The sequence below is a fragment of the Prinia subflava genome (genome assembly GCF_021018805.1).
Source record: "Prinia subflava isolate CZ2003 ecotype Zambia chromosome W unlocalized genomic scaffold, Cam_Psub_1.2 scaffold_37_NEW, whole genome shotgun sequence".
Lineage (NCBI taxonomy): Eukaryota > Metazoa > Chordata > Aves > Passeriformes > Cisticolidae > Prinia > Prinia subflava.
In genome coordinates, this window is record NW_026960612.1 from 1,762,846 (window position 1) to 1,907,024 (window position 144,179).

The 144,179-nt window shown below is 43.0% G+C and overlaps 2 long non-coding RNA genes and 1 pseudogene across 3 annotated transcripts; 1 reads left to right on the plus strand and 2 right to left on the minus strand.

The window, feature by feature from the left end:
• Nucleotides 1-9,781: 9,781 nt before the first annotated feature.
• On the minus strand, nucleotides 9,782-25,692 carry LOC134565177 (ethanolamine-phosphate phospho-lyase-like; annotated as a pseudogene).
• A 4,804-nt stretch (nucleotides 25,693-30,496) lies between these two features.
• Nucleotides 30,497-40,907, minus strand: LOC134565175 (uncharacterized). 2 transcript variants are annotated; one of them, XR_010083797.1, is made up of 4 exons: nucleotides 40,819-40,907; nucleotides 36,943-37,028; nucleotides 34,295-34,448; nucleotides 30,497-32,185 (listed from the first exon to the last, which is right to left on the minus strand). It is a non-coding gene; the product is annotated as an uncharacterized LOC134565175 (long non-coding RNA). The 2 variants fall into 2 exon arrangements; XR_010083798.1 differs by having other exon boundaries at nucleotides 30,497-34,448.
• A 53-nt stretch (nucleotides 40,908-40,960) lies between these two features.
• On the plus strand, nucleotides 40,961-62,800 carry LOC134565185 (uncharacterized). The gene is made up of 2 exons (XR_010083802.1): nucleotides 40,961-41,120; nucleotides 61,898-62,800. It is a non-coding gene; the product is annotated as an uncharacterized LOC134565185 (long non-coding RNA).
• The last annotated feature ends 81,379 nt before the right edge of the window (nucleotides 62,801-144,179 follow it).

Here is a 144,179-nt window from a genome sequence, read left to right on the forward strand (position 1 = left end):
CCCCCAAACAACGTGCCCTTTCCCCACAGAGGTCACAATGGCTACCATACATAAAACTGAGCCATAGCAAACAATTCCTCTGAGTCCATGATTAACAGTCCGCTGGCTCTCAGCATCACACTGCTTCAGTCAGTCCTTGTCCAGCAGCTCCACAGGATCCAAAGTCTCTATGGAGGCCATATAGGAAAAGAGAGGATGCCAGTCCATGTCCATGTTAATCAGATCTCGAAGAGGCTTCTGTGATGGGTGGCACTAGGGTGGCACAGGATGCACAAGGTTTCAGGATCAAACAGGATCAGTCCAATGCACCTGAGGCAGCTCAGCAGACTTTCAGCGGCCACCTCCATGGCAAAGATCCCAGAACCTGAGGATAGAGAACTTAGAAAACACAAATTGAGCAATTGACTTTTTCTCAAAGAATGCATGCAACATAGGATGTGGACGTAAAAACCCACTGCAAGGTCCAAGGAAAACTGACCATAGCTATGTGGCAACATCAACACTTCCTACACTTGAGATGATGGCTGTACACCAGCCAGAGAATTTTGCTCTTGTTCTAGAGCTTGGGAAACTGTTTCGTCCCCCTGACGTCTTCGTCTTTTCTTCGCCTCCGAGTTTTCGGGCTTGGCGTGGGCTCGGCATGACCCACTGCTTTGCATGTTTCTGCAGTATGGTCTGGACCCACACCTTGTGCGCAGAAAAACAAGGGAGTCACTTTCTGTGCCTCCTTTTCCTGTTCTCCACTAGGCTGAATATCTGCCTGTGTCTCATGTCCATCATTCTGCCTCTGTTCTGCCGGCTGTGAAGCAGCCGTTGGGGTCATCACCATAGAATCACAGGTGTTTAGAACTGCACAGGTCTGGACCATCTCCAGGATATTAGAAGTCTCTGGAATGGTTTCCAGGAGCCTCTGGCAAGCAGAATTAGCATAGCTTCTTGCTAATTGCTCCAAAATTATCATTGTCAAAGTTATATCCTCGACTCTCGTCTTTAAAAAATGCATCAGACGCGATATAAATTCATTAAAAGCTTCCTCTGGCTTCTGTGCTATGTCTAAGAAGTCTTCCTTTGGGGAGAAGGATAACTTGGTTTTTATCAATGCAGATATCCCTATGTATCTGCACGAATCTAAAACAGTGAAAGAAAGGCCAGCTTGCACATCAGGGCAAGCATATTGACTCCTCCCCATAAGTAGGTCAACTCCGACCCCAAACAAGGGATCATCTCGAGGCAGGTGGCTATTTTCGACAGCCATTTGTCCAGCTAGGAATTTCCAATTTCTTTCAAAGGTAAAAACCTGTTGAGGTTCAAGCATCATTGTTGCAAGACCTCTTATTACAAAAGGAAAGATCAGATCCTCAAATTCTGCACTGATCCATTGAATTGCCTCAGTGAAGCTTATATTATCTTCTGCCACGTCCCTTGATAAGGGAAGCGGGACTGCCCATGATGGGTCATCATGGATATGATGCTGTGGACCCACGTCCACAGCTCCCTGAACTGGCTTGGGCAAAGCTGCATCTTCAGGCAGCAGCTCTCTTAGGTCAGCAGCCTGGTTCACCTGCGGACTAAAAGCCTCATCCGATTTCATGACAGGAAAAGCGTGCACATCAGACAACGCTTTTGCCCCGTTATCATCTCCCACAGCCGACCCGGCCCCGTAGGGGGGGTGGGCGGGGGACAGTGACTCGCTCAGACTCCTCTCTGAGCGGGGAGGCGATTGTCGCGCTGGGCAGGGAGGCGTGGCCGATCGGCCACAGCTTTCAGCTCCTGCCCCATCAGCCGATGGGTCGGTGGCCGGGGCCAGAGCCGGCGGCAGCTCTGCGGCTCCAGCGCTCGGCCCCGTCCCCTCTGAACGGAGGGGGCATGCGGCGGGGCCGCGCAGCGGCGCGGGGGGGCTGTCCATCGCGGGTGGCCCCGCAGCAGCGGGCAGCGTTGCGCCCAGCCCTCCCCCCGCGGCGTCGGACCGGCACCGGACGCGTGGGGCGGGGCGCGGCGCGGTGGGCGGCGGCTCCGCTGCGGGCACCGCACGGACCGCCGGCGGCGGCGACCCCGCGCACAGCATTTGGCGCGGCGGGGGGACGGGGCAAGGAGGGGCCGTCCCCGCCGCTCTCGCCTGCCGAATCCTGCGCGGAGCAGGTCGCGGCGGGGCGGGGCGGGCCGGGAAGGCGGCGGCAGGGGGCGGCGCCGGCAGCGCCGGGGGCGGCGTGCACGGCGGCCCCCCCGGCTCCCCGCAGGGGGCCCGAGGCGGCGCGGCTCCGCGCGGCAGCTGCAGGGCGGACCCCGCAGCGGTGGCGGGCAGCGGGGGGGGCGCCGCGGCACGGCGGCCCGGGGCGGCGCGGGCGATCCCCCGCGCTCGGCGTAGGACCCGAGGCCGAGCGCTCCGCCCCCTCGGCACCCCAGCTCCCCGCCCGGCAAACCGCGCGGGGAGCGGACCGAAAAAAGCTTTCCCGCCCTTCCAAAAACCCCGCTGGGCGCGCCCAACCCCCGACATGGGGGTGGGGGTCTCCTGCATCGGCTCTAACCCTGCATCAGAGCAATCCTCGTCAGAAGCGACGGAGCTCACAGGGGAGCCAGTCCTGCTTCCTGTCGAAAGCCCAGAATCAACTTCAAAGTCCTCTCCAGCCTCTTTTAGAAGTGGGAAGACTGTTGTCCATGCCCGTAAAAGAGTGCCTGCCTTAGAGTTTCCGTCAAGGACGGCAGAGAAAAGGCTTTTTCCCAGGGTTCTCCATGGGCCAATATAAAGTGCCTTTTCAGCAGTATAAAAAATTCCAAGTTTCTTTCCCCAGCTAAGCAGTTCTCTCACGTGTTTCCTGGTTAAGTCAGCGTCACAGGACAACAAAAAGGAGTGGAGCAGTTCCATCATCAATCGTTCTTCTGAGAACATCGTGGGTTTCTTCTTTTTGCAGCTGTAGAAGGCAGATTTTTTTTTTTTTCTTCTTTTTTCTTTCCTCACTAGCTTGCAACTTGACCACGTATAGGCGCCAGTTATCACCGTGGAGGCCCAACCAGGAACACAGACTGGGGACAGAGATCTGGGTGCAACAACAGCAGCAGGGCAGAAGACCCTGCCCTTAGTTTATTTTTCCATTATATATCTGTGTCAAGGTGACCATGGATTGGAGAAGGGTATCGCCACCTCTCCTGTCACATTGGTCCAGGAGGCTGTCATTCAACCTCCCCTTGTCTTGGAGAAAGTATTCATAACATTGCCAATATTTACAAAACATGGTCCTGTGTTTACAATTCACCAGCGTGAGAAACTGCACGTTTCTCCTTTAATATGAACGCTCAGCAAACCAGGAAAATTCATGGCAACAGGCATATGCCCTGTTCTTTTCATTCCTATGGGTGCCATAGTTTTACATGTTGAGCAATAATTTTGTTTTCAAAAAGCTAAATAATCCATGTGGAGCACTGGTCTCACACTTAAGCAGCCCTCTGCCACCTGTAGCATCATTGCAGGTGCAGAGACTTACAGCTCCCCACTCACCCCCAGAGCAGAGCCACTCTGTTGCTATGGTTTTCGGACGGCACAGAAATAACAACATGACTCTCCATGATGGTAAAAATGAGAGCAAACTTTATTCTTCTAAATTCTACTTTTATAGAGTAGTTCGGTACAAAGAACATGATTGGTTATTCAGCGTCTACACCCTTTTGTAAACATTTCTTTCCAGTAAACGTTGGAAAAACACCACCTGCGGATGGTTTCTCACTTCCCAAGGTTTGTTTGAATTCCTCCTTTAGATTTCTCAGGCTAACATGAGAAAGTTGCTCGCTTGCCTTTCACACAGACACTAGCAGAGCCTGAAGCCTAAATTCAGACCAATGTCAGGCCCACACCACTCTACCTTCGGAAAGATCAAGACCGTGAAGTCTGATGCCTAAGACACCGTGTTGCCAGGTTTTATCAGGGAAGATAAACTCTGCTGAAAGAACTTCATGTAAGGTTTCAAAGTGGTTGTATCATCCAGCAATTTTCCTGTGTGAAAAAGCCTTACTATTTTTGTTTACAGGAACTCTCTAAGTATTTAATGTTTCAAGGATCTCTTATGCATTTTTTGGCTGCAAGGTTTTCCACAAAAATCCATTCTGACAGTATTATACCTATAGGTAAACCAGGTTAATCCATATAACACATTTTGGTATAAAATTTTCTCAGTTTGAAGAATGGCATGCAATCAAGACCTGGGCTCTTCAATAAGAGCTTTATTTTTGTTGTTGTTAATGTAGTCCAATTTGTCAACCCCACTTTTAAGTCTCTTTTTTTCAGGATTTGTACTTAGATGATATTTCCTTCTTTTCCAGCACTGGCCTACAGATATCTTACTGGCTTTTCCTTTTCTTTGCCATCTGTGGAAACAACTTTTCCCATGACAGCAGTATGATGATGTATTCTTAAATGGTTCACCTGCCAGTATTAGTCTCTACTGAAGCCCCCCTCCCTTCAACAAATTAATTCTTTTCATCTCAAAAATATGTTAAATGGAGCTTCCCTTTGTCTCATATTATACTTATTGAGTATAAAGAGTTTGCCTCACAGATAAATTGCTTTGCAACCCATCTGTATACATGTTCTGTATGCCTTTGTGCATATATGTATATATATACAAAAACCTACTCATAGATGCATAATGTACATGCACACATGTTATTTCTAGAAGAAACGCTAGAATAAACAGTTGCTATTTATTCTTCTAGACTGTTCTTCTGGAATGTAAAATAACAAGTTATACAGAAGGCAGTATTGTTAGTAACCGGAAAATTTTTGAGAGACAAGGAGCAAGAAGCTGTTTGGCAACTTTATGATACTGGAAGCAAAATAAAGTGAGAAAAAAATATACCTGGAGATGGGTACCCAAAGCAAGCACCTGAAGGTTATGTTGCTTTGACTGTACTATGGGAGGAAGGAAATGTTTCTAATATGAAGTGCTCTTTTAGTATGCTTTCCAGTATGTCCCATCCCCCTGCTCTCAAATCCAAATTGGGAAAAGATTTACAGTGTAGGGTTGGTGTAGTAAAAAGAGAACAGGACTCTCATTGGGATGAAGCAAATAAGAAAATAGGCATGCAGGAAAAGTCTTCTGAGTTTTATATGAAGATGTGCATTTCTGGACAAATAATTTCCTACAGTGCTTGCAGGTAACTTTCCAACCTCTTCCATGAATTGAGAAGTAGTTTAAGGCACTTTCGACAAAAGAATGAAAATGCAGTCCTTACCTGTAGGCATTTGTTATATTTATACATCAGTGTCAGAAAAAATCTTTCTTACATCAAATCTAGCTTACACTCGAAGTATTTTTTTTCCCACTGGCATTTGAAAAAAAAAAACAACCAGTGTCCTGATTTAACTGCGAGTTAAGAAAGGAGCATCAAATGCTGTGATTACTTTTGCATAGAGGCATAATTTGCAAGGGAATCTGGTCCTGTCTCAGAGACTTGCAGGTCTCATCTGCACTCAAATGCTGTTCTTCAAAGGTGAATGTGCGAAATACAGTCTGTCCTTATAGTCTCATTTATTTATGATTTATAAGCTCTGTGTCTTGCCTAATAGAGAATAGAATTAAGCTAACTTAATTGAGAGCTGGTTATAAGCACTGTGAACAGAAACCTTTGTTCTCAAGAGCCAGCCACTGGAGCGTGTTAGCAGCACATTTTATAGATGAACTCCTTTCATGCCTTATTTTGTGACTAGAATGAAGAAACTAAGGAATGGATACCAAAAGCCTTCTATTTGTTTGAAGAAGCATCTTGTAGCAACTGAAAATATATTTAGAGATTTTTAAGCTTCCTGGGAGATGCTAGCCAGACTGCTTGTGTCCTTGTGGTTCTGTGGTTGTGTCTCTTCATTTCTTCCTGATATCTCACATAATCAGTTTCTGATTATGTCCTGCCCATCATAGGGGTTTATTCCCTGACAAAAACACAGGCAAGTAAGGAATAAAAGGAGGTAACTGCAAATAAGTAAATTGAGCTAACTGCTTCTTAACAAGACTTTGGGTCTTGCAGTTCTGTATCATCACTATTGTTCCTGATAAGATGGTTAACGTTTACAAACCATAATAAAGGGTATTACAGCTGCTCTCATATGTGGAAGTAGAGACCTACAGATGTTAAGTCACTATCTGAGCCATGTAATGCATCAATAGTAGGCTGAAGCCTTTAGTAGGCTAAACAACCTTTCCAGGTTTTCATGTGACCCCAGGACTTTCTGCCTTGTTGATTATTAAAGACTTAGCAATCTTCAGTGCTGTGCCAAAACACTTTTTTTTTTTCACATTATTCCCCTTCCCTTAATTTAGTTTTTAATTCCATATTGTTGTAAATGTATGTGATTGTGATATTGGAGCAGTGTTTATCTAGGACACATGAATGGCTGTGAGCAGAGGTGGAGAGACTGAAGACTGTTTTGCTTAGTGCACATTGGTCTTGAGCTGCAAGGTTCAGTGAAGGCTTTACTTTTGGTTCTTTGTATCTGGAGTTTTCATTCTGGCCCAAATGTTTTTCCTTTGAAATACTGGCATGAAGAGTCCTCCTCTGCAGAGTTGTCTCTCCTGGACTTTGTCAGATACCCTGAATCTCTGGAAGCTGAAGTCTATGGGGACAACACAACACAGTCCAGGCATACAAGTCAGTGGGAATTGAAAGGCATAACTTGCCTTTTCTAATTCAGCCTTTCTGCTGAACCACAGGCACCAACAAAATCAAATGTTCCAGGTAGGAAAATACGAATGTGTGTGGATAGCAGAGACAGGGAAATCCCGTTGCAGTCATTTGGCCTTGTGTTCCCTTGCATAATCCTTCTGGCAGAGCTTGGCTGGCAGCAGCACAGGCCAGGTCCAGGCTGAAAAGAGACACTACTAGAACACCTGCTCAAGTCATCACTGAGAAACCTGGAAAATTAAACCAACCTTTTTGCTGCTATGAGCTAATTTGCCCTGCTTACAAGTATAAATCACTTGGGGTTTTTTCAAAGTTATTTTATTAAATGGAGACAAAGCCCATGGAGGCAGGTCAAAGATGCAGCTACAATAGGCTTCAATGTGTATATCCAGTACATAACTGTATGTCCCAGTGACTTACTTGGTCTTCTCTAATATATTACCAATTGCCTCTTCTTTAACACATTCTGGCTTTTTCAGCTCTTAGCTTAGAGTAGCTGCAGCACTGGGGGCTTACTCTCCAAGAAATGCCTGTACAAATTCATTTTGCAAGAGGCATCCACTTAGTTATATTTTTATGATGGGTGTTTTTGACTTTTTTTTTAGTTGTGATTTTTTGCATGTTGGTGCTGAAACTATTGTCTCAGTCAGACAATTAACTCAAATTTTGTCTTGGCTTGAAAAACGTAACCAAAAACTGTATATTCTATTTTCATCTGTTGAAACTGTTTGGGAGTTATTGTTCTTTATCTCTTGTAACTCTAGGGGGGGAAGAGGGTGGATGCCTTCTGATAATAGACCATCTGGAGCAGTGTTTCTTATCTCTTTCATCCACTTCGTCTCCCCCTCTGGGGGATATCTTCTGCAAATGGGCCATTAAGGCTCACCAATCACATGACACATTACATCATCCCATTGTGAGATGCACCACCCAGTAGGGAGGAGCCAACCATTCCCTACCCAGATAAAATGGGGACACAGGGACCCCAGATCATCCTCTTTTCCACTGGATTCTCAGAGGAAGACTGGACTCATCTCACCACCACTACAGGATCATCTCTACTCCAACAGAACCACATCTGTCACTCCAAGAGGATTTATTTAGACTGCTTCCAACACCCTGGCCGACAGGGTGCCCGGTCGTATTCCTGACTCCGTCAAGGTTCTCTAAGACTTTTGTTTGTTTGCTTGCTTGGTTTTTTTTGTATTACTGCATTTGCATTTTTATTATTCCTAGTAAAGAACTGTTACTCCTATTCCCATATTTTTGCCTGAAAGCTCCTAATTGCAAAATTATAATAATTTGGAAGGAGGGGGTTTTACATTCTCCACTCCAAGGGAGATTCCAATTTTCCCTGACAGATACTTGTCTTTCCAAACCTAAACAAATTTTTAGCATATTAAAAATGATTTTTTGTTTCTGTTTTCCTTTTTTTAAAGAAAAATGCCTTGTGTGTTACAATGACACATGTAAAAAAAGATTTTCAGGCTTGTCCTTTGGTCCCCTTCATTTACCTCCCTTGTTTTATGAGATATAATCACAGCTTGCTGCTTCTGGATGTGTGTGTGTGGACTTTTCTGGACTTTGGTGTGTTGGGGCTGTCATTTCACAGCCACCAAGCTTAACAGTTGTGAAGATTATAAATGTGTTATCTGAGAAGAGGCTGTTGTATGTCTAAAAAATATTAATCTAAAAAAGGAACAGACAAAATGCATAATTTTCCATAATTCTGCTATTCATCATAGTCCATTGCAATATTATATAGAGGTAAGACTGAGGCTTTTCTCCCCAGATGGGGACATGAAACCAGGGTCTCTATATGGGGCTGGAACAAAAGCAATGTATGGTCGAACCAATGTGGTTATAACACATTCTCCTCTTTATTCCCGAAATGGCTGGTTTTATACAGTGTCAGAGAGTTTACAGTTGCAGGTGCATTTCTATTGGCATTCAGCATGAGAAAGAATGCAAACAATCTTAGTTTAAGGCAGCTCCTGTGTTTCTACTCTAACTGTCCTAGCTAAAGCATGCACACACCTTAACTTAATTTCTAACTGCACCACAGGTTTATCTACTACTACACGGGCCCAAATCTGAGGCCTTGCAGGCCCAAATCTGAGGCCCAGTTTGGGATCACTCAACCTTCATTCCATAACACATCCTGCTCTTGCTACAGGGACATGTGGCATACCCTGTTTCCCTGGCAGTTGTGCAGTGTTGTGCTGATATGGCAACTTTGGAGGCTGATTCTTCTCTCCAGAGCAGTGCTGTCTAAGGCACTGCTTCCTGACTCCACAGCATCTCAGTCCTGCTTTCTTTTATGCAGTAGAATTAACTGGCAGCGGATGAAGACTCAGTGACACATTTTCATTTGTATTCACAGCAATCACTGTGCTTCCTTGTTCCCTTGTTCTAACTGGCCTGTTTGTTTAAAAGTATAAATGTGCAATATAAAAGTGATGAAAACAGTGGCAAACTATGAGAATTCAATAAAATTATCTTGATTGAGATTCCAGTAGGATGATGAGCTAGAGTGAAGATATAAGTAACTAACTCCAGCGTGATGCCCACTTGGGATGGATTCCTGCCTTTCCTTCACTCCACTGTATCTTACTCCTGTGTTTATGAGGTTGCAATCTTCAAACCACCCCACCTTAGATTTAGGCTTATCAGATTTTTTAAGTCTAGGTCTTTGACATACTTTTGAAAATTAAATATTAATGACCTGCTACAACAGACTGGTACCAGGCTCTGTGCCTTTGGGCTTAAGCCTTCTAATAAATCACACAATTATTTGCTTGCTTGTTGCTGCACACAGTGGATGAGGTGAAATGTAAGTAGTGGCACTCCATACAGGGAGTGACTTAAACTGTGCCTTTAGACATACCAAATTAAGTTCACTTAGTTCTTTGTGTAGTTTCATTTGGAAAAGACCTGTGGTGTCCTTCCTGGTGCAGAATTAGCAGGGAATGAACTGGGGCACCTGAGGCAACATTTGGCTTGAAGGGTAAGAGCTGCCAACAGCTGAGCGCGTGAAAGCCTGATTGTTGTTATGATTTTCGGACGGCATGGAATAATGACATGACTCTCGATATGATGTTGGAAATGAGAGCAAACTTTATTCTTCTAAATTCCTCTTTTATAGAGGAGTTCGGTACAAAAACCATGATTGGTTATTCAGGACCTACATCCTTTTGTAAACATTTCACTTCCCAAGGTTTGTTTTTGGTTTCCTCCTTAAGATTTCTCAGGCAACTTTCTCAGGCCTGTGTGAAAGCAGTATGTGGTGATTTCACACAGACACTGCTGCTGTCTGAAGCCTAAAATCCAACCACTGTCAGTACCCACACCTAGTCAGTTCTGCCTTGGCATGGGGCAACCTCCAGCTAAAACTGAAGTTACTTCCCTCAGCAAATAGGTGTTACTGAAGAATAAAATTAAAACAAACAAAAAAAACCCCTCTTTGTTTAGGACATCATAATTATAAACGAGATATTTATTTTTATGGAAGAATTATTCAAGGATCATGAAACAGAAAATAAGCCAGCTTGAGGATGTTGGAAAGCGTTACACCAGTGTCTTGGTTTCAAAGACAGGTATCTGCTAGGAAGGGGGCAGGACTTCCCTAGAGATGGAGAATTCAAATCTCCCTCCAAATTATTCTAATTTAGAAAATTTAAGGGGCTTTCAGGCAGAGGTATGGGAATAACAGTTCTTTACTAGTATATATGACAAAACAAACAAAGAACTACTACAGCATTAATAATAAACAGAACCAGGGACTTCAAGGGCTTCCTTTCACAAAAAGCCCAGGGGCAGTTTGATCTCGGTGCCCCTGTGGGACTCTGAGAGACCAAGCTGGAACGGTGGAAAGTCTCGGGCTGGTGGATGAGATCAGATGCTTTGCTCTGGTTGCTGGAATGGCAGGGATGTCCCGGCAGGGCTGGGCAGTGCAGGGCTACAGAGTAGCAGGAAAGCCTCAAAGCTCCGAAGAAGCAGCGGTGGTGGGGGCAGGGCCAGAGAAGGCGAGCTCAGGATTCCTGGGTACACGAGCAAATGACGGTAGATTTCTCAGGATGAGACGAAGTGATGACAGTAAACTCTTCCTGCAGTGAGTGGCAGCCTGACCGTCTTCCCCGATGCCGAGAGCAAGAGAGAGCGAAGCTGCTCCCAACCCTTCTTTTACTTCCTCCAAAACTCACATTATCTCCCCTCTCTGAGGGAAACTCCTGGAGACCCAAAAACAATAGGTGTAGCCTTGTGCTGCTATCTCCTTTGACCACTTCTTTGTTTTGGTTAAGCACTCAGTTGTTAAGTTTCCTAGCAACTTATGGGAAAAAATTCTGTGAGTGAAAAAGAAGCAAATCTAACCCCCAACAACCAGAAATGTTGATATAAATGTAGCAAATTGTGGAAAACATCGAATTAGATAAAGTGCTCAATTTTCAGTCATATCAGTGGGATCATTAGCAGCAACTAGGACACAGCAGAATTTAGGGTACTAAAATTGAAGAGGAAATAAATACATTTTGTATTTTTTTTCTGAAGTACAAACTATTTGGAAAGCCCTCAGTGTCCTCCACAGCATGGAGTTGTGCATATATTAAGAAAGAGAAGCAGGACTTGTATGCTGACATTAAAATTTAACACTGGCAATGAGGAAAGTCAGTCTAAAGTATCTGCAGCACAGATAGGCACTGGTTGCATACAGTGGTCCTCTCCTTTTAGCAACCTATCCAGTATTAGCATTTATGTATCAGGATCCCATGGAACTGGTGCAACTCTTCATCACCACTGAAAAAAAGAACCAGCACAGCTTTGACACGATCAGGCAGTAATTCCCATGACTCTCAAAACAACTCAAATCCATGGGACCGCAAGCTGGACTGTCCTTAGGAACCTCATTTTGAGACACCTTCGAGTTGAATTCAATCAGCGTGTCTGAAATGATACATACTTTACTTGCATATTTTATAGACTGATAGGATTCAATCTATAAACTTTAGGGAAAAAACCTTAAAATCTTACTCTGTATAAATATTTATAAAAGTTACTTTATTAATAGAAAATTAGATTATTTATTTTCCTTGAATTTATAGTGAGAGTGCCCTGCATAGACATTGTCTCTACACATAGAGTTGTAGACCCTTAGTGGAGCATTGTTGACATCAGTAAAGCTACTCCAATTTACATCAGCTGGGAATATGGTCCATAGGACCACTAAGTTACACTAGAAGATAATAATGATTTCTTTCTTAAGCATTTTTTAGTGAATTCAGCCATTAAAACATGGGAAGTAATTAACATCTCAATATTACATATTGAAATTTAAAATATTGTAAAAATAGCATGTTAAGCATATATATTTTAAACTTAATAGGACTGGCATTTGCTTTAGAGCAGTTAAGTAAATCAGATTCTGCATAATATGGATAAATCTGCAGTTTTCATCAAGTCTGTGGTTTGCGTACCTATGTCACACCTGCCATCAGCACCAAGGTATTTTTGTATCATTTGTCCATTCTGTCACATATATATTTCAAGCCAATGCCACAGTTCTCATGTATCTGAAAGGGTATTTTAAACCTACTGAAGCTAATAGGAGTTCAGCCAGTTTATGAAAGGCATGATTAGGCCTCAAACAGATCCTAGGACTTAGACTATTGCACTCTTCATCTCAAAAGCAAGATGGACACAAATTCAAATGGAATGAAGAAACTGTCCCTCTTCATGTTCTTATTCTTTTACTTGGCACTGAGCGTTTTCTTGAATAAATCCCATTTTCTTGTTGGCAGGCAGCTCCATTTACGTGGCTGATGCTTTCACTTGCACCTTCTGGTTGAGAACTCTCTTCAGTTGTCTGAAAGAGATGTCAGTGGAGGCATGTGTGTGTCTTCTACCAGGCAGCCACTGGACCTGGTTCCCATTAGGTAGCTCTGCCTGACTCTCTATTATTGCCACAACTTCTTAGTTCTTAAAGATATTGAACTGATTGTCTAAAGATGTCTGTAAGAGTAGGCTTGCACTCCAAACCTAATAGATTCTAGATATATAGCCAATAACTCATCAGGTGTCTGCTTAACTTTTACACCCCTAGGCAGCTGAGCTATTGCATTCCCACCCCCACAGCACCAGTGGAAAACCCACCAAGGGACAGTTTATCAAGCTTTCCTGTAGAGAGGGTGACATGTTTTAAGGGTGTGAGAAATAATATGTGATTTATCCAAAGCTGGGGCAGCAACCTAAGAAGTCCTAATTTGGATGTGTGTCAGCCATTCATACTCAGAGCTTTGGTGGAAACAAAATCCTTGGAACTCTCTGAAAACTTGGACACCTTCCAGGCTGCAGGCTTGCTTAGAAAGCCAAATATCTTTCAGTAGCATGTAATACCAAGAACCAATAGATGCTGACTGCTGTGCTCATGACTTTGTGCAGCACAAAGTCTGGTTGGTCTTGTTTGCACACAAGCAGATAAGGTGAGGGGCTTATAGATAAGATGATGTTCGTCTGGATTACTCAGCTCTTTTAAATTTACCCCAGTGAGACAGGGTAAATCCTCTCAGGTTGCTAGTAGCGAGTTACTCTCTGAGCTCAGTTTCAAGGCACAGAGCCACTCACGCTACCAAAAAATGAAGGCATGCTCTACCAAAGTAATTTATACTTGCTTTGCCAAAAACCTATCTGAAAAAGAGTGAAAAAAATTTAAAACATACTTTTCTTTTACATTGTACATTCATGGATACATTATTTTCTGTCTTCATTCCAGTGGCTTCTTCTAGTTCTGAAAAAAAAAAGTAATAAAATAATTAAATTAAAAAGAAGGGAGGGTAACATACTGTCAATTTAGTAGCTGGCTGAAGTAAAAATTTAGCTATTCCTCTAGGCATTTATCACACAGAAGAATAACTGAAGAGTGATGAATACTTCCTAAAATATTTTTGAGGCAATGTGATTAATCAGTCAGGACTGTCTAGCCTGGGGGTATTTAGAGAAAAGAATAAAATTAGCAACTTGACTGTAGCATGGGGTATCAGAGAGAACTTTCAGAGTGGAAATCTGCCTTTGTCCAGCAGGTTCATAGAAGTCTAACTTTAGGTGTTATATTCTCAGAAGATGGGAACATTTTATGTACAACAGGCTCCAAGAGCCCTCAGGCTAACAATATAACTGATGTTATTTTCCCCTGGGTTAGTCCTCAGGTAAAAAAAAATAGAGCCTGAAAACCTTCAGGGTAAATTTGAGTGAGACAATCACGTTCCAGTACGCTAGTAAAAAAACAAACAAAAAGAAAAAAAGAAAATGCAGAGTCCAGTATGGAAAGTTACACCAGTGTGGCTGCAGTGACTTTCAGGCCTGTGCTGAATTAATATATTCACTCCTTAATGTGGCAGTGCATGTTTTTGAATTTACTGTTTTATGTAAGATTTGGTTATCTGTAAAAGTTCAGTTCTATGTACCCCTACCTTCCCCCCCTAATTAATATTCCTTTGTTCCTCTCCTTCTCCATCACGAGGTGTATTTTTTAGTCTGCACCTGTGCCCATCGGTTAATTGTCAGTTATCTTTCCCGCCTTGAGTTTTCCCCTCCCAGTTCTCTTTAATTGGCCCGAAGCACCCTTTTCCCCCTCTGTTCCCCCTAGAGACTGTAAACCATTGGCTGGAGGCGGCCAACCCCACCCCCTTCTCCCCCCTTTCTCTGCTTCCCTTAAAACCCTGTGGAAGTTCGAAATCGGAGTCCAGAAACGGCTCAGAGTTAAGTTAATAAACTCTCTGTCGCACTGTTTCCTGGATCCTCCTTTCCTTCCTCTGCCTCGCCGCTTCAACACCCCCTCATAAGCTTCTACGGGGTCGTGCACCTGTCAGAGTCCGCTCTGCCCGCGCGGCTCGCGGACTGACTCTGAACAGCGCCTTGTCCCAGTGCTTGGGCTAGCTCGGGGCGACACCCAGAGGCTTTTTAGAGGCACCACGGCACCTTAACAAACAGCATATGTGACCAGAAATGAGTAATAACATTGAGTCTGTAAGAGAAAGGCTCAAGAGCAGGATTTGGCCTAAAAGTTTGGATGAACATATGGGGCTTTGTATTTATTTATAATAATTTGCATTAAAAACAGCAGTTTGATGAATGGTAAGAAATACAGTTGATTACTTTCCCCTGCATGTAATGGCCTAGGTTATGATGGTGTTTCATTGGGAAATAAAGAGTATTCCTTTGAGCCCTAAAGCACACATACCTGTAAGAAGTGCATCAAGTGTTTCCACTGCGTGTTTTGCATCTTCCATTGTGAAACACATTGGTGGTTTAAATTTTAAAATATTTCTGTAGGATCCATCTGCACTAAGAAGGATTTGATGCTCCTTGAGTCTGTGGAAAGAGGAAACACCTGTGTTAGATACAGGTATAAAACTATGTTGTGTCCTGTCACTTCCTTCAAGCTGAGACAGATTTTGAAAGTTTCCTTTTTTTAGTACTATGTCACCAAAAACTACACAAATTGAAAATAAAATTAATGACTGTAATAAACGCCTATTGCTTGTTTTTGAAATTTATGAAAGTTTAATAAAAATAAAATGGTTATTAAAAAATAGTAATACAAATATAATAATAATAAAGGTTAAACAATTTAGAGTTAGGACAATTAATGAGACAATACCAGCAAAGAATTACAGCCTGGGCTGGGTACCTCTTCCTGGACCAAAGTGAGCCAGGAAAAGGACCCCATTAAAAGAGAATTTACTCCTTAAGAGGAGTCACCTCATGATTATGCATATTTTATTTAAAACAAGAAATTTGTCTGGTACTTGTCAAAAACTTTCTGTTAATCTCCAGGCGCCTTTGAGTCTAAGTCAGGCTTGGAAAAGTTCGTTTCTGTTGATAAGGAGAGCCATAAATTCTTCTCCACTGGAAAATTTAGGGGTCTCTGTAATTGTTATCTCTGTGCGAAGAATTTCTTGATTATCTTCTCCTTTTCTTGAGCTAAAAAAAAAATCTCACACACATAGTTTCTATTTTAACCACTGAAGCTTGGTTTTAATTACACTACTACATTTACTATATTATTGAAATGTTAATACAGCATAACTTTCCAACCTAGCATAATACATATAATAAATATCTGCGTAGAGCCATATAATATGCATTTTTCACAATGACTAACTGCTGGAACATATTAGGAGGGTTTGATCACTGCACACAGTCTTTAAGAACTTCTTACTTGTAGATAAGATGAAGGGCTTCAGCCATGGCTGGTGTTCACTTTTGCTTATCTTTCACCAGATCCACTCCAACAAACAATCCAACACCCCTGGAGTAGAAAGGAAAAATACAGACAAGTGAAATCCAGTGTCAGAAATTCAAACCTTCTTCTGCAAATGCAACACCTGTTTCTAACAACTGTAATTCCCTCCCCGGGAGCACAAATGGGGAAAGGATAATGAGAGAGGAGACACTGTCTTTGGTCGCCTTTTGGCAACTTCACACAATCAAATGGGATGACAGATATTTCTGGATAAATAAATTTACCTGGCTCATTAAAGCTATGTGGCCTAAAAAGAATGACAGAATAATTTTCTTTCATGCTTATCCTGAAAATCACAAGCCAGGGAGACAAATAATGAAAAAAAAGAAGTACAAAAACCCTGCAACCCAACCCTTCCCCCCAAAAACCTGAAGGCAATTATCAATGGTAGTAACATGAGATGAGGAAAATCCAAATCAAGGAAATGCATCAGAGATTTTAACAAGGTCTGCATGATTACAAGTGTGCTGACATCTTGGTTATTGCATGTGGATGGCTCTTTCTCCTACTCTCCCAGAACATTTTTTGTGTCTATGCTTGTAAGTCATTAAGCAGATGGATGGACAACTTTTTTTGTTTAAAAAAAAATATGTCCTAACAATACCAGTTTTGGGCAGTCCATTTTAAAAGAGAGTTGTAGCAAAATCATGGCATGTTTCGGTGTTCCACTTACACCAAGTTTGTTGCTTTTTCTAGCACTGTTACTTTCTTCTCTGACTTTGTTGTAATGCACCCACCTGATATCTCCCACTAAGGGATGTTTCTCCTTTTGCTCAGCCAGCAACTCTAGGAGATAATTTCCTACACGTGCGGCATTCCCTTGGAGATCTTCTTTCTCTATTACATCCAGCACAGCCAAGCCGATGGCACAAGACACTGGATTGACCCCAAACTGATAGCAAAGACAAAACAAAGCATGTCATCAAAATGAAAACCTATCAAAACAAAACATCCATCTGTGGCTATCCATGTTGTTTTCACTTGCCCTCTTCTGCTTGGCATGTCCTGAGGAAAGCTTGAAGAGGTGGGGATTTTGTGCCATTCAGGCTGCAGAACATCCCCTACACAGGGGCAAGGGAAGGGCTCCCTCTTCCTCTGCTTCAGGTTGCAGTAATTTGAAGATTTCAGGACTAAAGAACTAAGCTGATTGTACGTGCAGGCAAAATGCTCCTGGGAAGAGCAGTGGGTGATAGATTTGATATATTTTGATCCAGAGAGTATAAACTCCATTTGAAAGAGGGGAATTCATGGTAGCTGGGAAGAAGGCTGAGTCACAGGAGCAGAAAGCGGGCTCAGTAAACGAGAAGACTGAACCTCTGTGGCATGTACTCAGATGAAATGTTTCCTGGTAAAGGGTCACTGTTTTGTTAGGTGTCAGTTGCAGAGCAAGGTCTGCCAGGTCATGAGCTCCACCAGCACAGAGCCTATCCTAGAAAATGGAATTTTACATGATCAACATTTCAGAGTGGGGAGAGGGAAAGAGACACAAGGAAGAATTTATCTGTATGGATGTGAACTGAGATGCATGACCTGCCAGAGAACTTATGCTGGTCCATATGATGATGTAACACTTGATGCAAAACATGCTTCAAAGCCTCTCCACTGTCTTTTAGATACTAGACTGTGGTTGACTCAAGCTCTTAGTAATGTGATGCAGTGATGGCTGCAGATGTTATCTAGATCACCTGGAGAACTTCTAACTGCTAAATGCAGACCAAAAGAAAAAAAAAAAAAGGCAAAGCTTCACCTATGAACTTACTGTATTGAAATACTCCAGTCCAGAAGCACCAAAACCTTCAGCAATTTCCCTTGTTGTGACCACACAAGACATAGGGTGTCCATTGCCAATGGGCTTTCCCATAGTGACAATGTCAGGCACAAAGTCTTCACCTTGCAGCTGGAATGCCCAAAAATGCTTCCCAACTCTGCCAAAGCCAACTTGGACCTCATCAACTATGAACACGCCACCCGCTGCATGCACATACCTGAAAACAAACACAATACCTTGAAAGTCTAGTGCTGCAGAACACAGGTAGGCAATCAAGGACAAGGCAGTCTGCATCACAGAAATTCTGCAGTGTGAGACCAAGTTAAGAGAAAAAGAAAGAATAGAGTTATAGCTATTTTATAGCTATAAAAATTTTAATATGCCACATGTTATGAAAAAAATTTGATATTTTAATATCAAATAGGAGTACTGTAATGGTACTGTGGGATTTTAACTGGTTTAACTTCATCTTCCATCAAATGTATGGCTGAGGATTAAAGATAGGAAAAGAATGGCAATTATCTAGCTAAAAAATTAGCTGATATTCCATAAAAATAATTGAACTGACATAATACTCTTCAATAAGTAGAAATGAACCACAGATAGCTGAATGAATAGCTGAGGTTAATAGCTGAATTGATTAGATAAGTCTATAGTGAAAAAATTATTTCTTAGTATAATTTCCCCATTACGCCCTTTGTGAAGGAGTGTACGTACTCTGCTACTTTCTGGAAATAGCCCACGGGTGGAATTATTTGGCCTCCACAGCTCTGCATGGATTCAGCTACGAAGGCAACAATCTACAAGAGAAACTCATGTGAAAGTTATGTTCATCTACTTGGCCTTGGCAGAGACAGCTAACAGTCTAGAAATAGGTGTTTAAATGTGGGCCTTAATTTAATCTTGCAATGGGCTGGACAACTTGAAAACAGCTATGGCTAAAGGATTTATTAATTTTGTAACTGGAGTGCCCAAATTTGCAGTAGCCAGGGCCACCTTTGCAGCCTGATGGGAATGCAAGGATCTCCATTAAGCCCTTGTTTTGAACTGGATGACACTTCCTGGCATCAGTGGATGTTGGATTGGGCTCCTGGGAGCTACATATATTTATTTCCAAATGCCAGTTTACATGAGACACACAACAGTGTGTACCATCTTCCCTGAGAAGTTAATAAAGCTTGCAGGTATATGTGGGTTTTTGTTTAATCCTGAACACCAGGTAGAGGAGGGTGGGTTCTGACCTGTAAGATGACCTGTGGATAGCCTTTGGGCACCCCTGCCTAATGCAAATAACTACACAAATAGTACCTCATGTCAGCATGAGGTACTTGACAAAAAAAAAGAGAAAAAATCTACAGATGAAATAATTCCAGTTGCTAGGAATGAAAAAGAAAGTTATTTCAAGTCAGGAAGGGTAAGAGCATCAGATCAGACACACTGGAACATCAAAATTCATTTCTTGTCAACAGCAGAGGTCTATGCAGCAGATATATAATATTACCCCAAGGTCTCAGCATAAGTCCGCTATTTAAGGGATTGCATCCCCACACTACTTGTGAACCCCTCCCTGAGTATCAAGAGGTCTCTGTGCTGGTGCAGTCTTCCTGGAAACAAGGCCAAGCAGTAACGTGTAAAGAACCGCACACTACATTTGAGTATACGGCCAAAGAGTACGAAGCTTCCCACAGCATGTGAGGCTTAGCCTTTAGCACAACTTGTCCTGCCACAGGTCTATGTCACCAAAACCTAAGAAATGTGCAAAAGAAAAGAAACAAGGGAAGAAAAAACAAAACTATCTGTTAGTAGAGAATAAAAAAAGTTGATGAAGAAACTAAAAGAGAGGTGATGTAAGTCCGTTGGACTAAAAGGGAACATGTTCCAGTCTCCGCTAGTCTTCGGGGACTTCAGCGGGTTTTGGATCAAGCCCTACAAGTCTCAACACACTAATGCCATCATATAAAAGATTAACACATATTTTAGGTACACTTGTTCAGAAATTGTCCGTTTTTATCAAGGCCATACTGTGTATGAGTGAAAGTTTCACCTTTTTATATGAGTTCAAAGTTATCTTAACCAAATAGGCTCAGAAATGGTGTATCAAGATTTTATCCAATACATTTTCTCCATGTTCTGGAATTTTTTATATATCCTTGCTAGAATTTGTGATGTAGTTTCTCAGCTGACCTCAAACCTTTCCCTACAATATTAACAACCACCCAATTCAATGCATAAAATAGGAAATTTAACAGCTTTGATTGTATCTGCTTATATACAAATGTATTATTGATCCTTTCATTGATGCCTGGAAAAATTATCATAAAAGCATCAGATAGAAAAATGGCCCATTTTGAACTGAACCCATCACAGAAAAAGGTAGGGAGAGGGAAGCATGTGAAATTGGGAAAAAAAGTCCTTAGTTGCCTGTTACATGCCCCCATGCCATAATTAATAGATGAAGCCTCAGCATTTCTAGAGCACAAAACACACACCTTGCGTCCATTCTTCTGTGTTTCTTCAATAATCTTTTTCACCTCCTCAGCATAAGCACTTGCTGGATCTGGGTGGTCTTCCCTGTATTTCCCTCTGTAAATATCTGGAGAAGGAGCCTGAAAAGATCAATTTATTTATTTGTTTTTATGAAGGCAATCCTTCTATGAAACATTTACTTTCTTTTCTGTTGCTCCACTTTATTGGCTTTCCACACAAATAGGTAATAAGAGTTAGTACAGCCTGAATGTTTGCTTTGAATTACAAAAATGCTTACTGGAGCTTAAACTCAATCTGGGCCTGTCATGCTCTCAGTATTACTGAACGCAGCTGTTGAAAGAACCATCATCTACTTCATCCACCTTTCAAGACTGTCCTTCCTCTCCCTCAAGACACAATAATGAGTACCCATCCACCACGTTATTTCAGATTCTCACAGAAGATCTGTTTCTGCACATGGAGTGTAGGGTTTTCCAGTCTGTCACTTCCCTTCCAGCATTTTAGTCATGGTACAAATCTGTGTGACATTCAAGCCTCAACAAATGGTGTTAGGAAAGGTTTGGGAACTAAGAGAAAGGAAGTGGTATAAAGAGGTGAATTCTACTTTGGCAGTGCGGTTAACGCAAGGAGGTCTAGATAGAAAAGGCTTGCTTGGTGTACATTTCTGGACTGAGAAAAATTTTTTGCCTTTTTAAGATACACAAGTTCATGTGAAAAATCACACTCCCTTCAGACCCTCATGAACTCTATGCCCAAATCTGTGTAAACTTGTGCAATCTGCCTTTCCAGTTTTTAGAACTAGACTAATAGTCCTGCATATCTTTAACCAAACCAAGGCAATTGATATTGGCTAATTTCATCAAAATGTGTAAGTATACAATGCAGTGACTAAGAAAACCTGTAGCAAAATGAAGGAAATCAGCCCCACAGCTGAACACCTTCTTAGAAATCCAAAAGCAAACAATTTTGCTGTATTTATTCCACTGAAATCAGCCAAGCATATGTACATTAGCATCAGCAAAACAGAATGAAAGTATATTTACACCAGAAGTGGGTAATTCAATATGCTGTATAACAGGTATAAAAAATGACAAAAAACCCCCCAAAAACCAAACCAAACCCACAAACAAACAAACCAACCAAACCAAACCCCAAAACAAACTAAAAACCATACTTACCACATGCACATACTCCTTCTTGCTGTCCTTTCCTAGCTGATTAAATTTATAGGGATTGATGTCAATCAGAGATGTAACATGGCCATGGTAAGCACTGTGTGTGTGTTAAATATCCAAGTCACTTTTCACCAAATGTATAGAAGAGCCAAGTTTACAAATGTGCCTATATATAATCTAGACTAGCAACTATATCTGCAACACAGTAGCATAGTTTGTGAAGGGATCTTGATTTGATTTACTCAGTCTTTATCTCAAAACCAATATGAAATTGCTGTTGACTGTAATTCACTAGAAAGACTGGAAACAGGATAAAATCAAGTGCTGACATGGGGAAAGACCAAGATGATGCCTGGACTGCAGTGACTTCAAGGTGGCTGCCCTAGCAGCCTTACCTAGAGCTGAAGGGTGGGTCCAGCTCCTTCCTCTCCAACCCACAGGCCCCACTCTGACCATCCCAAGCTTTGCAAGCTAGACTCCAACACCATTGTGAAAACTCTCAGGAGTCTGCATTGCATTGAGAAGTGGGGACCTTATGCAGCAGCAGCCCACCACTATCTGCCCTGAAGGTACTGCAGATGAGAGGGTTTGGCAGAAGCTGCTGTCAGGAAAAGGATATTATTAGAACATAAATGTCTTATACTGCAGAGTATGCTAAAACTGGTTACTATTGAGGCCAACTGATTTAGAAAGGAGGAACCAGTCTTTTGAGCCTAAAGCATGTACTATCTTTATTCAGGGAATAATAAACACTTTTATTCAGCCATAAACTTGAAGCAAAGCAAACCTCAAACCAAACCAAAGACATGTCATTTCTTAGCAGAACACACATAGGTTAGTGTGTTGCTAACAGGGATATGAATGTAGCTGAGTCAAACAAGCTTTGTGCTGTTCAGATAGAGATATGTGCCCTTGCATTTGCTCTGGCTGGACTTTCTAATCACAACCTGAGAAGAAAATCCAGCACTACAGCAACGTCACCAAACCTACAGCATCGAGGATAGGAAAACCCTGAAATGTAGTTGGCCACCTACCCTGTGGCTGGCAACCCTCTCAACGCCTCCTGATTTTGCAGCCACTTGGTTTTGTGTGCATACTTGTGTTCACTGAAGGAGACCTGAGCATCATTGCAGCACTGCTGCAGACTACAGGATCTTTCTTCTTGACCACTGAATATTTATTTGTGTAAAATGAAACATGTCCAGCAATGGGTGACGAACAGAAAGCCCTTTTCTGGGGCAGCCCAGTAGCCAGACCACTCACTGCTTTTGAAAACAACATTTAAGTCTCTGACCTGAATTGTTTTGGGAGTCTGTAGGAAATGCCCTCTAACAAGTGACTGACCTTCTGGGGTGACCGACAAGCTTATTTTTCACAGATCTTCAAAACTTGTGCTTATCCAAATGTGAAAAAGGGATTTCCTGATCTGTTCTAATACAAAAGCAACAAAGCTTTTCTTTCAGCAGGCAGTGGAGTACAAACAGCAAGGGATTGCTGCAAAGCTGCTTGTGAAGTAGTGGCTGGAGTTGCTGTCTGCATTCACATAAGCTACTCTGTATACTTACATTTCCAGGGTGATCACATCTTGGTGCCCACGGTACTGCTGAGCCAGTCGTAAAGCAAGATCATTTGCTTCAGACCTGCATAATAACAGACACAGCAGCAAAGCAGTGAAGGAGCACTTCCAATTAGAAGGGTATTCCAACAGAAGACAAGGCATGGGACTCATGGATATCATAAATCAACACAGTAGACTCTGTTACTCTACAGATTACAATGCTAAGGCTGAGACTATAAGTGCCATGTAAAGAGGCAGAAATAAAACAGCCCTTTGTATAAACAGCAAACAAAGAGATGCTTTATTTCCCTCCCCCAGTTTGCCTGTAGATATTTTCCTCTCCTTGTACAAAGGAGTCCAATTTGCAGCTGAGAACACAATACAGCCACTAACCCTCAAAAACCAATGCTCCATCTCCCACACTCCACAACTCCATTCTCCCTAGTGCTTGCACCATCACAAATCTGCACCCTGGAAGAAGACTCAAGCTTCCAGCCTGATCTGTCACAGCCACTCAGCCCACAGGTCCCTGCAGGTTGTCTGTTTTGGACATGTAAGTGATCACAGACTACCAAACTGCCTAAAGAAGACTAACTTGTTTCCAAGGTTATATGTCAATTTACAGATGGCATTCATGAGTCTGTACATAACATTCACCAATTCGCAGAATTAATTTCCTCTTCTTGGTTTTTTCCCCCCACTTTTTTTGCATAGCATTCAGCAGGCCAGTTCCATGTTTTGCCTCTCTTGCTTTGAGCCATCACTCTAAATATGATGGCTGCAAATAGGAAGTAAGTTTTAATCAGTCCTGGATATATTTTTGTTGCAAGTCCTACCTAGTAAGATTTAGACCAAGCTGTCCTGAGTGTCTGTCTCAAACAGAAGAAAAATAGCCATAAAAATAGTCATATTAAATAAAAAATTACAATTCAGACCTACCCAGAGTTAACAAAATAGCAAACAGAGAGTTTCTCAGTCAGGGTGGCTGTGAGACGCTGTGCATACAGAACAAGGTTGTCATGCAGGAAGCGGGAGTTTGTATTGAGCAATTCCATCTGTTTTGTTGCAGCCTTTATTACATATGGATGGCTGTGGCCCACTAAAGAAGAAAATAATTAGTTATTACTAGCAAACAGTCAACTACTGAACCACAGAAGGACATTCAGAGATGAAGAAGTATCTCCGAGACAGTAAAGTCAGCGACAAAGTATCTCTATAAGCAAAGTAGCAGGGGTAGCACGTGGTTTATTGTGAGGGCCTTGCTTGTAGCTGCTAGGCACAGCTAAAGCAGGCCAGGAGAGCAGGAACAGAGGGCGAGGTTCCGAATACCGTACATTAAATATCTTTCCAAGTTGAATAGTCTGTGTTAGACCAACCAATCAATACAAGATAACAACATTTACTTACAGCCAATAGAACTGTCCCATCACCTAAGCTAAGCAGAAGGGTATTGTTTAATCAAGGGAGCTAGCTCTCATCTTGGCACATCATTATTCACTAGCTGATGGCCCTGTATCCCACACCCTAAATCTCAAAGCATGCTTTCATTTCTATCTCGCTTGCTGAACTCATACTCCCAGAATCTAAACCACCATATTTGCAAGGTCTTTCTACTTCATCTTTCCCAACACAGAGAAGCACTATGAACATCATCACTCGGCAGAAATGTGTCCTGATCCCTACTGGAAATTAAGGAATGGAAGCAGTCTCTCAAGTCAAACTGCTTACCATGTGCAATGTTGTTGATGCAGTCTAAGTATTTCTCTCCTTTCTCATCAAACATATATTGGCCCTGAGCATGGACTATCTTCAGAGGGTCCTCGGCATAGAAAACTTTGCAGGAAGGCCTAAAACATAATAAACATAATGAGACACTAATTTTGAAGCTTTGAGAAAAGCTAAGGTTACAGTTAACAATAGATGTTGCTGATTTAGCTGAAATGAATAGATAAGCTTTGCTGAAATCAGTTAAAAGTTAGAGGATGGTTAAAAGAAACCGGATTTAAGATAAGCTACCCCAGATCGAATAACTCATTGCTTGTCAAACAGAGAAACTAATCAATACAACACCAGACCTCCTGTTTCCAGAAACCCACTGAAATAGTCCTGGAAAACAGGAAACAGGGAGTTCTACCAGCCATTAATCACATCTGCATTGAAAAGGTTGAAAGTTTAGAATGAGGAAGACTCGTTTTACTTCCTCCTTTTGGTGACCACTCCTCACAAAAGGACCACTGACCCATTTCAGGGAACAAACTACGCATGCTTAATAGCCTTGTTGTCAATTGGCATACGAAGCGGAGAAGAGGAAGTGACAGGGGTATGAATATGCATTTGTATTTTGTGTATTCAACATTTTTGTAAATAAAAGGCTTTGTAATTACCTGTGATCTTTGCAGTGCGCATTAGGGAGCGATCCCACGTGCTGCCCGGCATCGCAATAAACATACACTTTCTAACTTTAACTGTTAGAGAGTCTTTTGCCCGTCACAGTTGGATATTGATATTAGATCGATATTCATATTTTAATAAATCATCTGGTGAGCCAGCCAGGAGACTGCTCTCTCTGGCCGAGGGGCCATCGGGGTCTGGGACCCCTCTGGGCGCCCACCCAGGATTTTCTGGGAAGAGGGTTCCCATGGCCCCGCTGACACCCCGGGGAAAGACCAGGACCTGTCAAAACTACGGACAAAATGTATGTTTAATAAATATTAGAAACGGGTACCTTTGAATAGAGGCAGCTTATAAATCATAAGAGACGTCTTATGCAAAGCAGAGACCTGACTGGATTTTGTAAGCTCCGCGGAGTCTGGTATTTGTGGTTTGTGTTTCAGGTGGTGCTGGCAGCAGCACCAGCAGTTTGTAGCCTGTGTCCTGAGGTGGGGCAGCGGCAACAGGACAGCCAGTTTTGTTGTGTTCTGGGAGAAGTAGTGGCTCCAGTTTGGCTTGGTTTGTGGCTGAGAAGCGGCTTGGTGAGCTGCATGTGGGTGTCAGCGGCGAGTTTTGGGACGAGAGGGGTCCCGCTCTGGGTTGCAGATCACAATTGCAGCCCGTGTGCGCTGGATGTGCGTGTAGTGTAAACAGATCTTTGTTTTGTAAGTTTGTGTGCCTACACTGTGGAAATTACTGGTGTGCCGTACGTGTGGTGGTTTGTGAGGATTTGTATTTTGATTTGTGTGGTTTTTGGGTGTCCTGGTAGCGTGCTGTACGTGTTTTGGAGGAGTGGTGTATGTTTAAAGTTGTAAAAGAATTTTAAAACCCCCCCCGCCTGATCAGCGGAGGGATATCTGTGTTTGTGTTTGCGAAAGTAGCGCTTATACAGTTCCTGGAATGTGTGCCACGGAGAAGTACTGTGTGTGAGTTTTGTTTGTGTGGCTGGCAATGATATTTTAACCAGTGTGTTGTTAAGTGGAGAAGACAGTTGTGAGTGAATAAGCTGTTTATTTTGTGTGTAAAGGAACGAGTGGTGTGAAAGGTTTGAAATTACGCCCGGTATCACCTTGGTAACCGGCGGAAGGATCCAGGTTTTGTTGTCTTGCGCTGTGTTCTACCAGCCCCGCTTGACCCCAAAAGGTTTTTGTTTGTGGGGACTTGCCTTGACTGTGAAGGAACATACTTGATTGTTTGTGAGGCTTTGAGATTGCCGGTGTGTGTGGAGTGGTATTTTAACTAGGAACTGGTGATTCCTGGTCACAGGGGAGTGCGGGACGGTGTGGGGCCGGGGTCGCCCCCCCGCTTCCCTCTTGCAGAGGGATTTGTGCTGTGTCCCCGCTTGAGCCCTTTGGCTTACGGCGAGACTTTGTTAAAATTTTTATGTTTGGGACTGTTAATATCTGGCCGAAGCCAGATATTGGTTGGTATTCTGCAAGAGCCCCATCTATACTCTAATTACAGCTCGACAGGAATTGCATTGGGTTTTAACTGTACACTTGCTGCAGTATGTGTAAAACTGCTTGCAGTTTTTGAGTGCATTTTTAGCTGCAATATAGCCAGTGCAAGGTATAACAGAGGACTTGGTTCGATAGCGATTTATAATCAGCAATTTAAGCAAGGAAGAGGGGACAAGTCTGTGTGTTGTCAATTTGTTTGACTGTGTTGTGTTGTTTCCTTTTAGATTAAAATAAAAAGGAGCTTTTCCCTTCCCGTGTGTGTGTGTGTGCATGTAAACCCTGCTTCTTTCTCCAGTAAAAGTATATGCCCGGGAGCAGGAGATATAGGGAAGCCAGTGGAAATCTTTAGGGTGAAGAGTGCCCAGTATACCTTTATACCAGAGGGATATTAAGGATGGGAGCAAGTGAAAGTCAAGAGATTCCTAAAAGCAGTCCTCTGGGATGTATTTTAACACATTGGAAAGAATTGGTGGGCTATGGGGGTACAGAAACCAAAAGGGACCTTGTTAAGTTTTGTACACAGTGGTGTCCACTGTATAGGCTGGAAGAGGGGGTGAAGTGGCCAGCAAATGGTACTCTGCACTATGAGACTCTTCTGCAGCTAATGCTCTTCCTACGCCGTGAACAAAAGTGGCAGGAAGTGGCTTATGCTGATATGTTTTTTACTCTTAGGGATCACCCTGTGTGGCAAAGGGATTGTGGAATGGGGCCACCATCTGATCCTTTAATATTGGCTCTTGAAAAGGACCATAAAGTTACTAAGGGAAAGCCCAAACAGTGTTGTAGCACCTGCTCAATAAATCAGAGGTGCACACATCCTGACAAGGTATACCAAGCAGAGGCACTGGAACAAGAGACAGAAGACATACTTAAACCACCCCCAAAAAGCAGGAAAGAAGGAGGGTGGTGGGGGATGCAGATTCAGAAACATCATCTCCAACCTCCCCCGCTTCATCTCTAGCTTCATCTTCCTTTGGAAGGAGAGTAGCTGAGGTAGGGGTTTCTCCATCCACTCCTGAACCCAGGGAACCATCCAAATTTTATTCACTGTTGTAGTTTAGATTTAGGGGGGTCCCAGGGAAGGTTTCCCGGGAGCCCCTCGGGCTTTAGATTCTTTGGTATTTGCATGCAGGCAGGCAAGGAGACTCCAGACAGCTGGTGAGGTGCTGATGAGATGAGGATTTATTTGGAGTTCGACCCCAGGAAGGCAGCATGGTTACTGAGGGAGAGGGGAGAGGAGGTGGAGAGGGGGAAGGGGAGGGGGAAGGGGAGAGGAGCAAAGCCTCTGGAGGCTTCCAGGGCAAAGAAAGCGCGCTCTCTCCGTTTGCACCCTTATCAGAGAGATTCAAAGTGAGCGCAGACAGATCTTCAGGCCAATGAGGTTACAGATAAACGATACTGCAGGGGAGGTTACAGACTTGGGATAAACCATACACTTTCCAGGGGTGAGCCAGAGCATACCATTTCAATAAAATGCAATTCCACAAATTCACCCTTTTTTTGTTAAAATGTGAGAAGAGAAATATGACACATGACAATTAACAATTTAAAAATGAAACAGTAATTACACAGTTTTGCAGCATAAAAACAAATACAATTGCAGTAAGGATTATGTTATACTGTGAACAGTCTATCTGACTTGATGTAATTGCAATAAACGGGTTATGTGGGTTCATGTTGCAAGATTTAAACAAATTTGTTAACCTTTTCAGCATGACTGGCCTAATGGTGTCTAGCCTTTTCCAACTGGCTTTTCAGACCACCATAGCCCCCAGTTCTAGGCTATGGCGCTGACTTCTGCTCCCATTCCAGGGACAGGAAAACACTTGGAGTTCCTCGGGCTCCACATAAGGCCTCAGATTCTCACCCATGGACCTGAGCCAAATTATTCCTTTCACTTTCCAACTGGTTCAACCAAAGGAGCGACACTCTGCATGCAATTGTTTATATTCGTCCATATGTACCCATTGGGGATTTTTTTCGTCCATACTTGCACCAGAAGTGTCAGAGACCTAACAGAAGACCCCCAGTTTTAGGTCACCAAAAGAAAAACAAACAAATTTTTTTTTTTTTTTCCAAAATACTTTCTCAGACACCATTTTAGGTTATCAGTCACCCTCAGAACTTACTGAGGACAGCATAAACCCAAGAGCGATTCTGATTCAGTAGTCTACTACTGAATCGCACTATTCAAGAAAACAATTCAAAAACTGCTTCCCATGGATTTACCCTTGTGACCTGAAGAGGCCTCTGCTTTCTAAAACTGAAAACAGGACAATTTGCAATATGAACACACGCAAAAACTAGAAAGGCATAATTGTAAAACTACTCCATGGGGATGGGAAGGAAATGGAGAAACAACAGGTTTTAGGGTTGGAGAAATAGGGGATTGGATCACCCTGCTGTTTGACCAGAACAGCAAGGGACAGGGGCAGAATAACAGGGAAAGGAGATCATAAAGTAGAATTAACAATTATACAAGGCTGTAAAACTGGTATTACAAATTTACCTTAGCTTTGGGGTTTGGTTTCTTAGCATTTACCTTGTGGGACTTGGAAAGCGGAAGGTGGGACTAGGAGCTGGAGGGGACGCACTAGGCCATGTTGGCCATGTGGCCACAGCGCACGTGGCGGCAGCTGTGCCGTGCCAGGCTTAGCAGGACGGGGTTAACTCTCAGGGGTTTGTTTAGGGGAAGGGGGGTTAGGGAGAAGGAGCAGCAGAGGGGAGGAGGGAGTAAGGGTGATCACAGAATTTACAAAACCAAGTTTTGGGAGGTGCGGGGCTTGGGCACAGGTGAAGACTGCTTTTTCCTTCTCTGATGGCTCTCTCGCTGAGTTCTTTTTGCTGCTGTCTAGGGCGTTGGCTGCTCGGGCTCGACAGTCTGTACGGTGTGCGGGGTTTTTCTTGCCGCCGCCGCTGGGCAGGGGGAGGGGGGGAGGGCTGTCTCGGCACCATCGCCGCTGCAGCGGTGCTGCGGGCAGCAGGCTGGGTGTGCTCCGCGTGGCTTGTCTGGGTGGTGGGGCCTGCGCGCACGCAGCGGCACAAGTGGGGCCACGCTGTGCCAGCTCTCGGGTCCACGCTGTGGCGGGGGTCTTGCTGGGCTCGGGCTCAGGGCACTGGGGCCGCTCAGCCCGTGCCGCGCTGCCTGCACCATGCTACCGCACTGCTGGGGCCGTGCCGCCAGGGCTGCGCAGCCCGTGCCGCAGCGGGCTGGGGCTCCAAGGGGCTGGGACCCGGGCCCTCGCTGCACTGGCTGGCGGTGGTGGGACGGCAGTGTGGTGGCTCGTGGAGTCTCTGTGCAGTGGGGGAGGGGCAGCCTGGGGCCAAGACTGTGGCCCTGGACAGCCACTCCACCATGCCGGAGATGGCTTTGAAGCGGTGTTCCACGGGGTTCTGCACTGTTCTGGTGGTGCGGTGGTCCATCTTTGTCTCAGGGTCGTTGGTGGTCTCACCCCACGTTGGTACACCATTTGTTGTAGTTTAGATTCTAGGGGGGTCCCTGGGGAGGGTTCCCTGGGAGCCCCCCGGGCCTTATGTTAGTGGATGTTCGCATGCTGGCAGGCAAGGAGACTCCAGACGGCTGGTGAGGTGCTGATGAGATGAGGATTTATTTGGAGTTCGACCCCAGGAAGGCAGCATGGTCACTGAGGGAGAGGGGAGAGGAGGTGGAGAGGGGCAAGGGGAGGGGGAAGGGGAGGGGGAAGGGGTGAGGCAAGGGGAGAGGAGCAGAGCCTCCGGAGGCCTCCAGGGCAAAGAGGGCCCTCTCCTTTTGCACCTTTATCAGGGAGTGTCAAAATGGGCGCAGACAGATCTTCAGGCCAATGGGTTTACAGACACACGATACTGCAGGGGAGGTTACAGACTTGGGATAAACCATACACTTTCCAGGGGTGAGCCAGAGCATACCATTTCAATAAAATGCAATTCTACAGCCGGGTATGTGCTAGATGGGGAGACTAGAAGCTGAATGTTTTTTATTATATCGAATACTGGCAATCAATACAGTTAGATGAAATATTTTTTAAACCTCCTTCAGAGTATTTACATGCAAAATCAAGTAGGATGTTTATTATCTGGCTAGATGATTTAGCAACACAATATTGAGACTGTCCACAAACGACTCATTTAAGGAATAGGAACAAGATAAATAATGATGTCATAAGCACTTCCTTTTTCCTATTTTAAATTTGTGTACCTGTATTTTTTAACTGCCCTCCTAGCATCCATTTCTATATGCACCAGTTAAGCTAGCAGAGCTTTGATCCATGATTTTGTCATTCAGGAAATAGTTATAGACACTACTGTTAAATATTAGTCAAAACTCAATTCTTTGACTCCCCAACACTGAGACCCTACTGAAGAAACACTTAAGCACCTTCATTTGCTTTCTTTTCTGTCTTGTAAATTAATTTCTTTATTAAATTCCCAGCAGGTAGGAATACTTTTTTTTTTCCAAATTATGTTACTTGGCTTTTTTAGTCTTTGTGTTGTTCAGTATCATGAAATGTTCATTCCTTTTAAATGTCCATGAGTGAGCAATAGATAAACAATTTAATTTGAAAGGTTTAACTACATACATAGATTTGGCATTAATATTTGCATATCAGATTGAATTGAAATGAAACTTAACCATATCTAGAAAAGTTGCATGGTCAGTACAAGAAAAAAATTATTTGATTTAATATTTCATCAAGAAAAGCACCCTGTGAAGACTTGCAATGTGTTTATTTTGTTCAAGAAGCAACTATTTCTGGTGCCATTATATCTTTTTCCTTTTGATGGGAAAGCTACAGTTTGAACTGCCAGTGTGTTGTTGTATCTTTTAGTGTCATTCCTCCAGATAGATATGATTTATTTTGTGTAGTTTGTGACAGGAACAGTAGTTCCTCTACCAGTCTTTTCAGTTGTAGAAATGTGTAGTGGTATTAGTCTACCCAGTTTCTGTATCCCTGACTTTTTCAGGTATGATTAATCCTTGTTTCTTTGAGAGTTTTCAGTTTTTGTTTCATATGAAGTTTTGTAATTATCTGTTACTCTAGTGCATTAAAACCACATTGTGCAGAAGTCCTGCCACAGAGGCCACAAATCTTTTAAGTGCTGTATAGAATATGTCTGACATACATGGTCCTTGTCTTCATATTCATAGACTAACTATGGGAAAGCTTTCTTTCAGGATGCTTTGGACAATTTTTTTTCCCTGAGGTAGAGAATGAAATGTTAAATCAAAGAGCAATGATGCAATGTATTTTTTGATTTATATTTTTATTTATTGCTGGTTGTGATGTCATATTCTGATAGTGTAGCAAAGCAGAATGATACTCTTCATCCAGCTGTTCTTTTAGTCTGTGGTGGAATTAGTATGAATGAGTTTCAGAATGATCAAATCCATATATCTGCACATGTGTAAAGTATAGAGTTGGAAAAGTAATAATTCTTAAGATTGATGTACAGTGTGGGAAGTTAGCATTGGCTTCACTGGGCATCGCACCCATGGACAGGGTGCGTATGACCACCAGTTACTTGGTTATGCCACCAGAGAGACAAAGCAACCCCAAATGAGATCAGCAGACATTTGGTCCTCATGGGAGGGTGGTGCTTGTAAGGCTGGGGGCTGTGCCAGGACATGTGGCTGGGATCCTGGATCCCCATGGGGTGTGGAGAGAGTTGTCTCACTGACCACCCCAGAACTGGGATCGTAAACCTGGCTCAGCCATGCAAGGCTCCTCCCCTGGCTGTGCCTCCCCATCCCCAGCAAGGACCAGGGGACAGAGATGCATCCTCTCCTTGCAAAGCTCTTTAAGACATGCAGGAGGAAGGACCCAGGTGTCATGCTTTGTAACAAGGGGAATATTACCACGTTCAGCAGTGGGGTTTTGCTTAAATCAGGATTACTTCAGTAAGAACTGCAGAGATATTGTCAGCCTGTTTATTGAAAGTGATGAAGAGGTTCAAGGCATGCAGAAGTTGACCCTTCCCTTCAAATTTCCTGATCTCTGCTGCTTGACCATCTTAAATTACATCTTTAAATCTCTGTATTTTACCTAATGAGATTCCTAAATTTTCCCACTAAAGACTCACACAAAACACATCTTCAAAGATAGTGGTTAAAAGAAAGTCTAATTTGTAGTCATTGCAAAAATTCTATTTCAGTGACTGGAATTAAAACTAACATGGATTTTTTTTTTTCTTTTCTGCAATTTGTTTTTATGGATGTCAATGTTGCTGTAATGTACAAATGAAGGTTTTCTTGGACCCTCTGTTATTAAAGTATTTTATGTGGTGGTTGGATTCATTACATGCAGTTAGAAACAAATGCCTGCCACCATCATTTCTGAAAAAGATACTCCACAGAACAAGTGGAGTTTGTATTTTAAAAGGGATTTGGAGTGTTGTTTTTGTTTCATTTTGTTTTTAAATGCATCCAATTATCAATGCTGCTTGGAAATTGAATTTTCTTTGAAAGCGGGGGGCCTTAACCTGGGACCGTTAGTGTTTTACTTGTTTCTATTTAAAAAAGAAATTGTATTAATTTCCCTGATCCCATTGGTACTTGCACACTTCTCTGAAGTATTATGGAGAGTTGGGTTGGTGGAAGAATGTTTTACATATTGTTAACATATATGTGGATATTCTTATATTATTGTACATGTTTGGGAAAATATCACACAAGTTTAAAAATGTTGCTAAGATGTATGTATCTAACTTTTTCCTTTGGAAAATATTATATATTTTTATTTGTATTTTTAACTTTTTTAAGTTCATCTATATGTGCCGTTATTTTTGTATTGCAAATGGTCTCATAAATGAAGTAGAAGAGATAAAAATAGAAAGTAATTTGGCAAGGATGTCAATGCTTGGGGGAAAAAATACATGGGTCAGCATCATATTATCAATACTAGGAATATTTTGAGTGTCTTAGCACTGTAAATATGTCACAAGACCTCTTTTGATGAGTAATGTAAAGAATTGCAAGGTTTTAATCACACATTTTAATTTGTTATTATTTACCACTTTCTTGTGGCCAGTGGTCTTGACTTAATTGAACCTGATCAAACAGCATGCTTTTGTTTTTATTATTAAAATTTCTCCTTGTTTTTCAGTTGAATATTATTTTGTTTTCTTTCAGTTTTGTACTTCAGGTTTTGTTTCTTGTTTGTGAGAAGCTGATCTTCAGAATTATTTTTACACTATTTATGATTTATTTTCATAATGTAAAAACTGTGTAATTATTAAAATATTAATCCAATAATTGGTGCTGATTTTGAATAGTTATAAAATTCTTAATGTTGGTGCAAAAAAGTGTTCTAGTCTGTCTGGATTGGAAAACGTGTGTGCTGCTTTGTGCCAACCTGGAGTTTGAAGTCTAGAGCAAGTTGTGTCAGACATTCACATAAAAATCAGGGCCTCTGCCACGTGTTCCATTTTCCTGCAGTGTGCAATAAGAAAACTCACCTTCTTCTTAATGTCTTTCCCCTTCAAAGCAGTGTCTCTTCCATTATCTTTTCTAAACAGGCAGCACAGGCTGTGGGAATCCACAAATTATATAAGGAAGAAGCTTTGCTGCAAAGCTTGGAGCCGTTCCTCACTCCAGGAAAGTTGCAGGGATCTGTGTATTAACCAGAAGTTGAAACTATTGCTTAGGCAAGTTCAGAGGCACCCTGGGATCTAAAGAAATAAAGCTGAAAATCACCACTCTCCCTTTTCTGTTGTTCTGAAGCTGAAAAATAAACCTGAATTCCTGAGAAATAAAGATGTGCGCAGACAGTGTCACAAGTAACAGTGCAAGCTAGAAAATGTGAGGGTCTATTTCCACAGATCCAGTTTGTTCAGAAATGATGGAACATAGTAATAATTACAAAACGGTATATTTTTAAGTACCCTGGTTTAAGAAGACATACATTTGCATGAGTCTCTCTGAACAAAAGGTTTAAAAAGACACTGGGGAGCAGCTGAAACTTCTTCAACACATTATTTAAATGTTTGGATTTTCTAAATCCCAAAATATTTCAGACAAGCAACATTTCACCTTGTTTCCTTTTCCATCACCTCAAAAATGCAGTCACTAGCTGGAGGGAATTGTAGGTGGAGAGGTTTGGCCTCTCCTATTAACTCTTACTAATCCCCATAAATGTCCATTAATCTTATCTAGCTCTGTTTTAGACTCTTGGAGGGACTAAAAATATCTTTGCTCCCTTTCCAGGATGAGGTATTTCCAGCTTTAACATGCTGTGCTCTGCCAGGCTGAGCACATGGCTCTGAGGGCTGCAAGTGCTGCTATCGCCCCAGCTGGGCACCCCTGACCCAGGTGATGTCCTTGCTTCAGCTGTGGCCTCTCTTGCCCTTTTTTTGCTTCCATCTTTCTTCTTTCTTCTGCTTTTGTAGAGAGATGCAGTTCTAGATGTCCTGCCAACACACAAACTAGCGTGTTCTGAACTACTGCCAGAGCCAACACCTCATGGGTTTCCCATTCCGTGCTTTGACAGCATCCCTGATTTTTCACTTCTATGCTCCCTTTTGAGCTTTAGATGCTTTCAAGCCAAACCTCAGGTAACCAATATCCTACAGCCTTCACATCCTACTGCACTCCTGGGACATGATTTCCTCTGGCATTGCCTATTCTTATTTACATGCCTCCTTCATAATGTGCCAAAGCACATGCAGGACTGCATGTGAAATGCCTGCCACTTCTGCCTCTTTTTTTCAGTGGAGCTTTAATTAAATACTTAAAGGCTATTATGCAACTCTGCCTTGTGGACCTATTAAACCTGCTAATCCCTACCAAAATACAAAATAATGCAACAGAAGGGGCTTTTTATGTCCTCATCTCACACAGCTTCACCTTGCGGTTCAATTATAATAACCACACAAAAATGTTTAAAAAAACCCAAAAAACCCAAGGAGCTGACAAAGCATTTCATGTTCCAGCAAGTAGAAACAACTGCACCCAAATAATTATTAAAAGAAAACAAACAAGGGAATGCCAAAACATTTAAGTCATGTTGCTGCAGGCAGTCTTTCTGTCTTCCCAGGGTTACTACTTTGTCTTCTTTACCTTTGGCCTCTGGGAATTTCCAGACAGAGTATTCACAGGGCATTCTACTTTCCCATCCCCTAGATGCAGTAAAAAACCCCAGTGGTTTGCTTCATATGTATGTATCTATATGTGTGTATATATATACACACTCACATATAGATACGTATACATGTGTGTATATATATCTATATATGTCTTCATGTGTCTACTTGAACATATATAAATGTGTATATATATATATATATATGACCAGTAGAGTTCAGAGAATACTGTACACAAACCTCTTCAGAGAGATCACTGCTAGCTGCCTTAGTTTATCTCCCAGAACAAAGGTGGGAACAGCTCCTGTCATAACCAGGATGCAGGGTTTTTTTCATGTGCTTACAGCAAGACAGAATGTTCAATAGCTAATAAATATCCTGATTGGTTTTTTATGTGCAGGTTACAGCTTGACTGAATTTCCAAAGAGCCCACACCTAAGTGGAGCTGTCACAAGATGTTTCTGACATCACCTTTGGCTGCTCCCTCCTGGAGCTAACAAATTGTAACATGAGCATGACGTGTTATGGAATGAAGTTTGAGCTATCCCAAACTGGGCCTAGGGTTTAGGCCTGCTGGGCCTCAGTCTTAGGCCTGTGTGAAAGTAGATAAGCCTGTGGCGCAGTTAGAATTTAAGTTAAGGTGTGTGCATGCTTTAGCTAGGACAGTTAGGGTAGAAACACGGTCGCTGCCTTAAGCTAAGATTGTTTGCATTCTTTCTCATGCTGAATGCCAATTAGAAAACACCTGCAACTGTAAACTATCTGAAACTGTATAAAACCAGCCATTTCGAGAATAAAGAGGAGAACGTATGATCTGACCATATTGGTTGTACCATGCGTTGCTCTGTACCAGCTTCCATATAGTTAATAGAGACCCTGAGTTCAACAAGTATCTGGTAACTTTTTGCCAGCTTTTAGGATCTCTCTTCTGTTTGGTATATTAAAATCGTTGTGAGGTAATTGATTCTGGTTGGGATAAAACTGATAAAAACAAATGTTGACAACACAGCCTGTGCTTAACTGACCTGGGGCTCTGCTGGACCGGTCACTGCAGGAACTCGCAAGCAAGTCCATTCCCCTTCCAGAGCAAATGCCAAGCAGCTGCATGTCCCTGGGAAGGTTCAGACAGGTATGGTTTCTCCATCTTTAAATTTCTGTACTGAAACAGATCTTTGGTGCAGATCAATTTCCACAGCAAATCCATCTGCAATGGGTTTACTTCTCAGGATGCACCAGCAATATATTGTTTTTCAGAGGAACTCCTTCACAGTTAAATAGGTAGCCAGAGGCACCTTACTTGGATACTTTGGGTAACTGTTAGAAACTGTTATTTACTCCTTTTCATCCTTCATACAGTGTCGCGGTGCCTGCTTGAGGTACCTTCTCAAGCCTGCCTGGCCAGCTCTGGCACCACGGCAGCTTTCGGTATGGCCAGCGAGGCACGCAAGCTGGACCGACCCAGTGAATCCTTGTCTGGAACAGTGCCGGAGGACACAGGTGGAAGGAGGCGACTAAGGCAAGGAAGGAATGGAGGACTCTGTGGAGTTATCACAAGAATTTATTGGTGTCTCTTGCGAGACCTCCTCAGATCTTGGAACCTGCTCTAGCAGAGCTTTGATTGCCGGCTGAGAGCAGCTTTTACGGGAGGGTGGAGAAAGGGGAAGGGGCAAGGGATCAGCCAACCAGGGGTGATTTGGGAGTGGCTCCAGGGATAACAGGCATCCTTGGGAACCAACCCAGTAGGGGAAGGAGGGACCTCCTCTGGTCCTGACCTATCACTCGACACCCTCCTTAGAACTTTCTAGCTCAGGGGAGAGGCCCCAAAATGACAGGCAGGCTCCCGAGGAGGGGGAGTAGGGGATTGACAGATAACCAAAGGAGGGGGAATTCCAGGGTACAACCAAGTGGAAGTGGGAATAGAGGTACAAAGAACAAACCATTTAACATAATAAACTTACACGAAAGAAATGAACAAAACTACACCACAACAATACAGGACGCCAGGCTGCTGCCAGGACAAAGCCCATAAACAAGAGTGGAAAAAAGTAAATTAAAATGTTTGTAAAGCAAACAGAGCAGGATGGAGTAAACAGCATGTTTTGGGGGTTTTTGGGGGGTTTTTTTTGGTCTTTTACTAAAACACAAGTATTTTGGGAGAAAAAAAACCAAACTATTTTAATCCTACTATATATCATGGAGAGGTAGCTGCCAGTATTTACTGCATAGCATTATGAAGGCAAGTGGTGCTGCAAAGGCTTGTGTCTGGGTCAGGGTCTCTGCTAATCTTGGGAGAGACTCCATACGAGACTTGGCAGACTTGCTCCTGCTCATAGTATCAAAAGAGTGTGAAAGAACTCTGAGCCAAGAGGGAGGGATATTTCCTTGAATGTTAAGCCCCTTTCCATGGTTTTGAAGGAACAGAGAAACAACCTCCCCAACCTTCCCCTTCTACTTCACCTGCCACTTCAAGCTTTCCTGGTGAAGTTTGCTATTGCTTCAAGCAGTTACTAAGCTAGCTGTGAGCAAACTTGCTTTTGCTAAGCCTGAAACAAAAGCCCTCATACAAGGCTGTCAGTGCATGCTTCTAAAGAAGTAGCAGCACAATATTTTGCATATCCCTTAAATCTGTTTGTGGTCCAGGGTTTCTGCATGAGCAAGACCACGCAGATCAGCATAAACAGCTGAGATTTTCTAGTGTTGCCATTGGCAGCAGCCCTGGAAGAAGAGACAAGGCTGTGCTCGGCACCGACAGAGGGCAGGCACCAGCCCGGTGTGGGGAAAACCATCTCTCCTGAAATGCCTTGGGAGTCACAGACTTGGATACTGCCTGGTCCCAGCCTTTCTGTACATTGCTGGTACAAAGGGATTGCTGCTAAGTCAGTATGTAAGGTGTAGTACAACTTGAACTGCATCTACCTTATGCTAAATATCATTGCCCAGTTTTCAGAGATGTAGGCAAAATGAAAAAGCATTGCAGAGAGCATTCCTGACAGGCTCTAGCCTTGGCTCTGTTTGGATCTTAGCAGATCTAAATGCCTGTTCTCTTCTTGAGGACCCATCAATGAATTTCATCATTAGCTACTGCCCTAGCTGACACTTTTGGCAACTCCTTCATGTCTTTTTAAGTTTTTCTGCCTGGACAAGGCACTGAAGACAGGCAGCAGCTGTCTGTGCTGGGATATAGAGGTGGAGCTGCTATGACTTCTGTTACTCTTGGTTGGTGAGGCAAGGTTTCCAATGGAGCAGGAGTATAGAATGTCAAAGCTTCAAATTTAACACTGAGGAAACTCAAGTAAATGACTGGATGGAGAGAAGTGCTGTCTAGAGAAGCTTGCTGGCAGAGATATTTTTAAAAAATATCAGTAAGTGTGTTTCTTCAGTCTGCAGAATTTGGGATGACTTGCTGGATACTGATCAAGAAAAAGGAAGTATCATCAGCACAGGAAATTGTGTGGCTTTACATATGCTCTCTGAAAACTCTTCCAAACATAGTGCTGCAGATGGCACAGACGAGCTACAGATGGGGTAGCAGGGCCATGGGCTGTCTGCTCATGCAGCTCAAGGAGCAGCCTCCAGGGGAGACGGTGTGTGCTTGGCAGGGAGAAGGTAAATCTGAGGTGCTGCACCAGCAGCTTCGCTGTTTTGAAATGTCATGCCTCTTGATGTGAATTCTCTCCTTCTTCCCCGACTTCTTCTCCCCTCTTTTTCATGTGGGCTTTGATGTCCAGCGAGATGGTTATCAGGGGTAACCATGAAGGAATGACACATTCGAGCAAGTCGCTTCTATATTGCTTCTGTGGTTACAAAGTGATCAAGGACTAGGTATATTTAGATGTTGCCTAGACCTAAGAGTGAATCAATGTATTTGAGCACCATGGCTCTTTTCTACGTACATGTACAAAACTTGGCAAGCCGTCGATCTTACTAATTTGCCTCACTTTATAAGAAATGTGGAAATACTGGTACTGCCTTTGATGGACGTGTACAAGTAATATCTCAGCCTACTCTTATGTAATAAATGCCAATCACTCGCTTTTGGGATTTTTAGAAATTCAATAAAAATAAAAAAATAGTTATAAAAAATAGTAATACAAATACAATAATAAAAGTTAAACAATTTAGAGTAGGACAATTTATGAGACAATAAACAAAGAGAGCAGCCCGGGCTGGGCCTCCTCCTGTCTAGACAACAGCTAGCTAGGAGAGAAGGCCAAGAAAAGAGAGAAATCTCTCTCTTTTTGAGGATCATCCTCATGACTATGCATATTTTATTTAAAACATGTAATCTCAGCTGGTTCATGTCACAAAAATTTCCAGGCGCCTGTAAGTCTGTTGGTCCTTGAAAAATTTTCTTTTTTGTTGATAAGAAAAGGCCATATATTCTTCTTCACTAGAAAATTTTAAAGTCTCTGCAACCGTTATCTCTGTGCAAAGAATTCTTGATTATTTTCTCTCTCTTGAGCTAAAAAGAATATCACACACACATAGCTTCTAAAGCTTAATGTTAATTACAAAACTACATTCACTATATTATTCAAATGTTAATACAGCATAACTTTTCTACCTAGCATATCACATATAGTAAATATCTGCGTAGAGCCACACAATATGCATTTTTCACATCTTACAAGCAGATTTTGGGACATAAGAGGCAGAGAAGGACATTGAATTATGACCCTGAATTGGATTAAATAATCCGCTTTGTGTTCCTCCCCCCCGTCCCGAATGTTTGTGGCAGTGGCGCTGTGGCCACCAGAATGACCAACGACTGGCAGGAATGGCAGGATCGCGCATGGGAGCCGAGCACTCGCCCCCACGCACCAAGTCGCTTCTATTGCGAGTTTGTGCTGGTCTGCGCCCTTCGGAAAAAAGCCAACAAAATTCCAAGGCACAGTACTCACCCGCGGCTGGCCCGCCTCAGTTCAACAGGAAACTAGAGTCCCCCGAAAGGAAAACCCAGGGGGATGGGGGATGGGGGAGCGGTCGGGACGGGACGTCCCGTTCCGCCGGGGAAGGCGGGAGGGAGGGAGGCGGGGAGGAAGGGTTTGGCCGGTGCCGGCATAAGAGCCGGGGAACTCCCGGTCGGCTCGGACGGATCGTGTTCTCCAGTGCCGTGTCGTGCCGTGCCATGCCTGCCTGCCGGCGGGATGGAGGAGCTCTACAGCAAGACGGAGACCCTCGCCCTTCGGAGGAAGCACATCGGGTAGAGGCGGCGGCGGGGCCGGAGGGGAGGAAGGGGGAGGAGGAGGGGGGTCTGTCTGGTGACAGCGCCCGTCCGGACCCGCTCGGCTCTGCCCGGGGGCTGCCAGAGCTGGGCAGACCCTCCGGCCCCGCGGCGAGATCCAGCGGGGAAGGGGACATGGACACACACAGGACCTGTCATCCCTCTGGCTTGCCAGGTCTTGGGGCTACCCGGAATTCCCTAGGCGGGCCGGGGGATGCCGTCATTAAAACACTGCACATCAAACGCATCATTCACTTTTCCAGCAGATCGAAGCAAGCAGCCAGAATGTGGTACCCAGGTGTACGTCTAAAATGAGCCTGCGCTGGGTTGGGTTTTTTTGTGCATGCACCTGCAAAACAGCCGTATCTCTTGAATGAACCTGTTGCTATTCCTTAAGCTGAGTTTAACTGCGGGACATGCGGTAGGGCTGTCAGAGGTTGTGACCTGAGCAATAGTCCTGGCTGTGCACGTATCTGATCCCACTGTATGGCACTGTTAGTTCCTACAGGATGTGCAGCTTTAATAATTTCTTCAGTAGATGTTGCCAAGTGAAAAATAAGTCCAGGTTGTAAAAACAGATCTATTTTGCTAATTGCATCTTAAATGTGTAGCATATAGAGAAACCTTACTAAAGATTCATAGCTCATGAAGGATTCCCTAAAGTCATGGCCACATAAAGAGACAAAATCAACCTCTTTTTAGGGGCAAGCTCAATATTAAGGAAGTCCTGCCTGTGCAAGGATTGTAGGTTTGAGCAGTGCCAGATGAACAAAGAAAAACTTTCATAGAATGAACTGACAGGTTAGAGAAAAAAACCTGTAGTCAAGAAATGGCCAATGATGATGGACATTGCTTTCAAAGTATAGCAGAGAAATAGCTGAAGATGTCAGAAAAGATCTAGGCAACAGAGCTAGAATCTGTGAGAAAGAAAGCAAACTACTTCACTATCCAGGAGTCACATTTACAAGTGACTTTAAAAGTTCATAACCTCAGTATACCCAACAATAACTCTCAGACTTACCTGGAAACAACTGTGTTTATCCAAGGTCATATAAACACTGCTAAATGTTCAGAATATTTTCCTTCTGCTCAGTAATATCATTCAACATAATTACATAGCTGGCACATTCTCTGAGCGGGGGGGGGGGGGGGGGTGGAGAAGAAAGACAAAAAAGTATTTAAAGAGTACTTTGCTTAATTTTATAAGGAGCTTGAGTTTTGCTGGAATCAGTGTGATTTAGATGCTTATAAAATGCTGCTTTTAAGGATTTTATCCGAAGCAGACAGGGTGAGAGTGTGAGGGTTTTAGGACCTGCTCAGGACCTCTGAAAATAAAGCCTGCAAGGCATTAGTATTTTGTTCTTGACTGTGACCTATATATGCTACAGTCATCTGTTGCGTAATGACTTTTTGGCTATAGTACAAAATGGTGCTTAACATCTTACTTCAGTCCCAGAGAGTTATTTGACCATAGATGTCCATAAGGCATGTAAACAAGCAGAGCTACAGCCTAGGAACATGGCAGGACATATAGGGACCTGGCACAATGTGCAGACGCTGCTCTCCTGTGAAATCAATTGCAGGCAGAGTCAAGCTTTGAAAACACTCTTATTAAAGACCAGCTTCTGTTCCCACTGTGCCAAGGGAAATGCATGGGTTTTCATTGTGAGCAACAGCCCGTTTGACCACCACCTGAATGACTCACAAGCTTTTTTTGCAGAAGGAGGTAGTTGTCTCCAGAGTTGCAAAAAATCAACACACTCAACACTCAAGGGAGGGAGAAAAAATGAGAAAATTAAAATGGTGTTATTGATTTATTAAAATATGAATATTGATCTAATATCAATATCCAACTGTGACGGGCAAAAGACTCTCTAACAGTTAAAGTTAGAAAGTGTATGTTTATTGCGATGCCGGGCAGCACGTGGGATAGCTCCCTAATGCGCACTGCAAAGATCACAGGTAATTACAAAGCCTTTTATTTACAAAAATGTTGAATACACAAAATACAAATGCATATTCATACCCCTGTCACTTCCTCTTCTCCGCTTCCTATGCCAATTGACAACAAGGCTATTAAGCATGCGTAGTTTGTTCCCTGAAATGGGTCAGTGGTCCTTTTGTGAGGAGTGGTCACCAAAAGGAGGAAGTAAAACGAGTCTTCCTCATTCTAAACTTTCAACCTTTTCAATGCAGATGTGATTAATGGCTGGTAGAACTCCCTGTTTCCTGTTTTCCAGGACTATTTCAGTGGGTTTCTGGAAACAGGAGGTCTGGTGTTGTATTGATTAGATTCTCTGTTTGACAAGCAATGAGTTATTCGATCTGGGGTAGCTTATCTTAAATCCGGTTTCTTTTAACCATCCTCTAACTTTTAACTGATTTCAGCAAAGCTTATCTATTCATTTCAGCTAAATCAGCAACATCTATTGTTAACTGTAACCTTAGCTTTTCTCAAAGCTTCAAAATTAGTGTCTCATTTCCCCACTTCTTCTTTGAAATGAGTAAATTCTTTTACTCAGTATACAGTGTCGTCTGCATCTATCCAAGCCGTATGGCTGGTGTCTCTCAAGACCAAGCCATACGCCTTTGATAGTGATGTTAAAGCTGCCACTTGTAGCATCCTCCAATTCCAAACAAGTATTACAACAGATAGTACTAAACTTATGCTGACTAAAATAAGCAACACAATTATAGGGTGGACTAAGGCATTCAGTATACCAGTTGCTGTTGGGGACCATCCAAAAAGCACATCCCACCAATGATGAGACAAATGTTCCTCAAGCCTTTTAAAAACCCCTTTGATGGTCTCAGTGTCATGATGTATTTTAATTTATGTCTTTTCCCCTCCATCTCTAATTTCTTTTAAGATTTCTCTCAATTTGTGATGTTTCATCAACTGATCAACTAAAGTCAAATTCATTCCTATGGGCACAGGCAGTATCTCCTGCACAGTGGCTAGGTTGGCCTTTATATATTGATGTGATATTACAGGTGCCCGATAGGAAAATCACATCCCTTAATTCTAACAAATTTGCAAACACTAAAAATTAAATTGAGTCTCATCTATAATTTGGTTGTCTGTTCTTATGATGGGGCATGCAGTCCTAAGACAGACACAACCTTGTCCCGTATACACAAGTGAAGTTGTCTGTTTGCCTGGATGCGTTTCAAAGTGACAAATACTTTGGTCCGTATCCAAACAAGTGTCTTTGTCACCTTCTAATGTCCCTTCACATATGTATCCTAGATGTCTCCTCACAGTACAGGGCTCTAGATTAACAGTTTGCCATTTTCCTTCAATTTCTCCTGCCCACATCCTGTGCTCAGAAGGGTACAATACTGTTCCCTCATGGTTTAATCCTAAGGGGACTATTGGATGTATTAGGTCCACTGAGGCATTGTGTATAGTTAAAACAAAGGCTGTCACCATACTAGTCACAGGGTTATAGGTGAAATTGACCAACATCCACCAAGACTGAAGTTCCCTCTCCTTATCAGAAGCATTGTCCCAAACAATCTTGCGAATTTCATCAGGGAATGTTCCCTCTCCACCTTCCCTGATAACTGCAGCAGCTACTGATTGCATCCACAGTTGTGCTTGAGTACACCCTAGAGCCAGCGAGATGTTTTCACTAGCTGTGCCTAGCGCATTAATTATTGCCTCATGATCTCGCTCCTCTGTATTTTCCCATTCTGATAATATTTGGGTCAATTTCCAATGATTGTTACCTAGTGCTAGTAGAGAGGATTGCAAAGGTTGTTGTAGTTTGACTAAATCGCTCCCTACTGAGGTTAATTTATTCATCAGCTGTTGGAGTCCATGTTTCCATGGATCCTCCACAGAGAGTGAAAAGTACAGAGATAGAATTAAAGCCTTTAGAAAAATTAGAATGTATAAAAGCTTTAAATGCATAAAGTAGAAATCTAACCCTTAGCTTTAAGCTTTACATGCCCTAAGTCCTAGTTCAGTGTAGAAGGACACAGCTTCAGGCTTAGTGATAGAGTACAGACATAACAAAAATAGAGTAGGGTACTGTTTATAATTTTTAGTATGAGTTTTATGTACAACAAGGTAGAACCTTATGCTAGTAAGATAGAGTTTTACGTTAATAGATATGCTATGTGCGTAGGTTTTGACGCTGATTTTCGTAGTTTTACGAACTTTAGAATTGTACCTAGATTGGTTAGTGTGTAGATAAAAAATATGAATATGCATTTTGTAATTTGGGATAAAAAGCCTCTGTGTCAGTCAGTCAGGGGGACGGATTGGAGGAATTGGTCGAGTGATCAATCTGATCAATCGATTCAACCTCCACCTCCTGCAGCCTGAGGAAGGAGCCTTGCCAGGGAGCCGAATGGGATTCTAAAGCTATCATCTAAAGGTAGCCTGGCATCTGGGCCCTGGGGTCCCGTCCCTTCCTCCTGCGAGGGTTCGGGACCCCAGGGATCCTCCCTGGCCCCTGCGATCCCGTCCCTTCCCTTTTCCCCTGCGGCATTTGCCCCGGGACTTTGTTCGGGGCTGCTGGGGAGTCTGTGAGAGTTCCTGTCTCTGCAACCGGGAACTGCAAGAGTTTGGGACCCCGGGACCCTTCCTTGTCCCTGTGACCCTGCTTTCAGGAACTCTGCCAAGTTGGGGACCCCTCCACTGCGACTGTGATCCCTGCGGCCGGGACCCCTGTCTGGGATCTGTGATCTTGTGTTCCCTTTCTGTTATTGTGACCCCACGGTTGGAAAATCCTGCTTGGGGTCAGATGGGAGGCTGATTTACCTAGAGGCTGTAATGTCAGATATGTGCTTTGCTTATAGTCTTACTAGTTCTGCTTGTTAGGAATTCTATGCTTTGTTTGCTGTTTCATTAGAACTCTGTGTGTTAAGGTTTCTATGCTTTAGTTATTGTCTTGTTTAGACTTTGTTTGCCTAGGTTTATAATTGGTTGTAGAATAAGGCCGCTCTCAGAACTCTTTGCCTTCAGATATGTGCTTTTGTATAAATAAACTACTTTATTTAGATACTAAGATGTGGTAAGATCTTTAGAGACTTTATACCCGTACCCAGCCTAGGCAATCAGCACTTCTGAATCTATTGTGTTCAGCACTCCCAGTCCTGTCCCTAGCAACCCAGTGAGATCCCTCTTACTCTTAAATTAGGAGGCATACTTTTTTGGAGCCAAGTGGTCCAGTCCATAAAGGAGTTCCTGATAAATGGGGCACATTCTGGCCAAATGTGAGAAGCATTTACCTGTACTCCCATTTCTACTCGTTTCAAAGACCACTTTGGGTTAACTATCAGCTTCTGAACTCCTGTCTTCTTAATAGCATATGGCCCAATTCTGGTAACTACAGGAGTTATTTGTTCCTCTACTTCTGGAATAGCTGGCATCTGGGTGATCACAGCCTTTCTTGGCACTGGTGGAGTAATCTTGGTCTGGTCCTTATGGAGCTCAGTACATACCTGGGTGATGTTAAAGTCAATATCATACCCTCTTATCGCACACCCCTCTATTTTGAGTCTAAACTGAGGACATTTACTCAAGCATTTGTCACAGCATTCAGGACTAATCCGGATGGGTCTCATGGGTGGGTGGTAAGCCTCATGGAACCCATCCTGTACGAATGCATACTTACATCCCCAAACATTTCTTCCTTCCCACAAGCTTGCATTTGTGACTTTTAGCATCTTGTTTAAAGCCTTACGAGAGTAAGGGTCATAAGCTCTTCCTTGGCACTGATATATCCCAGTCACATTATACCTACGTGGTATTGTGTTGACTCTTGTTATGGCTAAAGTAATTACTACAATAGTTATAAACTTTCCACATAATGTCCATAGTAATTATTAGTCTATTTATTCGTGGTCCCGAGTGAGCTTCAGCTTCCGTTCATTATCGCCTGGTGTGACCTTCCAAATTCCCTCTGGGGCTTTCTTTACTTGGGAGTGATGGATCCAGGCCTTCTGTTCTTTGATCTTGATTGCAGTGAAGGTAGTGAGGAGCACCTGGAATGGTCCTTCCCACTGCAGATCCAAGGTCTTTTCTGCAAAAGACTTGATCACATAATCTCCAGGTTGTACACCATGTACTGTCCCACCTAGTTCCCTATTTTGAGCTCCAGCCACATATCTCTCAGTTTCTCTAAGTTGTTTATTTAGGGCCACCATATATCTATGTAGGGTTTCTTCCCCTATTTGAATGGGTGTTGTCCCCTCTTGAACTGCATATGGCCTCCCATACAATATTTCAAAAGGGCTTAGTTTCTCTTTTGCCCTTGGTTTTGTCTGAATTCGCAATAATGCCAATGGGAGAGCCTGGGGCCAGGGCAAATTTGCTTCTTGCCACAAACTCACAATTTGTTGTTTCATCAAATGGTTCGTTTTCTCCACTTGCACACTAGATTGAGGGTGGTATGGGATATGCAATTCCCAGTCTATTCCCAGGTGGTGACTTATTTGCTGTACAATTTTTGAAATAAACTGTGGTCCCCTATCTGAGGATATGGTGGCTGGAACTCCAAATCGTGGTATTATTTCTTGCAACAGTGCTTTGGTCACTTCTCGGGCCTTAGCTGTCCTGGCAGGAAAGGCTTCTGGCCATCCTGAAAAGGTATCAGCACCAATAGGTAACGATACCCTCCCTTTCTGGGCAGTTCTGTAAAATCAATTTGCCATTGTTGCCCAGGTCCACAACCTTTCCCAATTTGTCCCACTTTAGGCTTTGGGGTGTTTTTAGGGTTAGTTCGGAGGCAAAGGCTACACTGATGACTTACTTGTATCACTGTGCCCTGCAATTTCCTGGCTATGATTCTTTCTTTCAAATGGTTATACAGGGCATCTATTCCTCAGTGTGTTTTCTCATGTTCCCTCTGTACTAATGACCACAACAAATAAGAGGGCACTACAAGTTTCCCTTCTTCTGTTACAGCCCATCCCTCCTGGTTATAACTTGCCTTTTCTACCTTAATAAGTTTCTTATCCTTTTTATTGTATATTGGCTTACCCTCAATAGAAATTTTTCCATCTGGAATCAATGCTGCCTCAATTGTCTCATCAGGTATCTCACCTTTTGCTGCTTCTTTTGCCTCCCTATCTGCCAGCATATTCCCTTCCTCCAATTCAGAGCTCACTTTTTGGTGCGCTTTAATGTGCATGATGGCTACCTTTTCAGGTAATTGTACTGCATCCAATAGTCTCAGTATTTCTTGGGCATGTTTAATATTCTTCCCTTGTGAGTTCAACAGTCCTCTCTCCTTCCAAATAGCTCCATGTGCATGAACTACTCCAAATCCATATCTGGAATCTGTATAGAGATTAATTTCTTTTCCTTTCACCAGCTCTAAGGCTCGAATTAAGGCGATTATTTCAGCCCACTGCACAGAGGTATTTGTTGGTAATGGTCCAGACTCTATTACCTCTCTGCTTGTGGTAACTGCATACCCAGCATGCCTCTTTCCACTGATGACATAGCTGCTTTCATCAGTAACCAGGTCTCAGCATTCTCAAGCGGGGTATCCTTCAGATCTGGGCGACTGGAGTAGGTGGCTTCGATGGTCTCCAGGCAATCATGGATCACTGGTTCTCCCATACTTTCGCTGAGGAAGGAAGCTGGGTTCACAGTGGTAGTTACCACAATCTCAGCATCATCTTGTTCTACCACTATAGCTTGGTACTTCAGGAATCTCTGTGGGGAGAGCCAATGCCCCCCTTTCGCTTCCAGGACTGTAGACACTGTGTGGGACACTAGCAGAGTCATCTTCTGGCCCAGGGTGAACTTACGTGCCTCTTGGATGTTCACTGCTACTGCTGCAATGGCTCTGAGACACCCCGGCCACCCCTCAGCTGCTGTATCCAGCTGTTTGGAGAGGTAGGCAACTGCCCTTCGGAATTTGTATTAGTATTCCTAAAGCGATTCCTTGCTTCTGGTTAGAAAACAAAAGGAATGGCTTACCCACGTCTGGAAGTCCCAAGGCTGGTGCTGACATGAGGGCCTTCTTTAGCTGGTTGAAGGCTCGAGTTGCTTCTTTTGTCCATTGAAGATCTCTGCTCCCTTCTGTGATCAAGGCATACAGAGGTTTAACAAGCAATTCATAATTATAAATCCACAGTCTGCACCACCCTGTCATGCCTAGAAAGGTTCTCAGTTCTTTCACTGTCTGAGGCTTTGGGGTCTGGCATATTGCCTCCTTGCGATCTTGTCCCAAGGTTCTTTGTCCAACTCTTACTTCATAGCCCAGGTAAATAACTGTCTGCTTTACCATCTGAGCCTTCTTTTGGGATACTCGATACCCTTGCAGGCACAGAAAGTTTAGGAGGCTTACCGTCCAGGCCACGCATGTTTCCTGAGTCTGGGTGGCTATTAAGAGGTCATCCACATACTGGAGGAGCTGTCCTTCTCCTGGAGGAGGTTCCCAGGACTCCAAATCCTTTGCAAGCTGCGCCTCAAATAGGGTAGGACAGTTCTTATACCCCTGCAGTAATATGCACCATGTGAGCTGAGTTTTAGGTCCAGATCTAGGGCTTTCCCATTCAAATGCAAAAATTTTCTGGCTGGCTTCATGGAGAGGTAGGCAAAAGACAGCATCTTTCAAATCTAAAACGGTAAACCAGGTTAATTCAGGTGTTAAACAGGTTAACAGGGTGTAAGGATTGGCAACTACTGGGTACAAGTCCTCAGTTGCTTTGTTAACAGCTCTTAAATCTTGTACCAACCCATCAGGCTTCTTCACTGGCAAAATAGGAGTGTTGAAATCAGACTGACACTCCCTCAGTAGTCCTATCTTCAAAAAGTTTTCAATAATTGGACTAATCCTCTCTCTATCTTCTTTCTTTACGGGGTATTGTTTAACCCTTACTGGCTGTCCTCCTTCTTTAAGTTTAATCTGCACTGGTAGTGCATTCTTTGCCCTTCCTGGTATATCAGAAGCCCACACTCCAGGAAATACCTGATCTATTATTTTCCTGAAATTTTCCTCTTCATTTGCAACTTCGATTTCTTTGGTTTTCATCATTAAACTTAACAGTTCCACATATTGTTGATCTTTTACCTCCAAAATAATGTCCCCATTCTTAAATATTATTTTTGCCTCCAGCTGCTCTATCAGGTCTCTGCCCAAAAGTGCAGACGGAGCTTTAGGCATGTATAAAAATCGGTGAATTCCCCACTGTTTACCCAATTTATACTTCAATGGTTTGCAAAAATAAGCTCTTTCAGATTGGCCAGTCACCCCTTTTACCATAACATAGTCATTGGTTACAGGTATTAGGGCCTTATTCAGCACTGAAAATGTTGCCCGTGTCTATCAAAAATTTCACCTTTGTTTCTTTGTTCCCCAGTTTGACTATAACCAGAGGGTCCTCTAGGGTAGGGCTCTCCCGTCCCCCTCAGTCCTCTTTTACATGAGCAATCCCTTTCTCCCCTTTCTGACCACCTTTTCTATGTTCATCACCATTTTTTAGTTCTGGGCACTGGTTTTCCAAGTGACCAAATTTTTTGCAAAATGCACATTGATCTTTTCCCAGTCGGGGTGGTCCCTGTTTCAGTGGACCTTGCCCACGTTTTCCTTTTTCTCCCTCTTTTACTATTGCTACTAATTTCTTCATTCCTTGTTTATATCCTTCTTCCCGGTTACTAAAAACTCTCCAGGCCTAATCCAGTAAAGCTTCTAAATTCCAGCTGTTTGGACCCCAGATCTTCTGGAGTTTCCGCCTGATGTCTCCTGTAGACTGTCTTAAAAATAAATTTATTAATTGCTGCATCCCTTCATCAGATCCAGGATCCAGGTGTGGTGTGTTGGCACATTGCGTCTCGCAGGTGATCTAGAAATTCAGAAGGTGTTTGAGAAGGGCCCTGTTTGATAGCATATAAGGCTGACCAGTTTATGGTTTTGGGGATTGCTCTTTCCAGCCCTTTTACTATCAATTCCTGATATCTCTTTAACCGTCCCAACCCCTCATCTTCATTAGGATTCCATTTTGGGTCTTGGAGGGGAAATATATCCTTAACATCCTCCTGTGTTCTACAATCATCCTCGGCCAGATCCTTAGCTACTTTCAAAACTAATTGCTTCTCAGTTTCTGTTAGGTCATCAAGCAGCAGTTGGAGGTCTGCCCAATCAGGTAAATGCTGCTTAATCATAAACTTCATTTTCTTAGACACGCCTATTCGATCACTTCGATAGCCCTTAGCACTCTTTTCCCAAATTTCTAAATCAATCGAGGAAAAGGGAACCTTAATCAGTTTTGTTTCTCCATCAGAGGTCATTGCTTGCCTTAGAGGTGCTTGTATGACCTCTCTGGTTTGTTTTCAGGTCCTTAATGCTATGGATCCTTGTGGGGGAAGTTTGGGAGCTGGTGGGGGAGGTTCAGGTTCATCCCACTCACTATCACTGCTAGGCAGTGGTGCATTGTGGAATTGCATTTTATTGAAATGGTATGCTCTGGCTCACCCCTCGAAGTGTATGGTTTATCCCAAGTCTGTAACCTCCCCTGCAGTATCATGTCTCTGTAACCTCACTGGCCTGAAGATCTGTCTGCGCTCACTTTGAATCTCTGTTAAGGGTGCAAACGGAGAGAGCGCACTTTCTTTGCCCTGGAAGCCTCCAGAGGCTTTGCTCCTCTCCCCTTCCCCCTCCCCTTCCCCCTCTCCCACTCTTTCCCCCTCTCCCTCAGTGACCATGCTGCCTTCCTGGGGTCGAACTCCAAATAAATCCTCATCTCATCAGCACCTCACTAGCCATCTAGAGTCTCCTTGCCTGCCTGCATGCAAATACTAAAGAACCTAAAGCCCGGGGGGCTCCCAGGAATCCTCCGGGGGACCCCCCCAAATCTAAACTACAACAAATGATACACCAACGTGGGGCAAAAGCACCAACGACCGAGACAAAGATGGACCACCGCACCACCAGCACAGCGCAGAACCCCGCGAAACACTGCTTCAGTGCTGTCACTGGCTGAATGTTCGTCCTGGGCCATCGCGGCCCCAGGCGGCCCCTCCCCCACCGCGCAGAGAACCCGCAAGCCACCACGCCGTTGTCCCACCACTGCCAGCCAGCGCGGAGGGGGCCTGAGCCCCAGCGGGGCCCCAGAGCGGCCTTGGCCTGGCAATACCCCTGCCCTGGCGGAAGCCCACCGTGGCGCAGCCCGGCCCCGGCACAGTGAAGCGCCGGTGCAGCGAAGCCCCGGCGTGAGCCGCGGCGCGGCCCTAACTCCGCTGCTGTGCACGCGCGGGCCCTGGCACCCAAAGAAGCCACGCAGAGCACACCCGGCGCTCTGCCCGCAGCACCGTTGCTGCGGCGACGGTGCCGAGACAGCCCTCCCCCTGCCCGGCAGCAGCAGCGAAAAGGACCCTGCACACCGTGCAAACTGTCGAGCCCGAGCAGCCAACGCCCTAGACAGCAGCGAAAAGAACTCAGCGAGAGAGCCATCAGAGAAGGAAAAAGCAGTCTTCACCTGTGCCCAAGCCCCGCACCTCCCAAAACTTGGTTTTGTAAATTCTGTGATCACCCTTACTCCCTCCTCCCCTCTGCTGCTCCTTCTCCCTAACCCCCCTTCCCCTAAACAAACCCCTGAGAGTTAACCCCGTCCTGCTAAGCCTGGCATGGCACAGCTGCCGCCACGTGCGCTGTGGCCACATGGCCAACATGGCCTAGTGCGTCCCCTCCAGCTCCTAGTCCCACCTTCCGCTTTCCAAGTCCCACAAGGTAAATGCTAAGAAACCAAACCCCAAAGCTAAGGTAAATTTGTAATACCAGTTTTACAGCCTTGTATAATTGTTAATTCTACTTTATGATCTCCTTTCCCTGTTATTCTGCCCCTGTCCCTTGCTGTTCTGGTCAAACAGCAGGGTGATCCAATCCCCTATTTCTCCAACCCTAAAACCTGTTGTTTCTCCATTTCCTTCCCATCCCCATGGAGTAGTTTTACAATTATGCCTTTCTAGTTTTTGCGTGTGTTCATATTGCAAATTGTCCTGTTTTCAGTTTTAGAAAGCAGAGGCCTCTTCAGGTCACAAGGGTAAATCCATGGGAAGCAGTTTTTGAATTGTTTTCTTGAATAGTGCGATTCAGTAGTAGACTACTGAATCAGAATCGCTCTTGGGTTTATGCTGTCCTCAGTAAGTTCTGAGGGTGACTGATAACCTAAAATGGTGTCTGAGAAAGTATTTTGGAAAAAAAAAAAAATTTGTTTGTTTTTCTTTTGGTGACCTAAAACTGGGGGTCTTCTGTTAGGTCTCTGACACTTCTGGTGCAAGTATGGACGAAAAAAATCCCCAATGGGTACATATGGACGAATATAAACAATTGCATGCAGAGTGTCGCTCCTTTGGTTGAACCAGTTGGAAAGTGAAAGGAATAATTTGGCTCAGGTCCATGGGTGAGAATCTGAGGCCTTATGTGGAGCCCGAGGAACTCCAAGTGTTTTCCTGTCCCTGGAATGGGAGCAGAAGTCAGCGCCATAGCCTAGAACTGGGGGCTATGGTGGTCTGAAAAGCCAGTTGGAAAAGGCTAGACACCATTAGGCCAGTCATGCTGAAAAGGTTAACAAATTTGTTTAAATCTTGCAACATGAACCCACATAACCCGTTTATTGCAATTACATCAAGTCAGATAGACTGTTCACAGTATAACATAATCCTTACTGCAATTGTATTTGTTTTTATGCTGCAAAACTGTGTAATTACTGTTTCATTTTTAAATTGTTAATTGTCATGTGTCATATTTCTCTTCTCACATTTTAACAAAAAAAGGGTGAATTTGTGGAATTGCATTTTATTGAAATGGTATGCTCTGGCTCACCCCTGGAAAGTGTATGGTTTATCCCAAGTCTGTAACCTCCCCTGCAGTATCGTTTATCTGTAACCTCATTGGCCTGAAGATCTGTCTGCGCTCACTTTGAATCTCTCTGTTAAGGGTGCAAACGGAGAGAGCGCGCTTTCTTTGCCCTGGAAGCCTCCAGAGGCTTTGCTCCTCTCCCCTTCCCCCTCCCCTTCCCCCTCTCCACCTCCTCTCCCCTCTCCCTCAGTGACCATGCTGCCTTCCTGGGGTCGAACTCCAAATAAATCCTCATCTCATCAGCACCTCACCAGCCGTCTGGAGTCTCCTTGCCTGCCTGCATGCGAACACTCACTAACTTAAGGCCCAGGGGGCTCCCGGAGAACCCTCCCTGGGGACCCCCCTAAAATCTAAATTACAGCACCCGGACAAATGTGCCAAGTCAGGACACTGACTTGAGCAACTCTTTTCTGTCAGGCAGGCAGCTTGCTCCTCAGCCAGCTGGTTTTTTGAGACAGTACTGCCTAAACAAGCAGACTGAAAGTGGCAAGTCAGAGGCTTATACGGTACAGCTCCTGTCCTCCTGAAAGGCCCTCAGTGGTGTTACTGCTGTAACACTCTGGTAACATTTTATATTCTGTCTGTGCCACCTGAAGGTTTTCACTGTCATAATCATCACTATTCAGACAGGTTGATACTTGCATCTCTGAAAATTTAGGGTAAGCAAAACATATTTCCTTACAGCTGTGAACACTTTTTTATTTCTTACCATTGGAAAGATGGAATTGAGCAGTAAAAATACATATGTATTCAGTGTATAGTGTCAGATTTTTTTTTTTTATTAGTAAGATACTACTAATTGGAGGCCACTAAATTGACTTTTCACTTTAAAAATCTGGGTTTTCCTCAATGAAAACCTGGGTTTGAGTCCAATGTACCAAAATGACAATAAAGATTCATCAAAGAGAAACATTCCATTATAATGGCATTTCCATTGATCTGAGATCATGAACCAATACAAAAAGTGTGACCCCATCTGCACATGATTTAGAAATGATGGAGCAAGGAAAAATGTGTGTTCCTAGAAGGGCGTAAGGTGCCCTTATATGAATGGAGACAAGCTGTCTTCTTCAATTTTAGTTTTGGTCTACATATGAAAGACAACTCTTCAAAAAATAACTAAAAACATTTGGGATAATCCTGCTATATACATTAGGAACAGAAGTGATATAAAAAGAATTTCCATCTGCCAAATATGGCACCATTTCTCATAAATTAATCTCTCAAACTAACTTCAGTGCACCATATGAAGACTCAAAGTTGTAAAAAATACCTCATGGCAAAACTACAAATATGCACAAATTATGTATTTCTAGCAATGAAAAAAAGTAGAGAAGGAAAAGTTTCTCTAGAAAGTCATCTGAACAGGGAGGAAAAATCAACACGTTTAACAGTGGAGCATGGTGACAAGTGTGCAGTGATAATCACAGAGAACTGTTTCTCTCCAATGTTTTTTGAGCAATAATGTCCACTAAAATCACTGTAACAACATAAAAGGAACAAGATGAATACATCATTCCGTGAAACACAAAAATAAACGCTTTTCTAGACTTAAAGGCTTCAAAGACTCTGAAATAAAAACTGTTAATACTGAAACAAGATGAATATGTGGCTTGAAAGTATTTTCTTCAATGCCGTCATCACAAATGTCGAATAGATTATTGAAATTCATTCTTTATGGCAACAGTAACAGGAAAAGGAAACAAACCATTGCTTCCAAAATCCTGTAAAGAAGTTCAGCTAGTTATGTGTAATTTAAAGTGAATAACCTGAAAACCACACCATGATACATACATCTCTGGTCAGTTCCATTGCTATCCTCCTCTGGAGGATGATCTGATTCATCCCTACCTCAAGAGTGCTTTCTCCTCCAGCAGTCTCAAAATACAATATGCAGCGTATAAATACTCTGTCTATCCTTGAGTGAGGTTGAGAAGCTTCTAGTCTCAGGTGGTGTCTGCCATCAAATGATCCCTGCAGCACCTCTGTAACCTTTTCAAACAACCCACAGAGAAGTCTGGTTTCTTCTTCACAATTCTGTCCCTCTTGATTAAGGACTCGACAGGGCCTACTGTGAATATCTTCACCACCGTGAGCAGTGCAAGGCAAAACAGATGCTCATCAACAGGCGAGACCCTCCTTGATCAAAGGGGCCAAGTATCCCGCAAGACTGGAAGCCATCCACCTGCAGCTGGAATGCTATTCCCCAAAAATTCAAGGCCTCTTTCTATGCTACTCTGGTTTATCTCTTTTTAGCAATGAGCCATGGTGTGACTCCCTTGAGATGACAAAAGGAAATGACTCAGAAGCTGGAATCAAAGGTCACCATGAACAGCCACTCATGATCACACAGCAAGCAGGTCTGGCACACAAACTCATGCTTTTAGTTCATATGAGAAGATGCGGTGTCATGAATCAGTGACGCATTTAAGATGAAGATGGAAACCAAGTCAATAAACTCCAACAGCAGCCGGCAAAGTACATTTCATAGCATTTTGCTCTTATTTGGTCACAATTTCTTGTAAACTAGTTCATGGCACTCATTGTCCATGCATATCCACGAGCCAAAACATAAGAATTTACAGAAATATTAATTTCTATTATTGATCATTGTTTCAAGATCTCTCTCATTAGAGAGACAATCGTTGCAGGTTTATCCTGCAGTTATTGTATCATCTAACTGCAGATGTAGGTGAAAAAAAGATGTATGTATGGGCTATTGCAAACAAGTAGAAGTTGCTACATGTAAACATATCTCAGACTGGTAAAATCAAATTTTCAGTTCTCAACTATAAATAAAAAAAGTGGAGCACTATATACACAACTTCATGCTTGTAAGGTTAGATTCATCACTGCAGAGACAAAAAGAGATACAGATTAATCTAATTAGTAAGATATTTCAGACATCTATTACAAACATATAGATAAGGCAGAGTTGCAAATATGGATAGTTATTTCCTCAGCACCAACTACTCTTCAGAGATAATGCACGTGGGATTTCACTTATGCTTCATGTTTTCTGATATATTATATGCCAGTTTCCATCCAACTATATTATTCTGAATGCTATGTTTTAAAATCAAGCACTGTCTAAGTTAAATCCTTACTAAAATAATGTTGCCAGTTAATATTGCCATAAAACACAAAACCCAGGGGATTTATTGAAGAATAGAAAAGTAAGGCAAAGAAAAGATCAGGATACACTGTCCTTTTTAGTATCCCAGAAAACCAATATAATAATAGATGGACAGAAATAATTGACAAAAATGCCCCATCCACAAGCTTTTATAATGAATAGGAAGCACTGATCATCTGCAGAAACCAAAGGATTTGTGAGTTTCCACGTGAAAGAAGACAAGTCTTGGACTTTCCAGGAAACTAATGCCAGCTATTTCTACAGTATTGCCTCAATGAATTATTCTACATAAATTACAACATATCACATGAACTACTGTGATGGAAAGGTCTGATCTTGCATTGCTGGATATGTCTATCTAGGGGGTTCTGAGGCATATCTTGATAATGCTCAGTACAATTGTGACAGGCATTTCTGTGTGCTAAGGACATACTGCTCCTGAAAAGAAAAAGCTCTGTCCATCCTACCTTTTGCCAACAGCCAGGCATTGGTAATCCATTGGGACCCTGTTTCAAAGGGAGTAAAAGGAAAAAAAAAATGAAAAAAAAAAAAAAAGAAGAAAAGGAAAAAAAAAAAAAGCATGAGTAAGCTTGATAGGATAGATATTTCATCAACATCTGTTAGAACAGCTGAAGCAGTTTTGACTTTCTATCTAAAAAGTAGCTACCAGTTAACTTATTTCTTCTCTTATTCCCAAAGTGAAGGAAAAGCCAAAGGCAAGAAGGTTTACACTGTAAATACATACATGCACTTCTCTGCTATAAAGATTTGTTTTTCTCTAAATCATTAGAACTTCTTTATCAGTTTCTTATTGTTGCTAGAGCTCAGGCTACATGTTATTTTAAATATAATCTGTTTTATTCACAACCATCTGTATCTGAGTGTACAAGATCAGTGAGAAAAAAATATACTATTACTTTTATCTGGAGAGTATTATGTTTTACAGGCCCCTCATACAAAGGTCACCCTGTGATAAGACAGCAAGACTCAAATGAGAGTAGGATCTTTTCACTTTCAATATCAGTTTTTGAGTGAAGAAGTGAAATCTCAAGGCCTGAACATGCCTTGAGTGCCACAGTGGAAGAAAACATCAGCAGTGGGAGCAGGGCAGTACAGCACCACTGATTATTTCAGTGCTTGGACAATATGGCCATCTAATTTCTTGTCATGTTAGTGAGAGTCACTCCTTTTCTGTTGCTACCCTACTGAAAAGAACAGGGCATATGCCTTTATTAATATTCAGCTCTTTATTAAAGTGATCAGCTCATTATTAAAATCATCAGCAGGATTGCAAAGTCCAATCGGAGTTTTCCACACTACTGCAGCCATCTGAAGGAGCAGGTGCTGTCCCAGTGGATGCTGAGTCCTTGTTCCCATAGAAACAGCTGGCAGTTCTCTCTGGTCAACCATCAGAAGGCAGAGCACTGGCAGTCAGCTCTTTGCCCTCAGGGAAAAGTTTCAAGAGTTTCCCATTCTCTGCATCAGTCAGCTCAGCTGGCCAGTTCCCATTCCATTCAGGCTCCTCACAGGTCATGGCCAATCTTCAAACCAGGCCAGGAGGTGCATCCACTCCCCGCTCAGCCAGGGCACTATCCAATTCTCTTCTGACAAATCCAGCTTCCTGTCTCAGGGTGCAGTATCCCCCAAAAAAACCTCCCAGGATCCACGGGGGCGGCCCTGCCCTATCTGCATATCCAAATGCATATGCATTTGTCCTGGTCATAGCCGAAGTTACTCTTGCTAAATGAGGTAGTTACAAAGGACAATAGGGCTATCTAGGTGTGGGCAGCTTCTTTTCACATTTCAATTAGGTAGGGAAAAGTTGCCAGGCAACTTTCCTTCAGGGCAGCTCTCCCTGCTCAGATTGTCTGGGGTGTGGGGGGGTGTTACTCTAGCCAGGAGAGGGTCAGTTGTGGGGTGGTTGTTTTGTTGTTTTGTTTTGGTTTGGTTTTTTTTTATTTGTTTTTTTTTTTCGTTCATAACACTACCTTCATGTATCTCCATGCATCCAGTAAGATCAGGGTCAGCTTTCGACCAGTCATACTGGTTTTCATGGATGTAATTCCAATTTACATGGCTGTCCAGGGTTTATTCAGGGAGTTATATGCTCAGAGTTAGGAGCACATACAATGTAACTAGACTATGCATAAGCAGAAAAAAAGCAGGCCTTTACATTTCTTAGAATTTAGAATACCAATACTTAATGTTAACCTACATGTGAAGATAATGGTTAATACAGATTTTTGAATATACTTGCATGTGATCTGATGTGAATGACTTGCTGCCTAAACAAGAGACAGTGCTGCATGCTAAACAGCTTATTCTAGCAATTAGCTATGAATAGAATATTTTTTATCCATCAGTGATTGTTAGTGAATCTTCAGCTATAAATGATAATACAGAGACAGAGAAACATTTTTAAATTATAAAAGCATGCTTGATTATCCCCAACAAATTATGAGATATAGTTACCATTAATTGGAAGCAAACAACATGGACTATGGAATAATCTTAATGGACTATGTATTTACAATTAAAAAGCAACTGACTTTAGAAGTTCTATAGTCAAAATAAAACCTACTTAATTTAACATTCATTTCAGATAACCGTGTTTAACCACCAAACAATAGCAGAACATGCAGATCGAATTTTACTGTGAACAATTAAAAAGAAAATCCTCCTCATCTCTTTAGGAAATGTGTATGTACTATTCATTTGGGGTTTTCTTTCTTAAATGGAAGAGTTCCAACTTACTTTACCACTGAATAAAATCACTGTTGCCAGATTGGTACAAGGGAGAGGGTCAAGAAGTAGCATTTTAGTATAGGTAGGAACTTGAATTCATGCTAGCATAGTGGTGAATGTTGTGTGTATTCCGGGAAGGTAAGTTCCAAGGGAAAGACCATTAAATTGAAGACATTAAATAACAAAGACATTGAGGGTTTGGGCTGTAGACTATAGTCTTAGAAACATCAGGTAAGCTTTTATTTCCAAATGTGTTTGAATACTCTGATTGTTATAAATGGGGAATTGTTAATTCATGTTCTTATGATAAATTAGAAATTTATAAAATTGTATAAAGTGATATCAGGTAAAAGTTTATGTTTTAAGAGATTTTACAACAGACGGTGAAACTGACCGCCCTGAGACAGCCGGCGCCTCCATTCAGAAAAGAACAAAGGAGTTTTCCGGGAAAGCTCGCAGCTGTCCCAAGCACTGGGAGGGGACCTCCGGAGATAAGCTGGCACCAGCAACTCACACCTCGGGTGCCAGCTTCACGGACCATCAAGCCACATCTTCGATATCCCGACCACTCATCAACTATAAGGACCTATTGAAATTGGACATTAACATTTCAACTCAGAAAAAGAACTCTTTTCTGCTTGGTCGAGGAGACTCCCGAATTTGTATAGTTGGTGGGGAAACAATGGGAAATATGGGGAAATATTGCCGAGGGCAGAATAAAGTGTATAAAAACCAAGCCCCGAACCGGGCTGATTTGTGAACCGTTGGGGGAGATAGCAGGCTGCCAGACCCTGTATCTCACGGTTCACCCTTGACATTTCCCAGGAAAACTCTGTCAAGTTTCTCCGCTGTTGGTGGGTTATCGAAATTCTGTGATTTGATTTGTTATTAATAAACCAAATTATTATTTAAAATTGGAATATCTGATTGGCATTTATAACACCGATGAACAGGCCAGACACCACAAACATTACTTGTGGATGGTCTGGAAGCCAAGCTCCAGCTTGGCTTACTGGAAACCTTGATTTTTAGAAACGGTATTTACATCCTTCTGTTTGTAACTCCCATTTTGGCCAAATTGTGAAAACATGCCCCTAAGATGGCATGGATTTGGAAGGAAGACCAGGGTGCACAGTAGCTATGGGACAGGCCAGGGTGTGGAACTGAGCAGTGCAGACAGAAGTCATCATGTTATGAACGAATTCTCAGTGAGTGTGGATGCTCCAAAGGCTGCCCCTGTGTAGCTGCAGTAGCCCGAGATGTGGCGGAGTTATGTCTCCAGAACTCCTGAGATGGCTGCCGCCGCCCCCAGCCCTGACAGATCCGCTGCCGGACTCCCGCCGCTATAGGCGGGATCCTGCCCTGGGGAGATGCCTTGGCGGCCGCCCGGACCCACTACAGCTGCTGGTGTCTCGGCCCCCTCTCCCCGGGAAGCGGCGGCCCCGCCCACCGGCCGGGAGCCGTGGCTGATGTCGCAGCCTCTGCCCCCAGGAAGCGGCAGCCCCGCCGGCCGGCCAGGAGCCGTGGCTAGTGTCTCAGCCTTTGCCCCTGGGAAGCGGGGGAAAGTGCCGAGCGTGGTTCTGTGGAGCTCTGGAGGGGGCAATGGCGCCTCAGAGACAGGCAATCCCCCATCGCTGGTGGGGCTGGGCAGCCATCCTGCCGGTCCTGCATTCCTGCATTAGCATGTTGAAAAGCAAGTTGATTGTCCTAGCTGTGCCTAATGTAACCGGAGCTCACCTAGTTCCCCCCCCCCCCCATGTTGCCTACTTGAGGAGGGCATATACAAATAAGACTAACACACAGCACGCTGGGAGAGAGTTCTTTGGGGATGAAAGGCACCCCAAAATGGAAGACTGGACACGGTGAAAAGATCCAGGTGATGCTCTTGCTGAGGAGGAGGTGGACGCACCACCTGACCTGGTTTGAGAACTTGCCGTGATCTATTAAGAGTCTGACAGGCATGGGGACTAGGCCAACTCAAGGGACAGAGACAGGGAAACTCTCGAGGATTTTCCCTGAGGGTAAGAGCTGACTGCTACTCCACACTTCAGTGACAGATCTCCACTGCTCTGCCTTCTGATGCTTGACCAGAGAGAGCTTCTAGCTGTTGCCGTGGGAACAAGGGCTCAGCACCTACTGCTGGTAGCTGAGTGATGACCTGTGACAGCACCTGCTCCTTCGGATTGCTGCAGCAGTGTGAAAAACTCCCGTTGGACCCTACCATCCAGCTGATGACGTTAATAAAGAGCTGAATATTAATAAAGGCATAAGCCCTATTCCTTTCAATCAGACTTGATTGGAGGTGAATGTTGTGCTGGATTTCTACAACTTGAGTTCAGGGTAAGGCAATGGGTATTTTGCAAGGAAAGTAACGATTCTCAGGGAAAATGTTTGAAGGACACAAACTTATAAATTACCAGGTGATGTGGGAGCAAATTGCTGAGAGGCTTAAGGTGTCAACAAAAACGTGTGTTCTCTCATTGCAGTTATGATCACTTGAAGCAGTTGGTTTGTTCATGCACATGCACATGCATGTGTTATGTGAAAAATGTAAAGTCAGCTCAGAAAAACATTACATTGAGAATGGCTGGACTGCAAACAAAGGAACTGCATGCAGGGTTGGTAGGAAAGAGAAATACTGTACCAATTGGCAAGGGGCATCCAGCCCATCCAGGCCAGGCTGGCCTGGCTCCCCTTTTTCCCCCTTAATTCCACGGAATCCCTGTTTGTAAAGATTAACTTGCAATGTTACTATCAAGGAAATGCCTTCAGTATTGACTTAAATGGAGTGAACAAAAAAAACCAGAGAGGCAAGAGGAACAAGCTGACTGCTTATGATTTAAACCTGTGGGGCACTGATTCTGGCACATTCCAAATTTGGTTCCTTTCCAATGTATTTTGCAGAAAAAATGAAAAAAAAAAAAAAAAACCCAAAAAACAACCCACCATCAAAACCTCACAAACCTAGCCCAAAGGTCTTAAGTCTGGTGCTTCAAACCAAATTAGGAGGTTTACAAACAAAGTCTGCTCCAGAATTTCCACTTGAGATGAAGCTGTGTTAACAAAGGGCGACAGGTTATACAGTAGCTGGTGCTTGTTCCTCTCCCCTCATTTGTTATTCCAACAGTTTACAGCAGGATGACTGATCTTCCAATACACAAGAGAGACACACCAATGGGCAAGGTGCATCTAATCCAGGAGCACCCTGTTCTCCTTTCTCCCCTTTAGGCCCTTTTTTGCCTTTCTTTCCCTTTTCCCCCTGTGGATACAATGGTTTAGATAAAAACAAGTTTCATTCTTTTGGAAAAAAAAAAAAAAAAAGAAAGATTGGGTGTGAAGTTTGGGTTTTTTCTTTTTAAGCCAATGGAGAGCTGAAAGGACACTTACCACTGTGTTCTGGTTTGGATGGTGCATTATGTGGAAAAATAAATTATATGATCACGAGCAAGAACTGCAGTCAGTCTCTATTAGTTTGTGTTGGTATTTCACATCAGTATTATGAATGTTTTGAAACCTAGAACAGGGCTTGAAATCATTGATTTATTGAGACAGAGGCAAATCTGCAAATCCCCCCAATCTGCAGTCCAAAATAAGAGGTCTCCTATTTTGATAAGTGATAACACTGAAGGGTACATGCTCAATAAGCTGAACTTGTCAGCTTCCCAGAGGGTTTGCCACTAGTCAGAAGTAACTTTGGGAGAGCAGAATCCATCAGCAGAGTCTTGATAAAAGACCTGTGGCACAGATGCTTCACAGGGGCGACTGACTGAATTCCATCAGCTTCCAGGGTGTCACATCAAGGGTGAACCTGGCTGGAAGCATCCTTTGCTAATTGACCCTTTGCACTCTGGTAAGAGTTTGGAACAAATCCTGTTCTCTGTGGTGTCCATAGAAACCCACAGACGTCACTGAGGGTGCACTGCTGTCACTCCATATACAACATGACCATTTCAAACCCTGTTACAGGAATCAAAACACTCAAACTGCTTGATGGAGAGGTGCTATGACACTATCAACAATTTCATATTGTCTTGGTATCATAAAGTAATCAAAAGTGATAGATTATTTATTTAAGCATTTCAACATTCAAATATTCTCTCTGCTGCAGGCAACGTTTTTTCTATTTGTTTTACCAAAATTCAGTCCTTTGATTTCACATTGAGTTTCCTTTTTAAATGCAAAACTTCCAATGCTTTAATTCTTATGGAAATTAGTTGATTCCCCTCAACAAAGCTATCTGCAAAGATGACCTCACCTTCAAGCAGTATAAAAGGTTTAGAGAGTTAATTTTATAATTGATTTCACAACAGTTGATCACAATGGTAAATGAGTTTCAGGTTGCTCCCAATTTCACAAAAATCAAAAAGGGATCACTTGAAAAAAATTAACAAATTGAACTAGGATTGTAAAAAAAGGGATAGGAAGGATGAGTAAATCAGGATATCACAAAGAAATGGGAAAAATAGTCATAGGAAAATTAGTATAACATCGGAGAAACAGTAAGTGAGGTTGTGGCTATTGGGAGGATTTAATTTGTGAGGAAAAGAAAAAAAAAAAGACAGAGGAATTGTAAGGAATGAGGGTAGAAGGAGAAGGAAGGAACGCCCCTTTGGAAAGACAGACAGATTTTGGTGAAGCATATTAAATAGACATTTAACTTGTTCCACACCAGTACAGAAAGACTTAATCCATTAACAATAGAGAAAAATACTTTTTACACATTAAAAAAAAAAAAATTAAAAAGGAAGGAAAGCACATTAGTAATTTAATATAACAGCATACTTGACACATTCAAATAAAACAAAATGTTCCATGAGCAAAACATACTGCATCCATGCCATGATAGAAGCAAAGCTACTTGTCTATCTTTTCTGTATGCCAAAAGGTCACAGGATAATATTTGGAAAAACGGCAACCCAAACATCACCAGTCCTTACCAAATAATAAGACTGTCATCTAAAAAATCCTCACAAGACAAGAGCCATAATTTGGCTACATTTCCATCTTAAACCTACAAAGATGACAGCATAGCAGAGAAACCCAACAGCTTAGGGTCAAATTTCGTGCTATTTGTGCTCAGTGGGGCACCAACATATTTGCAATTGTATGCAAGCACAAAGCATGGACATACTCCAAAAAGTATCACGAAAGTGAACAGCACAGTTTGGGTTCTGACTCTTTTTTAAATCTTTAGGATTTTTATGTCTTTAACTTCTTGTTTTACAAGCCAGCAGGTAAGTATTGTCAACTTCCAGTTTTGCAGGCAGATCTATGATCTTATCCAAACCAATGCAGCAGTCATCTGTGTAGAAAACAGTCTGAATTTCCTGGGTACTTTACTACTTTTTCCACAGACTGAATTCTTTCTTCCTAATGTTTGATCTTTACTCCTTATCCTGAACTACAGAAACCCACAGGAATTATGGGGATTCTACATTTGATGAGGATTTAAAAAATTCCTTTCTGTCCTTCCTCAGTGCCTAGAGAAATAAAAAAATTGTGGCACTTCTGCAACACCACTATGGTTGGAACAATCTACAAGCCTCACATGCACAGATTTTCATCAATGCAAAGTGTAGAGGAAAAGGATAATGCTTTTTCATCCTCTGTTCAAATGCCTCTATCAAAATTCATAACAACAGTCACAACTGTGCATCTGGGACCAGGGGCCACTTACCCCCCTTCACCACAACACAATCTCTAACTTTTGTTAAAGCTTATTTGTTTTTGAAAGGAATTTTTTTTCTATTCACAGAACTTGAAAGTACAAACCTTTTTAGTGATGAGTGCTCCTGGACTATAATTTTATATGAGTAATTACAGCCAGAACACTTTTTAAAATATGTTTATACCCATGTTAAGAAGATGTAATGCAAACACTGACTTGCTTTCACTGTAGCAGAACTACTGATGGGCTAAAATACAGATCAGTGGTCTAGGCCTCATCTTGAACTTAAGAAGTAAAGATTTATTCCCTGCATGTCTATGAAAAAAGTGCCACTGGTTCTCTTTAGAATGTTCATAATGATAAGTATTTTTGCAGTGCAATTTAAGTTCCTTAACTAAAAACTCACTAATCTCAATTTGCATGATGTCAGACCAATAGCCAGTAGAAATATTTAAAAACCAAAAAATCATAAGCTAGATGGTCAACTTGTTCATCTGTTATTACAAAAATTGTTTACCTGTTGAAATGGGTGCTGTTACACCAATTTGGTCATAGATAATGAGTAATTTACAAAAGGAAAACCACCAGAACACAGAAGACTTGTTATAATGAGAACTTGGATTAATTGCATTACATTGTATCTTTTGAGTCAGCTTTCTATTTGGAAAAGGAACTAATGATGCAGCTAAAGTAATTTTGGTGAAATAAGTTTGCTTGCATGATATAAATATTCCCTAATTTATGGGAAAAATGTGTTTAAACTGCGCAATGGAAGTGTCTTCCACAGAGGTCTCAGCTATATCTTCCCTGACTTTTCACCAGGAAAGGCCTTCCTTCTCCTCCTAGTTTTCCGTAAATACTCTGAGAATTTTTAAGGCAGGTATTAGATCTCCATTTTTGCCCTACAGACTTCCCGTCAATCCTCTTTCTGAAAGTCCACAAAACAGTGTGTTTTTTTGAAACATGTATCATAGTTGCGAACTACTTTTTCCCATGCATTCTCCTCAGGAAATGGGGTTTGCCTTTTCATGAATTTTTAGGGACCAGAGTTCCTAGGAGATGTGTCCTGCAGCCCAAGAGAACAAGTCTCCACGGGCAGCCTAAATCACAACTGAACTCTGAAAAGAGTGTAGCCATGCTACACACCATTCCCACATACAATTCCCTCACTCCCTTGCAACTGGAAGTCCCATGTTTGACTTATCTCGTCAGTCCCTGGGAATCACAGACTAATATCCAAAAGCAGCATGCTGGATTCTGGAACATTAAAACATTTTTACATCCTGAGTGCTGAATCTCATCTGTTCTATTTTCACATTATATTTGCATAAGTAAACTTTTTACCAGCTTTCCATCTTTTCTTCCAGAAATCTTCTGGTCCTCTGGTGGCTGAAATTTGCCTAGCTGGTCATGGCTAGACTCAGAAAGTCTGGCTGAATGGGAGTTCTGGAGGTTGCCTAAGATTCCCATTGTGAGCAGGATGATTCCTGACCCTAGGGCAGGTCAGACCAGACCAGGTTCTGCAGTGCTCCTTGGGCAGTGGTTCAGCCTCCTCCCTGGACTCACTGTCCCAGTGCTGTGCTGTCCTCCTTGTGAACAATTGCTCTGAACCTCTCAGGAGCAGCTTGTGGTTCTGCATTTCCCCATTTGCCATTACCCAGAAGAGTTTGGCTCTACCATCTTTTTTTCTCCCCTTTCAAGTAGTTTGGCCTCTCCATTATCAGACTAAAGTCAGTCCACCTCCTTAAACTCCTGCTACCAGTTGTGTTTGCCCCAGAGCCCTGCCAGCATGGTAACCTTCTTACTCTCCCATTTTCTCTTGAACTGTGAGGCTCAAAAGACCATCCGCAGTATTCAAGAAACCTCACTGGAACAGATTAGAGAGGCATCATTACCTATTTTTATCTTCTGGACACAACCCTTCGAATGTATCCCAGGGTGAGAGCACACTGTTAAGCTCATTCAATTTGGCACTTGCTGTAACTCCCACTTAGCACAAAGAGCATTTTGACCATCACCTCTTTGAGCTGGCGGTTATGAGTTACACCTCTCGACTGATAGCTGCTCTCAAGGAGAAAAGCTGTTCACTTGTGGCAGACAGACCTGTACTCGGACAGCAAGCAAGGGCTCATCATTCATTGTGATTACTCTGCCAGGTCAAACACTGCCTTTATAATATTCATAGAGCACCAGCTGTTGTTCTGCAAAATCAGTACCTTACCAGTAATCTCTGAGCTCAAAAAAAGAGCAATATACCAAGGGACAAAAGGGAAAGATGAATTTCATAATACCCTTTTCAATGCATTCTTGGGAAGTGTTTTGCCTAACCATATTAAGAAATGGAGATGAACTCTAACACCCATGGTGACTTATTAGCCCTGCTTCTTGTTTAGGATACCATAATGAAAAATTAATCTAGCCTAACCCTGCATATGTCAGCTTGACAAAAACATTTGTCTGATCTAGAAAAATCATCTGCTGCATGTATGGACTTTTACATTGAGTGGCTTGGTGTGAATTTTAATTTAGCAATTTTAGCAACTGGGATTTGTGTTGGATAGAAATGGAAGAGATTTGCTCATGAAGTTTCTCTACACACATTAAATCCTGCATTGCTTTTTACTAAAGAGATTTCCAAGTCACTGTCTGGACACTGAAAATGAAGTCAGGCTGTTTCTGCAAACTTCACCGTCTAGTTTGTTTACCAGAATGGTAGAGTATATGATTCAATTTCAATCCACAAGTATCATAAAGTCCTTAATTGCAAGTAAAACATTGCCAAAAATAAAAATTCCAACAATTTCCATCTTAGCCACTTGGTGTTGGACAGGTAGCATGTACAGGCACGCTATACCAGGATCAACCATTAGTCTGCAAATACTGCCAGGAAACAGAGCTGGGCTCTTCAGTATGAAATCACTACCACAATGACTAATGTCTGCATTAAATATTTCAGGACTTTCAACAAGTGCAAGATGGATTGGAGAAAATGAGCCTAAAAGAAAAAAAGGCTGTGCTTTGGGACATGTTGATATTTCTGGTCCTGTACATACATTTTTTGTGTTTTTTCATTATTTTGCTCTAGCATGTATCTGTGACTTGCCTTTTGGCAAACAGTAAAAACCAAGTTTTAACGGGACAATTTATAGCATAAAGGCAGCAGAACTGATTAGCTGAGGAATCAAGCAACAGTCAATAACACGGTGGTCACCTTTTCTCCCTTTTCTCCTGTATCACCCTTTTCTCCTTGAGGACCAGGGAAACCCTATAAAAACAAAATGGACAAAGATAGGTTGACTTTTATTAACATGCAGATTAAGTTTTCAAATACTCTTGGAAAACCTAGAAAGATGATTTCACTACATGCTCTGTACCTATATGTGCATTACGTGTGGACACATCCATGGACACACGAGCATGTGAGATGAGTAAATCACAGAGTTTGGTAGAGACATTTTGGCAGCTACAGAAAGAAATCATACCATTCAAACTAGCAGTCATCCATGCTATACAGCATATGTGCATTCTGAAAGACTCCTCCAAGTTAGGGATTTCAGTGTAGGACTACAGAAAAAGAATTCCAGTAAGTCTTTTTAGCATGCCAAGGAAAAAGCCTATGTTTTGAAACATATCCCTTACGGGCTACAGAATTATTCTCTTTAATTAGAATAAATCTAGTTAACTAAGCGCTAAGTGACTCCTTGTTTTTCTACACGAGTCATCTGAATATTTTCTTAGCAAGCATTTTTTCAGCCTACTGACATCCAAAGGACCAAGTACTTGAATTACTAATCACTACTGTCTTATGGTGTCTGTCGATACGGGCTGTACATTGCACAATCTTTGACCTCTTTACCACACAGAAAGAGCAAATGCAGCACTCAGCACACTCTCTGCAGGTACTGCATGCACACTGAAGGGCAGCAGAGGTGGTGTGCTCCATAAGGGATTTCTTGGCAGACTCTTACCGATCCCTGAGAGTGCCCTGGTCACACACATTACTTACATCAAGGCCAGGCTCACCATCTTTGCCCTGCCAAAGAACCACAGGAACTGCATTAGCTTCCCTCAGACAAGGACACTGCTGCCCACATTTAAAATTTCCAGGAACTGATAATGTGGCTGCAAAATTTTGCTTGACTGTAAAATTTTGTTTGCAGGCAGATTCCAAGAGTAAGCTAAAAGTACAGGAAAAACCTGTAAATTTTTATTTTTAGTTCACAGGAGTGGGAAACAGAAATAGGACTCTTTTTTTTTTTTTTTTAATTTAACTCACAAAAGTGACCCTCACAAAAAAATGTGTGGCAAGCTAATTTAACAGTCCATGGAGCCTGAAAACTGTCTCCGGTCACTGACTCCTGATCCAATTAAATGGATCCAATTAAACCACAGGTCTGTATTCCAGCTTAAATTAATTAACCAAACAGATTAGACTGGAGAGGGTATGGAAACACTAAAAGTCTCCTGAAAAGGCTGGTTGTGCCTGGCCAAGCACATTTACATGACTTGCCTTGCGTCTAAGTACAGAACACACATGTGTATATGTACACACCTGACCCAGTCATTAGCAGTGTAAACAGGGAAAGTCAACTGATTTTACTGGGGATATCCTTGTCAGGCCAAAGAAAGTTCTCCCTCATATTTTAGAAATGGATAACATAATTAAAATTATTGATTTGAACCAAATAATTTCTGCCTACAAATGAGCAACAATGAAATTCTCACATTGCTTCTGAGCAGATGGCACAGAAATGAAAGCAAAACGGGTCTCTGAAGTAACAAACAAACAAAAAAACCCCCATAATGGCGAAGAAACCTTGCAGTATGGAAAACCAAGCAGCTTACTGACATTAAGAAATTCACAGCTTTCCACAGTTCCTCCTGAACTCCTGGCACTCTCACGTGATCCCCAGGCAGCTGATGGCCAAAGGCTGCTGAACCAGGAGCATCTGCATTCTGCATCTCCTCTCTCTTGCTGGTTCATGTCAGGTCTGTTTTTTTATGTGCATGGGTAGAAACCCAAGAGTGTGATACAGACCATTGACTTTGCACTGTCAGGGTTTATTATCAATCTGTGCCTTTTCCAACTAATTCTACTGCTAGGTGAAAATCAGACATGAAGCACACAAAGTTTTATCAGGGAGGGATGAAAAGTGCAGTGTGTACAAACTGTGCAACTTACAGGCAAGCCGTATGGTCCTCTGGGTCCAGGGTCACCTACAGTTCCCTTCTCACCCAACGAAAAGATTACAGAACAAGCAAACAAAAACATTGGCTATCTTAGAAATTATCTCTACCAAGTGCTTTAGGTTAAAGTTTATGCATTCTTAAGTATTTTGAGTGGAAAATATCCAAGCTCATTTATTTTTATTAAATGCTGAAGGGGGAAAGAGAAGGTGTGTATTACTTTCTAGGTAAAATTACTTTTTAGGCATATGATATCACATTCATTTTTAAATACATTAGTAACTGAAAATATTTTTCAACTGAACATGCAACAGTGTCAAGTTTAAGCTTTTAACAGCTTAATGTTGCTCTCAGTAAAAATCCAAAGTTATAATGAAAACAGGATATACAGCATCAAGCTGTATATATGCATAGCAGCTGAGGTGCAACATAGTGACAGGCAAAAATAATGTGTCAGTCAAAGCTTGATTTAAGTAGGCAATGCTATTAACAGGGACATCATGAAGATTATCCTATGCACTGTGCTCTGTTGCTAAATCCTCTATTGGATTCTAGATAAGTGATGTAAATACTCTAGTTTATTAAAATCAAAACAACTGTAATAATATGCAAGACAAACAAGTACAGAGATTACTCCAGAAGTCTGTTCTCATTCTGCACTAAAATCCATGGAAAAATTACCAGTCTCCAGAGGGGTGCTGCCAAAGTCATTTTGCAAGCTTAATACAGGGTAAACTTTTCCAAATGGAATGGAATTTCAAGGTGACAAATTTCAGGCTGACAGTAATAATCACCTGTGCTCTCCAATTGTTTTTTATCAAGATTGATATGAAGTTAAGCTTCCCAAGCCAGCCAGGACTAGCCTATGTAACTGCAAGCACAGGTCCCTGTCAGCTTGGTAGGGAGTCAGGGCTGGGAAGAAAGTGCCAAAAGCAGTCTTGTTTCAGACTGTGGTGTTCTTCTGAATTAAATCCATCAGAAAAGCATTTCTCTCTGGAGAGCAGTAAACTGCTCAAAGTGCTGATGAAATAAAAGGAAAAAGTCCTGACCACCTCTAGTTTTCAAAGCTCCTACTCTGGATTTGTGATGCAGGGTAAATTGGATCCCTTTGTCACCCCCTTTGCTGGACACACCCTAACACAGGTCTTGGTGCAAGGCTCTTGGTGTGCAGAAGTTCTGTGTTTTATCCCAGCATCTGATGCACTTACGCTCGTGAGATAATTCTCTGTACAACATCCTCTGGTGTTGGCCGGGGAATCAGCCAGAGTCAAGACAGCACTCAATATGAGTTAAAATCTTGCTCGTTTATTCAGCTATTTGACGTACATTTATACTGTGCTAAGCATATCATGCACCTAACTCCGAACATCATTGGTTAAACCATCGTGTTCACGCGTCCTTGCAGTATACATAATTGGTTCAGAAGCTCTGTCCACGAGGCTAAATGCTGCAAATCTTCCCTAACTTATGGTCAATGCATCCTGTCTAGCATCCTGTTACAGCTATTGTTCCAAGCTTTACTTCCTCCTTATCCCATCTAAGGAATGGTTCAAGGACATTTCATCTTCTACTCATCCCTTAAGCTAAGAGCAGGATTGTGCACGTCCCTGCTTTTCCAGCCATGCATCCACACTCTGTTATTTACTACTTATTATTAATTCATTAATGACTCTATCATTAAAAGCACAAGACAGATATGTAGATGTGTACCTAATTAATAGTGGTGATCATTGGCACAGCCAAGTACTTGGAACAGCTCTGAAAATGGGCTGCTATGTCTAAATTTCATTGACTGAATTATACAAAAAGGCAGGCACTAGATCAAATGGGACATTAACCTGTGGTTGAATAGTCCCAGCAATAAGGAGTTTGTCAGAGTAACTGACATTTGGTCTGCTTTAAATACATTCTAATTTTATTAGGTGGGCACTTGCTTTAGTCTAGAGATAATGAGATGCACAATGTCAGGTCTTTCTGGATTCTGTTACTCCCCTGCTAATATCAGAGCAGCATTTAGGCAGGATGCCTTGGCAGGACAATAGGAGGTATTGGGAAGTAACAGCTGATTTTCAAAACAATAAATCCCTTGCAGTTTTAAAGCTTTCTGCTAAGAAGAAACTAATGTGCTGACCCATGTAGGTAAGAGCTACAAAACTCTTTGATCGGTACTCCAACTGAGTCAAGACTAGTTGAGCATCTTTTTTTTCTTTAATCTTCAACAGCAAGATGACTGTACAAAGTCCCCTCAAGATAGGCTTGTAACATTGTTAAACATATGGTAGACAGAAAGATACTGAATGTATCAGTCTAGGAAATAATCTCATGTGTTATGCAAGAATATATTTGGAGAACTGTATCTCAGAATTTTTTGCCTCCAATACAAAGCATATGCTGAAACTTGTTTGGAATATCAGATGAGGTCCCGAATGTTCATAGATTATATGAGATTGATGGACTGTCATGAGCATACTGCCCTCAACCATCACAGTTTCCTTCAGGGTAGCAGATATTGGCAAACTTCAAGATTTTTAAAATTTTTTTTTGGGAGACAATCCATCAGTGTCCAATAAATAGAAACCATAACCTATGTTTTTTCCTCCTATTTCACTTCAGTCTCCTGAATCATGGACAAATATGTGTTAAAATTTGCATGAATAAAGCTGAATAACCTGTGTCTCAGTAAGGATAGATAGGGAGATTTCATAACACTGTCATGGTGAGAAACATTTTAGCCAAATTAAAGAGAATGCACTTTACCTATGTCTTGGTTTGAAAGACAGATATCTGCTAGGAAGGGGCAGGACCTCCCTAGAGATGGAGAATTCAAATCCCCTCCCTCCAAATTATTCCAATTAAAAGGAAAATTAAAGGAGCTTTCAGACAGAGGTATGGGGGTAGGAATAACAGTTCTTTACTAGTATATATGACAAAACGACAAACAAACAACAACTACAGCATCAATAATAAACAGAATCAAGAACCTTGAGGGCTTTCTTTTACAAAAGCCCAGAGCAGTTTGATCTGGGTGCCCCTGCAGGACTCCGAGAGGCCGAACTGGAAGGAAGGAAAAGTCCCGGGCTGGTGGATGAGATGAGGTCTGCGCTGGCAGCTGGAGCAGCAGGGGTGTCCCGGCAGGGCTGGGCAGTGCAGGGCTACAGAGTAGCAGTGGAACCTCCAAGCTCCGAAAAAAAGCAGCGGCGGTGGGGGGAGGCTGGAGAAAGCGAGCTCAGGATTCCCGGGTACACGAGCAGATGACTGTAGATTTCCCAGCACGAGGCAGAGGCAGAGAGCAGCCTGACCGTCCTCCTGGGCGCTGAGAGCAAGAGTGCCTCCCCCTCCCCCAGATCTGTCTTTTTTGCCTTTCCCAAAGCTCATCATCTCTCCCCTCTGAGGGACACTCCCAGGGACTCAAAAACAATAGGTGTAGCCTCGTGCTGCTATATCCCTCAAGCACTCTTTTTGTTCTGACTAAGTAGTCATCAAGGCTTTTGGAAACTTATGGGAAAAAATTCTGTGAGAAGAAAAAAAAAAAAAAAACAAACACCAAATCTAACCCCCAACATCATCCACCCCGAATTTTTTTCCATACCAACCTATTACATTGAATTTAAACCTTTAAAATATATATATATATATACACACATGCATGACCTAAATTATATACATCTATACATACAGATATGGGTACAGACACATGATGTGGGTAGTTCATCCTAAAACAAGGTCTCCTTGAGGTATGCATCGGGTCTCTCCATCCCTTTGCATCACCCACCAGGTGCATCCTGGTCCCTGAGCGAAGACAACCCCACGGATGGGATTGTCTTTGCTGGAGGCAGAATTAATCCAAACAGTTTTTCCCAGCATACCTCTCATGTGTACTACTGGAACCTTATCTCCATCTGTTGTTCTCAGGGGCTCAGATTGGGCAGGGCCTGCTCGGTTGGTGGAACCTCGAATGTTCACTAACCATGTGGCCTTTGCTAAATTAATCTCCCAGTTCTTGAAAGTCCCCCCACCCAATGCCTTCAAGGTGGTTTTAAGCAGGCCATTGCACCGTTCAACTTTCCCGGCTGCTGGTGCGTGATAAGGAATATGGTACACCCACTCAACGCCATGTTCCCTAGCCCAGGCTGCTATAAGGCTGTTCTTGAAATGGGTCCCATTGTCTGACTCGATTCTCTCAGGGGTGCCATGTCTCCACAGGACTTGCTTTTCCAGGCCCAGGATGGTGTTCCGGGCAGTAGCGTGAGGCACAGGGTAGGTTTCCAGCCATCCAGTGGTGGCTTCCACCATGGTCAGCACGTAGCGCTTGCCTTGGCGGGTTTGGGGAAGGGTGATGTAGTCAATCTGCCAGGCTTCCCCATACCTGTATTTGGACCACCGCCCGCCATACCATAGGGGCTTCACTCGCTTGGCCTGCTTGATTGCAGCACATGTCTCACAGTCATGGATAACCTGAGAAATGCTGTCCATGGTTAGATCCACCCCTCGGTCTCGTGCCCACTTATAGGTGGCATCTCTGCCCTGATGACCTGAGGCGTCGTGGGCCCATCGAGCTAGGAACAACTCTCCCTTGTGTTGCCAATCTAGGTCTATCTTTGACACTTCTATCTTGGCGGCTTGATCTACTTGTTCGTTGTTTCGGTGCTCCTCATTAGCCCGACTCTTGGGGACGTGGGCATCTACATGGCGGACTTTTACAGGTAGCTTGACTACCCGAGCAGCAATGTCTCTCCACTCATCAGCAGCCCAGATTGGTTTTCCCCCACGCTGCCAGTTGGCCTTTTTCCACCTTTCCAGCCAACCCCACAGAGCATTGGCTACCATCCATGAATCAGTGTAGAGGTAGAGCTTTGGCCACTTCTCTCTTTCAGCAATGTCCAGGGCCAACTGAACAGCCTTGAGTTCTGCAAGTTGACTTGATCCACCTTCTCCTTCAGTGGCTTGTGCAACCTGTCATGTGGGGCTCCATACGGCTGCTTTCCACTTGCGGTTCATCCCTACAATGCGACAGGAACCGTCAGTGAAAAGAGCGTAGCACGTTTCTTCTGCTGGCAGCTGATTATACGGCGGAGCTTCTTCGGCACGTGTCACTTGCTCTTGTTCCTCTCCATCTGTGAGATCAAAGTTTTCACCTTCTGGCCAGTTTGTGATTATCTCCAAAATCCCAGGGCGATTTGGGTTTCCGATTCGGGCGCGCTGAGTGATGAGGGCAGTCCATTTGCTCCATGTGGCATCTGTGGCATGGTGGGTAGAGGGAACCTTTCCTTTGAACATCCACCCCAACACTGGTAGTCGAGGTGCCAGGAGGAGTTGGGCTTCTGTGCCAATCACTTCTGAGGCAGCCTGGACTCCTTCATAGGCAGCCAAGATTTCCTTCTCTGTTGGGGTGTAGTTGGCTTCAGACCCTCTGTAGCTCCGAATCCAGAATCCCAGTGGTCGACCCCGAGTCTCACCAGGCACCTTCTGCCGAAGGCTCCAGGACAGGCCATGGTTCCCGGCTGCAGAGTAGAGCACGTTCTTCACTTCTGGTCCTGTCCTGACTGGGCCAAGGGCCACTGCATGAGCGATCTCCTGCTTGATCTGGGCAAAGGCTTGCTGCTGCTCAGGGCCCCAATGGAAATCGTTCTTCTTGCGGGTAACCCAGTAGAGAGGGCTCACAATCTGGCTGTACTCGGGAATGTGCATTCTCCAAAAGCCTATGGCGCCTAGGAAAGCTTGTGTTTCCTTCTTGCTGGTCGGTGGAGACATCGCAGTGATCTTATTGATGACCTCAATGGGGATCTGACGCCGCCCATCTTCCCACTTTACTCCCAGGAACTGGATCTCCTTGGCAGGTCCCTTGACTTTGCTCTTTTTGATGGCAAAACCAGCTTCCAGGAGAATCTGGATGATCTTCTCTCCTTTCTCGAATACTTCCCTTGCTGTGTTCCCCCACACAATGATGTCATCAATGTACTGTAGGTGTTCTGGAGCTTCACCCTTTTCCAGTGCAGCCTGGATCAGTCCATGGCAGATGGTGGGACTGTGCTTCCACCCCTGGGGCAGTCGGTTCCAGGTGTACTGCACGCCCCTCCAAGTGAAAGCAAACTGAGGCCTGCATTCTGCAGCCAGAGGAATGGAGAAAAACGCATTAGCAATGTCGATTGTGGCGTACCACTTCGCTGCCTTGGACTCCAGCTCGTACTGGAGTTCCAGCATGTCCGGCACAGCGGCACTCAGCGGTGGAGTCACTTCATTCAAGCCACGATAGTCCACAGTCAGTCTCCATTCTCCGTCAGACTTGCGCACAGGCCAAATGGGGCTGTTGAAGGGTGAGTGGGTTTTACTGACCACCCCTTGGCTCTCCAGCTCTCGGATCATCTTGTGGATGGGGATCACAGCATCTCGATTTGTTCGATACTGCCGGCGATGCACTGTCGAGGTGGCAACAGGTACTCGTTGCTCTTCTACCTTCAGGAGTCCTACTGCAGATGGGTTCTCTGACAGTCCAGGCAAGGTGTTCAATTTCTTAATGCCCTCTGCCTCCACGGCAGCTATTCCAAAAGCCCATCTGAACCTCTTAGGGTCTTTGTAATAGCCATTCCTGAGATAGTCTATGCCCAGAATACTCGGAGCCTCTGGGCCAGTCACAATCGGATGTTCGTGCCACTCCTTCCCGGTCAGGCTCACCTTGGCTTCCAACAGGGTCAATTCTTGTGATCCCCCTGTCACCCTGGCAATAGAAATAGGTTCTGTTCCCTCATGTTCTGATGGCATTAGGGTACACTGAGAACCGGTGTCAACCAAAGCTTTATATTTCTGTGGCTCTGATGTGCCAGGCCATAGAACCCACACAGTCCAAAAGACTCGGTTTTCCTGTGCCTCTTCCTGGCTAGAGGCAGGGCCCCTCTAGCACCGGTTACTACTCTCTTCCTGTGTATACATAGTAGAGGTTCCTTCAAGGGGGTCTGACAGAGCATCCTCATTTCTGTAATACCTGACAGCCTGGTCATGAGAGGCTGAGGCTACCTTCATTCTAGTGGAACCCCCTCGGTTAGTGTTTCTCTCTTTGAGCTCACGCACCCGTGCTGCTAGGGCAGAAGTGGGTTTCCCATCCCACCTTCCCATGTCTTCCCCATGGTCACGCAGGAAGGACCACAGGTCAGCTCGTGGGATGTACCCTCTCTCTCTAGCTGAGGGATGTTGGGTTCTGACTCTGGGGCCTGTGGCTCGCACCGGTGCCACATGGGAACTGTTCCTCCTCATCTCCTCCCTCACCTCCCTTATCTCCTCTTGGAGTTCTTTAACCACGGCAGAGACCTGAGTCTGTATTGGGCCACTGATCATACTGTCAAAATTTCTAAGCTTGCTGGCTACAGAACCTACAGTCACTCGGCTGGTATCAGCATTAATCATTGACATGAATGTTTTGTATTCAGATGGCCCTTTACTTGCTAGATTCCACAACATTTGCCCTGTGCACCTGACGTTGTCGGGGTCATTGTTATGCTGTCCATCCCTCCCAAAAACTACCTCCAGTATTGCCACTTCTCTCAGCTGTTGGATCCCTTCCTCAACAGTCTTCCAGTGCATGCTAAGGTGGTGCTCCTGCATTCTGTCTCTGTGGACAAACCTCTCCCTTACACTCATTAAAAGCCGGTCCCAAAGGTGAAGGGGTCCTTGCTCTTTTACAAATACCTGATTCACACCTGAGTCTTGGGTCAAGGGTCCCATATTCCTTGCCTCACCACCATCTAGTTGCACACCTCTACCCATAAGGTCCCAGACCCTAAGTAACCAGGCTGTATAAGGCTCACGTCCCCGTCGTGCAACATCTTTTTGCAGAGTACGGAGATTTTCATATGACAGGGACTCGGTGATGATCTCAACTTCTGGCTCCCCTGTGGGTTGTGAGGGCCTTCCTTTTTTATCCTTATCACTTGGGTGCTCTGATTTCACCTTATATTTCTTCCTTTCCACAGGGGCAACTGCTGCTGGCTGTGACTGCCCCTGTGGTTCAGCTGGAACCTGGACAGTTGTAACGTCTGTGGGTTCCACTGCTGCACCTTCAGACTCTCCCTCTTCAGGGCAGGGGGAGGGTTTGCCACCAGCTGGGGCTAATGAGGCCACCACTAGGGAAGTGTGCTCCTTCAGCATCTTGCCCATCTCCTTCACCAGAACTCCCACCCAATCTGGGTGGTTCATTTCTGAGGTGGGCTTTATGTCAGAGTCAGGTGGTGGGGCAGCATCCCCAGTCTCTAGGGCAGTGTCAGGCTCCATGGCAGCACTCTCAGTCTCTAGGGTAGTATCTTTATTCTCTGGGGTAGGTATCAGGGTGGTTATCCAGGCCAATCTCCCCTTATCTCGGAATATTAAATAGAATAGGCCTGTGAGCAATACTAGCCATTGTATGATATCATTAGCATTCAGAGAAGATTTAAACCCTTCAAAAACTGGTGGAATAGACCCAAAGAGCTGAGTAAAGGGTTGGGAAAAAATTTCCCCTGGTGTCATTTCCTCACAATAGGTACCATTGTTAAAGTAACCCCACAAACAAACACTTAGAGTGTGATAGCCATGTATCCATGTGCCTGCCTACCAGAGGAAGTTAAAAATCCATGAATTCCTCACCTTATTAACCCATAGTGCAAACTGGATAACAGCCACAGTGGCCTTAGTTATAGGGCCCATGTTTAAATAAGGGCCTGCAAATGGGAGAAACACAGCCACAACCACATGCCACCCAAACCAAGGTAAGGTAGACCACATGATGCTATTTAGGGAGGTTTCTATACCCAGTGCACAAGGTCACTTAAGAACTGTTATTCCTTTTCCTCTCAATGCCCTCAAGCCCCACAGTGGGCGCCAATAATCTGTCTTGGTTTGAAAGACAGATATCTGCTAGGAAGGGGCAGGACCTCCCTAGAGATGGAGAATTCAAATCCCCTCCCTCCAAATTATTCCAATTAAAAGGAAAATTAAAGGAGCTTTCAGACAGAGGTATGGGGGTAGGAATAACAGTTCTTTACTAGTATATATGACAAAACGACAAACAAACAACAACTACAGCATCAATAATAAACAGAATCAAGAACCTTGAGGGCTTTCTTTTACAAAAGCCCAGAGCAGTTTGATCTGGGTGCCCCTGCAGGACTCCGAGAGGCCGAACTGGAAGGAAGGAAAAGTCCCGGGCTGGTGGATGAGATGAGGTCTGCGCTGGCAGCTGGAGCAGCAGGGGTGTCCCGGCAGGGCTGGGCAGTGCAGGGCTACAGAGTAGCAGTGGAACCTCCAAGCTCCGAAAAAAAGCAGCGGCGGTGGGGGGAGGCTGGAGAAAGCGAGCTCAGGATTCCCGGGTACACGAGCAGATGACTGTAGATTTCCCAGCACGAGGCAGAGGCAGAGAGCAGCCTGACCGTCCTCCTGGGCGCTGAGAGCAAGAGTGCCTCCCCCTCCCCCAGATCTGTCTTTTTTGCCTTTCCCAAAGCTCATCATCTCTCCCCTCTGAGGGACACTCCCAGGGACTCAAAAACAATAGGTGTAGCCTCGTGCTGCTATATCCCTCAAGCACTCTTTTTGTTCTGACTAAGTAGTCATCAAGGCTTTTGGAAACTTATGGGAAAAAATTCTGTGAGAAGGAAAAAAAAAAAAAAACAAAACACCAAATCTAACCCCCAACAACCTACTAGTACTAACTGTGTGTAATGATGACAGTGTTGCACAGGCTACACATCTGAAAGCCAAAATCAATCTGAAAACCAGGTCCTTGTCATCAATTAAAAAAAAAAAAAAAAAAAGGAAATGTGTATTTTCAGCTCTCAGATTCCTTTAGCTGGATAAAGCTGGATATACATTATGGCTGTCATCACCCTTCAGGCTTACATGTCCCCTTTTATTGGCAGTAACTGAAGATGTCTATCTGTTTTCCAGTGTTCTCTACTTTCCTTTCTCTTAAGACAGCATGCAAGTGAAAATAATAGGTGCACAGTCAGATTCAGAGGCCTATTATGACCTACTCCTCCATTTAATAAATATGGTCTCAGTAAAATATTTCTAAGCACCTAGCCAAATGGTATTCCAATAGCTGAAAATTGGTAAGAACTATTAGACACCAGCCTCATAAATTATATTAATTCACTTTATTAATTACTCTTTCAGGTTCTACTAAAAAATGCATAAAAACTACATTATAGTGTCATGTATGATTTTCTTAGTCAAGCTTGTCACCATCTAAATAGACTTTGTATAAAGATGATCTGATGTTTTCTATTTTAATAAATAATTGAAAATCAACAACCCACCTTAATTTGCACAACAGTCTGTTCTACCTCAGAGTAGTAATTCAGCATCATCTCGAATGCAGCCTATGCACCAAGGAATTCATGATTATTCTGTAAAACAGCCCTAATGCCCTTCCAGATTTATAGCCCAAGGTTTTTCTTATCAGTACAGACAAAATGGGGCCCTATTCAGTGACAGTGAACACTGGCCCTGTGCACTGGTTTTAATTAAATAGTAAAGTCTGAAATCTGGAGACAAAAATGTTTCCCTCCTGCTTTCACATAAACAAGTTCAACAGTTTCAAAGGTAAGTTGTAAAACAGCATTAAAAAGGCACATTTTGTTATTTAAATAATGAGACATATCAACACTGGGCACCTGTTACATAACTATGCTACAAACAACTTCTCCTCCCAAATGGTATTGAATAATTAAATGAACAATTACAGCAATACAATCCAGCTGGTTGCCTGCTTGGGAAAAAGCCTTCCATGTCTTGTGAACTTCCTCCCATTCATTTAGTTCCACAGAACATGGAGGGTGTGTAGGAATTTTCTGCACACCTTGGTCTCTCTGTTTTTGTGAAGTTCTCCTATGCTCATGCAATTACCGATTTACATCACAGAAATTCCTATCCTCTTTGTAGCTACTGCTTTTCAGCAGCTATAGTAGGGCTTACGCCAGATCCAGCTGTGACTTCTTAAGACCTTGCATACCCTCACAAGGAAAAAATATTAGTAGCTCTCTTCCACAGACAAGAAGAATAGTTTATATAATATTTTATAGTCAAAGACATTTCAGCTGGTAGTACACATGCATATCCTTCAACATAAAAGCTCATGATGCAAGAAAAAAATGTATGGTATTTTTATATACTTCTACATGTATATCTCATCTAAATTATTTATTTAAGATTAGAGGATGTTCAATTATCTTTTCATAGAGTTGACAGGAGATATATTTTTGTCCTAATTGAAGAAAAAAAAATAATTGAATCAGTAATCTCCTAGAAAAACAGAAAAAATACTCAAGTCCTTCAGGCACACAACTAGCCTGAGTGGTAACTGCAGCCTACTGTACAGTTTAATTTGGACTATGCTGCATGTCTTGTATTATTCCTCAATACACAGCTCTGTAAAAATGAATCTTACCTTCTTCAGATGAAGCTAACTGGACCTCTGCTATGTGGCTGTGTCCTTAACACAGCTAGTCTGAAGTTGTTTTAGCACAGTTGTTTTGTTAAAGTGAAGAAATCAAAGAAACAAAGTTCTGCACTGGCAACTCCTTGGAGGTTTTAGTTCAGATATCATCTGGTTTGTTGTGTAAGTTGATAGTTGTATTGTTAAAGGTGACAGGTTCATAGTTAGAGTTCCTATCCTGCCTCCAGTGGAGAAAATTTACTGTGAATATTTCAAAATAAATAGCAGGGCTCCTATCTTCTAAGCTTAAAAAAAACCAAAAAGAAGTTTACAGAGGCTGGAGATTTTTTTCCTGGATGAAAAGAGGAGAGAAATACTCTTCTTTTTTTCTTCCACTGCATTCTTATATAATCAGAGCACACGATCTTCTTTTGTACCAGTTTGTTCTCTCAATTTACACAACATAATGAAACCAATGAAAATCCTGTTCTGTTTGTGGCACTGTGAACTAGAAAGTCCAGTCAATTTCTTACAGATTATTCATTTCAAAATAGCAGCTCCCCTGGAGTTAATGAGTTACAATGTAAACCTCAAGAAGATAAATGTGTTTGTAAATGGAGTGCATTTACAGTTCTGGGCTGCTCCTCTACAGGTAAGATTCTGTTCTGTAACATCTAGCCATTGCATGAGTCCCCATATTGAAAAGAACAGGGCATATGCCTTTATTAATATTCAGCTCTTTATTAAAGTGATCAGCTCATAATTAAAGTCATCAGCAGGATTGCAGAGTCCAATCGGAGTTTTCCATGCTGTTGCAGCCATCCGAAGGAGCAGGTGCTGTCCCAGTGGATGTTGAGTCCTTGTTCCCATAGAAACAGCTGGCAGTTCTCACTGGTCAACCCTCAGAAGGCAGAGCAGTGGCAGTCAGCTCTTTGCCCTCAGGGAAAAGTTTCAAGAGTTTCCCATTCTCTGCCTGAGTTGCTTCAGCTGGCTGGTTCCCATTCCATCCGAACTCCTCATAGGTCATGGTGAATCTTCAAATCAGGTCAGGGGGTGCATCCACTTCGTGCTCGGCCAGGGCATTATCTAATTCTCCTCTGACGCCTCTAGCTTCCTGTTTTGGGGTCAGTTTCCCTAAAAAAATCCTCCCAGTGTTAGCGTAGGAAAACATATAACCACACGAAGGCGATCATATGAGGTTCTTTATTCAAGCGCGCGGGACACAGGGGCGATGATACGCCCAAATCTTGTGTCCGAGGAATACAGAGTCGATTTGTGATTTTTATAGTTTAAATTATACACATGTTAACTAACCCCCACCCCTAGATACTGATTATCCTATTCCTTAGTTACTATCTTAAATCATACCTACGCTTCTACCTTGATCTACACTTGATTTGGTTAAAACAATGCTTCTCAATTATCCCCTGAGTTGCAGTCACACTTGATTCGGTCATTAGAATAGCATGGAGCTGGTTGCAGAAGCTGACGCTTGTTCTGAAGCTGAGTTGCGTCAAGTTCTAGTTGTACGTTCCCTACCTTCCCCCCCCCACACATACCTCAACTTAACCCCGTGGTTAATTTATACAGAAATTATATTTTTTTTTTTAACCCTCCACCAACACCAGGATCCACCAGGGTGGTTTTATTTGCATATACACATGCATATGCATTTGTCCTGGACGTAGCCGAGGTTACTCCTTCTGAATGAGGTAGTTATAAAGGACAATAGGGCTATCTAGGTGTGGGCAGCTTCTTTTCACATTTCAATTAGGTAGGCCAGGCAACTTTCCTTCAGGGCAGCTCTCCCTACTCAGATTGGCTGGGGTGGGGGGTTACTCTAGCCAGGAGAGGGTCAGTTGTGGAGTTTTGTTTTTTTTTTGGGGGGTTTGTTTTTTTTTTTTCCGTTCCTAACAATATGACATTTTTTCATTGTGGCAGTCACTTTGTAAGGAGAAGCACATGGAATATATACTCACTCTCTCTCCTTTGGGGCCTGCAGGGCCATGGGGACCAACTGGGCCATCTAAACTCTACAAAAAGGAACGGAGAGGGTAAGAGAGAGGGCTTGTTGTTACAACTCTTTAGTTTTAATAGCTGTCTTGTACACAAAAACTTATATGGAATCAGTCTTCACTGGTTGAAATTTTGGATTTAATTGTGATGCAACCTATTTGGCTTTCAAAACTCCACCTATAACCTCTCCTGTGACAAGGCAGAGTATCTTTCTTCTATTTAGTGTTCACTACATCCATGGAAGCAATCAGATTTAAAAAGATCTTAAACTGATTGGAAGAAGATGGAAGGGTCAAAAAAAATTTTTAATTATTATTTATTTTCAAAATTGATTATTCTTTAAATTGAAATGTCCATCTGTAAGATGGACTAACCTATTACAGGGATCAATGAAAATCTTACTTCGAAGATAGAACTCTTTCACTGTATAGATTTCTTTATCATTAAAGAAAGCAAAAGATTTAACATCTATGATGTGTAATATAACAATGTCTGCAGATGAACTCCAGCACATCTGCATCTCCTTCACTGATTCCATATTAGCACTGAACAGCTATGTTCTCCTGTAAGCTAAAACCCTAACCCTACTCAGGAAAACTAGCAACCCAACCAAGGCAGTTCTCCAACCAAAAATCAAAACTAAGCTGCCTTCTTAAGGTTCAGAGCTCCTTCTACAGAGAATTACATTTTCTTTCCCACACGTATTGCCCAGAGAATCCACTTGAAGCTCCCTCTTATGCAGCATGGAAAATGCCTGCAGCATTTGGCCTTCCCTCCTGCATGCAGTGAGCGAGCTTGGCTGGCAGAGGCCCCGGAAACCACACGGACTCAGTCACGAAGGGGGACACAGAAAGACAAGGGACTCACCCGGGGTCCTGGCTTTCCATCTAAGCCAGATGCTCCCTGTGTGGTTAGGTGGAAGCATGGATGATGGGAACAACACGAATGACAAAAATGTGAGATTAGTAAGTGGTGCTGATGAACAAACACAATTCAAATGTACAGTACACGCTGTGACAGGGTTCTGGAGTGGGTATCACATTGCTACAGCATGTTAGTTAAAAATTCACATAGAACACCAAGAGCCCAATTCTGTTCTCACTTCATTGTAACATCACTGACCCACCCCTGCCCTCACTGTTATGAACAAATTTCCCGGTCCGGAGGGACTGTGCCATCCCTGTCCTAGCCCCCATAGCGAGACAGTTGCACCATCACCCCAGAGGAAAACATAGAGCACCCATTAGCATATTAAAAGAGCTCTGAGCTCTCAGAATGCAACCCCCTCCTCCTCCCAATTTGTGCCATCACCCAGGCTTTTAGAAAAATGGGAGTTTTTCCTTTTTGCAGAGAACCCCATAGCTAGGGTGAGGCTGCTGTCCCTCAAAAGCGGCTGACCCCCTCCCGGCTAGAGGTAACCCCCACACCCCAGCAAGTTTGAGGACGGAGGGAAGCTGTTCCGAAGGAAAGCCGCCTGGCAGCATTCTCCTACCTCATTAAAATGTGAAAAGGAGCAGCTCCTGCCTAGATAGCCCTGTCATTGTTCTCTGTAACTACCTCCTGCAGCAGGAATACCTCTGCTGCGACCAGGACAAATGCATATGCATTTGTATATGCAAATATAACTGCCCCTGTGAATCCTGGGAAGGTTTTTTTGAGAAACTGCACCCCAAGACGAGAAGCTAGATGCATCAGAGGAGAATTAGATAGTGCCCTAGCCAAGCAAGAAGTGGATGCACCCCCTAGCCTGGTTTGAAGATTCACCATGACCTATGAGGAGTCTGAATGGAATGGGAACTGGCCAGCTGAAGTGACTCAGTCAGACAACCGGAAACCCTCGAGGTTTTTCCCTGAGAGCAAAGAGCTGACTCTGCACTCCAGTGGCAGACTCCTCACCACTCTGCCTTCTGATGGTTGACCAGAGAGAACTCCTAGCTGTTCCTATGGGAACAAGGACTCGGCATCTACTGTTTGCAGTGGAATGATGAACTGGGACAGCACCTGCTCCTTCGGTTGACTGCAGCAGCGTGGAAAACTCCGATTGGACTCTGCAATCTTGCTGATGACTTTAATAATGAGCTGATCATTTTAATAAAGAGCTGAATATTAATAAAGGCATATGCCCTGTTCTTTTCACTCACATCAAGTATATTAGAGCAGATTATTGTCAGGCTTATAGGAGCGCTACAAACACCAGATGTTAGGGCATTTTTGAGTCTGAACACACAGATATTTACTTGCATACTTTCTAATTTGTAAATAGCGACAATACTGAATAGTATACACAAAGGAAGAAAAATGTGTGTTAACTGTGATAGGTAATATTTAAGTGCAAGAATACTGCATTATGCAGCCAACAAAATCTGGATCCTGACCACAATGGCCTCATTCATTTCCAAGGACCCGGGAGACAATCACATTTCCTGTTTTCCCGCTGCACTCCCAGCTCAGAGCTCAGAGCTCAGTCACGGGCTGCGGTGGGCAGCCCCAGGCACACCAGGCAGTGAGCCGCAGCATCCTTGGGGATGGGGGGACCCCTCGTGGACTCTGTGCGAATAACAGAGCAGCAGCCGGAGCACGGATGTGCCAGGCATGTGCGGCAGAGGCGACAACACTACTCGGGACACAGGGAATAATCTGGGAAACACCCCCCTCCTAAGAAAGCAAACCAAACCAACCCCCAAACAAATCCAACTAAAATCTCCGGCCAACTCAATAAAACAAGCCAGTTTTTGGAACGCCAAATGCTTGGACTTTGCCCCTGAAAATGACATTTAGAAGTAGCAAGCAGCAGCAAGACAAGATCTGCGTAAATTTGGAAAATCTAGTAGCATATTTGTTCTGAAGTCTCTTCTACCTTGTAGCCATTTTCAGGGCATCTGCTCAGGCCTCCAAAGCTCACTCTGTACAGAGATGCAACTGTCAATGTGAAAACGACCTTTTATTTTTCTCAAAATAAATTAACAGTCTCAGTGACCTTGTCCAGAGGCTCTGCACATAATTCATGAAAATATTAATCAGAGAGATTTGTGTTGCTTTGGGTAAACTAAGTATTTTTTCTCCATTTTACTGTTAACAATGTAATCACTGGGAGCAATCCTCATACAATTACAAAAGAAAAGAGGAAAAATTAACTCTTCTGAGAAAAAAAAAAACCTCTTTTCAGCATGCTTTGAAATATATAAAGTATTTTCTGTTGTATCAATCTAAATTTTAGGAACTCTGATGTTTCCATATTTTTAAGGTTATTCACTTGTAAGACAAAATTCATGCCACTCAGAATGGGAATTTTCAAAGAACAATGCAAAAATAAGAATCCAGGGGAAAAAAAAAGTGACTAAATTTCCATAAGCAATTTTTAGCTTTCCTCAATTAGACCTCTCAATTTGAACTGTGGAAGTGCAATAAGAGGAAGAATAACTGAGGAGATGGGGGAAAGGGAGGACTCCTTTTTTAATGGAAACACCATACAACACTTGAATGACAGCATGACTAATTTAATGGAGGTGATGACATCCTTGTGACACTGAACACGCTCAGCTGACACAAAACAACAATAACAACAACAAAAACCCTGAAAACACTGGGTGGTACAGGATGTTATTTGGGATGATAGCACAGACTTGGGACAAAACAAAACAAGACTGATGCTCTGCTCCCAACATGGTATACTCTGTGTATGCTATTGAGTAAATCGGAGTGGTTCATAAGGAGTAGAAAGAGACGTTTGTGATTTGCACTGAAATTGAATAGTTGGGGTTTTTTACTTACTGGAAGACCAAGGAGCCCTCTGTCACCCTTTTGACCTGGTTCACCCTTCAATCCTTTAAGACCATTTAACCCTGGTTCACCCTAAATGTAAAAGTATAAATGCCAAATTTTTGGTGCTATAATGGGTGTTTAAGCTAAGATAGAAGAAGCCAGTCTCAGAAGTAGCTGCAAATTCTAGTTTGAAACAAATTCAACCTTCTCAGCTTACTGGCAATTTACATACTGATTTAATAGTGGGCAAAGTACTTGGGAGATGTCTGCTCAAGATTTAAAATCTGTGTAAAAAAAACCGACAGGAAACTTATGGGTAACAGATTTTTAAAATCTTTTCCTAGTAATTATCACTATAGTTAGATGGTTTGAATTACACATGAGTTTCAGGGGGTTTTGGAAATTCTTCAAATCCCATAAACCACCCTATGCAGATAATTCAAACTGAAAGAAAACATTCATAAAAGTAAGCCTCAAAACTGTAGGTTTCTAGAGTGGGATCTCCCGAAAAGCACATTTGGTAAGGAAGCAATACTTTTCCTTACAGTAAACTGGAATTTGCAGCAAAATCTTACATACAGATATTTTAAACCTTTAACCATACATAATGAACAGTAACAAGTTAAAAGAAACAGTATAGATTACACAATGCCAAGCTATTTGGGAGGTCCACAGTTTCTCTGTTCATACAGAGAAATTTTAACAATGTAAGAAATGGCACTTGTTGTGAGTGTTAAATTATGCATAGGCTATTACATTAAACATCACTAAAATGATAATACTGGGCTCAGAGCTGCCAATAAATCATTCTCTCTTAATGAAAAACTGCATCAGCATGAGGGCAGTTCAGTCAAAGAGAGTATTGACCACACCTGCCTCTTTTGGGAAACAGATATATGTGGGCATTTTATCCAGGCTGCTCCCCATGGCCTCATTGCTAGTTTTCCCTTTGATGTATTATGTTACCTTAGATTATATTCATATTAAAAAAAAAATCTCAGTAGAACCCAGTCTGCTTCTTTAAGTAACTCCAGACATCATCTGCTTTGCATCCTAAGTAGCCATTTCTTCATTCTTATTCTATTTGACTTGATGTGACTTTCAGAGCAAGTAGCACTGGAAACACTGAAGTTTTGGAAACAGACCTGAGAAATCCCACAAAAGCATGAGTCTCAAGCCAAAAGCCTGAGGTAAAGCAGGGCTGGTGCTAAAATGGAACATATTTGATTTCAAAAAATGATTTATCACTTAGGTTTCTTGAGCCAAAGTAACACAGTCTCATAAGGGGTCAAAAGTGTGATTTGCTGTCTTGCACCTTTAAAAACCCAAAATAAACCCCCGAAACTAAACAAAAACACCTTTTCCTCACTTTTTGTGAAAGGTGTGATTAGGGAGCCATAGTGATTTAAATGATCATGCCTGACAAGACCACCGGCTTTAATGAATATAGTGTCATGCTGAATTTTAGCTTACTGGTGACTACTCAACTAAAGCACAAATTAAAATATTCCAACTCTGCCAAAATTCACTTCCACTCATGGGCTAAGAGAGTCCCTAAAGAATATCTATGCTATGGAAAATTGTACTGCAGACCTGTCTGATCATGAACCCAGTTTGGAAAACACAAAAATGCACACATCAGTTCATGATGGTGAACTGGCATAACGTGAAGGAGCTAGTCAGCAAAATACTTGTCACCTAACAAAGGCCATGGAGACTGGAAGAAGCAGGAAATACAAGAGAGCATAAATGAAGACGAGTTTATCTGACAGTTTCCTGAGCCTGTAACATGCTTCTGTATTCTAAAGTAATTCCAAGTGCAAAGGTAGCTTGCCCATAAAGAGGAAGCTAAATAATTTAGTGCCACATCCTGAATATTCATACAAGAAATGGACTCAGCCAATGCTGAAGAGAAATACTATTTAGAAACAATCACAGAAAATTTATAAAGCTTTTAAGCTGCTAATATTAAAATCTGCTTTAAGGTTTAAGAATATCAGAAATGTTTATTAAATGAGGCATGACAAAACATAGCTGCATGCATTCAAGAGCAAAGCATGACACTTTGCAGACATAAAGAGTTTGTCTATTCAAGACACATTAATTTACCTTTGGGCCAGGCAGTCCATGAGGTCCCTGAAAATGAAAGTAACATTTTTCATTATGAAAATACACCACAATTTTTTTTATTTTTTGCTTTATAGGGATACAGATTACCCCTGTATTTCTTTACTCCCAAAAGAAATGCAGCTGTCAATAAAGCAACAGTCAACACCTGATTCTGAGGAGGAACCAGACCACTAGCATGTTAACAATAGCAGGAATGTGCAATTTGTTTTTCCACCTCCTATGAATTTTAAGACATGCAAAAAGATTTCCAAATTAGGTCCCTTCTTTAATGGTCACATATTCTGAAAACACTTTCAGTAAGCAGGAAATAAAATGGCAAGAGGGCTTAGACAATTTCTAGCCCCTCTGTTCCTTCCAAGCTTACCATAGGGCCTGGAGGACCATGTGGTCCTGGTGGTCCAAATGGTCCTATCATCTACAGATAAAAAACAATGGTATTAAATCATGCAAAGAACTCCCATAAAAATACCAGAAACCAGGCTGACCCTTTGTCGTGGTTGTGGGGGAGGTGAATTTTTCCAGGGGGATGTGGGCAGTCCAATCAGTAATCAGCTTTTCTGCTGGCACCTGGATTGGTCACTCGGAGGTTTGGACACGCCTCTGAGGACACAAAGAGTTAAAAGCAGGGGGTTCGGCCTCTTTTCAGATCCTGGTTTCAGCAGAGAGATGTGTCAAGCCTCCTTCCCCTGCCCAGCCACGAGGCTGGGTGGGGGAGGGGAAACACGTGGTCGACTCAGGTAAGCCGGAGCCCCCGGGGGGGAGAAGAGAGGAGACAGGACTGGAACTGAACTGCCCCGTCTAGGATGGAGGGGTGGAAAACTGTGGAAGTGCCTTCTGTGTGTACTCACCCCCCTCCCCCCCCCCCCAAACTCCGGGAGAAGGTGCCCAGCTACGTGGGATTTGCCCAGCCTGAGAGTGCCTGAGCCTGCAGCCCTGCCGAAAGCTAGAAACTGTTAACCCTTGCTTGGCAGAAAGAAACTTTTCTTAGACATTGATTCTCATGACTGGTAGTTTCGGAGAGAGGGCAGCGGCCTGGGACCGAGATGATAAAGCATGATTGGAAGGAACCCGATGGAAGAATGAGAGGAGTAGCCTTCTGAGCTGGACTTTTCTTGCATAATGTCAGCCATGGACTGAACTTAAGTCTCTTTTGAACATAAACTGCATTTTGGGTAGATGCAGCTGCCCTGCTTTTGCTACAGTGACTGGCACTTGAAGAGTGTAGCGAGCAGAGAAAAGAGGGGGAGGGTGAGGTGGTGCCCTCTGCCCTCAGGGCAGACCTGCTCCTGGAACCCCGGCCCCTGGGTAAAAAGGGGGAGAGCTCGGCATGCAGCATCCTTAAAAAGCCCTGTATGTAGTTTTGGCCTATGAGACAGCGGTGAGAGCGCTGGACATAGGAAAAGGAGAGAGTCACCCTGGCAGACTTCTCTGGGCGGTGCTATGGGTGACATGGGAACACATAAGGGGTGGACCCGTGTGTTCTGAGGAACAGTCTGTGGTGCGAGAGAGACTCCTCTCTCCCTTGCTGAATTGAAGATTAGTTTGTTTTTGAGTGGTGATTGTTTGATCTAAACCCCAAAGGTTTGGTCTGTGAAGAGTGATGTGTGGAGAGGTAGAAACTGGGAGAAGAAATGTTCTAAGAAGTTTTTATTTTTGTCTCTGTGTGTGTTTAAGAGTATTTCTGTCCCTGTTCTTATGTAATGTAATAAAGTTTTGGTGTTTTTTTTTTTGTTTTCAAGATTTAAGCCTGCTCTGCTCTGTTCCTGATCACATCCCACAGGAGTTGTTAGAGAAAAAACATATATTCATGGGTGCATTAACATCTGGCCAGTGCCAACCCATGACACCCTTGTTGGCAAGCACTTACAAAAATAGCTATGCAACAATGAACATTGACAGCGCATCTAGACAGGGCTTTAGGAATGGGAATTATTTTGATTTGAAAGACAGGGTACCTGAAGTGCAGATCTGTCTGTGCCATTTGGCAGTGTGTCTGTCTCCAGATTCTTATTCCTAGGGTCTATGATACACTTTAAGACACTATGAGGGAAAAACAATAAATCCCTGTAAAACAAATAGTACTGAGAAGGGATGCTTGAACTTTTAATATTTTATGGTATGTGCTCTTTAGTTCTCTCTTGTACTACTTAATCTACAGAGCCAGAAGGTTATTTTATTCCTCCTCAACACCGACAAATGGAAAAGATACTAAATTCAAGCTGTGCTTTGGCATTATTTCAAAATTTCCCTGTCTCTCCTTTTATTTCTTTTAGCCCACATGTACCAAAAATTCTCTGAGGTCATTAAATTAGGTAACTGGGTTGCTCAGCGTTTAGTGCACACATATTCTGCACTGATTTTCCATGTTCCTAACAAATCCATGGAAATAACTGCATGATGATATATCCAGCTTAATATCCCTTCTCTTCCTGGATTTAATCCCAACAGGTTGCTGCCATAACCTGTGGAGTAGCAGCAGGGATGCTAATACAGGTCTCCAGACTCATGCACTGCTGTAGTAGCTGTCAGTGGCACCAAGAGCAGCTACAAGAAGCACTGTGAAACATAAGACAGATTCCACCACCTGTGAAATCTCCTGAAAACTCTGTCTTCCTACAAGTGAAAATAAGCACAACAGTCAACTAATAAGCAGAATTAGTCAATTAATTTCTAACAAACTAATCTTCTCACAGAAAGAAACACAGAAATGCGGGGTGCCTCTTGAGTCCTGCGATGGCACAGGGCAGCCTCTTTGACTTCCCAGAGCTATGGCTTCCGTCACTAACCTCTGCTCTGAGGTCTCTCATCTTACTCTGCTCTGATAATGAAGGTCACCCACACCATAAAAGTACTACATGTAGGAGCTTGTTTGGGCTTTTTGGGTTTGTTTGGTTTTGTTTGTTTGTTTTTAATACCTTTACAATGCTTTGAAAAAAAAATCAGGAGAATGTCTGGTGTCATACAACAAGCTCACTACCCTGGGTCACATATCTGAAGTCAGTCTAGTCTGGTTCTCACTGGACTATCTGAGATTCCCAGAGTATAAGGTATTGAGAGAGATTATGGTTTGTTTGGGGTTTTTTTCTTTCTTCTCCATTTATCTTTTGATTCATTACAGAGCCAGAAGGCTTTGACTGAATTGAGCTGGACTTGCTCATAGTCACAGAACAGAACAGGAATTATATCTTTAAAATTTCTTAAACTGTATTTAGCTCTATGAGCAGAAGTCTGTTCATTCTCAGGAAAGATCAGTCATGAATATCAAGTATTGCTCAGAATCAGAAGCTGAAGGACTGTGTTCTGCTGTGTTCTACTGCTGGACTCCTGTGTTCATTGCAATGCCACACTGAAACTTACTGAAGGACCTTGGGCACCAGACAAACCAACGTCTCCTTTTTTGCCTTTCATGCCATCGGCTCCCTAAAAATCATTACAAAACAGCATTTATAAACAGCTTTAATCTTCCTAGCAACCAATCTAGAAATGATAACATTTACTGGCAAATAATTATAATTTAAAAAAAGAATAACACAGCACACATATAAAGGAAATCCTTTAAAAAATTCTGGCACTACTTTAAAAATAATTTTTTAACTAATATAAATATGCTTTTATATTGATAGCTATCAACTGTGGCATAATATTTATGACAATTCCTTAAACTGGCACTCCATTCATGATGTATTATGGATACAATTTTGAAATCGTTTGTTTTTGCTGAGAAATTTCATATGTATGTATAAATATCTATATATCTGTGTATCTATATATCTATATATACAAAATATGAAGAATGCATGCCATAAATATTCATGCATTTTTTCTCCCTCCTCAATCTAAGTCACTTGAAACTTCCATTCAAAATATAGCTCCTTTCTCCTTGCCCATGTTGTGCAATATATTACAAGAGTGGTACAACTTTGGTCAGCCAGCCAACTCATCTCTTTCTTCCCGACACCGTATTTTTTTCACTGTAAGTGGAATGAAAAGGTCGGACAATCTCATAATTCCTCCTAGATTAGCTTCAAAACAATCTCAGAATTTTCTCCCCAGTGCTTTCTGTCCCATTTGCAACTTATCAACACTGTTGGAAATTCCTGATAATGGAAGAGAGAAAAAATAGAAGTATTTTTGCTAAAATGAATTAATTAATTTTTCATACTCACTGGTAGGCCAGGCAGTCCAATTTCCCCTTTTTCTCCAGGCATTCCAGGATCACCTGTGTCTCCTTTTGAGCCCTTAGGACCCTAAAATATGGAATTATTCAGCAAGGCATGAAAAAACTTAGGGACACCAACAGAATTCTAGCTTTGATCTTAATAAGCAGAAGTCGTGCTGCATACACCTTTGCTATTAAAATGCAGAAATGCAGACATTACTATATCACAGACTACACAGCAACACTATAATGATCTTTATTAAATATTACCATCATATTATTTAGATTATGAACTCTAAGTTACAACTTGGGATCATGGAAATCTCTTGAAACAACCTGTGGTTGCTCACATGTTCTTCACTACATGGTTTAAACAAAATGTACCTGCTCGCCATCAACTCCTGGAGTTCCTGGGGATCCTGGTTCACCCTGCAAGAGAAAAGACAGAACTGGATTATGCCAATTGTCCCAGATACTAGAGGAAAGAGCCATAGAAATTCCCCTAATTAACAACAATAAAGCTACAGAATATTCTGTCAAAAAATCCAGCATATATATAACACCTATATTAAATAAACAGCCCAGCTGATTATGACATTACACAACCTTTGGGTTGTATAAAGGCCAAGTATAAAAAGTAAGGAAATAGAAGACAAAATCCCAGGGGTGAAAAGACCCCAATCCAATGGAAACGTTGCCTGCTACCAGAATAAATACAGAATCATGCCTCCCAATTTATGTAAGGTAGAGAGAAACTTCATGGGTTTTTTTCCCTATTATAAATCACCCAGTGAAGGGAGTTCACATTCACCACATTGTCATGATCAGTTCCTGGGTAGCATTCTCTAAGGAAGCAAGTTATGGTGATGGATGGAGTTGATGACATTAGAAACAAACTCCTGTGATGTTGAATTATGCTTTACATTGTAAATTTTGAATGAGAACACTCACCTATATGAAGGAACAAAACCTCTTCCACACTCCAACTTCTCTCTTTTACAACATACTCCATGTTGCAGAATTGCTGAGTAGGTGATAATGCAAAAAGCAATTTCTGCACACTTAACTGTATACTCTATTATCAATTTTCACATAGAATGAACCTTGTTTCTCATAATTTCTCAAAACAATGTACATGTGTATTGTGATGTATTTCCATATGAAATACTGGATAAAGTCTAAAATGGAAATGTCTGGTATTGTTATTGAAGATGCACATATTGCTCTTGGAATAGTGTAGAGACACTGGGAGAAGATGCTGTTATCTAGTATTTAAGAAATAGGAGAAACATCTCAACTAGTTTAAAAGCATTTAGGGAGAGTCCACTAACTTTAACACTTCTTTTTTGAGTATAGGCAAATTTATTATTTCAATTTTATAGAACAGTGCAGCATATGGTATTCATTGTCTCTGTGTGGGCTGCTCAGTAACCCTTCTGTACTACATATAGGCACCAGCCAGGTGGTATTGGTAGGCTTGGATTTCCAGCCAGCCTCCTGCCCACATGAGCACGTTGCAATTTTTACTGACATTAGACAATACTGCACTTATTTAGGCGGGTGCCCCCATGGTATAAAAGCGGCATTTACATGCACTCACATGGTGGCCAGTGGTCTTGCACACAGTTTTGCCTGCCTCATTCCCACTCAGCCAGAAGTGAGGCATGGGAGCCACTGTCTGGTTGTGTGCCTACTTTGCAAAGTCCTAGGGAGCAACCTTAGTGCTGATCCCTGCACTCTTGTGAGATGCTTCTGCACTCTTTCAGTACTAATTAATTTTGCTGGTCCTTAGCTATGCATCTGTGTGTGGCAACTAAACAGGACACCTATTCTGGAAAGCTACATCTCAAGAATCTGGGATATAAAGTTGGAAACATGTCATATTTGTTAAATTTACAGTTAAACAACTGTGCTGGAAAGCTCCATTTACCTGTGTACATATATCATTTTAAAAACCCAGAAAATACGCCACCCTTAAGATACAATGAGTAAAGTAAGGAAGATCACCTTTGACCCTGGCTGCCCTTGGGGTCCTGGTGGTCCTGGTGGTCCCTAAACAGAAACATACAAACCTCTCAGCTTTTAAATAAACTCCTGAAGAACTTGTCTTGTAAGCACAGGGTGAATGTTAATATAGCTACTGTAACAAAATGGTTTGGATTTTTAACACAAGGGGAACCAAGACCAGTTATGGACAAGTTGTTAACTTATGACAGGTCAACACTACCACAAAAACCAGTGTTGGAATAACAGTACAGCTCATCTTTTATTATCAAGTCCTCTGCTCCTATTGATGAAATGGCACTGCTTCCCTTAATGGAAGGGAAACCAAAACCCATTCATATTTGCCAGACCTCGCTGCCTGATCCAAAACAATCTGAGACCAGGAGAAATCTCCAAGCAGTTGCAAAGAGGATTCTGCTAAAAGATGCTAAGTGCATCTGGGGGTACTCAGTGCTTTGTGAAATTGCCATAGAATAAGCTGTAATAATTTCTTTCATTTCTACCTCAGGCCATGGACACAGTGTCATGTATCAAATACTGGTCTGGATGGTGCATAGTGGGGATGCTTTAAAAAAAACCCACAACAACATGTAAAAATCCTCTGCATTATTATAAAGAAAGGGTGTGTACAGATGGGAAAGTACGATGAACAGCAATCTTGCAGAGAAGAACTTGAAACAAAAAAGAAGAATGTGCTTTCCCAGTCTCGTACTTAAATGAAGTTTTGCCATTAATTCAGGAGCAGAATTGGTTCCATTTCTGGCTTTCAACAATGGGCTCTCTGCTATGGGAACACCAAGCAAAGAAACCAATACATGTTATGATGAACCAGGTTGATATCCAATGAAGATATGTCCTGAGCTAGCAGAATTATGAACATGCTGCAGCACAAAGGAAAAGTTCTACAAGGCACAGTAAGTCATGCAATTGGAATTACCGTGACAGTCAGGGTGGCAATCCTCTGTTGGCAAAATGCATTAACAAGAGTTGTCAGTAGCAGAATTAAACAATGATAAATAATTCTGTTTGCTGCAGTTATAATCTCCACAGAACCTATGCTGCATGTGGGAGACACCATGCCTTCAAAAACATGAATAAAACCTCTGTTATTTTTAACTCTTCGTATTGCATTAGTTGCTTAGTTTCTGTGGAAATTAGATGAATGTGGAATTGCATTTTATTTAAATGGTATGCTCTGGCTCACCCTTGGAAAGTGTACGGTTTATCCCAAGTCTGTAACCTCCCCTGCAGTATCACGTATCTGTAATCCCATTGGCCTGAGAATCAATCCGCGCCCACTTCAAATCTCCCTGTTAAGGGTGCAGAGGGAGGGGGCTCGCTCTCTTGCTCCAGAGAACTCTGGAGGCTCTGCCTCTCTCCCCTTCCCTCTCCCCTTCCCTCTCTCCCTCCCTCTCTCCCCCTCCTTCCCCCCTCTCCCTCAGTAACCATGCTGCCTTCCCGGGGTCGGACTCCAAATAAATCCTCATCTAATCAGCACCTCACCAGTTGTCTGAAGTCTCCTTGCCTGTCTGCATGCAAATACCAGTGAACATAGGGCCTGGGGGGCCCCCTGGGGGGCCCCCTGGGGACCCCCCTCCAGGGACCCTCCCAAATCCGCACTACAACAGATGAAGACAGTACTTTTGTACAATTCAAGAGATCAAATAAATAATGACTAAATAGCAAAATCTAAGCAGAAGTCTTCAAAAAGGTGTTTTTTTAACTTTTTAAGAAAACATAATGGGTTGGTGTCTGAAGTCAACCAAAAGACTACTCTATGTTTTGTAATGTCTGCAGGTTTTGCACCAATGTTTAACTAATAAATACAATTCCTGGAGTGGAGATATAACATTCATTTTAATGCAGTTCTAAATCCAAAACTGCCAGTCCCTAACCCAGCTATGTATACTACAACTCTGCTTTGAATGCTGGGAAAGACAAAGGATATTTTCGTCATGGAAGGAGGCAAAATATATTGACCTGTCACTTTTTTTTTTTTTGCCAAAGAATCTGAAAGCAAATGGAAAAGTGCTAAAATATAAAAATGTAATTTAAATGCTTGTCTATATTTTTAAACAGAGTAAAATCCCCAAACACTGCAGCTTGTACATGCTTTCCTTTTACATGTGAAGAACCTAACTGGCCTACACGGAACAAGAAATATTTTGCTTTTCTAATTGTCATCCAATGTGCAAATAAAGGTTTGCAGATCTTCTGTCTTAAGCTGTAAAAGAACCTCCATATGTCAGTGCAACAATACATATTGTTGGCAAAGATCTGGAACCTACTCAATACAAAGTACTTGAACAAAATTGTTCTCTAACACATGGCATTAATATACTCACATCCTTTGTATTGCAACATATTAATGGAAATACATCAAGAACTTCAGAAACACCGAAAAGTTCAGGTATGAACATATCTAGGTATGAAAACCTAAAATAACCATTTGAAAGAACTGTTTACATGTTCACAGTAATGGATTGTGGCAGTGTGTTAATTTAATTGGTTATGCTTTATATATTTTTGTACTCGTTTAGTTCTCTGTACCCTTCCCCCTGATGGTTCCTTTGTTAACTCACATGACTCCTGCACCTGTTATGCGGCACACGGTTAGCTGTCTGTGATTTCTCCCGCCTTTGTAAAACCCCTCCTACTCTCTCTTGATTAGTCCAAAATATGTTCTCCGACCCCCGGGTCCCTTAGCAACTTGCCCTGGTTGGCTGGCAGCGGCTGACCATCCCCTTTGCCCCCCCTCCGACTCGCCCTTGACAAAAACCCCCTGCATCCTCCTCTCCCCGAACAGTCCCGGGCTGGAGAGGTGTTCTTAATAAACCCTCTGTTCATCTGGAATTTGTTTCCTCCTTTCGTTACACTGCCTGTCAAATTGCCATTGCTCACTCGAGCCCCTGATAAGACAAGAACCCACAGGAGTCAGTACTGCCTGCGCTGCTCGCCGTCTGACCCTTGCAAACGTCTGTCGCGGCATCTGGGCTGGTCGTAATAGAGCCGTCGGCTCTGAGTGAGCATCCCGACAGCGTGTTGGCATCCACCGTGGGGCCTTTGAAAGGGGCTTTCAGCGCCTTTACGGACCCCCCGGACAGGATTGGTGGGCACCGGCGAAGAGCCGAGCCCACCTGAATTAATCCCTGGCCGCCGCGCCACCCCGGGTCGAGCAGCCTCAGCAAGGGACCGCTCCCCAGGGAGGGGAGGGCAGCTGTCGTCGCCGCGTTCCGAAGACGGTCCTCCTCCGGCAGTGGATTTTCTGGAGCAGTTTTGGAGCACCCACGCCAGGGTTTTGTAGGTAAGCAAACCCCCCTAGACCGCGGGGCGGGTCAGTGGGGATGGCGTTCCCCTTGTGGCAGCCTGTGGGGGACAGCCCCACCAGGCTGAGGTCGCGCGACCCCCGGGGATCGGGTTTTTCGGCCCCCTGCCCCGGGTCCGTCTCCCCTGGCGGCTTTTCGTTCCCTCGGTTGATTTAAGGCTTTTATTTTTGTGCGCGAGCGTGGGCTCGCGCGGGGCTGCCGGCAGGTGCGGGTTTTTGCCGGCCAGCCCGTTTCAGTTTCGCTGCGTGCGCCGGCTTTTTGCAGCGGCGGTCGAACGCGTGGTACATCGGTTTAAAAACGCGCGCGGCGGAGGTTTTTTTGCGTTGTGCTTTTCGTTCGCTGGCTCCAGAAATTACGCAGGCAGAATGGGTGCGTCTCTGTCGGCTTCCCAGAAAGGAGTGTTTTACAGTTGCGTTGCGTTGTTAGAAGCTAATAAAGTTAAGTTCCCTAAGGATTGTTTGAAAAAGCTGGTCCGATGGCTTTTCCTGCACTACCCGACGGCATCCCCGCCGATGGTACACACCTCCCGATTTTGGGAGCTGCTGGAAAAGAAACTATTACAATTAGGCAACGCCGGGGAAAAGGACACACAGAAATTAGCTTTTTTAATTTTGCAATTAAAGACGGCAGCAACGAAAAAGGGAGTGCAGAAAAGCTCTCTGGAAACCCAGCTTGCCCTGGTTTCCCTTCAACCCAGTCCCTCTGCCCCGAGAAGGGGGATTTTAAGGAAAGCAGCGACTCAGAGAGTTGTCAGCCCAGGCTCTCCGAAAAATTCCCGGCCCCCAAGCCTCGGTAGCCTTGGACAGACTGCTGAGGACTCCTCGAAAAGCTCTGGCCAAGAGAATCAAGGACCTTCCCCCCCCCGCTTCCCCGAATTGCAAACCCAAGGTTCAGTTTAATTTAAGTGCGTCACACCGGCCACCAAATGGCGGCTGTGATGCACCTAATGGCGTCCACTCCTCCACGTGGCCGCCACCCTTCCCCCATCCCCTGAACCCCTTTCTTCCCTCCAACCCCTTCCTTCCCTCAGCTCCTCCCCCAGTCCCTCCCATAACCCCTCCCCGGACCCCTCCCTCCTCCCCAAAGGTCCAGCCCATTCGCCCTGCCCCTCGACACGCCCCTGAGGCGGGGCCGAGTCCATCTCCTCGCCCCGGAAGGATGCCACCTTGCCAGTAATTTTCCCACGCCCTCATTTCCGGTTCCCACGGTTGGGAGCCGGAAGAAATGAGCGAGGATGAACCGGAGGTCACTCTGCTGCACCTGTCACCTACCGCAGAACACGTGGTGGTGACACACCAAAACCCAATTGAAATGCTTTTTCCCAAAGCATCATTCGGGATTTATGCAAGGCGCACAAGGAATATGGCAGGGAGAGTCCCTACTTCCGTGGCCTCCTCACTGCTGATCTCACAGGTGTCCATGTTGTTCCAGCAGACCTCCAGCAGCTTTTCTCTTGCCTGATGAATGGCACAGAGTTTAAGCTCTGGGACGCAGCATTCAAACAGGCCCTGCGAGAGGCAATGCCTCAGTTGCCCTTCCCAGCCATCGATGAACAGGGCAATCCCCTTTCCCTTGAGTTGCTTGCAGGTGAAGGTACCTACGTTTCTCCTGAGTCCCAGGCAGCCCTAATACCCTCGGCAGTCCTTTCAATTATGAAAGATATAGCCTGCAAGGCTTTCTTTTGTTTGCAGCCAGATGCACCATGACCACCCTATACCACCATTAGGCAGGGACCTTCTGAATCCTTTGTTGCCTTTGTAGAGCGGCTCACCAGAGCAGTGGAGGTTCAGGTTAAAACAGAAAGTGCACGGGAAGGTATTATAGGGGAGCTTGTTTTTGTTAATGCTAACGACCTGTGTAAACAGGCAATTTTGAGTCTCCCCCTAGATCCGCCCCACACTCTCCAGTCAGTGCTCCAGGTGTGCCAGATGAAGGTGCCCTTCCTTGCCCGGCGGAACCCACCACCACCCTCCCAGGCAACTTTTCCGCCCAAGGCTGTGCGTGCTGCAGAATCATCTCAACAGCCTCGACATCGTCCGCCTCAGCGGCGACCCTCCTTTGGCAACTGCCCTGGTCGCTGCTTCTTTTGCAAAGAGGAAGGACACTGGACTGCCAACTGCCCTAGGAGACCTTCAAAACAGCGTTCTCCAACTACACCTCCGGGAACGCCAGTGCCTTCCCAGGCACAGCAAAAAAACTGAAAGGAGAGCGCGGGTCCACCCAGCGTGACGACCCCAATCGGGTGGACCGGGCAGGGAATTCAAAAAGGGGGTCAATCGGATGGACAATTTACACCGGACTCAACATCACCTGAACATTACATAGCAAAACCTATTCCCACCACCTCTTCCTTTTTTGAACCCTACAGGTTGCATCTCACCAGACCATTGTACCTGATGGATAGGGACTTTCATTTTGTCACTATAGACCCAAGGAAGTTGCATCGGTGGCCAATGACCGGCGAAGGTAAGTTCATCGTCGTCGGTGATTGCAAATATACTCCGCAGGAGACTGAGGTAGTCCCGGGGACACTTCACAACAACCCCAGGGCCCTCATTCTCTGGCTGCGCTGCACTCATCCGCCCACATTTTTACCCAAGGGCCAGGTCATCGCACAGGCAATCCCATATGGTGACCCAGAACATCTTACATTTACTGTAAACGCTGTACATCACATTTCCACCCGTAAGCCCTTGGTACGATGTACGCTCACTGTGGGAGATGAGTCAGTAGATAAAGATCTTCTTTTTGACACAGGGGCAGATGTTACGATTATTCCGACCGTGGAATGGCTATCACATTGGGCCCTGGAAGATGTGGACGGAGAGATCCAAGGTGTAGGAGGGTTCCAATCAGCAAAACAGTCAAAAAGCGTGGTAAAAAATACGGGGCCAAAAGGACAATTGGCTGCCATCCGTCCTTTTGTTTTAGATTACCAGGAACCCCTGCTTGGAAGAGACCTCATGGCCCAGTGGGGGGTCGCAATTGACATTCCCGACCCCTCGCAAAATTTTCAGGCAGCGGCTGCTGAGAAGCGCCCGACCCTGAAACTGAATTGGACGACAGATAAACCAGTCTGGGTTGAGCAGTGGCCGCTAACAAAAGAGAAATTACAGGCGCTTGAGGAGCTTGTGGAGGAGCAATTAGCTAAAGGTCACATCGTGGAGACCAGTTCTCCATGGAACTCGCCCGTTTTTGTCATTCGAAAGAGTGACAAAAAACGATGGCGCCTCCTCCACGACCTCCGCCAAATTAACGAAGTAATTGAAGATATTGGGTCTCTCCAACCTGGGATGCCTTCCCCAACCATGCTGCCGCGAAACTGGAATCTGGCTGTAATTGACATAAAAGATTGCTTTTTCCAAATTCCTCTACATCCGGACCATGCCCCACGTTTCACCTTCTCGGTTCCTTCCATCAACCGAGTGGCCCCAAGGAAGAGGCACTACTGGAGAGTGCTCCCGCAAGGGATGAAGGCCTCCCCAGTGATGTGTCAGCAGTACGTCTTTTCCTTGCTGTCCCCTGTGCGCGCAGCCACGGAGGGGGTTGTCATCCACCACTATATGAATGACATCCTCGTTTGCGCACCGACCGAAGATGAACTTACCCGAGCGCTTGACCTTGTAACCAATTAGTTAGTTGCTGCAGGGTTCGAGCTGCAAAAAGATAAGATCCAAAGGATGCCACCCTGGAAGTACCTGGGCCTGGAGATTGGTAAGAGGACCATTGTGCCTCAAAAATTGGAAATTCGGACAAATGTCCGTACCCTTGCGGACGCCCATCAGCTTTGCGGTGCCTTGAATTGGGTAAGGCCCTGGCTAGGTCTGACCACCGAGGATCTAGCCCCTCTTTTCAATTTATTGAAAGGGGGAGAGGTGCTCAGTCCTCCTAGGGTACTTACTGCAGAGGCAAAAGCAGCGTTGGAGAAGGTCCAGCAGGCAATGACATCGCGACAGGCACACAGATGAGATCCCGAGCTTCCCTTTCGTTTCATCATTCTGGGTAAGCTGCCACATCTACATGAGATCATTTTTCAATGGGACACAGGTGCAAATACATCAGCACACAACACCAAGGGCCAAGGCAGAAAGGACCCTCTTCTTATTATAGAGTGGGTCTTTCTCAGCCACCATCGGCCCAAAAGAATGACACAGCCACAAGAGCTTATGGCTGAGCTCATCCGCAAAGCAAGAACGCGGATGAAAGATTTGGCAGGATGCGACTTTGAATGTATTCACATGCCAATTGGATTGTCAACAGGCCAAATGACCAAACCCATGTTGGAGCACCTGCTTCAGGAAAATGAAGCACTTCAATTCGCTCTAGATTCCTTTACGGGCCAAATGTCAATTCATCGGCCTGCCCACAAACTATTTAATTCGGAAGTAAGATTTAAATTGGCTTTAAGGAGTGTCCAGAGCAGGAGACCTCTTGATGCGATGACAGTTTTTACAGACGCGTCCGGGAGTTCTCACAAGTCAGTAATGACTTGGGAGGACCCTGAAACTCGGCAGTGGGAGGCAGATATTAAAGTAGTTGAGTGTTCACCTCAAATAGCCGAGTTGGCCGCTGTCGTCAGAGCACTTGAGAGATTCCCTGGACCTCTCAGTATTGTAACCGACTCCGCATACATAGCGGGGGTGGTATCTAGAGCAGATCAGGCAATTTTACAAGAGGTGTCCAACACAGCTCTGTATGAGCAGCTCTCGAAATTGGTCAAACTTGTCTCCCACCGAGAGCAACCGTTTTATGTGATGCATACCAGGTCGCATACCGATTTGCCTGGGTTTATTGCTGAGGGTAACAGGAGGACTGACGTTCTTGCTGCCCCTGTAGCGATAGCCCCATTGCCTGACGTTTTTGAGCAGGCCAAGCTCAGCCATCAGTTGTTCCACCAGAACGCGCCTAGCTTAGCTAGACGTTGTAACCTCACACGTCAACAACCTAAGGCGATTGTTGGCTCGTGTCCTTCCTGTCAGTCCCACGCTGTGCCTACCCTGCATGCCGGAGTCAACCCTCGAGGGTTAGAGAGCTGTGAACTCTGGCAGACAGATGTCACCCACATTCCATCATTTGGGAGACTGAAGTACGTTCACGTCTCCGTCGATACCTTCTCTGGCGCTGTCTATGCCTCTGTGCACACAGGCAAGAGGGCCCAACATGCTATCCAACACTTTGTTCAGGCCTTCTCATTCATGGGCATCCCCAAGGGGATCAAAACAGACAATGGCCCTGCGTACAAGTCCAAGGAATTTGCTGGCTTCCTGCAGCAATGGGGAGTGGAGCACAAGACAGGCATCCCCCACTCCCCCACAGGCCAAGCAATCGTAGAGAGGACCCACCAAGAGATCAAGAGGGTCCTTAAACAACAGCAGCAGGTGTTAAAGGTAGAGCCGCCGGCAATCAGATTAGCCCGAGCCCTTTATGTCATCAATTTTCTAAATTGTTCCTTCGAAAGTCCCAATCCGCCCATTACCACACACTTTGGGTGCAATAAGGAGTGGCAGTTCGATCCCAAGCCCCCGGTGCTGGTGAGATCGCCTGAGTCAGGGAAGGTGGAGGGTCCATTTGACCTGGTGACGTGGGGGCGTGGGTACGCCTGTGTCCTCACGCCTACCGGGATCAAATGGGTACCTGCCAAGTGGGTGAAACCATTCATTAAAAGGAAGAGGGAGCGTGACGACAGCGTCCCACAGGTGGCTTCGGCGGCATTCCGCCGTCGAAGGCGAGTCTCCTCCAGACCCTCTCTTCCCATCCTGTGGGAATGGGACCATGACCTGCCCTTTACCTATTTTTGCAACCCAAATTAATAATTTTTGGCCCCCCAGTTTTATTTTTCAGACCCGGACCCAAGATGCTAAGCCTCCCGACCGTGCTCTTCCTGATCAAGCTGCTAATATTCACTCAAGCTTGGACCGTCCCACAGCCGCGAGCCAACGTGTGGGCTCTGCTCGCGGAATCTATGGGACAGGATCACATCTGTCTCAATCAAGCATCAGCCTCAGACCCGATGTCCACATGCCTCATGGGGATGTTAGCGTAGGAAAACATATAACCACACAAAGGCGATCATATGCGGTTCTTTATTCTAGCGTGCGGGACACAGGGGTGATAATACACCCAAATCTGATGTCTAAAGGATACAGAGTCGATTTGTGATTTTTATAGTTTAAATTATACACATGTTAACTAACCTTCACCCCTAGATACTGATTATCCTATTCCTTAGTTACTATCTTAAATCATACCTACGCTTCTACCCTGATCCACACTTGATTTGGTTAAAACAATGCTTCTCAATTATCTCCTGAGCTGCAGTCACACTTGATTCGGTCATTACAATAGCATGGAGCTGTTTGCAGAAGCTGACGCTTGTTTCCGAGCTAGCTGCGTCAAGTTCCAGTTGTACGTTCTCTACTTTCCTCCCCCTACACATTACTCAATCCAGAAATTATATTTTTTAACCCTCTACCAACATTCCCCCCTTTGAAAGTATTTTCACTCTAATATACTAAGTGTAAATGCTTTCACTTAATACAGTCCATTAGGCTTCAGAGTTCATACTGGATGTTCATCTTCAAATCTTCTGTTGTCATAGGCTTTGTCCGGGATGTTGTTGCGGATTGAAGGTGCTGGGTTCCGTGCCAATGCCTTCATTATGGTCCTGTTCCAAGATGCCTTCTTCTGTATCTCTCTCTTCAGGATTCTGTAAACTAACCAAATTACTAAAAATATAATCAGTAAAATTATCAGATTTTCAAGGATAGACTTTATCTATGAACTCACATTCTATCCTAATCCTTCAAAGATTTTACCCAACCAGCTAGTAGCTAAATCCTTTTGTTCCTTTTGTGCCTCATGCTCTATTTGTTTTAACTGACTGATGTTATGTTCTACATCTGCAGTTACATTTGGGATGTGGATGCAGCAATGGTCGATTTGTCCTTTTAAATATCCACACACTCCGTGTTCTTTCAAAAGTAACATATCTAAAGCCAAACGATTTTGCAGGGTCATTTTGGTGGTGGCCTGTAATTGCACATTGAGTTCTCTAAATCCCTCTCGTGTGATTCTTGCTAATCTGTCTACCTGACCTGTGAGTCTATATAGCATTTCTCTATTTCGATAATTTGCAATGGGACCAAACAAGGATTCTAGGGCCCACCCAATCTTTACTCTACTAGAGGGTTCCTTCTAAGTGTCATCTGGGTTCTTGTCTTCTGAGACGTCTCGCTTTGCTTTTATTTGCAAGGTTTCACTGCTCCTGTTAAATGGGGATTTCTTCTAAATTGGACATAAAGTGGGAAGGCCCAGGGTGATTTCTCTTACTTCCCCATCTATAGGCAAGTGTGTTGTCCATGTGCTATCACTCATTGCCCATACAAATGGTCCTGGACTTCGAATTGTACTCTTGCTACATCTTACTATAATCTTAGAATCTATTTTGCCTTGTTTGTGTTTAATTTTCCTGCAGGCACAACCTATTCGTAAGGCTATTGCCAGTGGTGACCACTGTTTCATTTCTAGATTGTCAGAGGTGCAATCATAAATTTTCTTACATACCTACTAACTTACCTTATTTGCCTCTTTCTGACTGCTAGTATCAGTATTCGTCACTGTGGGATCTGTCTCATTTTCAGAGCCTTTCTATTTAATGCACCAGGGTGTGCTTTCTATATATTGGAATTTCTGGAGGATGCTCACAGATCATGCACTGTCCCAAGGTTCCAGTCCTTTCCAATCCTTCTCTTCACATTTCTACACCACAACACTTTCTGTAGCGTTGTCCCTGATCTTTTGATAGTGTAGAAACCAACATTGCCATTTTGCAAGGTCTTGGTCCTTAACCCACTACTCTATGATTTGCCTCAATTTGCCATTACTAAGAATGCACTCTGACTTTCTCATGGGTTGCATATAGGAATCTTCTGTTATCTTCTAGTATTCTCTGACTACTACTCTTGACTCTGGTACTTGTTTACAGTTAATTGTTTTGTTCCCTCCTATTTCAGGTAATTTTGACGTTATTATTCCCTAGCTTACTGGGTCCCCTGCTGCCTTTGGTATTGGCAGACAGGCCGTTATTCTGCTGGTATTATGCATTTTGGCAAAGTCTCTGACCAATCTAATCATAACATTCTCAGCCCGAATTTCATTAGAAATTTCTATTACTTGTGTTTTTGCTTGTATCTCTCTCTTCATTCTAGAATGAAGAGTTGTTAGTTGACCTTTCTGTATCCCATATCCCAAAGTAACAGCAATCTCTACAGGTGACATTAGTATCTATGAAATTAACATTACCCACAGGAAGAGCATGAGCACAGTTACCAATACCATTTGAACAGTTACAGACGTTTCAGCCTCAGCTTTGTTGGTCCAAAAGTTTCTACAGCCCACGACTGGACTCTACGAGGGACCTTCTTCACACGCGTGTAGTGTATCCAGGGTTCTACTCTAGCCACTTTGACTGCTGTAAAGGTGGTTAGCAGTACCTGATGGGGACCAGTCCACTTCTCTTTTAGTGGTTCTTCGTTCCAGGTTTTGATGTATACCTCATCTCCTGGTTCGATATTGTGGACTGGATTCTCCAGGGCCAGTGGTCTGTTCTACACGAGAACACTTCGAAGCTGAGCTAGAGTTTTCCCGAGGGACAGAACATAATTATACACATCTTGTTTCCCTGTGACATGAACATTTGGATTGGGGTTAGGAGATTCATATGGTTTCCCATACAATATTTCATAAGGACTAACTGACATCCCACTCCTAGGCTTTATCTGAACCCTCAGCAATGCGATCGGCAAAGCCTGTGGCTACTGCAGTTTGGCTTCCTGGCATATTTTACTGATCTGCCTCTTCAGTGTCTGGTTCATTCTTTCTACCTGCCCACTTGACTGGGGTCTCCATGGTGTGTGGAGGTCCCAAGATAATCCCAATAACTTGCTTACCTCTTGTACCACCGTGGCTGTGAAGTGTGGGCCTCTGTCTGATGATATCCCTAGGGGCACCCCAAACTTGGGAATGATTTCCTGTAATAACCACTTAACTGTTTCCTTTGCTTGGTTTGTGCGACAGGGAAGGGCTTCTGGCTATCCAGAAAACGTGTCAACCCCTACTAACAGGTATTTGTATCCCCGAGTTTTTGGCAGTTCTGCAAAATCTACTTGCCAATAGTCTCCTGGTTCTATTCCTATCCGAATTCTGCCTAACTGTGCCTGTCGTCTAGCTACGGGATTGTTTTTTAGACAGATTTCACATTTAGACATTACTGACTTGGCCATTGTTTGCATCCGTACTGAGATTAGGTATTGTCTTAACTACTTTACCAACGCCTCTGCACCCCAGTGACACTCATTATGTTTTACCTGTAAAATTTCTCTCATTACCAAAGGAGGTACCACTATTTGTCCTTGTGCGGTTACATACCACCCTTCTGCGTTCATCTGTGCCTTCAGCAGTTGTGCTAGTCTGTCATCTTCGATTGTATAGTTTGGCTTCGGAGGCAAATTAAATTGAGAGATATTAAGTTTTGATGGTATCAACGCCATTGTTTTCTGCACCTCTCGCGCTACCTGACGGGCTGCCCAATCTGCTTTTCGATTTCCTTCACAAATTTTGGAGTTGCCTGATTGATGTGCCTTGCAGTGCATGATTGCTACTTGTTCAGGTTTTTGTACTGCATCTATCAATTGTAGGACTGCATCTTGATGTTTAATATTTGTCTCTTGGGAGGACAGCAGTCCTCTTTCTTTCCATAAAGCTCCGTGTACATGCACTACTCTGAAGGTATATTTGGAGTCAGTCTAGATATTCACTGTCTTCCCTTCACTCAGCTCGAGTGCTCTGGTTAATGCGATTAGTTCTGCCCCTTGTGCAGACGTGTTAGGTGGTAGTGATTTTGCCTCTATTACCACATCAATTGTAGTTACCGCATATCCTGCGTATCTGGCTCTGTTCTCTATGAAGCTGCTTCCGTCTGTAAAGAGTTCCCACTCTGGTTGCTCTAGGGGGATGTCCTTCAGATCTGTTCTTGCTGAATAAGTGTGCTCGATGACTTCTAGACAGTCATGCTCTAATGGACCTTCCTCAGCTGTGGCACCTAGAAATAGAGCTGGATTCAAGAGGTTAGTTGTTTTTAGTGCAACATCATCCTGCTCAGTCAGGGTTACCTGAAACATCATCATCCGGCTTGGAGAGAGCCAATGGCCCCCCTTTTGTTCCAGGACTGTAGTTACCATGTGTGGCACATAGACATCTATGTGTCTTCCCATTGTGAGCTTCCTGGCTTCCTGTATCAGCAGCACGGTAGCTGCCACTGCCCGCAGACATGAAGGCCATCTGGCACTTACGTTGTCGAGTTGTTTGGAAAAGTAACCCACCGGCCTTTTCCAGCTTCCCAGTCGTTGGGTCAGGACTCCCAGTGCCAGTCGCTGCCTTTCATGCACGTACAGCTGAAAGTCTTTAGACAGATCAGGTAACCCTAAAGCAGGAGCAGTTGTCAGTGCTTCCTTCAATTTCTGGAAGGCCTCTTTCTGTGGTTTGCCCCAGGTGAACGGCTGCGTCTTCTGAGCCTCGTACAAGGGTTTTGCAATCAGTCCATAGTCCATGATCCACAGGCCACACTACCCTGTCATTCCGAGGAAGATCCGCAGCTCGTGTAGATTCTGGGGCTCTGGAATAGCACAGATAGCTTGAATACGATTAGTACCCAGTTTTCTCTGCCCTTGTGAGATTTCACATCTCAGGTAAATCACAGTCTGTTGGGCAATTTGTGCTTTTTCTCTGGATACCTTATACCCTCCTATTCCTAATGAATTTAAGATCTCAATGGTTACCTTTATGCAGGTCATTTCTTCCTCTGTTGCAATCAAAATGTCATCTACATACTGGAGTAATAAATATTGGTCTCTTGGTACTTGCCCTTCTCTGGTCTAGATTTCCAGTTCTTTTGCCAGTTGACTTCCAAAGAGAGTGGGGGACCCCTTGTACCCCATCGGTAATCGAGTCCAGGTGAGCTGAGTTTTTCTTTCACTTTCTGGATGTTCTCACTCAAAGGCAAATAGTTTCCTACTTTCTTGGTCAAGGGGTATACAGAAGAAAGCATCTTTTAAGTCAATTACAGTAAACCATTTATATATCTCTTTTACGGATGCTAACAATGTATAGGGATTGGCAACCACTGGATGAATGTCTTTTGTTATTTCATTTATACCTCTTAAATCCTGTACAAGTCTATACTCACCATTGGGTTTCTTCACTGGGAAAATTGGGGTGTTGTATTCTGATTTACATTCCTCTAGAATTCGATATTTTAAAAATTTATCAATGGTCTTTGCTATTCCCTGTCGTGCTTCTGGTTTTATAGGGTATTGTTTAATTCGTACAGCTTTTGCTCTTTCTTTTAACTCTACATGTACCGGTTGTGCTAATTTAGATTTTCTAGGTACATCTGTTTCCCAGACAGAGGGAATTACTGCATCTTCTACTTCTTTAGGAATATTAGAAATTGGTTTTTCTTTTATTATCAAAAACTTTCCTGTCTTAGACTCCGGAATTTTCATTACGAGTTCACCATTCTCAAAAGTAATTACTGCCTCCAGTGCTGCCAGTAGATCGTGCCCTAAGAGCGGAGTTGGGCAGTCTGGCATGTATAAGAATTCATGGGTCAAGATCTTATCTTCAAAGCTCAATTCTAGGGGTTGCAAGAATGGCCGTACCTCCTCCTTCCCTGTGGCTCCAATGACTGCTGCTGACTTGTTCCCGATTTGCCCCTCAAGATAATTTAGTACAGAATGTGTGGCCCCCGTGTCAATGAGAAAATCTACGTCTTTTCCTTCTAAATGCAAAGTCACCATGGGCTCCCTTGATCCTGGCTCTCTCTCATGTAAAACCATGACCCTGGCTACACCATCTAGCTGATGCTCACTACTTTGATTAAACATACTGTCTAACTGAGGCTGACCATTCTGGCTAAACCGGTTTGGACACTCCCTTTTCCAGTGTCTCTCCATCCGACAATATGCACACTGATTCAGACCTAATCTACCATGACCAGAACTTCTGCTAAAGCCACCTCTATTAACGCCACGACTACCTCTACCACGTCCTCGCCCCTGTCTCTGTAAAACTGCCAAAAGGCTTTGCCCCTGTTTCTTGACAATTTCTCTGTCCCTGTTATTATAAACTTTCTCGGCAACCTCTAGGAGTTTATCCAAGTTTCTTAACTCTTCACCTTCCAGTTTCTGTAGCTTTTTCCTAATATCTTCCTGTGCCTGACCCAGAAAAATAAAGGCAAGCTGAGTTCTTCCTTGCTCACTGTCTACTTGAAGATCAGTATATCCTCTAGCTGCTTCCTTAAGTCTTTCTAGAAAGGCAGTGGGAGATTCTTTCTTTTCCTGTCGAATTTCATACAACTTAGACCAGTTCATACTCTTAGGTATTGCCTGTTGAACACCAACTGAAGTCCACTCCTGATATCTCTTTAGCCTTAACATATCCACTCCAGAGGGGTCATTAGCATCCCACTCTGGGTCTGCAGTGGGAAAATTATAATCCAGTGTCCCTGTCACTAAACCATTTCATATGTCTTCTCTAGCTCTTTCTCTTGCTGCTCGAAGAACCTTATCTCTCTCTGTCTCATCCATCAGAGTGTCTAATATGACACGAATATCTTCCCAATCAGGGTTCTGAGTTTTCATTATCATCTTAACCACGAGCTACCTTATCTGGGTTTTCTCTATACGTTCCGGCTGATTGTTTCCATATAACTAAATCAGCAGGTGAAAAGGGTATCTTTACAAAGACGGGTCCATTAGTTCCCACCCCTTGCCTTAGTGGTGCAATAATCGTTCTCTTTTGTTTGCCTGATTTTAATATACCCTTTCCTGCCTGAGGCCACTCCAAGGCCAGTTTTCCTCGTGTTCGGTGAGCTACTGGGGCATCTAGTTCATTTGCTTCACTGTCACTACTTTCCATTCTATCTGTCTTCTTCACATTCCCCCTTTGCTTCCGCCTCACAATCACATCCTGGACAGGTGAATCTGGGAGGGGGGGATACAGGGGGGCAGACGGGACAGAAGCTGGTGAAAAAGGTGTAGGTGGGAGCCGAGGGTACCTTTGAGCTGGTGTTAGAGGGGGGATAAATCTTTCAGCGGGTGTGGGCGGGGGAGCAGGATAGCTTTGGGCAGGTGTATGTGGAGAAGGGGGGGTTCTCTGAGCAGGCGGAGGAGGGACAGGCACCTGGGCAGGCAGAGCAGGCTGAGGAGCAGCTGGCACAGGCAGAGGAGGATAATTACCTTCAGCAGACAAAGGTGGGGGTGAAACATATTGTGCTGGGGCGAGCGAGGGGGGTGTAAGAGAATCAGGTGGGGTCAGGGTGAGCGGGGTAGAACTTGGTGTTGAGGGGGCCGTGGTGGTTCCGGGAGCCATGGGAGATACCAATAATTCCGATTCCAGTTCATCTCTTTTTTCCCCTAAAATTTCACTTAAAACTGCATGTTCCATACAATGCTTATTTTGGACGCAAGCCAGACACTTATTATTCTCAAGCTTCATTGCTTTCATTTTGTCAAGCCACAAAACCGGTTTCTCAAGCAAGCACAGAAATAAGTCAATATATGGTAACTGTTCTACCCTTCTATCTTGTGTACAAAGCGATCTAAGTTGCATAATAACCTTCACATCAAAAGACCCGTTTTTCGGCCACCTCTGATTTTCAGGCAAAGCGTATTTTGGCCAGTGAACATTACAATATTCAATCAACTTATCTTTTCGTAATTCCTGACCGAAGTTCCCCTCTTTCCAATGTGCCAACAAACAACCCAACGGAGAAGAACTTGGTATAGAGGCATTATTGCTGCCCAAAACCTCTTTTAACCCTTTTAGTTTCTCCATATTACAGATACATAAAAACCACAGATGCCGAACCTGCAACACTTTCGCGATGTCTGACAGACGGCTGCCTAGGCAATACCACCAGGAATTCCTTTTGCCCAACCAAACGTAGCTTTCGCTGCATCTTAATGGCAGGCCCCCAGACCAGAAAATAAAGAACCTTACCTCTCACCAGGGGTCGTTGTGAGCGGCGAGGGTCGCGGCTCCGATGGGCTCCCCGAGAAATCACCCGGTGCCGGCTGGAGCGTGATCGGGTCGCGGGGTCCTGGCTGTGCCCACAAGGTCCCATCTGGGTCGCCAGAAATGTTAGCGTAGGAAAACATATAACCACACAAAGGCGATCATATGCGGTTCTTTATTCCAGCGCGCGGGACACAGGGGTGATAATACACCCAAATCTGATGTCCAAAGGATACAGAGTCGATTCGTGATTTTTATAGTTTAAATTATACACATGTTAACTAACCCCCACCCCTAGATACTGATTATCCTATTCCTTAGTTACTATCTTAAATCATACCTACGCTTCTACCCTGATCCACACTTGATTTGGTTAAAACAATGCTTCTCAATTATCCCCTGAGCTGCAGTCACACTTGATTCGGTCATTACAATAGCATGGAGCTGTTTGCAGAAGCTGACGCTTGTTTCCGAGCTAGCTGCGTCAAGTTCCAGTTGTACGTTCTCTACTTTCCTCCCCCTACACATTACTCAATCGAGAAATTATATTTTTTAACCCTCCACCAACAGGGATTCCCTTTAAACAGTGGGAAATGCCTGAAAGACTTCTCCATTGTGCCCACTGCATCAGTAAGACCCCCCAAGTTAATCCTTTTATTGGCTGGAGGAATTTTGTGCTTTCCCTGCCAAATATGAGGGGAGAACCCCGAGAGCTGCAGCTCCTCGGAGCGACTACAGCTCCCGCCTGCATTCGTATTACCAATTCGGCCGATCCTTTAGACAACTGCACCAAGCACGTTATTCAATCTAAGGTGCTAGATAGAGCCCACTCGTGGTGCAAGAAGTTGGCCAAGGGAGTTCTTCCCCCTCAAATTCACAACCACCCCAAAAGGTTGCCCGAGGGAGTCTTTCTGATCTGCAGAGATCGGGCTTGGGCAGGTATCCCCTCTCGTCTTTCAGGAGGTCCATGCACCCTAGGGAAGGTAGGGCTGTTCACACCCAACAAGATGCAAATTACGGATTGGAAAGAAAAGCAAAAAAGACAAAGTGGTGCACATGGATTGGCAGTTTCCAAAAGAGACCTTAGAAAATTGGACCCGGATTGCGATTCGGAAATTATTAATTGGAACAAAACTAAAGAGGTCGCAATCACAAATTTTGCCCCATGGGTCTCCTTTGCTAAGGCCGTGGGGGAATTGCGACATTTAAAATGTTGGGTGGCGAAACAAGCAAATTTAACCTCCAGAACCCTATTCAACCTCCTGCAGGACGAGGAAATAATGAGGCAAGCTTCCCTCCAAAATCTGGCAGCCGTAGACTACATCATACTTCTCCACGATCACACGTATGAGGAGTTTGAGGGTCTACGTTGTTTTAATCTGTCGACTCGGGCTGAGAGCACTCGAAAACTCATTGCACAGATGCAAAATATGATCAGTGACATCAAAAGAGAGACAGGTGATTGGATGAGCAACATTTTTAAAGGTTGGGGTTTATCTGGATGGGCCGGGTCCATTTTAAAAACATGTCTGTTGATTTTGTTTATTATTTTAATTGTTTGTCTTGCTTTCGGACTAATCAGGAGATCGTTAATTAAGTTAGTTTTAAGTTCCACATCTGCCCCCTCTCCGGCTGCTGCTCGGGTCGCCAAGGCCACGGCTCCTGAAGACGAGTTGAAGGAGCTTGAGAAGGAGCTTGAGGAAGAAGGTGACAGTGAAAGCCTCGCAGACGATTAGTGGCCAGCTCAACAACCTTGATTCGCCGACTGTTACCTGGACTCTGAGCATCTGCCCGACCCCCCTCAGTTTCGTACTTTTTAGTAAAAAGAAAAGGGGGAGATGTGGCAGTGTGTTAATTTAATTGGTTATGCTTTATATATTTTTGTACTCATTTAGTTCTCTGTACCCTTCCCCCTGATGGTTCCTTTGTTTAACTCACATGACTCCTGCACCTGTTATGCGGCACATGGTTAGCTGTCTGTTATTTCTCTTGCCTTTGTAAAACCCCTCCTACTCTCTCCTGATTAGTCCAAAATATGTTCTCCTACCCCCAGGTCCCTTAGCAACTTGCCCTGGTTGGCTGGCAGCGGCTGACCACCCCCTTTGCCCTCCCTCCGACTCGCCCTTGACAAAAACCCCCTGCACCCTCCTCCCCCCGAACAGTCCCGGGCTGGAGAGGTGTTCGTAATAAACCCTCTGTTCGTCTGGAATTTGTTTCCTCCTTTCGTTCCACTGCCTGTCGAATCTCCATCGCTCACCCGAGCCCCTGATAAGACAAGAACCCACAGGAGTCAGTACTGCCTGCGCTGCTCGCCGTCTGACTCTTGCAAACGTCTGTTGCGGCATCTGGGCTGGTCATAATAGAGCCGTCGGCTCTGAGTGAGCATCCCGACAATGGATACCTTTACAGTGGCAGATATTTTAATATCTAATGCTGTAGTTCCTACAAAGGTTAAACTTTTGAAACTACTGCTTTTTGCCCTGGGAAATTCTGCAGAATTGTTGTGAATAGCAATTTCAACAGAGAGGTGAATTTTGTATTTGATCTTCTAAGTGAAAGCCACAGTCTCAGTAGGGGTCTTGCTCAAACCACGATGACCATTTTAAGATTGCATGAGATTGAATAGGAGGCACAAGGCAAAGTAACTAAATTGCTAGACTGCTTCATGATTTATTACTAAATTCTAACATGACACAAGCAGCCCAGATCTTGCAAACTGTTGACAGCTTCTTAAATCTGCAGGCCAAATTCTGCTCAAGTTCACAGTTTGGTGGTGAGCACTGGAAGTTCTCATGTACTTTTGTGAGAGAACTGCAAATCTCAGAGCCCCTGAGAATTTGGCACCAGGAGACTTAGGGAGTTTGCCATCTGAAAGGACTGAGCTGGATTTGGCAAGAATATTTTCGACTGATCCTATATAATCTTACTTATACCCTCCTTGCACAGCCATTCCCATTAATATCAATTATTTGTTGCCCTGGATCAGAAGGTGATGACATTTGGAATGATTTGCAGTGGGATAAAGGCTTCCTAATATGTTTCAACTACTGCAAAAGGCTTTAGTCCACTTTTAAGGCTTCTTTATGTGACGCAGCTTTTCTGAGGAAACTTGAAAGTAACACTGATGCCAGAGTTATGATACAAAGACAGAATATAGGAGATACAGGGGCTAAAGCCCCTGGTAAATCTGTCTGGTAATAAACAACATTAATTTCAGGCTACTTTAGGCATGTAACTCGGAGAGGGATTTAGATGACTGAAAGTTGTGTGTCTGAATTCCCTTACAAGCAAACCAAATGAGGCAAACATAATGCAGAGCATTACAACATGCCAATGCAGACTTCCCCACAAGCACAATAAAATTGTAGACTCAGCCTTAGCAACATTCAAGGCTTTTAGATTTTAGTAAAGGCAGTGAGATTTTTTTATTTTTTGACAGGATCTTGGAAACCAAATTACTGGTCAGACATTTACCCACTCCCACTGCATGAATGTAAGAAATAAGTTCAGTGGCTTCAGTGAGAAAGGGATCAGATGCACAATGATCCAAATCCAGTCCTCAGTTTCACATAAGCAAGCCGTTCACTTTGGTGGAGTTATACTGCACAGAATTTGCATCTGAGTATGCTGCAATGTAAATCACCTTGACTGCAATGACATATGTCATCTTGGTCCTTTGCTTTTATGCAAACACTCACTCATTCCTTTTGTAACCCCACTTTAACCCTCCACACTTTTCTGCACACCAGTCAAAATAGGTTTTCCAGAAATGAATACGTGAGAAGACTGGTGCTTGGTCTACTTAATGTAATCAAGTTGCTGATTAAATCCACAGCTTGCTAATGGAACCATGTTACATGGTTTCCAAATCTCAAATATTCTGCTCTCTGCATTTTACAGAAGAGGAGAAGGAAAACAAGGAAAAAAAAGTAATGTCAATATTATAATACATGAATTGAAAAGCAGACACTTCTGTTGAACCTGTGTATGTTGTTTATTACATTAATTTAGTGCTAAACACCAAAGCCAGCAATGAATTAGTTTTGTCCTCATTAAGTGATGTCAGTACTCTCCAGGGAACATGAAACTAATTCATTCAGCTAATTTGTATCAGGGAAACAGTTTTTCTAGCACAGAAAACCTGGTTTCCAAATATAGAAAGCGATTACTGATTAATAAGCTCAACATTTTTGCACATAAAGTATTTTCAAGCTCTACACAAAAGATAAATACAATGCTGTCAAATGACTTTTTCCCAGACTAGACTAAGCCCATTCAGCCTTGTTATGTTTGAATACCTGCAGAGCTTCATGGATATTGCCATTATAATCAATGATCTCTGTTGCACCTTGATCGCCCTTCTGTCCAGGTGGTCCCTGAAATACATTTTCCATTAGAATTTTGAGACAACTGCCAAAAACTATTTTAGACTCTTAAATACTGACAAATTCTTAGACTTGATTTTCTGGTGTTAGACTCTTCCTGTACTTGCAATATACTACTACAAAACACAGAATTTAAAGGAAAACATTTTTTTAAATAAAGATAAATAAGCAAGTCAGTACAAAGTGACTTGTGCTGCACTGGGAAAGCAAATATATGAAACATCTGAGGGAAGGCATTTAAGCAGTTCCTACACTCTAGTTCTGTATCAGAAGTGAACAATGTCAGAACAGCTTGTAACATCCTGCCCCCAAACTGTGGATAGGAGATTGCTTCAAATAGTGGCAAGTGGTGTTAGTCTTATTAAAGTCCAGTTAGCAACCATGTTCCAACAGTGTCAAGTGCCCAATTTCACCTGGAGTTTTAACTAGAATTACTGCTACAATTTCAGTTCACATGGACTGAATCTAAGGGTACAAAACAAAGAGCTGAGATGAGAGATAGACTTACCTGTGGACCTGCAGATCCTGTGTCACCTCTCTCACCTGTATCACCCTACGTAAAAGTGATACATGAAAAACCAGATATGCCATTTGACAACATATCACATAGTTCTTCCCTTGAAAATATGTTTTCTTATATAAACTGGTTTACAAGGCCTCTCATCCTAAACAGAATGTGAATCTTAGTTAATGAAAGGAGAAAGTCCTTCAAAATCTGTGTTCTGGTAGAATCAACAATGATGCATTTGGTTCTGTGTGAATATTAGAATATTGTTTTGGCTTGCAATAAAAAATCGCAAAGAACCAAAAAATGGTCAGATTACCAATTACACAATTTGTGTAACATCCCTATTCTTAATGACACTACTATCAAAAGCTTGAAGAGAATACTAGAGAAACGAAATTATTCAATTTGAAAACAGCCCAAAACTTCTTCAAATGTGTATTTGAAAATGTATCAAGTTTTCTGTAATCATGGCTCCACTAACCTTCTGAACTTCCCTGGTCTGAGTCACTGCCTCCCCTACAAACACAACTGTGCTGTCAGATTTAGAGTTTCTTCACACCCTTTCTGGGACAGGTTTAAGATCATTACCAGCTTACACACAGCTTTTTCTTCCTGGCTATTAGTAACATGTTTAAAATGATGGAGGGAATTTCAAACATGTATGCATTCCAGCATCCACAATTCATTTCACAGTCACTTTCATAGGGTCTTATATTTTAATATTACTCAAATTAATATGGGTAAGAACGGCAAATTTTGCTCCTGTTGAAATCTAGAGAGCTTTGGTAAAGTCAGGGAAGAATGATTAATTCACCAGTGGTAACAGAACACACAGAAACCAGAAAACTTTCATAGAGCTAATGAAGGCATATGGAGAGTAGGCTGGTGGCAGGGCATAATCAAGGTTGTGCCATCTGCCTTTCCTTTCAGTGCTGCCTTGGCAGCAGAACTGTTGGACTTGGAACTGCTAAAAAATGAAGTTCCCCACCACTAGATTGACTTCTGTGAGCCAGATTTTCATGACAGGTAAAATGAAAATTGTATATCCTTTTTTGATAAAAAAGGACTTAAAGGGGATATCTTTATAACTTTGGTGCATGTGGGAGGTGCCCAGGTACTGTAGTCAAACGAGAGGTTGATTTACTCTTCTGCTCTCACTCTGAAACTTTAATTCCCTCATCAGTTCCCTTGCCTTTGAACGCTTCTTTCTGGTGGGACTGAATGAGGTTAAATGGCACTTGTTTAATCACATTTTTAAGCACTTAAGGCCACCCTTCAAGGACCTTACAAGTAATGCAAACAGCATCACACCAGCCTACATTGTACTGTCACCCTTATTCTGATAGCAGACCTGTCAATAACCACCTACACAAATACATTTTCATCCATCATGTAACATGAAGGAACCCAGCAGGAACAGTATTTGCACAGCAGATAAAGTTATAGAAAAACACACATTTTAGCTCTCCATATATGTGAACCAACTATATCTATAGAAAGATAAATGCGCAGATACATATAATCAAAGTAGTCTTCTAAAAGCAGGTAAAACAGTAACACAACCAACAACTCTTGTCTTTGAAGGACTTGTGACCATCATATCTCAGCCTGCAGTACTTGGAATACCACTAATTCCTAGCTCACCAAAGTGTGGATCCACAAAATTATTGCAAACCCAGTAACACCCCAGTCAGGTGGTGTGTCCTGGCATGTGGGAGAACTAGCACACACCAGTTACACAGAGAGAAAACAAGTTGCATGAGGAAAACTGCAGAGTAGAATGGATGTTATAAAAGAAAATGGATTAGAATCACAGTGTTCAAAATCCATATGACTTTACTAAATTTTTTAGCTAAAACTGAAGGTCAGAGGTTTCACTTATAAAGAACACTGCAGACTGTTACAGGTTCTTTTAAAGAGAAATGTTACAAATAATTAATTCAAAAATCATAATGCTAATTAGTCCCCTAAAGACACTTTCTTTACTACTAACCTTTGACCCTTTGGGGCCTCTAGATCCAGGTTCACCTGTTTTCCCCTGTTTGAAGGAAAATAGGAGAAAAATGGTAGAGAAGTGGGAGTGCAGAGAAAAAGAAATTAGTAATGACTAACTACAGTTTGGAACAGCAGAATACTTTATATTGCTATTACCAAGATAATGAATCTTTAAAGGCATTTAATTTAACAGCACCCAGATGCATATATTCTTAAACACCAGAGGGCAATGGTCACATATTCCACCCTTCAAAGGAAAAATAGTATTGGCATTAGTAAAGATAGGCATCATTATCACTGGTTTTCAGGAATTAACTAAATCATTCCATTGCTCCTGAGAAATGATAGCCAAGTGATAGAGGAGATAGTTAAATATTCTAACATAAGGAGATTAAAATAAAGTGTTACCACAATTTCTTTTCCCAACAGATAGGGTGAATACAAACTAACTGGCCAAGGAGCAGAAAGTTAACCTTACTGTTTTTGAACTGCATTAGTGTCTTGGTTTGAAAGACAGGTATCTGCTAGGAAGGGCGCAGGACCTCCCTAGAGATGGAGAATTCAAATCCCCTCCCTCCAAATTATTCTAATTTAGAAAATTAAAGGGGCTTTCAGACAGAGGTATGGGGATAGGAATAACAGTTCTTTACTAGTATATATGACAAAACAACAAACAACAACTACAGCATTAATAATAAACAGAACCAAGAACCTTGAGGGCTTTCTTTCACAAAAAGCCCGGGGCAGTTTGATCTCGGTGCCCCTGCAGGACTCCGAGAGGCTGAGCTGGAACGGTGGAAAGTCCCGGGCTGGTGGATGAGATGAGGAGCTCTGCACTGGTAGCTGGAATGGCAGGGGGTGTCCTGGCAGGGCTGGGCAGTGCAGGGCTACAGAGTAGCAGGAGATCCTCAAAGCTCCAAAGAAGCAGCGGCGGTGGGGGGAGGGCTGGAAAAAACGAGCTCGGGATTCCCGGGTACACATGCAGATGACGGTAGATTTCCCAGGACGAGGCAGAGGCAGAGTGATGGCCGTGAACTCTTCCTGCAGCGAGGGGCAGTTTGACTGTCTTCCTCGATGCTGAGAGCAAGAGTGACCCCCCCTCCCCGAGCTCTGTCTTTTTACCTTTCCCAAAGCTCGCGTTATCTCTCCCCTCTGAGGGACACTCCCAGAGACTTAAAAACAATAGGTGTAGCCTTGTGCTGCCATGTCCTTCAACTACTCTCTTTGTTCTGGCTAAGTACTGTCATCAAGGTTTCTTAGAAACTTATGGGAAAAAATTCTGTAAATGAAAAAAAAAGGCAAATCTAGCCCCCAGCAATTAAGAAAGAAAATATTGACAGTATCAGCACCAGGGGAAATAATAAGACAATACTAAAATGTAGTTAGACTGATCTCTTTCTTAGAGAGTTAGAAAACAGCATGCAAAATGGATTTTCTCTGCATTCAATAGCTACAGTGGTCAGAGTTCCAACTTCGATGCTGAAAGTTAGGGACCTGGAGGTCAGTACTTCAGCTGGAACGAATTAGGCCAATTCCATGACAGTGTATGAAGGTAGTGTCTTGACTTTGTAGACCATTGAAGACCACTGTAGACCATTTGAAGAGTCCATTCAGACTGCAGTTTCACATCTGTGAACACAAAACTGCCATTGTCTTCTGGACTCAAGTAGAGCACTTGACAGCATTTTCATTTAAAAGCTCACTCACCAAGTTTTGTTCTACTTTTCAGCAGGCAAAGACATGTTCATATGTGTAAAACATTTCCAATGTAAAAATCAGACTGACCTTTGGTCCAGGGATTCCAGGTTCACCTCGCTCACCCTTCCCAACAAGGCCTGCCTCTCCTCTGTCACCCTATTGCAACACACACACATATATCACAAAATACTGGGCAGCCTTTAGCACACCACCAACTCAGCAGGATCAAAGAAACCAAGCCATTAGAAGAAACAGTGGTTTAGTCTACCTGTATTTTCAGAATCTCATATGTAGTATCAAAGTTCTACTCCCTGCATACACTTTCAAGCCATTTTACTAAAACCCCCAACTTTTATGAAAATATAGTTTCTTCAATCATGCCTATTCTGCCTCTTGAACAACCAAATTTGGGATTCTAACATGAAAAGAGATGACTTATTAATTAAAGTTATTATGTAACATCTGCCTTCACATTTTGTCAGGGCACCAATATGAATATCTATACATCTATATCATAGCACTGGTCCATGACTTTTCACATTTTCTGCAATAGCAGCCTCAGTCTCTGCTACCTGCGGAGGAAAGTTGAATTTGACATTAGCTCAAGGGGCTTCACACCAGAGCATTGGCCCATTACCCTTACCTTTGTTCCTGGTAGTCCTGGCAATCCAGGTTCTCCTTGAGGCCCAATGAAACCTGGTTCACCCTTTAAAAATACAATATGCGAAGATTACTTATTTGGCAGTACTCAGTTATAACACGAGTTTATTTTGGGTAGTCTTTTCCCCTGTACTACTTACAGCTCTCCAGCTGTGATGCAACAGTTATACAGAAGCACTTTTTGTCATGGGTAACTTTCATCAGCATAAATTCCTGTAGCAAGCCACCACACAGCAGATGAGATGCAAATGAAGCAGAAGGTGTCAAACATGGGGTTTATGAGGTTAAGGAGTGTTAATACACAACTTGGTCTGTAATGTAACACATCAAACTAATATCCAAGCAAGTCTGAAGGCAGGAGGAGAGATCTGAGTGTTCCTAAATTTAAAAAGGGACAGTTCATTTCAGTCATGTCTTTTGAGGTGGTTTCCTATTGCAGCAGGTGAATAGATGGGCAGAAATGGTGTGTAACAAAGCGGTGACAAATGGAGATGATACTGTTGTGATGTGCTGCATTTCCTTTCAAGTCAGGGACTTGCAGTACCATGCTACTTTCTCTCCTCATTCTGACTGTAAAATACTTCAGTTCTCTGTGTCCAGACAACTCCTCTGGCTGTGAACAGATGGGAATGAGCCACGTCTCCTCATTCCCTCTCTGTTCTTCCCCTTTCCTTCCCATTCATTTGTACAAACAGGACAGACAAATAGCAAGAATCAAGCAGAGCTGCAGCAGAAGCAGCACTGAGCAGAAGAGTAAGGCCATATTTTATTATCTATCTCCATGACTGAAGAGACAATGCAAGATTAATAACCCATATGCTGTCCGTCACAAACTCTCATGAATAAGGCTTCCTGTTATTTAATCTTGCATTTTTTTCAGATATATTTGAACCAAGAAGATATATCCACAAGCCACTGAAAACTTTAAAATCAGTTATGTAACAAAATTAATATTTATTTATTAGCCTTTTAGCAATATCCCTGAACTTAATGACAAAAAATTACCATAAAATTGGTAATTTGGCCAAGAGGCCACCAAATTCCTCTTAAAATAGCTAAAAGACAGAGACATCATAAACCTATAGTGATATCATTACTGATAATATACAGAGACAGTGCATATAAGCAGTTCAATAATATTTCTCTCAATCTCTTCCCCTCCTTAGAAATACAGGTATGCTGCACATGGTGAGCAAATTAGGAAGTGTTGCACATTCATCTGTCGTCTCATCAGCAATCCATCATTAGCAGTTCAAAGCCGAAAAAATCTTCCCTGTGGTTATATCAAGGATGACAGCAAGCTCCCAGAGACCTCCATTTAGATTATAAAAAAATACAAGTAAATAATGAGCTTTCTCACATGAAGTTCCAGCTGGCCATAGTTGAAAATACAGTAAAGAAATAAACTGAGACAAACATGTCACAGAGAAGTATGTGGGGGTTTTTTTGCTCTCATAAGAAAAAAAAACCTTAAGAGTCTATATAAGTCGGCATATTAGTACACACCAGCAAGAGTAACATAAGGTTGTCACTGCAGATGGAAGCACTTTAATGTCAGTAAATGAAGAACAATGCAGCTTCAGTCATTTATTTTAGAATGAGAGAGCACTCAATAGCCCCATGCTGTTTTAATACTGAATTTGCCCAGGCTAATTTTCTGGCCAGCTTATTATGACTTCAGGCAAAAAAAAATATTCAGTGACTACAAGATCCTTTTCAGTGGTAAGGCTTAGAAGTGTCTCTCAAAGGTTAATGCAGTTTTTGAGTCAAATTCTTCTCTTTGCTCAGAACTATACCAGTTGCATACCACAAGAAAACTTCTGGCCAAAGTCCAAGAAGAAGTCCCACCTTCCCCCAAAATATCTAAAGAAAAAGATGCTTTGCAAAAGCTACTGGAATTCATAATGGAATAAGCCGGTGGCTTAATTAGCATAAGTAGTATACAGGTCTTACACAGCACAGAGCTTTAAAATGTTTTGAAATGCAGAGTGGAAGAGGTGGTGCGTTTGCAGAGACCAGGAACTCACGGGGTGAGCAGCACTTCTGCTGGGAAAGATGCAGCAGTTACGGTGGATGCCAAGCTAAACATGATCCAAGTGTATTCTTATCACACATGAAACAAACTGCAGTAGTTAAAACCTGGCTACATTAAGAAGAACATGTAATTCTCCCTCTATCCAGTGCTAGAGAGGATAAGTAGATTAAAAACCAGATCTGATTTGCCATCTGAACTAAGCTTCTAAGTAAAAAGACAATGCGTTTGAATGATTTGAAACTAAGCCATGTCTTCTCTAATATTTCAAATCTCTTGAGTGCAACCACAGCATAAGGCATTAAGTAAAATGTTAATTTGGTATAATTCTGCATCCTGCCATAATATTGATGACTTCATGCTTTATGCTATCTTTTATGCCACTCAGCAAAAAATCAACCTCCCAAAAAAAGGAATCTATCAAAACTGGCAGTGCCAGCCTTGTGTGAAATGTAAAGAAAACAGTTTCCTCTTAGTAAGGCATGCTGGTGTTCCGGTTATACAAAGGCAAGGCAAAGACCTTTATGATTAGTCTATGACACAAGCAAGATTCCAGAGCTGTACAGGAATGTGGTTAGAAAATTAAGAACTAAGGGCTTTAGCTTTTTTTGTAAATATATGACATGTTTGATTTAGCTGGCACACAGCTGCAGGAAAGCAAGAGTTAAGGCTTGCTTGGGAGGGCACTGTGGTTTGACAACATCACAGCTCTGGTTTTTAAGTTCACTGAAGCACCTGCTCTTCCAAAGTCTCTTGCTTAAGTGAACTCAGAATTTGTTCTAACTACCATGAAATGCTGAGAGGAATGCAAGGGATCAAAGTAACTAAGACTTATAATACTTTTTCAAACATCTCACTATAACTTCTTACAACAAAATCAAAGTTTTATCCAGTTAGAATGTACAGCAATCTTCTTTGCCTGCTAAAGCTGAGGCAGGGAACACAAAATCTGTAATATTGTAATCTGAAGTACTGTTTGGCAGCTGTATAGAAAGCCATCAGCAAATGATGACTGTCACACAGTTTAACCCTTTGGTATAGTTATGAAATCACTGCTTAGAAACCACCACATTGCACAAGATGTCAACAAGGCAAATTTTAGCATTCAGACTTCATCCACTGCTAAACTTGGAGCAATTTGTATTAATCACAACACAGGCAGCTTGGTATAAAAAAAACAAAACAAAACAAGCTTGTGAATTTCTTCCAGTCTACATAACTGATGTGTTATGATACTAAAAATCATTTTTAGCACCTTTATATGTTAATATTTTAAGAGACTACCTCCATGCATGCTCATTTTCCCTCTCAAGTATTTGCTGACTGTGGAAATACTAGTGGGTCAGATACCAAATTATATATAATGTTCATTTTCATTTCTTATAACAATCTGAGGCAGAAAAGCATTTTAAAATGCTGTAAACCTGGTGTAATGTGAGCTCAATCAGAATTTAATATTAAAAAGTCACCTTGTAATTTACTTCAGAGGATAGTCAGATTTTTATGAGGATTATTATCTAGACATAATTAGAACTGGTTTTCATGATAATCAAAGCTTTTATGGGCTGAAGCAGAGGCTATCTTTGATATTAGAGGTTAACCCTAAGAAGCACTTTAGTTCACTGTCACCTTTAAGTTTTACAAAACCCATAATTGCCTAAAACTCACTTTTGCTTAAAAAAGGTACAGCAGTTGAAATGCCATTTTCACTGCTGGTTTCTGTTTTAAATATCACTAATTTGGCAAATGTTTACTAACGATGCAGTTCTAACACTGTATTTGGTCAGAATTAGCCTCCATTGCACAGCTGGGACACACACCACCATCATTATTTGAAACTTTGCTCTCACAGACACATCTACTCCTCTCCCAGTGCCTGAAATACAAAGTTTTATGCTGATGCAAGCAATCAGCAGAGAACAGCAGTTGTTAGGTACACTGTTTTCCCACAGAAGGTTCTTCCTTGTTTAATCATTCTCCTAATGACTATACCACACGTTTTCCTATCCAGATCAATGAAAGCCTAAAAAAGAAACTTGTGCAGCAGAAAGGCATCAAAACCACAACTTTCCTATAACAATGAAATAAATTCTCTACCTGTAAGTCTCATGGTTACCTTACTATATTCCAGCTACATCAGATTATTATAGTATTTTCTCTGTGCTACAGTAATTTGAATAAACCAACCTTTAGACCATGAATTTAAAAGGAGAATGTAATTTCAATCCTTATTCTTATCCAGTGCTATGCACTAGAATTAGCCAGAGAAATTTAGATGTCTAACTCTGACCTTTATTACATTGTTCACTGGTCCTGAAATGTTTTGTTCAATGTCAGCCCCATTACCAAGACCATGGAAGTTCTGTGCCTGGGCTGACTGGCAGGTCTGAACCAAGGTAGGACACACAAAAACACCTTTCCCTGGCATTCTCTTGGAAATCCAAATGTATCAAGGTCAAGACTCCCGCATGCACTCCGAGGAGTTGGCCTACCACATCAAAGGATCCTGAATTTCTGTGAAGGATTCTGGAAAGGGGGATGCATCCCACCTTTTCCATTGACAGAAAACCAAGTGGAGTGGGCTGGAGGAAAACCACAACCATGCTTGAACACACAGCTTTGGACAGGCTTGGAGATTCCAAACTCCTGTCTGCAGGTCCAGTGGACCTCCAAAAATTCCTGTCTAGCATGAGCCAACATGCAAATTCTTCAAGAGTCACAGACCTTGGGAGACCCAAGAGTTCCTTTCTGACAAGGACTGATGTGGAAGGGTCCTCATTTAAATCACATCAAGAGACCAGTGATTGTCTTCAGTGTTACTCTGGCTCACTTATGAGCATATTTAAAACAAAAACAGTATGATGCCCTTTCCTTGCCTAACTCTACAGAAAGAATCCTGCAAAGGTGGGGATATATAGAAGAGCTATCAAAAAAGACCCCAAACCCAGATGCAAGACAATTTGGAGAACAGCTATGAAGCTGTAATAAATTTGATTTGGTTCATGGGTACCTGTGCTAATTTCCCAGAAGTTGCCATCTGCTTCCTAAGACTTTGTTTTTGAGGTCTCTATCTAAGCAAAATACTGCAACTCCTCCACTCTGGAGAGGGGCAAGGGCCAGATTCTCAGGATCCTGTAACAGAGCAATCCATGGTGTTCTGTGAAGCTGTGCTTGCTCATGTCCTGCCTCTGTCTGCAGCACTTAGTTCCAGTGAAGCAATTTCTCAGAAACTCAGCTGGCCTTAGATTATAAGTCAGAGAGTACTTTGTCACAGTGAAGGGCATTAGAGGGACTTTATACATAGCTTGATGTCCATGGGAATTTTCCTCTCAGGATGTCTACAGCATTCAGCTCCTAAGAAGGAAATTAACAAGGTACAAGGAAATCTGATTAAAAAAAGAAATAACCCTAACCCAATTTTATAAAGACTTTCTTAAGGCTTTTCATATCACCTTAGAATTGGCTCCAGAAACTGCCAGTTAAAACAGGTTGTCTGGCTCACTCATCGCATTTGAAACAATATCTTTACTCCCTAATCATTCTCTAAACTTAGAAAAACAATTGCGGTTTAGAATTTCCAAATGTATATTTAGACTTCATGATTCATTTGGAGTTAGGGAAGTAAAACCTGGCTAAACAACCTGGCTGGAACCCTGAGGTTTCAAAACAAGCCTCACTTTGTATGACATAGATTGCTTTTTAGTGAGCCTAATTTTCTTCTTGCTTTTAAGTTCTGTCTGCTTAGAAAGTCTGTTGCTTTGGGAGAGTGCTATCAGAACCAGTAATGATTCTGATTAATTCTGCATTCATTAATCATGTAAGGGACTTCTTACTTTAAGGCGAATTGTAATTCAAGTCAGCATGGTAACTATTTTTGAGGATAGAATAAAAACACTTCTAATGAGCACCTGATTTTTAATTCTTTTCTATGACCAAAATGCTAAATGATGAAGAGTTTGGCCCCAAATTTTTTCTGTTAAAAAAGACTTACATGAAAAATCTAAGGAATTTTGTCGCTCTTCTGAAAGGTAAGGAGCTTTATTGCATGTTCTTATTTCTGATCTTATAAAATTTGTATTTGAGAAATAGTTTCAGATTACTGATGTCAAGTCTTCTTTGTGAATGACAAAATACTTGATTTCTGAACACTTGATTTCTGAGGTGTTGGATTCTGACATTATTCAACTGCTTTCAAAACTTTTGATTTGCACTTTTTTTTTTTTGTATGATGAAAAATTAAGCTATGCTATAAAACATATGCTGTGAAGGAGTTCTTATAAGCTCTGTCTTCCAGCTATTAATAGCTTTAGAGGAAACATTCTGTGTTTCAGTTCCTTATGTTTTAGCTTTTTCCAGGACAGAAAATAAGAGATTTGGAGGATATAGTTTCTGAGAAATTCATAAGAACTTATTTATCTTGTAAATATACTTATTATAAAAATCATATAAATATACTCATTATAAAAATACTTATTTAAGTATTTATCTTGAAGAACACTCAAGTAAGCACCCTGACACACGCATACCATCCAATGCTAATGATGATTTAATTTTCTGGCCTTGATTCTCAAAATTAGTTCTGGGAAATTACATGTCTACCTTATGCAACTGCCATAATATGTGGAAAGCAGGCAGCTAGGAATCAATGAACAAAGCTAGATGTGTAATATACAGATATATATTTGTATATCTACTTCCATTATGGAAAGCAAATACTCAAAACGTGTTGCACAGTCATGTAATGTATGTTACCTACCAATGCACAGAGATACTTTTGAAACCCAGCCCACCAAAGGTGGGTACTAAGTCCTATTTTTTTAGATCAATTCCCATTTACACCCAGAACCTGCAGAGAGGGGGAAAGAGAGAGAGAGACCCTGCAGGCTTCCTGTTAACACTACCAAGAACAAAAACAGAAAGAAGAATGGAAACACAGAAAAGAAAAAAATGCATTAGGAAAATGTGAACAGCCTTCCTAAGAACTCCTGGGAGAAGAGAGGAATTTGCAAAACTTTCCTATAGGCAGTAAATGGCATCGACTCCAAATCAAAATGCCTAGAACTACTATTCACTTCAGATTTTCTTTCATTTTGCTGCCAGATGGTAAGAGCAGCACTTAAACATATAAGTTTCAACAACAGTTGCTCTCTTTTCTACAAGAGTTTAAATAGGAGACTAACTTCTATGCATCCAGCTGGAAAGTTCTCTCTCATTTCCTCCAAAATTTCTCTTTTCTAACGGAACTAACTGGGTGAAAGTAGTATCAAGTCTTCTAGCCTTAAAAAAAAAAGTTCTGTGGAGCAGAGAGTCTTTTATTCTTTAGAAGGTAAGATCTCTGAGTAGGTATAGGAAAAAAATAAAAGAAATTTAGGTACAGAAAAAATTAGAACCACTTTTGCTTTCACAAAAAAAAAAATAAAAGGATAAAAAATTGATTCAAATTCCCATATCCTTATCCAGGTTTTTTCTGAAACCTTGCTCAGGCACAGTCCCAGGGAAGTCAATCCAAAGTATTTGTATTGAAAGATGCAAGACACTACATACTGGCAAGTCTATTGAATCAGCCATTTCCACTGAATTTTAAAACACAGAAAACTTTCCATACTTCCCAAAAGCAGAAGGGCTAAGCAGCCTTTCTCTTCTCATGTCAAACTGCTCAATGGTTCAGTTTTCTTGAACACAATAAAATAAAAATTTATATGTGCTTCAGTTCAGTATTTGTTTTAAAAACTGAGAGACAAATGTCAGAAATACCACAAAAAATCTAGATCCTGCAAAAAGTGCTGTTACTGAGGAGAGGCTTGTGTTTTGTGAAGGATTCTCATTGCAGTGAAGAAATTGAGGATGTACAGGCCAAATTCCAGAAAATGCAATGCAGGAGATTTAAGAGATGTCTGATATTACAGTGAATGAGGGCATGCATGATTTCCATTACAGTAAGCAAGTGCTGCTTTGTAGGTATCTTCCTGCAAAAGTTATGAGGTAAAATGGATAAATGAAGTTTGTGTTTCACAGACAGGCTTCTGTGTCTGCTTGGCATCGGTTGGGGGATAGTAGAGCGATGAGTTAATATTCTGAGTTTAGGTGGAACATAGTCAGGTCTCATTAAGTTTCCAGACATTCCTAAACAGCAACAGGTGCTCGAGAAATGTTTCTCCAGTATGTCACAAACAGCTTCTTCACCGTCATGAAAATAACTGACTGCGCTGTCGGTGTGCTCACAGAGAGCCAACGGGCTCTGTCGCCGCTGGCCCAGACACAGCGACAGGCGTCGTAGGGGGGTCAGTCTGCGAGCAACGCAGGCAGTACTGACCCTGTGGGTTCTTTGCCTGGCAGAGGCTTATGCGAGCGATGGAGATTCGACAGGCAGTGGAAAGAAAGGAGGAAACAATTCCAGACGAACAGAGGGTTTATTGCAAACACCTCCTCAGCCCAGAACTGTTCAGGGGGGAGAGGGGTGCGGGGGGTTTTTGTCCGAAGGATTCGGAGGGGGGGCAAAGGGGGTGGCCAGCCACTGCCAGCCAACCGGGGCAGGTTGCCAGGGGATATGGGTGTAATAGAACATAACTTGGGCCAATCAGGAGAAAATAGGAGGGATTTACAAAGGCGGGAAAAATGACAGCCAGCTAACCGTGTGTCGCATGACAGGTGCCGGAGTCATGTGAGTTAAACAAAGGAACAATCGAGGGGTGGGGTACAGAGAACCCAACAAGTACAAAAGTATACAAAGCATCACCGATTAAATTAACACACTGCCACATCTCCCCCTTTTCTTTTTACTAAAAAGAACAGAAGTGAGGGGGGTCCGGCAGATGCTCAGAGTCCAGGTAACATTTGGCGAATCGAGGTGGTTGAGCTGGCCACTAATCGTCTGCGAGGCTTTCACTGTCACTTCCTTCTTCAAGCTCCTTTTCAAGCTCCTTCAACTCGTCTTCAGGAGCCGTGGCCTTGGCGACCCGAGCAGCAGCCAGAGAGGGGGTAGATGTGGAACTTAAAACTAACTTAATTAACGATCTCCTGATTAGTCCGAAAGCAAGACAAACAATTAAAATAATAAACAAAATCAACAGACATGTTTTTAAAATGGACCCGGCCCATCCAGATAAACCCCAACCTTTAAAAATGTTGCTCATCCAATCACCTGTCTCTCTTTTGATGTCACTGATCATATTTTGCATCTGTGCAATGAGTTTTCGAGTGCTCTCAGCCTGAGTCGACAGATTAAAACAACGTAGACCCTCAAACTCCTCATACGTGTGATCGTGGAGAAGTATGATGTAGTCTACGGCTGCCAGATTTTGGAGGGAAGCTTGCCTCATTATTTCCTCGTCCTGCAGGAGGTTGAATAGGGTTCTGGAGGTTAAATTTGCTTGTTTCGCCACCCAACATTTTAAATGTCCCAATTCCCCCACGGCCTTAGCAAAGGAGACCCATGGGGCAAAATTTGTGATTGCGACCTCTTTAGTTTTGTTCCAATTAATAATTTCCGAATCGCAATCCGGGTCCAGTTTTCTAAGGTCTCTTTTGGAAACTGCCAATCCATGTGCACCACTTTGTCTTTTTTGCTTTTCCTTCCAATCTGTAATTTGCATCTTGTTGGGTGTGAACGGCCCTACCTTCCCTAGGGTGCACGGACCTCCAGAAAGACGAGAGGGGATACCTGCCCAAGCCCAATCTCTGCAGATCAGAAAGACTCCCTCGGGAAACCTTTTGGGGTGGTTGTGAATTTGAGGGGGAAGAACTCCCTTGGCCAACTTCTTGCACCACGAGTGGGCTCTGTCTAGCACTTTAGATTGAAAAGCGTGCTTGGTGCAGTTGTCTAAAGTGTCGGCCGAATTGGTAATACGAATGCAGGCGGGAGCTGTAGTTGCTCCGAGGAGCCGCAGCTCTCGGGGTTCCTTCTTTCATATCTGGCAGGGAAAGCACAAAATTCTTCCAGCCAATAAAAGGATTAAATTGGGGGGTCTTACTGATGCAGTGGGCACAATGGAGAAGTCTTTCAGGCATTTCCCACTGTCTAAAGGGAATCCCCATGAGGCATGTGGACATCGGGTCTGAGGCTGATGCTTGATTGAGACAGATGTGATCTTGTCCCATAGATTCCGCGAGCAGAGCCCACACGTTGGCTCGCGGCTGTGGGACGGTCCAAGCTTGAGTGAATATTAGCAGCTTGGTCAGGAAGAGCACGGTCGGGAGGCTTAGCATCTTGGGTCCGGGTCTGAAAAATAAAACTGGGGGGCCAAAAATTATTAATTTGGGTTGCAAAAATAGGTAAAGGGCAGGTCATGGTCCCATTCCCACAGGATGGGAAGAGAGGGTCTGGAGGAGACTCGCCTTCGACGGCGGAATGCCGCCGAAGCCACCTGCGGGACGCTGTCGTCACGCTCCCTCTTCCTTTTAATGAATGGTTTCACCCACTTGGCAGGTACCCATTTGATCCCGGTAGGCGTGAGGACACAGGCGTACCCACGCCCCCACGTCACCAGGTCAAATGGACCCTCCACCTTCCCTGACTCAGGCGATCTCACCAGCACCGGGGGCTTGGGATCGAACTGCCACTCCTTATTGCACCCAAAGTGTGTGGTAATGGGCGGATTGGGACTTTCGAAGGAACAATTTAGAAAATTGATGACATAAAGGGCTCGGGCTAATCTGATTGCCGGCGGCTCTACCTTTAACACCTGCTGCTGTTGTTTAAGGACCCTCTTGATCTCTTGGTGGGTCCTCTCTACGATTGCTTGGCCTGTGGGGGAGTGGGGGATGCCTGTCTTGTGCTCCACTCCCCATTGCTGCAGGAAGCCAGCAAATTCCTTGGACTTGTACGCAGGGCCATTGTCTGTTTTGATCCCCTTGGGGATGCCCATGAATGAGAAGGCCTGAACAAAGTGTTGGATAGCATGTTGGGCCCTCTTGCCTGTGTGCACAGAGGCATAGACAGCGCCAGAGAAGGTATCGACGGAGACGTGGACGTACTTCAGTCTCCCAAATGATGGAATGTGGGTGACATCTGTCTGCCAGAGTTCACAGCTCTCTAACCCTCGAGGGTTGACTCCGGCATGCAGGGTAGGCACAGCGTGGGACTGACAGGAAGGACACGAGCCAACAATCGCCTTAGCTTGTTGACGTGTGAGGTTACAATGTCTAGCTAAGCTAGGCGCGTTCTGGTGGAACAACTGATGGCTGAGCTTGGCCTGCTCAAAAACGTCAGGCAATGGGGCTATCGCTACAGGGGCAGCAAGAGCGTCAGCCCTCCTGTTACCCTCAGCAATAAACCCAGGCAAATCGGTATGTGACCTGGTATGCATCACATAAAACGGTTGCTCTCGGTGGGAGACAAGTTTGACCAATTTCGAGAGCTGCTCATACAGAGCTGTGTTGGACACCTCTTGTAAAATTGCCTGATCTGCTCTAGATACCACCCCCGCTACGTATGCGGAGTCGGTTACAATATTGAGAGGTCCAGGGAATCTCTCAAGTGCTCTGACGACAGCGGCCAACTCGGCTATTTGAGGTGAACACTCAACTACTTTAATATCTGCCTCCCACTGCCGAGTTTCAGGGTCCTCCCAAGTCATTACTGACTTGTGAGAACTCCCGGACGCGTCAGTAAAAACTGTCATCGCATCGAGAGGTCTCCTGCTCTGGACACTCTTTAAAGACAATTTACATGTTACGCCCGAATTAAATAGTTTGTGGGCCAGCCGATGAATTGAAATTTGGCCCGTAAAGGAATCTAGAGTGAATTGAAGTGCTTCATTTTCCTGAAGCAGGTGCTCCAACATGGGTTTGGTCATTTGGCCTGTTGACAATCCAATTGGCATGTGAATACATTCAAAGTCGCACCCTGCCAAATCTTTCATCTGCGTTCTTGCTTTGCGGACGAGCTCAGCCATAAGCTCTTGTGGCTGTGTCATTCTTTTGGGCCGATGGTGGCTGAGAAAGACCCACTCTATAATAAGAAGAGGGTCTTTTCTGCCTTGGCCCTTGGTGTTGTGTGCTGATGTTTTTGCACCCGTGTCCCATTGAAAAATGATCCCATGTAGATGTGGCAGCTTACCCAGAATGATGAAACGAAAGGGAAGCTCGGGATCGCATCTGTGTGCCTGTCGCGATGTCATTGCCTGCTGGACCTTCTCCAACGCTGCTTTTGCCTCTGCGGTAAGCGCCCTAGGAGAACTGAGCTCCCCTCCCCCTTACAATAAATTGAAAAGAGGGGCTAGATCCTCGGTGGTCAGACCTAGCCAGGGCCTTACCCAATTCAAGGCACCGCAAAGCTGATGGGCGTCCGCAAGGGTACGGACATTTGTCCGAATTTCCAATTTTTGAGGCACAATGGTCCTCTTACCAATCTCCAGGCCCAGGTACTTCCAGGGTGGCATCCTTTGGAACTTATCTTTTTGCAGCTCGAACCCTGCAGCAACTAACGAATTGGTTACAAGGTCAAGCGCTCGCGTAAGTTCATCTTCGGTCGGCGCGCAAACGAGGATGTCATCCATATAGTGGTGGATGACAACCCCCTCCGTGGCTGCGCGCACAGGGGACAGCAAGGAAGAGACGTACTGCTGACACATCACTGGGGAGGCCTTCCTCCCTTGCGGGAGCACTCTCCAGTGGTACCTCTTCCTTGGGGCCACTCGGTTGATGGAAGGAACCAAGAAGGTGAAACGCGGGGCATGGTCCGGGTGTAGAGGAATTTGGAAAAAGCAATCTTTTATGTCAATTACAGCCAGATTCCAGTTTCGCGGCAGCATGGTTGGGGAAGGCATCCCAGGTTGGAGAGACCCAATATCTTCAATTACTTCGTTAATTTGGCGGAGGTCGTGGAGGAGGCGCCATCGTTTTTTGTCACTCTTTCGAATGACAAAAACGGGCGAGTTCCATGGAGAACTGGTCTCCACGATGTGACCTTTAGCTAATTGCTCCTCCACAAGCTCCTCAAGCGCCCGTAATTTCTCTTTTGTTAGCGGCCACTGCTCAACCCAGACTGGTTTATCTGTCGTCCAATTCAGTTTCAGGGTCGGGCGCTTCTCAGCAGCCGCTGCCTGAAAATTTTGCGAGGGGTCGGGAATTTCAATTGTGACCCCCCACTGGGCCATGAGGTCTCTTCCAAGCAGGGGTTCCTGGTAATCTAAAACAAAAGGACGGATGGCAGCCAATTGTCCTGTTGACCCCGTAATTTTTACCACGTTTTTTGACTGTTTTGCTGATTGGAACCCTCCTACACCTTGGAGTCCACTCAGATGGGGACTTTTTTATTTACTAGTTATATGCGTGGACATGTGGTCTGCATGAACATGGAAACCCCAAAGACCAGTCACAGCTCCAGTTACTTTTGGCAAGTGTCCCTGGGATGGGAGCCTCAGGCAAGTGCCCCACTGACCTCCAACTGAGCTACCCCTTTGCTCACTATTAAAGCAAACAGAATAGGGGTTGCCGCCAAAGGCCCTTATAAAAATAGTTTAATCTCACAAGACTCTTTTCCTTCATGATCTTCACTACTCAGTATAGCATTTATTCTTGCAGAAAATGAACAACCTCCACGGGAACTATATTTTAGGCTGTTACAACACACAAAATCTAATATGAACATTCATTTTTTTTTCCCATAATTCACTAGTAACACAAAAGGGATATTGTGCTTCAATACTGTGGCAATTCACAGGTCCCTTTGAGAAAATCACTGCAAATGTTACATTCCATGAGATAAATCCTGAATCCTACCACAGTGGACAAGAGTTAGTCTCTGACTTATCCTCCTTGTTATGGGGGAAAATCCTACAAACTTTCTCCTTGAAACATACACACGCCCATGCTGGAATGCAAAGAAAAACTTTCAGAGATTTTGTTTTCTGAAAGGACAGTCTATGACACAAAGGGAAAAGTAGCCCTTCTGATATGTGCTCACTCAGGATATGTGAATCTGCTCACTCTGTGCAGAATTAGTTACAGCTCAAACTGTGCAAGTGTCTGCAGCTCCCAATGCAATTACTTATGCTAGAACTAAACCAACTATGTGTCTTTTGTATCAACTTACCTAAAGATTCCAGACAAACTGGAAGCCAGGGACTAAACCAGGTATTGTGTCAGGGACTATAGCTAATACTGAACAGAATATTATTAAAACATTTTGACTTGTCAGTGGAAATCACTGCAGTGTAATGGAGCACAGAGTATTTTTGTCAACAGAGCCAGGTCTCCACTGCCTGTGTATAATTAATCCAGTTCTCTGGCTGGAGGCTTGGTTAATTCAGTAGAATATTGCTACTGGAAAGCACACATCAAAGTGGAAACCAAGTAAAACCTTGATGACAAGACTTTTCCATCCAGGGGAAAAAAAAAAATTTTTAAAGATTTTTAAAATAAATAGCTAGAATTTTCTGCTTCACATTTTAATGTAAGATATACTGTTTGCCTGCTCATAGACACTTAATAAATTTTCCATGTGAGACCTTTCTGTAAAAAACCCCAGTTTAATACCAGAGCCACAGAAAAAGATATATGACAAGTACATTATGTCCATTTGAGCCACATTCTTGCATTTCCCCCCCTCTTTGTGGTGTTCCCAGCCAGTAAAACAGGTACTACAGTTTATTTACGTTTATTCCAGGGAGTCCAAGAAGCCCAGGAACGCCTGGCTCACCCTACACAGGAAAATTACATAATATTACTGACATTATCCAGTTACGGTCCCTATCTGTTGAACAGCCCTAGAAATTTTGCATCAAGATAAAAGAGCATAAATGATTGCTAGTCAGCTCCACCAGCATTGTTTTTTTCAAAATAAGTGACTTAAATGTACAGTTAGTAAGAGTCATGGTAAGAACTTAGGTATCTTCGGGAACCTTCAATGTGAAGATGACACACAGGCTGAAAATCCATGTCAGGAAAGTCAAATATGAATTCACATTAGCCTTCAGCAAAACAGAAGAAAACAAGCAGCACTGGTTCATTTTACACACTGCCATTTAAGTTCCATACTTATGACAGATGTTTAATTCTGTTCTATTATCAACTCTGAGCTAGATACTGTGCTGTGTGACTGTCTGATTTAGCTACAAAGCAATTCAGAAGATCTTGGTTTAAATTTCACAATTCAAGCAGGATTGCCTAATTATAACTGGGCCATCAGTTTTATAGAGCTATCCACAGCATCATTGTTCTTTATCTGTGAATACACACGGTGTCATAAAGGATAGTGGGAATGTAACCTTTTATTACTTTACCCAGAAAACCCCTGCTTATTTAAAATTGCAATGGAAAGTCCTAAAGAACTCTGTTTGCAAGGTAATTTTGTAACAAGTATTGAAAACTGAATGTATTAATTTTTGAATTAGCCTAAGACAAGAATGACAACATTCTCACAAATGGTCATTTTGAGATATCAGCTAAATGGAAAGATGCTGTCTAAGGAAATAAAGATGATGAACAGAAAAAAAAAAAAAAGAGCAATAACACATGAATAAAACATTATTTTAAAGGCTGGGGATTTTCTTTTAACACAGAGATGGATTCTAACCAGCACCTTGGATCTGAATATTCCTTGAACTTTCTGGAAGCTCAGCTTTGAACTCTGAAGCCAATTTTTACCTTTATAATGAATTGAACTATATTCCAGATTTTTTACACTCATGAGCTTTACAGAAATACAGACTTCAACTCTGCAGTTTGGGCTGATACCTACAGGTTGTGTTATTAAAATATTTTATGTGCCTGTGTACACACACACTTAAATACATTCATACACTCAGGTACGCACATGTATACACACACAAACCTAAACACACCTACACATAATATAGGTGTTCATCAAACTGCACTACCCAGAGACACTTCTTTGAGGCAGAGATATTAAACAGACCTGAAACGCTCATAACAAAATTACATTCTGCCACAAAATGAAAAGCACAGTAGAAGGGCTGCAAATCACTTTACCAAATGGAATGATTTTTAAGTGATATAGAAGGATCTAATAACAGCTTATTTGTCTGTTTTAGTTTCTCCAAAGTTCTAACTGTTCAAATTGCCTCAAAGCACAGGAAAGATTCCAGTCTCAAAGTATTAATTATAAAATCAAATGAATAATAGAGGCTAGGATGCCATTTTCAACAGAAACTTTTTGGTATGTTGACTATCACTTTCTAAAGCAGAAAATGGGTTACTACTCTTGCAAAAGAATAATGCTCCACTGCACTAACAAAATTTTAACTCCAAATCCCTACTCTGTCTTTCCACTTTTTGCATGAGCAGCCATACAAATGGCACTACAACCATCAACTTTTCGCACCTAATTGCGGAAGCACTAAATTTCACTTCTAAGCACAGAATTGTAATATTTATAATTGATATTATATTAGTGTTGCTTCAGTAGGGTACTCTTCAGTCCTGGGACAGAGCTAGCCTCCATACACTCACATATAATAAGCAGAAAGGATCCACCAAAGCCAGTTCAGAGTCACAGTAATATGCAAACAACTAAAACGCCCCTAAAAGATACATCAATATGAAACACAATGAAATCAATCTTTATTTCTTAATTACAACTAGCATTGTTGATGAATGCATAGTATTTTCTTTTTTGGATCTTTCTTAATATAAAAATTCCAAGTATGACTTATGAGAAGAATGACTTTTAAAGAAACCAAGGCTGTGTACTAACTCTATTACATAATGGCAGAGCAGGTCATTCTGTCACCTCAGCACACAATTTGGTCCACAACAGCCTTGTCAGACTGCTAAAATAGTGTCACGTTTAATTTCATGCAAATAGTATTTGGATGGGCAGCTCAACACATATTTTTCTTTAGAAGATGGATAAGGGACAACTAGAAGATGAAAAAGGAAAATAAATGAAAGAAAAGAAGACACAGGAAAGAAATATCAATGGGACACAGAGAGGGGTAAAAGCACTGAGATGATGTAGATGGCAGAGATGTGCCTCCAACTGGAGAAAGAGCCTCCCACAACCTCTGGTGGTGTGAAAAAGTCCCTGCTAAGCAGGGGTGCAGGGCAACAGACACGGGGCACTGGGCTGGAGGAGGCACACTGACTGGGCATGTTATGGGAGCTGATGGTTGGGGCTGGGACAGGAGCGTGACACACTGGGAAATCATGAGGTGAATGGAAGGAAGACACTAAGCCTCCCTTTGGTGTGAAAAAGAAGGTGAGACTATAGAACGTCTGAACTGCATAGCTCTCACTCATCCACGTTGCTTGAATTAGATCAAATCTGAGTGCCTGGGACTGAGAACCAGGAACCTGCTGATAAATCACTGCTAGTTTTGCCTCCACAGTAGCCACTTAATGAGAGTCTGAATATCCACAGGCGCTTAAGTGCATTTTCTAGTTTATTATCCAAGCAAAGCAAATGCTGCAGAATGCACACACTGAATGATTCTCTGGATTAGACAGCTTTAAACTACTTTGATTATGTTTCCTAATTAAAAATGCACTTCAATAAGGAATTGCATTTGCAACCATAATAGTCTTATTTAGTCTCTGATGAGAGTTATAATTTCTTAAATAAAGACTTAATTCCTTATTTATTTCCTATTTATATGTGGTTTGGAGTTTTGCTTAGTCACCAAAATACCTTGAGTATTTGAAAATGGTTGTCTTGCCATCCACTATATAGAATTTTAGCTCTTGACTGTCTGTCTGGAATATCTCAACTGGCAGAAGGACTCTGTTTGACTCTGGCAGCAGCATGCAGTGGAAAATTTTCCATGTTGTAAGAGGCAAGAACAGTGCCAATGGCTCCAGAGGGAAACCAAATATTGCAATGCACAAGTCCAGTTCTCTCATTGTCTCTTTGCTCTCCCTGCAGGACCTGCCCCCTGCTCACGAAAGGGAATAGAAGGCACAGCATTCACTATGTTTTATGTACTGTGGATTCAAAGAGCATATTCCCCAGCTTCCCAGGGCCTTGTGCAGTACACTTATTGTAACTCCTGCAGGACCTTTCCTTGCAGAAGCAGCCTCAGCCACATAGCATCCAGCGGAATTTCTTATTCTGGAAGGAGGAACAGACAGCATTACCTGGTCTGTGTCCTTCCAAACACGTTGCGTGCCACTGATGGTTTGATTCCTCTCACAGGCATGTGTGAAAGGGATTCTAACCAGTATTTATTTTCTTCCTGATGAGATCTAACACTGTACCACATTTTGAAGATTAATAGTCAAACATGCAGGGTTAGCTTGTGATCACTCAAGGAGCAGAGCCATCCTTTGTTAGTCTCACCAGCTGCAACAGGGTAAGCTTTCAATACAAGAAGTGTGCTGTGGCTAGAAGGGAAGGTGGATTAGGCAAAACTGCTTTTCATGTTAATTAGCATCATCATTCCTGTGCCTTTTAAAAATACAAAATAAACATAGATCATATGCATACAGCCTTGGGCTGCTAAATTGTACTGCCTCGGACTCATCCCAGTACAGGTAAGTGCCACTGGTAGCAGGGATGTAATATCATTTAACACAAATCCAGCAGAAAAGGAAAACTGAATATTTCCAAGTAGTACCTTTTGTCCAGGCTGTCCAGATTCACCAGGTTCACCCTAAAAGGAAACAGATGAAAGACATGAGATCTGAGAAAATTAAGATGGAGCTGTGGAAAACCGTAGCATTAATGATACCCAAAATGTCTGTGACAATGTAAAGTAACATGGACCAACCACCCCACTTCTGCCTGCACAAATTCTTTAGAACTCCATTACCTTAATTCCAGTTGCAGAAGAGCCAGTCACCCTGATACAAAATCCACAAGAAATAATCGCTCTTACTACATAAACAATTTTCCAGGAAACACATAAATCATTGTTGGAGTCCATGTTTCTATGGATCCTCCGCAGAGAGTGAGAAGTACAGAGAGAGAATTAAAACCTTTAGAAAAATTAGAATATATAAAAGCTTTAAATGCATAAAGTAGAAATCTAACCCTCAGCTTTAAGTTTTACATGCCCTAAGTCCTAGTTGTCAGTGTAGAAGGACACAGCTTCAGGCCTAGTGATAGAGTATAGACACAACAAAAATAGAGTACAGTACTGTTTATAATTTTTAGTATGAATTTTATGTACAACAAAGTAGAACCTTATGCTAGTAAGATAGAGTTTTACGTTAATAGATATGCTATGTGCGTAGGTTTTGACGCTGATTTTCATAGTTTTACGAACTTTAGAATTGTACCTAGATTGGTTAGTGTGTAGATAAAAAATATGAATATGCATTTTGTAATTTGGCATAAAAAGCCTCTGTGTCAGTCGGTCAGTGGATTGATTGATCAATCCGATCTATCGATCCAACCTCCACCTCCTGCAGCCTGAGGAAGGAGCCTTGCTAGGGAGCCGGATGGGATTCTAAAGGTACCATCTATTGTAGGCTGGGATCTGGGCCCTGGGGTCCCGTCCCTTCCCCCTGTGAGGGTGCGGGACCCCGGGACCCCTCCTTGCCCCTGCGATCCCGTCCCTTCCCTTTTCACCCTGCGGCGTTTGCCCCGGAACTCAGTTCAGGGCTGTTGGGAACTCTGCCGAGTTCGGGATCTCCCACTGCCACTGCAGCCCTGCGCTCGGGAACTCTGCCCCATCGCCACTGTGATCCCTGGGGCCGGGACCCCTGTCTGGGATCTGTGATCTTGTGTTCCCTTTCTGTTATTGTGACCCCACGGTTGGAGAATCCTGCTTGGGGTCAGATGGGAGGCTGATTTACCTAGAGGCTGTAATGTCAGATTTATGCTTGCTTATAGTCTTACTAGAGTTTTGCTTGTTAGGAATTCTATGCTTTGTTTGCTGTTTCATTAGTTTTGTGTGTTAAGATTTCTATGCTTTGGTTATTGTTTTATTTAGACTTTGCTTGTTTATGTTTATAATTGATCGTATTATAAGACCGCTCTTAGAACTCTCGCACCTTCAGATACATGCTTTGTAAATAAACCACTCTGCTTAGATACTAAAATGCTGTAAGACCTTATAGAGACTCTATTACCCGTAAAACGACCTCGGCAAATCATGTAAGAGTGTAGCAACTTTATATACCAAAATAACTGCATAGCAAGACTGCCTGTTTTCTGTGCTGCTACATAGGCATTTAACTAGTTAATTACATGAGTGTGATTCAGAAAAGGAACAGTATTGTTTTCAAGACCATGTAGAGAGACATTTAGCTTCACTCAACCAAACATCTATTATAGTCAACCTCAAATTTCACAACTAATGTAGATCTAATAACTGCAGATGTTGTATAAATGTACTTCACACAGCCAGAATATGGGACACACTTTGACATCTCTAAATTGCTGATCTACATTAAAAATAATTCAGTTATTTACAAAGAATATGAGCAACCATTTGAACTAATTTATAGATGGCAAGTGTCAGGACTTAACTGACAACATTTTTTGTGCCAATGAAGATTCACTTTGAAAAAAAAACCCAGTGACCTATGATTTCATCTCCATCTGGACAGGTCATAGCTTTATTTCCTCAACACTGCAGTGTATTTAGATGGATAAATTAATGCATGAAGGGCTATACTTGACAGGAAGAGGCAGCTATGGTAATTTGCATATCCAGGAAAGATCTCTGTTCTAAGAGGGCATCTAGCATTCAAAAAGATTTGCCTACATTTTACTGAGTTGACGGGATTTCATAGGCACTGATATGCACAGGACAGAGAATCAGTTGACTTTTTTTTCTTAAACAATACAGCAAAGAAAAAAAGCAAAAAAACCTACTGAAAAGTTTGCTAGTTAGGTTATACTACTGAAGATGACTAGCGTACTTCTATTTGAAAAATTGTTTAATTATTCATTATTATATATGCATGGAAGCCTGAGCTGCCTCATTTTGATAGACATGCATGAGTGACACTGCTAATATCCCTTACAAGCATGTACAACTGAAAGCCTCAAGAACCTTTTACAGCTATAAAGGGCCAAAGCAACCAGTAAGACACATTAAATGGTTAAACATTTTGAAGGACAGTGATGGATATGGAGAAGATAAGACAAAATATTTATAATCCATCTTCATGCAAGAATAAAACTTAGATGAAAGAAAAAATTATGGTGCAATATGTTCACAATTCACCGCTGAGTCAAGACAGTTTGTAAATGAAGAAACTTTAGCAGGGGAACATGTACAAAGAAGGAAGATTGTGGTGGTGGGTTTTTGTTAAGCAGTTTTGAGTTCTGTACCTCAATGGTCCTTCCGTGTTTCCCCCTGCTCGATGCGTCAGGTGCTGTCCAAGCATGCCTCCCCCTTTGTCTCTTTGTCTACCTCTCCTACCCCTGCCCTGTCCCTAGAAGCTTCGGTCAGCTGTCCATCTTTCCCCTGACCCTGCCCT